Raw genomic sequence first — 144,179 nt, 5'->3', positions numbered from 1 at the left:
CTGTTTCAAATCTTTACGCTAAGCTAAGTTAAGCTAGGCTGCTAGTTCCAGCTTCAAGGTGAATAGACAGCTTTAAATGTAGTCTCGATCTTCTTATCACATTTTTAGCAAACCATACACATACTTACCAAATTGTTGAACTGTTCATTTAGGTTTTGACTATTTCTTAAACGTGAAACATTATTATTTCCCACCATAATACCAGGTGGGGTTTGTGAAGTTTTCATCAGTATCAGGAGATCTGTGTTACAGAAAAATGCTACAAACTCCAGCTCCACTGAGCAGCTCTGTTGGGCTGTAGTCTGCCGCAGTAGAAACCATGTGATTGAGCCACAAAGGTCATTTAAATGTTGGTTTTGCCTCCTCAGACCAAAGCAAAGTTTACCACTAAAAGATAATATTTTGTCAGTTCCACATGAGCCTTAAAGTGTTTGGTTTTGTTGGCTCACTTACATGTTCTACGTTTATGTATAGGGGGAGAAAAACCCACATTTGTTTGCCTTAAACTGATCTTTCCTGATTTAGCTCTCCAGAGAATTTATTCCCTTTTCTACCTCAGGGGCAGTTTTGTTATTTGACAGATATGAAGACATCACCTCTGATGTTTCCTGTCTGTTAGTTTCATGACTGACATCTCAAGATTCAGAACAAAGACAGTAACCTGCACTTTAAGCAGACAGGTAAACATGCTAAATCACAGGACGTTTCACAAGATGGCTGCCTCGCTAGGACAAAACAATGCCTGCTAAATTATCAGTGGAAAGTGGAGCCATCTTGACAATCATAATTAGACCACTTGGCATCACTCCTACCTTAGTTTCACCCAGCCTGAGGTCCGGACAAAACACTCATCTGCAGTCTGCCAGACGACACAAACTCTCTTTTAGCTGCCTAGCCTATCATTAGCGCTCTAAACAAGTACAAGATACCTAGCTCGCTGTCATTCTCTGCCCATTGTTGTATATTGTGGCGTAGACACGTAGCTATGAATAGGAGGAAAAGAGTATTTCAGGCAATTATAATCATCTGATCCAGCATAGTTAGAAGTCTGGGTGCCGGCTAAACCGCACAGGCTAAATCTTTGAAGTCACATTTAACTCTTTACCGACCTCACAAATATGAGGTTTTTAGCTAGCTTTACAGACAGGCTGTGTCTGTAATAGTTGGATACTTGTGTGATACTCACTACATGATAAGTTGTATATGTAGGAAACTATGCAGTGAGTCAAAATGGACATTTAAAAACCTACTAAGGCTATTTCATTTAGCAGTGTAGGTTTTTTCTGTCTTTGCAATTAGCTTTGTTAGCTCATGGTTAGTGGCAAGCAATTGTACACTTTTACACTGAACTATGAGATAATTGAGTTACCTATAGCCTGTAGGGTGTAATAATTCTTAATAGACGTTCATAAAACAAATATAGGGAGCATACTAAGGTGGACTATATAGCTAATATTTTAACGCAAATGAGGACCACAACAGAAATAAGACTTAGCCATAACTGACTGTTTTGTAGTTTTTAATTTAATAGTAACGAAATAATACATTTCTAAGGACACTTATATGGTGTTGTTAATAAGTATCAAAGTTGGTTTTCAAGCATGCAAGCATTTCTTTTCACAAAGTTAAAAAAGTGTCTTTCTACTTAAAGCAGGTTTAGCGCTGTAAGGGTTTCGTCAGTAGCCTATCAAGCTACATTTTGGTTGCAAACCTCTGTATTGACTGTGGACCAGGTCCAGTTTTCTGTGTAGCAAGTGTCTTGAACACATGACATCCTTTAGAATACCTGCTGATGCTCTAATGACCTTTGGCCTCACTAATCAATCAGAGAACAACACACTCTTATCATCACATAAATACCTCCAGAGTGTGACACTGGAGATAGCATATCGCTATGAAAGAGTCAACAGTAGAGAGAGCAGGTTAAATATTTCACATTTTATTGTGTTCCGCTCATACAGCTCAACAAATCAGACACCAACTGACACACTCATACTGTAAGTACCATTTAGAGTCGGACTGCACAGCCAATGACTGAGTCACTTATATATGTACACACAGATTTCTCCTGGTGACATTACAAACATCATAAATGATTACTATGTAACATACATAATGACATACATATTTCATACACCTGCTCTGTATTGCTGTCGATCAGTTATTGGCCCAGACGGAGCAGATAAACAGACAGAGCTGAACGACAGGCTTCTGAAAAATAAGAAGCAAACTTAGGATCAGTCTCTTTGGTGATTTCACCTCATTTACTGGATCATTTCAGAAGGAGGAGAGAGAGCTCCGACGTACTGACCGAAGAAGACGGATAATTATCTGTTTAAGGCCCTGACTGTGATGACAAAGAAAGACCCTGTGATCATTGAAACCAGCGGGTAGTGCACTGAGTGACTCTGAGTAAACCTACATCTCAAGCACTATGGATGCATTTACCTGCTCTGTGTCTAATTCACATCACTGGTCCAAAGGCCATTGCATGGCAAGACTTTAGTGATGTGTTTAGACTGTGCGTGTTAAGTGCAATGTACAGTGGCACCACCCAACTTATTGCTGCAACCATGTAACAGTTAAAACTGGCTGAACCCTTATTCAAAAGGGATCAACTGAAACTTCTGAATCTCCCATGTTTTGTTGCATTAATCTTGCAGTAGGCGTATATTGGCGAGGAGCTTACAGACCTCTGACTGTGTGGTCGACTAACAGAGTGACGGCTGAATCATCACATCAAAATGTGGCACAAACACAAGCTGGTGTAGAGAAATCCCTACAGGAGCTTACTGTTATACAGTCCTGATGGCTGGACAACAAACATATGCGACATGTTCAAACCACGGCTTAAAAAGAACTCAAGAATTTATACTCATTTACATTTGATTGTAATCCAAAAGAGAATGAGTGAAAATAATTTTGATCAGTTACAACCTGAAATGTAGATACTGTACTGTTTTATCTTTGATTTAAGCTGAGAAGTTTTTTATTAACTTCTTGTTCTGATTTAAGTGAAATGAAAATGATCTTTTAGAAGAGTTGGGGCTGAATTACAGTGTAAAACACATAAAATAATATCCTTTGTTAAACAACAGTATCAAATCAAACACACAGGAGGAGTACGCTTTTACTACACAACATCCCCTCCCCTCCGAGTCAGCTCACATTTCCTTTGGCCACGTCCAGTATTATTTGTAGTCCATGTGCCATAAAACTTTATTAGCTCCATTATTTTTGGTTGAATGCTGGTCACAGTCACGTTTAACAGTTCAGACTGTCTCTGAGGAGCAGACAGTGTTAGAGCCTTATGTTCTCTGTCCTTAGGCATAAACGAAAGGAACTTTTCTGGTCAGACTGAAAAGATCCCAACGAAGCTCTGCTGCTTTTTCGCCACTGAATTAAAGTCATTATGGCCGCCAGATCTGAAGTCATCCCCTAGAGTTCTTACATCCACCTCAGTCCCCACCAATAAGTCATAAGTTCCAGTTTTATCATCAGTCACAGGAAGTTGTCTCCTCTCTGTCTACTGGACGCACACGTACTTCTTCCACCAGGACTTGGAGAGCATCTTCATCTTATCGGCAGTGCTTCGCACTTTCCTCTCCCTCCTCGCTCTCCTGTCAGAGTGCCGCAGCCCCACAGCGATGGCGGCATCAAACACCTCTTTTAGATTCTTTTGAGTCAGCGCCGAGCACTCGACGTACGTCACTGCCCCGATTTTTTCCGACAGCGCCCTGGCGTCCTCCTCCAGCACGGGCGCCTCCCTCCGCCTCGCCAGCTCGATCAGCACTTTGACGTCCTGCCGCAGGTCGCACTGCGTGCCCACGAGGAGGATGGGCGTGAGGGGGCAGCGGCGGCGGATCTCGGGGACCCACTTCTCCCAGACGTTCTGGAAGGAGGCGGGGCTGACCACGCTGAAGCAGAGGAGCAGGGCGTCGGTGCGGCTGTAGCAGAAGTGGCGGAGTTTGTCGAACTCATCCTGATGGAGAAACAGAAAGATAGCAATTTAGTCATGTGAATAATGAGGCAAACATCCTCCATACACACACTAATGCACATTCAGCCAAGTGCTATAATATCAAAGGAAAGCAAATTATGCAACAATTAATTCAATTAAAAAACTGTCTAAATAGATTTTACAATGTGCTTATATAAAGTATACTTAAGCGTCGCCCATCATCTACAGTAATCCTTTAAATTAACACTTTGGAGCCACACAGCTTGACTAGCCAGGCCCACACACACACACACACCCTTGAGCACACAGATTAAGGTTTGCAGAAACCACACAAACCTCTCCTCCTTTCTCTTAACCCTTTCCTTTCCACCACACACCTTCTAATCCCCCCCCCTCTGCCAACACAACACTCCTCCTGATTTTAAAACAACTAAAGTTACACAAAACATATATTTGGCTTTAAGGCTCAACAAACGCAGTGGACACTTATCGACTTGTTTCCCACACAAGCTTTGGCTGTACTTTGCGATCTGATGACGTGAGTCCATCTGCAGATTATACACACATATCTCAGAGAAAGGAGCAACGTTGTTTATCAGTTTTGGCGGCAGCTGTTATCTTTTTCTCTGGAGCATTTCTCTCTTTCTCACTCACTTTCTACCCCTCTCTCTCTTTGGCGCACCCAGACCTGTTTCTGGCCCAAGCTCCCCTCTTATGAAATTGCTTAAGTACAGTAGGTGTTTGCCGACTTTTATCTGCCCGTGTTTGCCCAAGCTTGTCTGCGTGTGTGTGTGTGTGCCTTTGTGTGCCGAGCTTTGACACTGTGTGCAGCTTGCAACACGCTGTGAGGTTTTACATGTATTAGAGGCTTGTTTGAATGCCTCGTTCCACTTTACAGCCAAGTTGTGTTTGATTCTGTGTGGAACTGGCAGTGCCCTCGCAGTGTTTGTGAACGTCAAACATTCTGCTCCCTCCCAGGCGGGGTTCTGTCGAGCGGGATTATAAAAAAAACCACACATGCTCCAGGGGAAATAAAAACACTTTCACAACAAGTTCCTTCCAGTATTGCCCCACGGTACCAACATTATAATGAGTCAATAACTTTTGCCTGGCACACTCCCTTTACCACCAAGTCCTTCACCCACAGCAGAGACAAATGATTTTCAGGGTTTGTTTGCTGCATCAGCGTTTAACCTTTTCCAGCTCCCTACAAACCATATCACTGCCCCACCACAGGCGAGCCCGTACTTATACCAAGATTGACAGCAGAGCTGAGGAATTTTGTATTTCATACATAGACGAGCTACCTGAAGCAGCTGGCAACAGTACCATATTAAAAATTAATGATTTATTTAATCTATCTTATGTCAAAAAATAGAAAATTACCATCAAAAAGTCCTACTATTTGTGCTCAGATGGCCCAGTTTATTTAGAGCAACAGTCCCACATTTAAAGGTGTTTGACAGACAATGATATTAAAATAAGAGAAATATGATTTTAGCTGGAAGGTTTGCTTGTTTGGTATTTATGCTAAATTAGTTTAAAATTAGCTTAAAAGATTCTAACAGCTCTGTGAAGCTGGACTCAGGCACAGCAGCGCTTTGACCTAAATGCTAACAACAGCATGCTAACATGCTCAAAATGAAAACACTAACATAAGCTTGTATAATGTTTTCTATATTTAAAATCATATTTGAATGTTTAAGCAAGCTAACATTTGCCATTGGTCACTGAAAGCTAAGTGGTGAGACCAAAAGTCAGGAGTGCTTTGGCCTTAATGCTAACTTCAGTGTGCTAAAATGCTCACAACAACAATGCTAAAACGCAGATGTTAAGCTGGTAGAATGTTTTTTATATTAAAATCGGATTTTAATGTGTTAGCAGCCAATATTAGCACTTAAAACTAAGTGGAGAGACAGATAGGAAATTCAGGAGTGCTTTGGCCTTTATGCTAACTTCAGTGTGCTAACATGCTCACAACGCCAATGCTAAAATGTAGATGTAAAGCTGGTATAACGTTTTTTATATTCAAAACAGATTTGAATGAGTTAGCAAGCTAATATTTGCTAACTAGCACTGAGACTAAGTGCTAAGGCTACCACCAGCATGGCTATCAAGTCACATTTATTAGTAGCAAAATGAGTTGTGGAGGTGATACAGGGATGCAGTGTGTGTTTGTGTGTGAACAGAACTCACCTGTCCTGCAGTGTCACACAGCTGGAGTCTCACTGGGTTTCCATCCACCTGAACCACAGCTGTAGACAAAGAGACAGAGACAATAAGCCACAGCTGTTGTGATGACTTTCAGCCTGTGTGTGCCATAAAGCCCCACCTGACACTTCAGAAGCGAACACACATAATTATTCTCTGGAATAAACAAAAGTCTGCCAGTTGAAAACACAAAGACCCCCTGCTCCGCTCCTGCAGCCCACAGACGGCCTGCCCCGTCTCGCCCACCCACCCTGCCAGTCACTGCTGGGACCATAACACTTTACTGGGACCTCTCTGTGAGCTTTGTTCTCTCTGGTGTTTTGACAGAGGCCATTTAAAGGCTGTCGAATAGGGGGGGTAAAAAACAGAGCAGATTTTGTTTGTGCAGTGACTCTCTTCCAATAGGCCTCATTTCAGGATTGGAAAAGTGGATGAGTCATCTTACAGAGAGTTTCATTATGGGGCCATTTATTCTTTTCAGAAGAGCGAGCACAATGCAGAGCAGCAGGCACATGGAAACGTTTACAATACGCCTGGAGTGTGCGGTCGGTCATGCCACCTGATCAAAGAGTTTGCTGGAACTATTCAAGTAGTAAGACAGGCATCAACAAAAAGCAAGGAGAAAGAGCGGGAAGAAAGGAGACTGAAAGAGAGAGAGGGCTGCCATTGTGTAATCATTTCCTAATCCCTGACATATGATACTCCTTTGATTTTCCACACCAAAACTTGCTCTTATCGTCCCCTCTCCACCGCGTCTCTGCCACCACCTGTGGCGTTGCGTAACGGCCCAGAAGTCAGCTTTCAAGAGGACGCTCTGATTCCAGGCACCGAGAAATGACATCACCATTAAGGGCCCCCCAACTGCACAATCAGTCTCTGTCAGGCCCCGGCTGAAAGACAATCTCTGCCTCTGAGCCACTGCAACAGATGTGCCCATTCCAGTATAGAGGAGAGGGCTCCAAGGGTCAAGGCTGACAACAATAGGCAGAGTTGTGCAATCCAAAACCCCTGAACCAGAGACGCTGTGTGTTCTGTACGGGAGGGTTGAGCCAGGGCTCGTCTGAGGGCGGTGTGTATGTGTTCTCAGTGAGTGTTTTATTGGATTTCTTTGGGCCAAGTTGTTAGTTTTAGAGCTCATCAGTGTAATTATAGAAAATTGGTGAAATTAATGTTGACGATTAATGTGATGCTTAAATTTACATGTCAGTTTACAGGAAACAACGTCAAGTCAATCCTTGATGCTAAATAAGAATAATCAAACGTTAATGTGATTTTTGATATATCAGTACTGTCAGTTATAGTATTGCATCTAACAGAGGAGGGGTTTTAGCTATAGAAAAGCTAAGGACATGATAAAGTGAAAAAGATAAAGGTAATCAGCAGGTCACAGGTGTATTTTTTCATGCCAACACCGATCAGTTCAAACAAGTTTCCCCTTTGAAGGATTTTAATCTCTGCTCTTATCAAGACGTAAACAAAGCTTGATGGAACAAGTGAGACGCTTTGGAAAGTGGAACTGAGCCAAATGGAAACCTGCTGGCTACACCAGGGAGGAGACCTGATGTGCATTAACGCTAATGGGAGACAGAGAATAGGAAATGCAAACACTTTTATCGTAAGAATGGAATATATGGAGGATGACAGCTTTAAAATTGGAAGTTGAGGAAGAGGCCAGGGGTCAGAGGTCAGATGAGGCAGGTAGTGAGAAACTGGCTAACTTCTAAACAGGAACAATTATCTTTAAATTCACCAAGCTTTAACGTATTGGATTTCCAAGATCTGTACAATAAAACACTATATTTGCACAAGTAGAAAGGTCTGTGAAACCCCCTAAAGCACGAAAATGAGGGCTGACAATCCTTGACTATACTATTATTTCCCCCTTTTCCGCAATTAATAATAAACAATTAAATAAAAAGAATAAGACCTTTTTGGATTTGGCTTACCTGAAAAGTCATCAAAAGCAGTAGGGACATATTTGGTCGGGTATCCATTCGTCGTATAGCTGACCACCAGGCTGGTTTTTCCCACCGCTCCGTCGCCGAGCAGGATGCACTTCAGCAGCCGCTCCTGCGCCTGCCCTGGCCGGGTGGGTTTGGGGTTGTGCGGGGGCACCGGAGGGGCCATAGTCCGGCTGTAATCCATGTTGTCTGGAGGTGACATTCAATCGGTCAGCACTTCACCGAGCTCTCCTTTCCGTGCAGATGAAGGACCCACCATGAGAACAGGATTTCTTCTCTAAAATGAGCTTGCAAACTGTGTGTGATGGCGATTGGGACTCGTGCATAAAAGCTGTGCTCCTGTCCTGCGCGCTGCCAAATCCTCTATGGCAGATTATGATGCTACAGGCTGGGACTGTGCAGTTTACAATGTGAGGGCGGGTCTAAAGCGTTTTATCTTCAGATTGATTTGACTAACCCCGCCCACCTCACCTCCCTGCAGTGGAGGGCTGAACAGACTTTACCAGAAAGTACCAGAAAACATTTATTATTTTGAAGCAGCTGGAAGATAATTATGAAGCAGCTGGAAGATAACTCGTACTTCTCTTTAGTGAATCGGCATAGAAAGGAAAATACTTGTTTCATCTGTATTTTTCTTTATATTAATTCTTTATCTTGAATTTGTACATCTAAATCACACAGCATAACCAACTGTGTCATTTCCCAGGCCTCATTGAGTTGGACTGTGCAAGTCCAGACTTGTCCTCACCGGTAAGAAGTAGACAACCTTGATGTCCATTTTGAGCTGGACACATGTAATTTCAAACCTGTTCAGCTCAGACCCCCTGACCTACTTTGACTTGTAGCCAGCTGAGCCTGTAAGTAACAGCTGTAGACTGAAGTTACAGGAGAATAAAGCACAAGACAGGTGGTGGGTCTTACAATCTATATGTGCACAGAAATGGACAAAATAACTTTCCATCTCTGTGTAGTTTTCAAGCTGGTCTGTGACTGAGGTGATCTTGCCTCCTTGTCACAAACAGTCAGACACACTTGGAAACACATGATGGAAGTAATTACTGGGCTTTTGTCGCCTCCTTGTGGTTGGATGCAAGAAAAGCAGAGCTGCCTGAACACTCAAAGGTCAAGTGAGGGTCGACACAGTTTCACAAGTGTCACATGTAAATGCAAAATGCACAACCATAATTATAAATCAGGTGTGCAAATGCAGGAAAGATTAAAAATAAATGAGACACCAATTTCCAAAATCATCAAACCTGCAACACAACCCAGCTATAAGAATAATCAGAATCTTTGGTATAATATCCATCCATCCATTATCTATACCGCTTATCCTGTTCAGGGACACGGGCGGCTGTCATTGGGCGAGAGGCGGGGTACATCCTGGACTGATAGCTGTAAATCACAGGGTTGACACACAGAGACAGACAACCTTTCACGCTCACACTCACTGGCATAATATACTTACAGCTAAATTATAGTTTGTGGCTCAACTGCAATTATCTGAACCAAAGCGGACATCTCTGTGGCGTCCTAGCCATGATGGGGCCTGCACAAAGTACGATTTGAATTAAAGTATTCATGTTGCGCCCACTGCTTTTATTTGCATGATTTTGGTTCAGTCTCTTCTGTAGTTAAATATATAATGTAATAAATCTATTTTATATGTTGAATCGATCTTAGTATGTGGAAGAAAAGTTACCATTCATACGCCTCTTTTCATAGTGTTTATTTTCATGGTGTTGTTTCCAAAGAATAGAAAATAATCAGTGTAGTACAACTACAATGCACGTAATGCAGGGGTGTCAAAGATACGGCCCGCGGGCCAGATGCGGCCCGCCAGGAGGTCTCATCAGGCCCGAGAGACATTTTGGGGAAGGGGGAAAAAAAAAAAAAAAAAAATATATATATATATATATATATATATATATATATATGTATAAATATATATATAGGGAGAGATTTTTATAGATGTATATATAGAGAATTTGATGATCGTTTAATGACTCATTTTAGATGGACTTAAAATTACTTGTTTGGAATTAGTTTATTAATAAATGGCCCCATAATGAATTAATTTATCATCCAAGCAGCAAAAAAACTAAGCCTCTGGTAATGTGGACTTATTGAGACAAAACAGTGAGTTTGACTTGACTTACAGGAGTAAGTCAAAATACAATTTTGACAAGAGATTTTTAAGTGAGGGCTGCACGGTGGTGCAGTGGTTAGCACTGCCCCCCTTACTGCTAGAAGGTTTTTGTTCGAACCCTGGTTCAGACGAAGTGTGTGGAGTTTGCATTTCTCCCGGTGCATGCATGGCTTCCTCCCACAGTCCTAAGACATGCTTGTTAGGTTCATTGGTGACTCTAATCTGCCTCTAGGTGTGAGTGCGAGCGTGAAAGGATGTCTGTCTTTATGTATCAGCCCTGTGATTGACCAGGTGTAAGTTCAGGTATCCATACCCTGTATGGATAATGAGAGAGAAATCCACGGTAGAAAAAAATCATACAAATTTGCAGTTGCAGTTGTGTGTGTAGATCCAATACAAAGCAGCACATGAATGCCAATGGGCCATCATGTTTGGGTTTCACGGATCACGTCTGTTAACAAAACAGTGCTTTCTCTGCAGCACACACTTGAATTATGCAATTATAAAGCAAAGGAACAGACACATTTAGGTGAGAGCTTCACAAACAAGCACTGAAGGTAAATGTGGACGCGAGCTGCAGTGTATCCTGAATCATTTTATTATTCCTAAAATTGAACTACTTACAATTCTGTATAAGATACCTTGTCATGGCACACATATTCTATCACACAATCATCGTACACATACAAAACACCATTCTCAGGAAGGCAATGGGAGGACGAGTAAGCTGTTGTCAGCAGCCGTGAGTACTGTGAATCCGATCATGCACAATAACCTGCAGTTAGAAAGGCACCTGCTGTATTTCACTCCCACATTCCTTCACAAGGCTGGAAATGATCACATTATAGCTCAGAGCGGATCTGTGGGGAACTTCCTGTAAAGTGATTTCATTCCTTTTATGATACATCTTGATTATTGAGGCTGTAGCAGAGGGATATATCTGTATCTCTGAATATTATGTTTCAACTTCCCATTAACATCAATGAGTGAAGGAAAGCTGCCCCTAGTGGTGTAAGGGATGAAATAATATGAGAAAACATCACCAGCAGAACATTTAAAGAAATGTGAATGAACAGAAAATAAAGAACAAACGTGACTTTAATTTAACACACTCATACTTGCATACAAACTAACACACTAAACCGTCATGAGAATGAATATGCATTCAGATAAGAACATGTGCTGACACATGCATCCGTACTTGCTAGTTTTATGCTGCCATGAATAATGACGACCCCGGATTTTGTCCCCTTGTTTAAATCACCGTGACAACGACTTCCCTTATCTCGGGTGAACAGCTGTCAGCGTGGGAACTTTCCGCTCCTGGTCTTAGTACCTCATTTGGACTACAGCTTTCCATCATCTAAGACACTTCTTGAGTCATTTTTACATATTAAAAACAGTGAATACTTCCACGAATACGACACGCTGTGTCTGTGCATCTCTGACGCCAGCAGCGAGAGTCTCATCCAGGATTCATACACCTTGATTTCACCTTGATTATTATTAAACCCAAACCCCAACCTCGAACCCCATAACCTAGATACAGTTAGAGTATAAAGTACCATGCGTGATCTTCATCATTGTCCATTTAAGTCTCCTCCCTTCCCCTTCCCCAGTCTCTGGAGCTCCGTTCTGTGGAGCTCTGATCACAGACTGCTGGGTAAGACATCTGAGTGACAGCCTGTGACTCCGGGAGCTTTATTTAAGTTCCTGTCCACCAGTGTTTACTGGGATTTGGGTTTGGCGCCACCAGGAGTCGGATCAGGAGGAGGGCCACCGCCCTGGGCGAGTCTTTGAAAGCTGTGGAGGAGAAACAGTCGAGGAGTCAGTACAGAATGTCAAATTTCATCCCTAAACCGACAGTGTGGTTTGTAATTTTTATGTGCACATTAAGAACAGGTGTTTGGGGTAATTTTTAGTATAATAGTATATATTTAAAAATATGGCCATATAAGTTTTAGGGATAGCATCATAAAAACCTTAGTATTTAGATTATAACACATTCAGAAGCACTTTTAAGAAACTTTTATGGACTGATTATGAGCTGTTAAAGAAGCCTTATGACTTTTTTAAATACATGTATTAACATTACGAAACACCTTTATTGAGTCTTACTCACCTTTTCTGTCATTTTTCAACCTTAACTAAGCTTTTTGTTGCTTAATAAAGATAAATAAATACTTATGTATACTTAACAGTTTACTTTGCTTTTTGGAGGAACAGTATCTAAAGCTGGAATGATGCATTATTAAGATTCATAAATGCTTTATGACGCACTGACCAAGACTTCACAAAGCCTTTTGCAGTTATAGGATCAAAAGTAAGATCAGTGGTTGACTGCAGTGCTGCCGTGGACCTGCCTGACTCCAACTGCTACAACTATAAATATCAGTCTTACTTTTATTATCATTATTATAACTGTTAATGTGAATCTAAGAGCTGCTCGACTCCAACTACAACTCAGACTCCATTATGTAGTTAATGTTAATATTAGACCTATCAGTCTATTATCAGACTTTGCTGTTAGTGCTATTATTAAACATACTTTCACCATTATTACTGGTATTGTAGCAATACGTCTGTTTTCTCTGTTGTTGCTCTAATATAACATAGAGTACGGTCTAGACCTACTCTTTATGTAAAGTGTCTTGAGATAGCATTTGTTATGAATTAGCACTATACAAATAAAAATTGATTGATTGATTGATATGAAGGTTAATAAATTCTTTATAATGCACATATTAACAGTGTCTTTACTTACGAATATATAATAAGGTTATAAAGCAAATAAAAGCATAGTTAAAGTTTAAATATGACATGTAGGTTAAACACTATCATGTGTTTGTAATGCGACTATAAACAATTTTAATGAACCATGATCCATGCCTTCATCACATCCAGAATTGACTACTGCAACAGCCTCCTTTATGGTTCAATCTCCAAAGTCCTCAATAAACTCCAATACATTCAGAACTCTGCTGCACGCCTCCTCACCCACTCCTGCTCCCGTGAACACATCACCCCCGTCCTCCAGAAACTCCCCCAGCTCCGTGTTCCTCAACGCATCCAGTTCAAGGTCCTCCTTCTCACCCACAAAGCCATCCATAACCAGGCCCCTTCATATCTTACAGACCTGCTCCATCGCCACGCTCCCTCCCGCAGCCTCCGCTCCTCTGATGCGAACCTCCTCTCTCTGCCACACAGAACCAAGCACCGAACCTGGGGCGACGGAGCTTTCTCCACAGCTGCCCCCTCCCTCTGGAACTCTCTACCCCAACACATCCGAGACTGCACTGACCTGACTTCCTTCAAATCTCTGATCAAGATCCACCTTTTTAGAACTGCTTTTTTCTCATAGTTCCTCTTATTGTGTTTCTTTTGCTATTCTTATTTTGTTTCTTTAGTTGTTTTTAATGATGTAAAGTGACTTTGAGTACAAAGAAAAGCGCTATACAAATAAAATGTATTATTATTATTATTCATAAGGCTTTTATAAATGTTCTTAAGCAGTTAACTTGATGTAAACAAGTTGCTTAAAGCTTCTAAACTTATAATCTAACAATAAAAGTGTTGCTAATATTATCACCCTCAAGACAAGCTAGACAAAAGGTTAGCACTTAATGCAGTCGCTGCTTTTGTAAAGGAACTGGATCTTCTCCTTTATTAAGCGTGTCCCAGTGAGCTACATTCAGTGTAGCACAGCTAGACACTAAATTACTAACAAGGATTGTTAATGGGACAGACCCTTTAAATAAAGGGACCATTAGCTGCCTCAGCAGCAAAGTACCAATAGATTTGTGTTAATGGCCACATTGTGCCAGAAGATGGCGCCATACTCACGTGTCCTTGATGTTGTCAATGTTGGCCTGGATTTTTGCTATGTAGCTGTCCACCTGCTCCTGTTAAATAACAGAAATATAAATGTTTAGGGATTTTGAAAGGATTGGTATTAAGAAGTAATTAAGAGAGTTCTTACCTGGCGTTGTCTGTAGAAAAGTGGCAGAGAGAAGACAGCGATAACACCTGCAGAAGAAAGGAAAGTAGAGTTGTTGAAGCGTCCGTGTACAGTCTGTTAACACATTTTATATTACCAGTGGTGATATTGGTTTCTTACTGATGATGAGTAGAGTAAGGCCATTGCACAGGTCTCCCAGGAACGTCACAAGGTAAATCAGAAACAGCAACTAAGACCATGAGAGAGACAGCCAAGAGTTAGTTTAACTCCCATAAACCGACGACAGGAAACCCCCCCAACGCTGCTTTATGTGGTTTTATTTTCACTCTTTAAGAAAGCAGTAAATCATGAAGCAGCATTGCATAATTCCAACCCTGTGTTACATCATAGATATTCATCTCATATCCAATCTAATTTTCCCCTTGATGAGGAAAAAGGAGAGCTCCAAGTATGCGACTCCAAATATGGGATGCAGTGTTTCCCCTTATATCCCACAGTGTCAGAGCGCTGCGCCTGGGATCCAGTGTTGCCCTGATATGGGACACCCCTGTCTCAGATGGAAAGAGACTCCAGATGATCCCGGGCGTCTCCGCGTACCTCCTCCTGTGTGCCATGTCACATACCGGCCAGGTCAGGGTTGAGACCGGGAGGCGCTGGGATTTAGGGGCTCAGTCAGCTCCCACTGACTCACCATTTACTGTAAATGTGTTAAGTCTGTGTGCTCACTAACTGCTGCTGTTAATCACTGAAATGTCGTAATTACATTGAACTCAACTGATTTGTTTTTGTTCTGATTTTATGTTAAAAAAAATCTGTATGAACATTTCAGCTGACAATGATAGTAAGAATTAAACATAGTAAGATAGTTTCTAAACTGTTAGTGTGATGTTTGGCACAAAAGTGTCACTGAAGGAAATGAGTTCAAATGACATCACAAGAAAGTCATGTAAACTTTTATTTATACTTTTTTATTTATAAAGTTATATGAACTTTATCCAGTCAAGAACTGGCAAGTGATTTTCATATTTAAAATAGGCCTAAATCATATTGTTTAATTATATCTAATGTGATATGCCATCAAATGTACCCTACACTTAGTACATAATATTTATAAGGATTAGTGGGTGCTATGCTTTAATGTGATGACTGTTGTGTAATTACAGGTTTATGCACATATCTTCAATTACTATATATGCACTGTTACTACTGTGCATACACATAGTAGCATGGCTTTATCAATTCACTTAAAGCAAACACTCTTGTTGTGTACGAGACTTAAAACATTTGGCTTTTTGCCTTTAATATAAAGGACAGCGCAAGAGAGACAGGAACAGGAAATGTGCGGAGTAGAGAGTGGAGGATGACATGCACCAAATGGTCGTGCGTGTATCCTCTGTACATGGGGTGCCTGCTGTACCAACTGAGCTAAACCAGCGCCCCCTGGCCTGACCTTTTAATATGATTAGGGGTTGGAATCCCAGGGTAACTCACAATATGATTCGATACGCGATACGAGGCCCATGATAGCGATAATATCACGACACAGCGATTCTGCGATAATTGATTTATTGCAACACAATTATAGAATGATACATCTGATACATACTGATTAACTTCTTCGGCCAAACAATATCCATTCACGTAACCTTCATTCACGTCATAAGCGCCACCGCGAGGAGTCATGACGTTGTGATGCAGAGAGTCACAATCGCAGGGAAATCTGTTTAGAGTGCCATGAAAATATCGATATTTGGCGCCGGCCTATCAATTATTGTATAGCACGTCAGGAGGACGATATATTGAAGTATCGATATTTTGTCCCATCCCTAAATATGATGTCATCCTGCATCAATAAAAACAATATTAAAAATGTGTTTGTGTATTTCAGTTCTTCAGTGCACTACTATTTTTCTACTTTAACATGTAAAAATGAGAATCCAGATGAATTCATGTTTTCACAGGCTGTTTTAAAACTACAGCCCCTTACGAATTAGCTCCCAGAGAAACATAAAGCGAATAATGTTTATATATATATTTAAACTGTGCGTGACGATAACGGACGAATACGGACAGATATAATTAGGCTAGATAAATATTTACATAGAGCAACAGCGGCATACCCAGAGGCGGGATGAAGAGCCTTTTTTTAGTCTGTTAGTACCAATTCAAATATATCAGACAGGATTTCTCTTCCAACAAGACTGCTTTCCACATGATCAGAAAAATATCACTGTCACTGAGGCTGACAGTTGCCGTCAGTGATTTTGCCCTAATTTATGAGCAGTCGTCATATTTCAGCATAATGAGACAGACGGTTGGCATGACGATGTCATCTCCAGTCATGAGCGGAGGAAGAAGAAGGATAAAGGCGCAGAATGAAAGCATGTAGAGATGGACTGATGTCTGGGTTAATTGGGAGGAGAGGTTCTGGACAGGGTGAAGCAAATCTTTGAGAACAGGTCGTTAAGAGCGGCGAGGCGACAACAGACTTAACACACACACACACACACACACACACACACACACACACACACACACACAGAAGGACACATTTAATTATAGCTCACCTTGAGGGACTCAAACAGGTTTCCAACAAAAAACAGTCCCTTCAGAGAGTCTGCCGCAGACACAGCCATGACGACGGCTTTCTGCATGTAGCGGTCGGCCTCGTCTCCACTGAAACTGATGTCCAGGTCCAAGTACGACCTGAGAGGGAGAAAGACAACAAAGAGAGGAAATGGGGTGCATCCATCTTTTAGTTTCAACCACATAATGCTGTTTAAAGACACAGTGATTCAGGGTCATTGGCTGCAATCCTCCGAGCTCCGATATAAATCCCCTCCTGTCGCTCATGTCAGCATCTAAAGGTCAAAAGGCTCTCCAGTGGGCTTTTGTAATCAATGTAGTATATGGAGCTGTCATTCCTACATAAGAAGGGCATAACTTTAAACATTAAACACAACCACATTAATTATTTACAGTATACATTTATGCAGTGTTACAGTTTTAAGATCTCTCAGTTCTTTTTAAAAGGATGACAGACAAGGAAAAGAGGGGGAAACGAAACACTAAAAGCGTAGCCTCTTACTTGAAGGGGTGTTCTCCATCGCCCCAGCTAAGGATGTAGAGGACTTGGTAGTAGATTCTCACCGAGATGGTGAAGCACACGACAGCCAGGGAGACTGTGGAGACCACAGTGATGATGCTGAGCTGGAACAGCGACAGCAGGCCGACCACTATCCCCGTCAGCACCATGCCTGTCCGCTCCGTGTCCTTCCAGTAGATCAGGTCCATCACTGAAAGACATAGAGAGAGGAAGAGGAAGAGAAAAGAAAGGTTAGGACAGGAGATGGATATAGTGATGCAGGTAAAGCAGATGAAGAAATAAGGAGTAGGGAGGCTGTTGAGATGGTAGAGATGAATAACTAGACAATTGATTTTCCTACTGATGGAACTGTAACAATCTCATGTAAAATATTTCCTTCGGGCTGGTTTATATTTTTTTAAGCAGGTTTTCTTGCTGCACACAGCTGACATCATTGTGAATTACTGCATCCTTGCTGGTTTTCAAAGTGCGGCTGCAGCAACATCACTCAGCCTCCAGCCCCTCGGCCGACCAAAGGATCTTTCATTTTTTGGAAGGGGGGTTTCTCGGGGGAGACAGAGTGGCAGGAAGATACGGTAGTTCCTACACGGGGATGAAACGGGAAAGAGAGGCCAGAGGTGTGGAAGCGGGAGCCTTGAGGCAGTGAGGGATTTCCAGCCTCCAGCAGGAGAGGACACACAGCAGCAGCAGCAGCTAGGAGGACACGTCAGGCTCCGACTGGGGCTAAATTTAGCCCTCAGATGAAAGAGGGAAGGCAAGCGGTTGGGGAGAATTTAAATGCAGCATTTCACAGCACCTGCTGGTACACGTCAGTCCGTCAGCAGGCCCTTTTCCACACCCTGTCGGTGTCCCTTACTGTAACCCAGCAACAGCTGCTGTGGAGACCGAGGCGTCCAAAGATTCAGAAACATTCAAAATATGCAGCAGATTATCTCTGATCGATTGATTCCTTTAAGTAACTTTTTTAACACCACATTCTCCTCCCTCAAATAAAAATGCAAAGCCTTTATAAATTTACATATGATGCACGATTAAACAGCCATAAAACAAAAGCACACAGACCACAGTAAGAGCAGTGTTTCTGTGCTGTGTAATTACAGGGTATGTTTGTGGTACAGAACTGTCACACAGCGAACCTCTTTGTGTTCGTCATTCAGTGAAATGCTAAGCCTAAGCATAACAATACAGGGAAGCCTCTTTGAATAGAGTGCACTGACAGCAGGTGGATTATTTATAAGCATCACTGCACACAATTAATACCCATGATGCCTCTGGAACACACCTGTCCACAATGTGTGCTGCTGTCCTTCTGGGACAGAATTACTAACAATATACATATATGGAATACACCACTATATCTGTACTTTAATGTAAAACTACCCGCACCCTGCAACCCCGCAACTATGTCGTAGTGCTGCAGGAGGCATGTAAGAAGTTACACATCAAACACTTTGCAAAGTGGATGGTTAAGCCTTAGAGTTCTTATTTTAAATAAATATTTAATTATTTTTGGGTGTATGCGTATTTGCTAAACTCTCCAAGGTTTGATGGGCACTCTCTCATTTGTCAAGTAAATATACAGCTACCAAGAGCAGTTGTTAGCTTAGCTTAGCATTAAGACAGGAAATGGGAGAACAGCTAGCCTGGCTCTGTCAAAAGGTAACAAATTCTAGCTACTAGCACCTTTAAAGCGCTACATATATATCCTATTTGCATCTTATTCAACCTGTACAAAAACTAGCATAAAAATGGCGGTAAGTTATGTTTCTTGGCCATGTGACTTCCTCCAGTCCTACTTACAGTTTTTGCACAGATAAAAAAATTACCTGATAACATGTTAATTAGTGTGCTTTCTTTAAAGTGCTGGTGGGTTACTTTGGACAGAGCCAGGCTAGCTTTTAGCATGTTTCCAGTCTTTATGCTAAGCTAGGCTAACTGCGTGCATGCTCCAGTTTCATATTTAACCATCAAGAGAGGTGTCAATCTTCTCATCTCACTCTCAGCAAGAAGGCAATATACATCATGAACAGGTCTGTGGGGAAAAAAAGACACCTTTGTAGCGTTGGGTTTGATAAACGTTGTATCTTTCAGAAACACTTTAGGGGAACTTCAGACCCTTCAAATCTTGTATCTTTCTATTGCCATCTAATTTACTGTCGTGCTAACACTAAAATACTTCGAGTGTACTTCATGTGCAGCTGCATAATGCTATCTGCTGATACTGCAATAATACTACCTCTAATCCATTTGACTCAACAGCATCAACTACCCACCATGTTTTAACTGCTCAGATAAAACATTAGGACATTCTTTGTAAACCAGCACAACTGATCTATCTGAACTAATCTTTGCCTTAGTTACTCTTTATACAAATAAGCAGTGAGTGAGTGACTATAAGAAGCAATCAATTAACCAAAAAGAACATCACGTCTCATTCACATATAATTTCAACCACCCTGACATCCTCTCATTTTAGCATCAATATCTATTTTAATTGACCCAGCTTATTTCAGCTCTATCACATAACCAGGAAGTCTTGTAGCCTGTAACTTCTCTGCTCGTGCCAGCTCTACAGCCCCGAAGAGGAAACACTAAAATGTAAGAGAGCCCAGCCGGCAAAGTTATCACACGTTACAACAGCCATCTGCAATTAGCATACCACAACAGCACAGTTTATACTCATTTGATTGGCGGAGGCAAATTCACATCGAGGCTACTGATTCATGAGTTAAAGCCAGACACTCTCCAGAGACTCTACTTGTGAAATGATCAGAGAGAAGCGAGAAATCGGCTCAATTCCCACCTTCAGTCCCCTGATAGTCCGGCTTTCTCACCAGAACACCAAAGTCAGGCAGCTCAACAGTCCACTACTAGAGACTGTAAGTGGTCTCCAGCCCTTCACACTTGAATCAACAGCTCTTCTCACTGAACTCAAACACGGCTCTTTGCAGTAGCAGGCTGTCAGCTCACGACTGTAAGCGAATACCTAGACATCGTCTGCATAGGTGGACTCAAATTCGCTTTAAGTCAAAGTCTCACCTTTACTGGCCATTTTGGTTGCAGCTCCCAGTGTTTCCCTTTACACCCTCTGTCCCTCTTTCTGTCCCGCTGTGCTCCCCCTCGCCCCTCTGAGCTGTTTTTGGCCACCCCCTGCTCGCTCAGCAGTCCAAAGGCCTGACAGCCTAAAATAATCTTGTTCGCAGCTCCGCCCACGACCCTACTCTGAGACTGTGAGAGATTCACACATAGTCAAAAGATGACACAAGAGATGATGCACAATCCCCCCTAAAATCACTGAAATTCCTTATAATGGCAAAAGGTCGCCCTGAATAAGAGTGAATTAATTTCAGCGCAGAGTTATTTAGAGTTAGGTTCGTGTTCATGTGCTGTCTAACACCTGAAACAGGAGAAGCAGGGTTAACTTTCGGTTATGTCACCACGCAAGCCCAAACCTTTAACCCCGACTGACGATACAAAGATGGGTAACTGGATTTTCAGGGGGATGATTTAACTTTCTCAAATAAAAGCTGCCAAAATAAAGCTTATTTCATCTTAAAAACTGGGAATTAAGTATACTTGGCAATACTTGGTACGTTCCCTGTATACCTGTATATTTCACTGTATAAAACTGTATGCTAGTAGTGACGGGCATCGCAAATTATCCAAGGCTATAAATGCTGTAGTGAAAAAAAAATGCAGTGTGTGGCATCAGTTTACTTGCTTCATACCAGTCCCTATACAAATAAACATTAAATAAATAAACATGACTCAGAGGTATGGAGGAACCACGCTAACAAAATAATCCTACATTTAATTGTAGATTTGTACCGACCTTACCCCTTGTTTGTTTACCGAAACCTTTGGACAATAGCACAAAGCTAGTATTTAGAACGAAACACAAACCCCTTGCATTATCAACAAGTAGAGTTTGGTGTCATTTCAAGTGTTCTGCTATGAGTTCTACTATGATACATACCTTTTGGAAACCAAAGGCCAAACTTCACATCCTTAGTACCTACATGATGTTCTACAAAATGTGTTTTTCAAGAGCTTGACCCAAGATTCAGAGTCTGAGAGCACGTTTAATTCCAGCTTTTTGTCTACTTTTTCCTTTGTGCTAGAACCAATTAAAAACTGAGGGTTTAGTTTGCAGGCTCTAAAAGTTCGTAATAAAACCAGGAGAAATGCGACGCTCCAAAAGATGCATGTGTGCTATTTATTCAGGACACCCTAAACTCTGTCATCAGCCTGACCACACATTCATCAATGTGAGGTTTCACTGCCCCCCACATCCGCTAAAATAAGACTGAGCTCTACTCTGAGCTCTACTCTGAGCTCTACTCTGGCTCAAAGTCCACTTAAAATACCAGCAAGCTGGAAGACAGGATGTTATCTCACTGTCTATATTTCTCCTTTTTCTCCGTCTCTCAATCACTAAAGGGCCGAAGAACTCTGACAAACCTGCACACAGAGAAACTGCAGACACACGTCTCTTACTCTGTGTCATACAGTGATACACTCTGACATCAGCGGTGATGGCATGCAGTTCCTAAAAGTCAGCCAATGCCAGAAATGCTTTCCCCATAATTAACACAATCATGCCTGAAATCCCAATAGAGGCGGGCTACTATGGAGGCACAATCAACAGCCAGGCTTTTCCTGGGGGGGTCTATCTCTGTCCGCCTGCTCTTGAAGGTCCATGCAGCGAAATCTGATCTGTATTTAAAGCATCGATTAATGAGCCGAGTGCAATGACATCGCTTAGCAACAAGACAAAGATGGGGGGAGGTTATAGGACAGGGGTCAGAAAGAAGAGTGACAACATTTAAAGGTACAGCTGTGAGTCTTGTACCTGCGATGTGGGTGCATACTGTCGAGTCCTCTGATAGGTTCAGTGCTGAAAACCAGTGATCGCTGACCAGCTGTTCCTGAGAGTTTAGACCGATGGCATCTTGCGACGAGGACGCCGCTCCTCTGGGTCGCACAGATGTGAGCAGCTTGACTGAAATGGTTTCCCTGGAGATGGGAGACTCTGGCTCAGGGGTCGGAGAGGCTGCTGCTGCCGGGAAAAAAAAAAAAGATGATGTCATTATCATGATGACATCACCACTTCCTTCTGTCACATGCTCAGCATTAACTTAAATTACTTACAAAAGCTATTTAATTACATGTTTATAACCACATTGTGCCACAATATTTGAACCTTAACATTTTTCTGTGTCTGCTTTAGGATTACATATTTCTTACTTTTTTTATATTTAAAAATGTTCCTATAGTTACTCGTCTCAAGTTATTATTACCAATTCATAAGGTCTGTTGCAAGACTGCTTATTCAAGGCTGATCTTGTATTTTCAATCTATGTTTTCTTTTCATTTTAAGCCACTTTCACTGACTTTATAAAGCATATACAAAAAAAAAGACCATAAAATATTAGGAATCCGATAATGAGTATGAAAGTATTTGCTTTTGGGAGTTAAAGATATAATCTCAAAGCTTTTCATGTAAATAAATGTCTGTTATGTCACTGTATCGCCGAATGAGGTAACACAATGCTGACTGAGCATATGGCCTGTGGATGGAAGTCTTTGCATTTGCAGTATATAGTATTATTACAGACTGGGTGTCTGGTGCGACTTTCGCGGAAAAAGACACAAGCGGCGCCCAGTTAGTGACGCGTTCTCCATCACCCAGCAGTGGTTGGTCTGCCAGGGAGGGTAGGCGGAGCTAAGCGGCTGCTTTTCCTGTCTCTTCAAGCGTTGTGAGTAAACAGTAATCTACTATGGCTGAACATAGTAAGGTGCCCTTTCGTAAGTTAAGTTTCGTAAGTTATCACTTGGACAAAGCGCTTTTTCTGTTCAGGGGATCAGTATGTGGAATGCCTTACCTGCAGAGCTCAAACTGGACCGTGACTGGGAGCATTTTAAACTCAAACTGAAACAGTTTTTGAAGAGGACTCAGTCTTGTAATCATGTATGATTTTGTGCTCCCTGTTCTACATTAAGTTTTAATGTAGGAGTGTATTTTGTATCCTGTATTGTTATATCTGTCTTATTGCTGTTGAGTCTGTTTTGTACTGTCTCTTGTGTATTTGTTGTTGATTTCATGTATTTTAAAGGCCCATCCAGGGACGGGCATTGCAAATTAGCCAAGGCTTGCTGTAGTGTGTGGCATCGGTTTACTTGCTTCATACTTGTCCCTACACAAAAAAACATGAAATAAATAAATAAACAAAGAAAAGATCGATGACTACAGATACGACTTCAAAAATAAGTGAAAATCCAAAGAAAAAAAACAACCAAATTTGACGCTCAGATGAAGGCAAACAGTCTAAAAAGGAAAGCGAGGAAAATCAAGAGTTAAAACCGGAGCCAACCGTGGACGTCACACATGCGACACCGTCTGGATATCTGTGCTCCCGCAATTACCGTTTACCTCCATAAGTGCTACCAAAGAGAACCAAAGTTATCCAAATACATTATTTTGCTCTGAAATGGCTGATAATGGAACGACTGGACTCTTACTTTCATGATACGGCTAAAAAATACCCAATGAATAAGGACTGAAGGACAAGATGGGCTGCAAATACATCTAAAAATGATCCAGAATCACGAGTCAAATGTGTGATTTTTCATAGTTTAGTGTTCTATATTTCTAGATCTAACACAAGTGAGCTCAAGAAGAGGAAGATATGAACATTCGGATGATATGACACTTAAATGACTGCATAAAAAGACGATGAAATGCCTCAAGGGGCTTTTCCAAAAAAAAAGGCCCACTGACTTCCTGCCACCATCTACATTTAGTCATGTGGTGTCATAATGTCTGCCTCCATGCCAAATCACATCAAGTCCGCCTCAAGGTAAGAGAGTTAAGGTCATCTTAAATAAGAATATATAAGCAGCTTCTGACATGCTATGGTTTTACACTCACGCTAGCAGACAGGGAGGTAGAGTATGTAAGCACTCGGATCATTTGGAGACGCAAAAATCTAGATGTGGAAATCTTGTGCACTATATGTTAACATTTAAAATAAACCATCATCCTGCAAACAAATGGCCTATTTTATCTCAAATGTTACCAGGTTACAAGTTTGGAAGGTATAGGACAATAGCTCTGTTTTAGTATGTTAGCAGCCAGAGCTAAAGGCAGGCGTGTTCGAGGGACATTCATGCAGTTAATTAAAAGAAAGGTTCATGTTGATGTCAAAGCTAAATAGAGCAGTGTAAATAATCTACTGTACTTCACCGCCTACTTGAAATTAAGTGTCACTTGAGCAAATAGCCTGTTCAGTTATGTCTCTATGTAATAATACATGGAATAAAACAAGCCCCACTTCCTGTTTCTCACCCTGAAGTGTCTGTGAGGGATCCTGGGAAGACAGGGACAGAGTAGGAGGCTGAACAGTCTGACTGCTTGACGACTCCTCTCTTTGGATTCCTGCGTCTCTCTCCTGAGTATCTGGCTCCTGACTCTGGGGAGAGGGCTGGATCGTAATAGTCTCACTTTGTCTGTTCTGCTCCCTCCTCAACGCTGCCCTCTCTTGCTCTCTCCTCTCTTCTGCTTCCTCTTCTTCCTCCCTAGTGAGGAAGGCTTGAGGGTCCCAGTCCACGTCAGGGGAGTCCAACAGTGTCTCTAGGGTGTCCGTGCGAATCAGAGGAGTGCGACTCCCCCGAGAGCCAGCCCTGCGTCGGTCCCGGAGGTGCCGCGAGGCTCCGACCGCTTCGGCCTCGGCGATGGCGATGTAAGAGAAAGTCAGCTCGAGGGAGTGCTGTCGCGGCGTGCCCCAGATGGACGGGGATGAAGCCAGTCCTTCATCATCATCTGGGTCTCCGTCTCCTCCCAAATCATCGTCAGACCATTCCCTGGCTGTTTGCAGCTCGCACAGCTCGGACTCCTCGTTTCCACCTGAATGGAGACAAAACAAAGAAGCATTATCCCTAAACTCCCAATTATAGAGAGACTGCTGCTAACTGTGTGTGTACTAGTTCAGTGTCAGACAGCCAGAGCTTGTAATAAATAGATTTGTCAGATAAAAGCAGCCAGGTGTGTCTTGAAGTCTCAGAAAAAAAGGTGCACTTTAAAGTGCATGCAATCCTCTTTGAAAAGTGCATAAACATCTCCGTTCCCAAATGTAGCTCTTATACTCCTGTGTTTAAACGTTGATCCTTAGTGCTGGTGTTTTAAAGGTGAGAGAGATGCTCAGATGTTTTCTTCTAACGTTAGGTTCAAAGACAGACTTAAGGAGGCAGGAATCTCTTATTCAGACAAGTATAATAACAGACGCTCACAATTCAATAATCTCTAAAGGCAGAATCGGAAAAAGGGCTTCACCTTACTGAATAAAAACCCCACCAATTACATAAAGCTGAGGAAAAGAAGCTAACATAGAAATATCGGAGGCTTCAAATATGGGAAACCCAGTCCGCTTCCGCTTCTGCTGGAAGACCCCGATTCGTTTTCACCTCCAATCAGAAATCTAAATTCAGCGGTTCACAGCATTCCTGCTGGAGGGAGTGTGGAGCAGTTTCAGCAGATTATGTACATAGTTTTTGGTCTTGAAAAAGTGGGCCACTTAATGTCAGAGACCCTGGATGGGAAACTCGGTTTCTCTTTCGCCTTGTCGTACCTGAGGAAAAAATCCTCAGTAAAAGAGACACATGCATTTTGAAGATTCTAATTGCTGCATGCAAAAACCAATTACAAAATGCTGGCTGCAGAGGAATCCCCCCACCTTTAGTCCTTACGAACATTATAGGCTCTATCCGCTGCATGGAGCAAAAGACTTCTACCCTGAATATTGGGAAAGATGGGAAAGCTATAACCATAAAGACTGTTAAAATATCTCTTTTAAAATACTGTAATGTCCTAGTCCCCTCAATTGTTCTATGTTTCTACTAACAAAAAAATAAAACTCTAAAAAAAAAGTATACTTAACAGGAAGCGACAGTATTACTCAGAGGATGGACATGCATTTTTACCATCAGTGCACGGGGGCGTAGAGTCTGGAGTGGACGCCACAGAGCCATATTCCTCTGAAAGAAAACAACATTACATATTAATCTACAAGTAGAAGCAAACACATTGGTTGAAATATCAGTGCTGATGCTGTAAACCAATTATTTCCACTGTCTAATCTTCATCCCTCAAAATATTCGGCACATGTGCACTAACATGAAATGATTAGACAATCGCACTATCTTGTATGAGTCATTTTGAAAAGTTGTATCAGTGAACTGTGCGTCATGTTGAATTGTATATCCTCTATATAAGATAACACTACAATCTGCTATACATACTATACTATATATACTGTGCATATCTTAATTTAAGACCAACTAACATGATGATTTCAGTTGCATACAGGTCAGTGGCTACAGACTCATTTCCTTCAGAGCTGTGCGAGCAGCAGTAAAAGGCCTCCACTACATTGGATAGCCAGCATGACATGAGCTAATAAATCACTCCAGGCCGTGCAAATAGTGCTGCATATTCTCTATTCTACGCATGCAAATAATCTGATTAGATTTAAATGTAGAGAATATCTACATCTATATGAATTTGTGACAAAAACCTTTTAATAAAACAAATATAAAAGCACAACAGAAGCTTTTAGGGACAAAAAACTTGTTTCTAGAAGCAAGCCCTCTTGCACAAAGACACATTAATATCTGCAAAGAACAGAAGCAAAAACAAGAGGATACATCTCTTTTCTGCACTGCATCCATCCACTCAGCCATGTGTTTATTAAAGGTAGGAGCAGGAGAGAGGAATGGAGAGTAGGCAGGGAGAGGAGGGGGAGACTGAGCTAACAAATACGATGCTTACAGCAGTTAGCAAGCAAAGATGCTGAGCGAGAGCATGTGACGAAGGTACAGTGAAATAAACAAATGCAGACCTCCTTCACAGGTGCAAACAACAGAACAAAAGCAGACTCACGGCAGTGGGAGAATCCTAAAACCTGGCCCATGCTCCATCAAGGCATCGCTGGGCCCATCCAGTCTGGAAGCCCCCCAGTGCCTCCTCCTCCTCCTCTGCTGCCGGCTCTCACGTCCTGTGAATATGCTCTCTCTCTCTTCCTCCTCCTCCTCCTCCTTCTGCTTCTTGGTCCTCTGTTGAGCAGCTTCCTCTCACACTCCGCTGCCTCCCGCTCCGTCACTCAGCAGCCCCGCCCTGCCTGCCTCAATCCAGCATCCTTCCCTCCTCCCTTCATCTCCTCTGGCATCGTTATGACTGCAGCGGTTGTAACACAGCAAAAAGAGAGAAGCATGAGTGTGTCCCTGCGCCTGCCTGAGCCTGTTGTCGTCTCCCATTCACGTCTCTCTTCCTCCCTCGTCATGTGATTTCAGCTCAGGATCCTATAGGGGCAGGCTGGAGGAGAGGGAGTATGAAGTCATTAATAATGAATTACAAGAGCATATACAAAAGCTAAAGTGGGCAGGACAGGCTGAATCTCCAGTTAGGTCTAGTCCGTACCAGTATGTTAGGTTTGTCAGCTTTACCATGTTTTAATAATCTGTATAATATCCCAATTTCAAATATATGAAATGTTGGTGTTTCACAATTCATGACCCAAAAAAATACAAGAGAAACTGATCATGTAAGTCGTAGTATAAATAATATAAAGACTTAACTAAAAGCTTTTCTATAATGGAAAAAGAGGCCTGTGCTACAGTGAAAAGTAGGGGGCAGCAGTGTGTAGCTGTAACTGTTGAGGGATCATGATAAATGGAAAAGAGCAGAGAGAGTATGGAAAAAGTCCTCTTTGCTTACATTTACACTTCAAAATTAATTCTAAATAAAGAATTAAAGAACTAAATATACATAAAGATGAAATATACATAATTATACAACAGTTAGTTCCGACCAAGTAATCTGATTGGATAAGAGGCATTCCATGAGTGATGATATAGAGAACGACATCACTGGGACTTTTCACTCTGTGTATCCCTCTGCCTCAGCATGGTGCCCTGAATACTGTTAATCAACATTATAGCAGAGCGTGTATGTCTACATTAATCAAGCTGGTACCTCTGAATCACACAGCAGACACAACAGCACAAATTAGAACCTACAGATAAGTGATCGTGATGTTGTACTGAATATCAGCACGGCTGTCATTAGCACTCCCTCTCATATGATATTATATATGAAAGACCACCTAAAAAGTGATTTTTTTTTTACAAGTCATAAGTTGAATTAATAAGACCTACACTAAATACACTTTGTTTTTTTTATCTGTTTAATTGACAAAATAATGGAACATAGTTATGTAAGAGAGGTTGAGAGAGTTATAATAGTCACAGACAGTAAATTAGTGATGCATGGTGGTCCTGTGGATGGCAATGCATTGCCACTTTAGAGGAATGAATGACTGTATCTGATTTGTTGGAAAGCTGATGGATGTTTTATTTTTAATAACTCTTCAGTAACACACTCATTCAAAGTGTTTATAAAGGTTAAAGGTCAAGGTTAAAAGATTTATAATTTTAAAAAATCTGAAACTTACTGGGATCATGAAAAACATGGCCTAATTGTAAGAAACAACACATCTAATTTAACCATTGCATACTCGTGTTTAAAAGGTAACATTAAGTCCAAGTCCAAGAGCAACCCACTTCTGATGTTATCCTGTTTACTGTGTGTCCGTGCTTCGTATTTACCCGGATAAATAAAAGGTAAACAAACACACGCTTCACCTGAAACACTAACCGCAGAGACCAACTTCAGCTGATAAAAGCTTTAGACCTGCTTAGATGCCTACGTGTGAACCAGGTCAGGAACTCCAAAATACCCCACAGTTAATGAGATTAAGACGCACAGCTGTCGTGCTGGAACAACATGAAATCAGCAAGTCACATATAGAACAAGGTAGAGGTAGTCTGAGGAGGTGAGTGGACATATAACACAACTTAAGAAAGATTTCCCTCAAAGTTTGGATTCATATGAGTGTTCTTAATTCCGTCTTGTATCACATTCAATTTAAAAAAAATAATAATCTGGACAGATTGCAAAGGTGAATATATTCACATTATAATGAAGCGTTATTTGGCCCTAAACAGAAAGCACATGCAAACATTTAAAATAATGTGAATGTCAAATGGGGAAGGCTGACCATAACCCTTTTTACACTTCGGTTCCGCCACAGCACCTTAACAAAGCTCCATTGTCCTGCTGCCTTTGTCATTTTACATTGGACCAAGCAACGCCGGCGTAAAGCCGCCCCAGTGTGTGTTTTTACACAGCGTTCTGGCGTTGTGGAAGCAAAGCGTGCTCGAGGTGTAAGCAAACAGTACGTACTTCACATACACACATGGCTCTGAGCCACCCTGCTAGCTCCTCTGTTTACAATGACACTGAGGCGGACGACTTCGGCCCAACATTCAGTCTCTGTGAGTTTTACATAGAAGACAAAAGGCGTAATAATCTCAATTGGCAAATCGAAAGCTTCGCCTTCCGGGTCAGCTCCCTCATCACCATGACGGTTCGGTACAACGCCTGCATTACTGCTGGCACTGCACCAACCTGTCTGTCAATCTCACAATCCATTTTACCTTCACTCAGGAACAAGACCCAAAGATACCTAAACTCCATTGCTTGAGACAGTAACTCATTCCCCCCGGGTCAGTTCTTGTCCATGGAAATCACAAACAGAATCAGTGACAAGGGACAACCGTGGCTGAGGTCATCAACCACGGGATAAGTGTTTGACTTTGTTCTGAGGATACAGACACAGCTCTCACTTTGGTTAAAGAGGGACCAGATGGCTTGTATATTCCCGCAGTTACCCGCAGCAATTCTGCAAGGGCAAAGAGTTTGGCCACTGTTCCATAGCCAGGACAGAATCCACATTGTTCCCCCTGTATCTGAAGTTTTATGATAGGCCGAAGACTCCTTTCCAGCCCCGTGGAATAAACTTTCCCCTGGAGGCTGAGTAGTGTGATACCCCTATACCTGGAGCACACTCTTTGGTCTCCTTTTTTGAAAATGGGAACCATAACCCCAGTTTGCCATTCCACAGGCACTGTCCCAGACCTCCATGCAACATTGATGACAGCCTGACAATGTCCAGAGCCCTTAGCAACTTAGGGTGAATCTACACCTGGCGCCTAGCCACTAAGGAGCTTCTCTGTAACCTCTGCCAAGCATGTGGGTAAGGCTTCCCCTGGATCTCTGGACTCTGCCTCCTCATCAGAAGACGTGTTGATTGGGTTCAGGAGCTCCTCAGAGTGTTCTTTCCACTGCTCAACAATATCCCAAGTTCAGGCCGCTTCCCCTGCTGATGACAGCCTGATCTAAGCCATTTCATTCCCCTCCTGAGTCTAATGGTTTAGTTCTTTAAGGCCAAACAAAGTCCTTCTCCATAGCCTTACTGAACTTCTCCCTAGCCACCCAGCCAGAAAGCTCTCCTTCTTCAGCCTGGCAGCTTCCTTCACCGTTGGTGTCAGCCAACAAGTTCTTAGGTTGCCCTAACAACAGGCACAAATGTCCACATCGTCCGATCCAGCTCACTACCAGTTGGTAAACAGTTGACAGCTCTGATGCTCTCTTAACTTGAGTGTCCAAGACGTAAGACCACAGATCTTAATATACAATAACAATCAATCATTTATTTTTTTGGTTATGGTTCCAGGTACACTTAATATTCATCCTATGCTCAACATAGTGTTCGTTAAGCTATGCAGTCCCAGACGGAATCGTTTTCAGGACACTGCCTTGGGACTCCAATAAGGCCACACACTCTGAACTGCTACAGGGTTCATAAGCACAAACCACAGTCAGAGCCTTTCTCTTAGCAACTCGCAGTTGCACAAAGGCGACCCTCTTGTTTCCTGGGGAGAACTCTGACACAATGACTCTAAGCCAGGGGCTTGTGAGGACCCCCATGCCTGCCCAATGCCTTTCACCCTGGGCAATTTGTTAAAGAAGAGAGTCCAACTATTCTCCAGAAGTTTAGTCCCACAACCAGTCCTGTGCATGGTTGTAAGACCAACTATATCCAGCTGGTAATGCGCCACCCTATCCCTGGGGGTAGTAGGCCCGCTGGGAGGTGGCTCATGGCACCAGGCTGAGCCGGGCTGAAATTTTCTATGTTGGCTTGGAAGTTGACTTTCAACTATTCTTGACCTTGGGAACACCAGTCACAATGGGCACTGTAACCAGTGATATGATTGAAATCTCCAGAAAAGCAATTCAATGGACCCTGGGGCTGTATTGTTTTGTTAACTGCTGTTGCCAAAGTCAAAAGTTAGCTCAGATTTAACCACGATATATCCTTAAAAAAGTATTTTGCTCATTTTTGCATTCAGAATAGACCAAAGTTTCTTGTTTCAGACATAATCTCAGACATGTAACCCTGATTACAGCATCCCTTGCTTATAATCCATGCATGTGTGCAGACGCAGGTCATGTGGGCTGTCTTGTGGGTGATTATCCAGCAGCATTACACAGACAGAGGGAGGGAGGCAGAGCAGAGGGATAAATCAACAAAAATAGATAGGCCAATAGAATTGCAGGGCTGACACCGGACTGGTAAAGCTGAGAAGGAGGGAGACAGACACAGAAACGGACAGTGACAGGGAGGATGACACCCTATGGTCTTGGTGTCAAATAAAGAGGACAGAAGAAGGATTCTCAGACTCTGCCTGTAGGGTAAGGCATACAAAAATGGCCCTGATTACTTTTAACAGAAAACCTACTCAGTTTTGAATTTAAGAGGATAATCCTTATTTGAGGTTACTTTTTTGTTTATCTGCTTTGGGAGCCACAACTTAACTGTTGCGCTGGACCTGCTGCGGAAAACACAGGGCCGGAGGAGGGGCACCAGGAGGAGACGTGCTGCTGCCAGGCCAAAGAGGAAGCTCGAGAACAGGCTCCGCGGAGTGATGAGGACGGCCAGGCGGGCCAGCAACGTGGAGGTGCCCTCCTTCCTCCGCCAGCTGGTCAAAGAAACAGAGAAGGTGGTCACCTTCTTCTTCAAAGGGGGGCCTAGGGAAACAGAACATGGGGAGGAGGACGGTTTTGATGAGGACAACTCGATGCCAAGCCCGTACCTGGACCGCCCCATCCTGGAGAAGCATGTGTCGGAGGGGGGGTCTCAGTCAGGATTGAACTATGCTGTGGCGAGCATGCAGGGCTGGAGGGCTCAGATGGAGGATGCCCATGCCTGCATGCCCCAGCTGAGAGGAGAGCTGACAGAGTGGGGGTACTTTGCTGTTTTTGATGGACACGCAGGCACCACAGTGGCGCAGTACTGCTCCAGAAACCTGCTGGATCACATCCTGGCCACAGGTACGGAACTCATCAGGGACTATCAACTTGAATCTCATTAAGATAATCAAATCCCTTCCTCTGGCACTGAAAACCCTTTTAATTGTTTGTTAGGGCAGAATGGACTCCCAATTATTTAATGACGTCAAGCCCTTGTTTCACAGTGCCTTAAGTAGTTTTGCACAACAGGATTATTAAACTGTTATAAACGTTATATAACGGACTTTGATGACACGGTTTTAAGCATGGAAGAAGACTTGATTCAGGCTTGATACACCTTGAAAGTCCTTGAAAGTAGCTGCTTAATAGCAGATTTATAAGAACCAAAAGAATTCAGGTTTAAAGGTGGGATTACCTTGGATAACTAAGATACTGTACTACTAAAATATAACAAAAATGTATATCTAATCTGTGCCTCTTAAAAAAAAATCAGTGCCATTGTGTTGGCCATGTTGTAGTGGATATCTTGGTACTCTGACCTTCCAGTCTGCAGTTAAATGTTGACAGTTCACAAATCCAACACAAACAGACCCCAATTTTTATGGTACCATGGTCAATGTATGTGTGCCCCTATTTTAGTGCCAGAAAATATCCAGAATGGTGTAAAAACCAAATGTTGCCCCCTCATTATCCACAGGTGGGGTCAAAGCCAGCGCGGACCCTGAGCAGGTGAAGGAGGGGATCCGTGAAGCCTTCCTGGACATTGATAGCCACATGCACAAACTGGCTCGCCAGGACAACTGGGACCGCAGTGGCACCACCGCGGCAGCTGTCATGATTTCACCACGCCACATTTACTTTGTGAATTGTGGGGACTCACGCACCCTGCTCTGCAATAACGGCCAGGTGGTCTTCTACACGGAGGACCACAAGCCGTTCAACCCCAGAGAAAAGGAGCGCATCCAGAATGCTGGAGGCTCCGTGACCCTGCAGAGAGTCAACGGCTCGCTGGCCGTTTCCAGAGCGCTGGGGGACTTTGACTTCAAGGAGGTGGATTGGAGGCCGCAGACGGAGCAGCTGGTGTCGCCGGAGCCCGAGGTGTACGAGATGGAGAGGAGGTCCGATGATGAGTTCCTCATTCTGGCATGTGACGGCGTTTGGGACGCCATCGGAAATGAGGAACTGTGTGCCTTTGTGCGCAGCCGTCTGCAGGTGTGCGATGACCTGAGAGAGATCTGCACCCAGGTCATTGACCTCTGTCTCTATAAGGTGAGGAGTCCACGACAGAATACGAACAAGTTTCATGAAAAAATAAGAAAGTGAAAGCCTTTGATGAAAGATTAAGATACCGACTGATACATTGAAACACATGTGTGGTTCATGATTGAAAAAGAATCAGTAAGAAGTAATTTTCCAACATTGCACCAGGGAGAAGAATCACTGGGATGACAAACGGAGTGTAATGCCAATGCTTCTAATTTGATACCTGAGTTTCAAGGTCCATTTAACAGCTGAGTGAGCTTTCAATAGTAGAAATCAAACAACCAATACAACCAAAAGTCCCCAGGAAGCTACTGAACCGACCGTGTGGTGAGATTATTTCGTCATCAACTGGTCAACTTTTAATCGCCTATAATTTGTTAAACCAACATGAAAAAAGTATCTTTAGTAAAATTAAAACTTTTAGAATACCAAGACAACTCGGCATAATCAATCTGCAGAGGAAGATCTCGTGATACAATGAAAAGCTCCAGTACAAACACTAAATGACATCCACATGTCTTTCAGCAAAACCCCTTTTAAAAGTTATAGTAATAATTCTATTCTATCGCCAAATGAGGTAACACAATGTTGATTGAGCCTACGGCCCACTGATGAAAGCCTTTGCATTAAAAAATAAGTGAAAATCCAAAGAAAAAGAAACTAATTTGACGCTCAGATGAAGGCAAACAGTCTAAAAAGGAAAGCGACCGTCAGCGAGGAAAATCAAGAGTTACAACCGGAGCCAACCGTGGACGTCACACATGCAACACTGTTTGGATATCTGGGAAGTGTGCTCCCGCAATTACCGTTTATCGCCAGAGGTGCTGCTAAAGAGAAGGGAACTGAGATCTTCGAGATTACCGCTTTAATAAAAGAATCTAGAGTTCTCAAAATGTAATGCTGCCTGAACACAGGCCAGAATCTTAACCTAAATAAAATGATTTAAGTTGGTCAAAAAACATCCCAGAAAAAAATTCAAGGAGTAACACCAACATACTCAGTCTTGATACTTGACACTGGTGCCAACAGGCTGAATGAAGCTGCTCTGGGAACATCATAGTGCTAAAAAGGAGCTTCCTAAATAAACCACATAAAAGTACGTATGCTGAATATCTAAAAAGTGGGAAATGGCCTGTGGTTATTTTGTGAAAACATTTTGATAGATACACAAATCATTTCTCCACCAAGGGTCTTTTTTTTACCATTTGTACATGTTGTATTATCACCCCTAACAAGCCTCCGGGGTTATTCCAGGACACACAGTGTTACAGCAGGTGGATTTATGAATGGGAAGCCTTACGTTAAGTGAGTGTTGCTGGCAGGTGTAAACTGTGGGTAGGGTCTCTGTGAGGAGGAATTACAGTCACGTTATGTAAGTAGATTTCTCCTGCAGGTCGTCCTAATGCTCGTTAGTACTGCCTGTTTAAACAGTGACGAACTTGCCCTATAAATAGCTGCATTAAGGCATGCAGGGCTATGGGATCGGAGGGGAGAAATGCTACATATAGCTCGGATTAACACTGGATGTGAGTCTGTTGACGGCAGCCCAGTGTTACCACTCCATACATACCGGCTCAGAGGCTTTATCCTGGCCAAGACGTGCTGCTATTTATTTCACCTAAAAGGGCTTACTGTTGAAAGACTGCATGTTCCAGTACACGCTGAGCCTCACTGCTCGCTGTCATATCTGATGTCATAACCAACAGGCTGATGGTCTGAAAACTGCAGAGACTTTAGAATGTCGCCTGGCTGATACTGCGTTTTGAAGTGAATACTCATATTAAAATGAAGGATGAAAAAATAATAACAAAATACTACACAGCAGTATTTTTTTAAACATCAACAATTATTTTTCCACTGCACTATTACGTTACTTATCGGCACACCCATTGGTATAAATCTATGTACGTCGGCATGACCAATTCATTCATTCATCTATCTCTTTTCACTGGTTCTTTTTTTCAAGCCAGAGATGATTCTGAATGCGGAATATCATGTTTTTTCCGCAAAAAAACAGAGAAATAATATTAAGTAAATATCTTTTTCAAACCAATATATATACAATTATATTTGGCTCAGACCTCAGTCCACTGATATTTTCTATTTTCTTTACATATTTCACAGAATTTTAAGGGATGAAAGAAGTACTAGGATTCTTTACTGAAGTAAAAGTACAAGTACAGTATGAATATACTCCGTTGCAAGTACTGCACTTTAAATTCTCAAGAAGTGTTATCAGTAAAATATACTTTAAGCATCTGAAGCAAAAACGGTAGTTATGCAGGCAGGAGGTCCCCATGCTAGAGTTTATTTTGTTAGAATTGTTGCTTGTATGATGAATGAGCAATTCTAACCCAATAATATCATCTAATACTGGTATGTAATTTATCTATAGTGCAGGATTACTCTTCATAATCCGTAAAATTAGCTGGCAAACGAATGTGGTGAATTAAAAATTCTCTTCTGAAAGTATTTAAGTATATATTAGCATAAAACATAAATACTCAAATAAAGTGAAAGTACCTTAAAATATAAAGCACTAAACTACCTTCCACCATAGTGCTTCACTGATGATTATGCGCTCTGTCTCCACCTGCAGGGCAGCTTGGATAACATCAGCGTCATCATTGTCTGCTTCCCCGGCGCCCCCCAGGTGTCTCAGGAGGCACTGCAGCAGGAGGCAAAGATGGAGCAGCAGATTGATATGAAAGTGGAAGGTGATTGGCTGCTTAAGAGTCTCTTCAAAGCCCAACAATCTAGTCTTTAAACTACTCTTAGCGTACTGTTTTCTAACCTTAATGTTCTGACTTTCTCCCTTCACAGAGATCATCCAGATGATGCGGTCCAGAGATGAGGACCCTGACCTTTTGTACGTGATCAAATTCCTGGCTGCAGAAGAGATGCCAGGGCTGCCACCAGGAGGAGGCATCACCAGCAAGTGAGTCCGAGCAAATAACTCCACCGAAGAACAAGAGAATATTTAGGGAATGTAAACAGAAATCCTTTTGACACAAACACCACTGTTTCTGTCTTTGCAGGCGGGACTGTATCATCTCTGCTTATCAGAAACACGTCATGGCTCTCAGATCTCAGGAGCCCATGGTAAGACACACAAGTCACATGACACTACACTTGGATGTCATTAGATGAAGGCTGATTCAAAATATAACCATCTCAAAAATATATGCCTCATTCCCAGTTTTCCCAGGACTGCATTTAATGATTATTTAATTATTGATTATTCAGCTGATTAATGTTTCACATAAATCACAAATCATTTTGGTCTAATAAGCATCAAATACAGAGAAAAATCTACTTAACAATGTCTTATTTTGTTTAACTTACATTTAAAAACCCTTTAAAAAAAAACCCATACTAATCAATTAATTACAAAAAAATATCAACAGCATAGTTGATTATGAAAGTATCAATCTTTGTGGCCATGGGAATAATAGCAATTATTATATGCCTCATTTACATGAACATTTAAAGTAACAATCTCAAACTTTTTCATTTAAATAAATGTATTTTAAAGCTCCTGTGAGGAACTTTCAGTTTGTGTTGATTTTGGCACCCCCTGTGGACGAGGCCGCCCTGCTTATCTCTTTGCTGATTTTGTAGGTTTTAAACAAAAAATCTCATCCTGCTTTCTTTAAGTCATATGTGTCACTCATTTTAAATTTCTGCCCTGGAAAATGTAAACAAAGGCAGCGTACAGTTAATTGCTTCCTCTGACACCTACCCCCTGCCAGAAGTTTCAGGCATTAAAAGTAACTGTAGAAATAATCATAATCTTCTTCCTGATGGTCTGGTTTGCTTTGGTAGGTAAAGGGTCATCAGAATAAATTTCAGTCTGTTTCATAACCGTCAAAAAACAGTCACTATCTTTCGCTGAATGAGTTAACACAATGGTGATTAAGCCTATGGTCCACTGATGAAAGCCTTTGCATTTGCAGTATACATTTTTTTATGGACTGGCTGTGTGGCGACATTCACGGAAAAAATCACCATCACCCAGCAGTGGTTGGTCTGTCAGACAGTGTAGGCCGAGCTAAGTGGCTGCACTTCCTTTTTCTGGAAGCATTGCGAGTAAACAGTAATCTACTATGGCTGAACAAACAAAGAAAAGATGGATGACTACAGATACAACTACAAAATAAGTGAAAATCCAAAGAAAAAGAAACAAATTCGACACTCAGATTAAGTCAAACGAAAGCAAGGAATATCAAGAGCTAGAACCATGACAAAGGGAGCCAGCCGTAGACGCCTGGTTAAATTGGGACAGGTGCTCTCATATTGTCTATTGTCAGTGGGAGGTGCTCAAGAGCACAAACATTAAAATCTTTGAGATTGCTACTTTAAAGCAATAGAACTAATATAGCTATACAAACATTTCCCTGTATATTCAATGACGTAAAGTGCCTGTTGCTCTTACAATTAAGTTGATTCTATTATTAATTTAAAGGTTACAAATGTTGTTTTGTGGCATTTCAGGACATTGAAGGATCGGAGGAGGACTCAAACTAAAGCTATCAAATTGGAAACAGAATCATCAGCTTCCTCACCATCTCCATGGAGACCAGCTTCAACAAGAAACTTGAGCAATAAACTATCGACGAGTCTTTCTGTAACAGATTCTCTTTGAGCTTTTGCTTTCCGGTCGATTAAAGTTTAAATCAGACTGTGTTGTATTCTTGTAATATAAGCGCTGTATACAGTGCCTTGGGACTCTGTTTGATACATCATCTGCACATGCGAGATGCTTATATAAGGCAGCTCATTTTACATTAGTGTGTAGCTGACATTATAAGCAAACTGCACATACAGAAAACAAATGATCCGACACTCCTTATTCTAAAGCAATCGATCACACGCACACACAGAGACACACACACACACACACAATTTATGTTCTCCACACATGGGCTACAAGCATATCAGAGGCTCTGGTGAGGGAGCGCAGTATGTCGTATCCCTCGGTAAATAATTACTTTGCACAGCGCTGTCAGGTAGCAAAGGTGACACGGTTAGCAGTGACTCGTTATAGCAGGAACATAAACGTGTGCCATAAGAGAAGAAAGACAGAGGGAGAGACATGATAAAGGATAAAGAACACAGGAGAGAGGTGGAGAGGAGGGCCATACTCAGAAAAGAGGATGAGGTGTTCCTAAGAATTAGCACACATTCCTCATTAAACCTGAACCTTTATGGCTCTTTAGAGGGGATGTGTCAGGTGTGACGTCACAGTGTTATTTAAAAGTTGTTGTCTTTTTGGAAACAGATTAGCACAGCCTGATTTAGCTCACTGATAGTAAACTTTGTTCCATTATTATCGATCTAAAATTATACAGTAGCTATTTTAGATACGTTTGTGGCTTAAAATGTATTTGTTTATGTTGTGACCGGCTTTGTGACACATTATTTATTTTACAATATTATCAGTACACTTATTTTAAACATATTTTTTTGTATTTATAGAGGTTTGAAATTTTAAAAAGTTTGAGAAAGATTTTTATTTATTTATTTATTTTTTTTATAAATCTGTTGTTGTTGTCGATTAAAATCTTAGTTAATAGTTTGTATGGTGGCCCTGAGTGGCAAACCACATCATTTCACAAAAACAATAACAATTCACAAAACAAAACATTTAACATCAAATTTTTCAAAAAACTTTCTAAAAACATTTCACAAAAAACAGACATCCTAAAAACACAAATACATTTCACAAAACAAATCAACATGTCGTGTTTTGAAATCTCATTTTTGTTTTGTCATATTACGTTTTTGTTTCAGTGTCATTCTGTTTCATGAAATTTTTAATATTTTGTGAAATGCCATTTTGTTTTCTGAAATGTCATCGAGTTTTGACTTTCAGGGCCTCCGTAGTTTTTTGGCTTTAAAATGTCACAAATTAGGGGAAAAAAACCCACATAAACGGTTTCAACAATCCATTTTAAACCATGTCTAGTTATTAGACCATGTAATCCCCCTGCAAATGATCACTTTTATGGAAGGTGATATTTGGCATTTTTCGCATAAAAAAATACTTAAATGATAAACCAATTATCAAAATAGTTACTTTTTTTCCAGTTTCAATAAAGTTGATGTCTTTTTTTTTTCCCGACAAGACAAAGATTTACAATTAAGTGTTTGCCAAATATATAATTTTGCTTAAGACATTTTCTACCTTAAGCCTATCTACAGCGTCAATATTAACAAAAACGACAGCAGGGTAGGTCAAGTCTAAGTGCAGTGACTACAACGTGAGGGGCTTTAGGTGGCTCTCTTCAGCAGTCATGGGTTCTTCAGAATGTATTGCGAGGGTGTGGCGAGGCTCGGCACCTCTGTATTAATTGACTGAGCAGAGCTTGTATTGGACAAAGCGTCCTTCTCACCTCCTCACTCCTGACAAGTCAGAACCCTGAAATATTCAAGTCATTGCAGGACGGCAAAGCTCAGCTTGGACCAGTTGTGGACAAAGATCAAGAGGAACCAAGAGGTGAAAAAAGAAGAAAAAACAACCTGAGGGGAAAGGCAAGAAACATGTGAGTAAGGACTGCGTTTGAGTGGTATTTATTTAAGTTGGCGAGTGTTTCCTCCGGTCGCTCAGATTCCTCTCACAGTGCAAACAAGTACTGGTGAACTAAGCCGCTGTTTACAGTGTAATGGCCACCTGAGGGCCCCTAAAGCAGCAGCTGCTGTCCGGTAAAGCCTGTATCTGCAAAATGTCAACTTTTCAAAGGAACTTAAAGAAATACCAATGCATTCTTAGAAGGGGTGTGTAAACCTAATAGATATATATTTTATTTTGTAGCCTACAGTACAAGAAGGTTACAACCTCAGTGATTTATTATAAAATACAATAAATATGAAGAAAGAGAGGAGTCAAGGATCAACAAGTCAGATGTGATCAAAGGGAATATAAGTTAAATTTAAGCTCCATTTTTTTCCTTATTTTTTAAGTTAAATCAGGGGTTCATTTGTTGTCATTTATTTATAAAATGAATGCTCAGTCTGCCTTAGCAACTGTCCATGTGTATGCTTTTCCCTCTGATAGCCTTGCAAAATAACTAAAACAATCACAAATAAAATTAATTAAAATTAAAAAATAACATAAGAATGAGTAAACGTGTTGGTCTCTTCCAAAACCCATAGTGTTTTATTGAGAGACTGCTTATTGGGACAACAGATAAGGGCGTTTGATAAAGTGATGAGAGAGGGGGCAAAGGGATTGGCAATCAGATGCCAGTGAGGGCCTGTGTGCCACGTGACCAGAGGCTAATTAAGTAAGTGAAACACCTGTGTGAAACAGTTAGCATTGTAGCCAGGCAAAGTTGGGTGCTAGCCATGGCAGTGGGGCACGAGTGTCTGAGCACTTTGGTGTAGAAACGTTAAATTTCGTTTTTTCCTGTGTTAATATAGTTTATTTACTGTAGTCCTCCTTCGTTTCATATGGAACAAAAGTCTGCTGAGGAGACAGGTAACACGGTACGGAAACAGACTAAACAAACATGTCCAGCAGAAACAGTTGGCTAATTAATGAGAGCTACAGCGTCTGCATGCTAACCAAACTGTAACTAACTTCCCTTATACTAACTTGATGTCACCCACCTGTAGCCGGGCAGGATGCCGCTGAACGCAGGAGACACCGGGTACGGCAGCGTGCAAGGCCCCGGGCTGACGGGCAGTGTGGGCGCCTCGGAATCTGCTCCGCTTCTCATCCCGGAAGACGCACCGGAACCGTTCCAGCGGTGGCAGCCCATGTCTAAGGAGGAGCTGGAGGTGGCGGCGGGGGGTCCGGGCTGGAGGAAAGCGCGCTGTTACCTGGTGCTGCTGTTCTGGCTGACCTGGGTGGCCATGCTCGGCATCTCCATTGCCATTATAGTGATGAGTCCCCGGCCGGTGGCCACAGAGCTCAGGTGGTGGCAGAAGTCTCTGTTCTACCAGCTGCAGCCTGACCTGTTCATGGAGAAGCAGACCGACGGGTCAGAGGGCATCAATGGTGAGGAATTTTCTGTATCATAAAAAGATTTCACTAGGATTTCAACATGTTGCAGTGCATATACAATAGGTTCTGTAAAAAAAATTTTTTTAATTTATTTACCGAGTTAATAGAAAAAAAAACATCCAAGCTACTGGATACGACAGGCCTTCAGTATCAAGTGATAAAGTAAACCTTACTTTAAGGCTATAATCACCTTGAGAAGGACAGTTTCCAAACAAAACTTCAAGTAAATTAGCTCATAAAGGTCAACATACAGTGAGCTTTGAGCAGGTCCCTAAAGATCTGAGGGGGAATTAAGTTTTTTCTGTGAAAACCAGATGGCTGACGGTTATCAAAGTTATGTTGACACAGTATGAGAGCATTAAGTCTGACCACAACAGCTATCTTATCCTGAACAAAGTCGGACTCTCATCTTTGCATCAGTCTGCATACTGTGCACAGAATAGTTGAGACTCATGTCTCTTTCATCAGGCCAGATACTTTATCTCTTACTAAATTGACTGTGCAACACTGGATTAAAACATGTTGCAACCGACTAAAATAGGGCCTGAGAAAGCTCTGGTATTTTACCTTCTCTGGGATATTAGATAACAAACTTGTTTTTCACCCCAAGAAGGGAAATTGTGCAACTGAAAGAGGTTCATCAACAGTTTAGCTTTGAAACTTAAATACTATATTATGACCATCCATCACAATCAAAACAAAGTATAAAAAGTAATTATAATGGAATGCACTAAACACCTTAAACAGTAAAAATAGGCACAAATAAAGTTAGGAAATGAGCAATTTGAACATAATGACTGATGCTGATTGATGTCACCGACTTATTCTAATGCTTACCTTTCCTAAGCCTTGTGTGAGCAGATTCCCTACATCAAGTCCCTGGGTATAGGGGCTCTTATTCTGGAGGGACTGTTTGATAAGGAGGAACCTCCTTTAAACCTCACTGCAGCTGGTGCAAGCCTTGGGACTTTGCCTCAGATCCAGCATCTGATCGCAGAGAGCAACAAAGCAGGTAATAACTATAATATTATTCAGACAGTCTGCAGAGGTAGATGAATACTCAATAAGGTTTTTCCTTGGTCCTACAGGTCTGAAAGTGGTGTTAGACTTTTGTGAAGTGGATCCAACGGGACATCAGAATGTAGCAGAAAACACAAACAGACCGTCAAACATATCAGACACAGAACATGTAAGAACCTGCTCTCTACTCATGCCAGTAAATGTGTTATCAGTGCTGCTTGTTTTCCTAAAATGTGAGACTTTCCACAGAATGGACTGCGGTTCTGGTTGCAGCAGGGTGTGGCAGGCTTCGCAATCTGTGACACGGATGCAGCGTATTCAGAAAAGGTAAACTGATACTCAATATTTTTAAGTATTTTAACAAGCAGAGTTTTCACAATCTCATAAAATATTTACATTTCAGACGTTGCTGGAATGGAGAGGTGTCTTTAAAGAGTTCAACAGTCCAGAGGAGGAAAGGTATCTTTGTAGATGTAGATTGATGTCTTTTTTAATAATATAACGAGGCTTCAGTGTCAAAGTGTGCTCATCTGTCTCTTCAGGATTGTGGTGGTAAAACAGACAAGAGATGTTCTACCTCCTCTAAACAACTCTACACTAGTGGATGTGGTCCTGAGGTCAATTCTGCCTTCTTCAAATGACCTCCTGCCTTCAGAGGAAGTCGCTGAAGCTATAGAGAAGCACCTGCAATCAAGAGAAGAAGATATATGGCCCAGCTGGACAGTAAGGCACAAATGCAACAGTTAACATTTTTAAATTAACCATTGCTTTTCTATATTTTAGTGGCAAAGTGGTGATTTGTAACAATTGGTAAGCTTCAAGTCAGCTTCACATAAACATAAATATTACATTTTGTAAGGTATATATTTGAATGAACATGGATATTAAGTCTTTTTTCCAACTACATCCCTGTGACTTGTAAACATTTTTTCACCTATTTGCCTAAAAAATCTGGAGAAAAATGAGAAATGGTTTCAATATTTCAAAGGTCAAATGTGACTATTTAGATATCTCGTTTTCGCAGATAACCTTGCAAAGATCCGCAGACATTGACTAACATACACTATGACGAACCGAGTAAAAATTTCTCCATTCTGAGGTCATAACAAACTTTCACAAGAATGAAGTTGGTTTTTGGCTTGAGGTTAACAAATACACAAAATATTCAACCGCTCATTTTAACTAATTCTTTCAGCTGTAATTAAAAAGCATAAGACATTTGGTAAATATGTGTTTTATAGCCCTTTAGTTTTTGTGAGGGTGTTAATGAAGTACTGTATTGTTTTTCCGCAGGTTGGAGGTAAAGCGTCTCCTGACTTGAAGAAATTACTCCTGGTGCTGATGATGACACTGCCCGGATCGCCTGCAGTCCAGTATGATGAAGAGCTCGACCAAAGAAAGGTGAATTCTTGCTTCAGTGTTGGAGTCCATTAGTTATCGGTTTTAAAAGTTGACATTGCCAAAAAAATGTTTTCTTCCTTACAGAATGTGTCTCTGAGAGTCAGCACGTCACCTGGCGAGGCGAACACACCATCAGACAGTCCTACAGTAAGAATCCGAGCCAGCTGTCCCTCTAGATATGAGTCCCATCTTTTGAAATCATGTTGTTTAACTGTCCTGCACTTGTTTCTACCCTCCTTTCCTCAGGACAAGGAGAAGAAGAAGCGTTTAGCCGTAGCTCTCTTCACCTCCCTCAGTCGCTCCAGAGCCAGAGAAGAAGCTCTTCTCTTCGGCAGCTTCACTTTCCTCCCCTTCAACTCCTCCGCCAACGCATCCTCCTCCTCCACCCCTGACTCTCCTCCTTCTCCCCCGATCCTGGCCTTCTTGCGCTCCTGGGGTTGCGTCCACTTCCTCGTCCTGCTCAACGTCGGGCCTGAGCCTCACGCCCTGGATCCCGCCTGGGCCCCGAGTCTGCCCAAAGCCGGAGTGTTTGTGACCAGCACAGGAATGGACCGTTTGGGGACGACGGCTCTGGACACACTGGAAATGCAGCCTCGTGAAGCCATCGTCATTAAACTGTTTGAGGCAGGAAGCTACTCCTAGTTTGTCCTCACAGAAAGAAATGTCTGGCACAGCTGTTTTTATAGGTCTGAAGGCATGTGCTCAGAGGTCACTGAAAATAAAATAGTTGTTCTGTGTCACATCATTTGCTGTCAGTATATTGTGCATATTCATAGGTGAGTACACCAGGCATGTCTTCTTATAGTTAACCTTTTGTATAAATCATGTCGGGACAATCTGATAAAACCCATTTTGAAAGGAGTTTCAGCCATTGTTCTGTATACAAGTCATTTTTCTTTGGTTTGGTTTCCTGGCAAAATGAGTCAGTTTTAGAGCAAAAAAAAAAACCAATGCTGTGAATGTTTTTTTCTCAGACAAATAGTTTTGAAATTTTATGGTTAATTTCTGACGTAATTCTTCTGAACATGTGTTAGCTCAGCTGCAGTTGTGTTGCCATTAATCATTCGTCTGATCTGCTGAAACAAACCACAATGTGAGCCGCGGTACACACCTACATGTGAATTCTGATTCATTGAGCCCTGAGGGACATTTTTTGAGCAACTTGTGCATGGGAAGCAGATGAAGCTTTGCTTGTATTGATACTCTGCATATTATCTATATCCTTTGTATCACTGTTCTGTCACTGAACAGCGGTTGCTTGAGGGTAAACTGACTTTAAAATGCACATCCAGATGTAGAGTGCACATATTTACCACATAGGGGTGCTGCACGACCAGCCAACACACTGAGTCTAACTTTGGTCAATATTGACCTAAATCAGGATGACAAACTGATGTTAGAACATATGAAAATTAGAGTTTTCAGTAAGCTCATCAGCTCTTGATTTCAGTTTTGTTTATGTTGCAAGTCCAATTCCCACATAAGCTAGCACTTTCAAATGTAAATATTTAGCACTGCAGCTCTCTGTTACTGTGAATCATACATCTGTCACCATTTAGAGACTCACATTCTGTAAATTCTATTTTTATGGAACCTCTGACAACATTTTGTGGTTTTGTGCAGTCAAATGAAATTAAAATTCAAAGCGAACGGTCAAAGGTACAATTATTCATGAACAAAAACAATTGGTCCGGAAAAACAAGATCTTTCTATTTCTTGCTAAATATCATCCTTATGGCTAATACAAAAGTAAGCACACACAATCTACAACCCCTGGCAAAAATTACGGAATCACCAGTCTCGGAGGATGTTCATTCAGTTGTTTAATTTTGTAGAAAAAAAAGCAGATCACAGACATGACACAAAACTAAAGTCATTTCAAATGGCAACTCTCTGGCTTTAAGAAACACTAAAAGAAATCAAGAAAAAAAAATGCGGTAGTCAGTAACAGTTACTTCTTTAGACCAAGCAGAGGGAAAAAATTATGGAATCACTCAATTCTGAGGAAAAAATTATGGAATCATGAAAAAAAAACAACAAAAGAACACTTCAACACACCACTAGTACTTTGTTGCACCACCTCTGGCTTTTATAACAGCTCGCAGTCTCAGAGGCATTGACTTAATGAGTGACAAACAGTTCTCTTCATCAATCTGGCTCCAACTTTCTCTGATTGCTTTTGCCAGATCAGCTTTGCAGGTTGGTGCCTTGTCATGGACCATTTTCTTCAACTTCCACCACAGATTTTCAATTGGATTGAGATCCGGACTATTTGCAGGCCATGACATTGACCTTATGTGTCTTTCTTCAATGAATGTTTTCACAGTTTTTGCTCTATGGCAAGATGCATTATCATCCTGAAAAATGATTTCATCATCCCCAAACGCCCTTTCAATTGATGGGATAAGAAAAGTGTCCAAAATGTCAACGTAAACTTGTGCATTTATTGAAGATGTAATGACAGCCATCTCCCCAGTGCCTTTACCTGACATGCAGCCCCATATCATCAATGACTGTGGAAATTTGCATGTTTTCTTCAGGCAGTCGTCTTCATAAATCTCATTGGAACGGCACCAGACAAAAGTTCCAGCATCATCACCTTGCCCAATGCAGATTCGCGATTCATCACTGAATATGACTTTCATCCAGTCATCCACAGTCCACAATTGCCTTTCCTTAGCCCATTGTAACCTTGTTTTTTCCTGTTTAGGTGTTAATGATGGCTTTCGTTTAGCTTTCCTGTATGTAAATCCCATTTCCTTTAGGCGGTTTCTTACAGTTCGGTCACAGACGTTGACTCCAGTTTCCTCCCATTTGTTCCTCATTTGTTTTTCTGTGCATTTTCTGTTTTCAAGACATATTGCTTTAAGTTTTCTGTCTTGATGCTTTGATGTCTTCCTTGGTCTACCAGTATGCTTGCCTTTAACAACCTTCCCATGTTGTTTGTACTTGGTCCAGATTTTAGACACAGCTGACTGTGAACAACCAACATCTTTTGCAACATTGCGTGATGATTTACCTTCTTTAAGAAGTTTGATAATCCTCTCCTTTGTTTCAATTGACATCTCTTGTGTTGGAGCCATGATTCATGTCAGTCCACTTGGTGCAACAGCTCTCCAAGGTGTGATCACTCCTGTTTAACTGCAGACTAATGAGCAGATCTAATCTGATGCAGGTGTTAGTTTTGGGAATGGAAATTTACAGGGTGATTCCATAATTTTTTCCTCAGAATTGAGTGATTCCATAATTTTTTCCCTCTGCTTGGTCTAAAGAAGTAACTGTTACTGACTACCGCATTTTTTTTTCTTGATTTCTTTTAGTGTTTCTTAAAGCCAGAGAGTTGCCATTTGAAATGACTTTAGTTTTGTGTCATGTCTGTGATCTGCTTTTTTTCTACAAAATTAAACAACTGAATGAACATCCTCCGAGACTGGTGATTCCATAATTTTTGCCAGGGGTTGTAGTACAGGGGTGCCCAATCCTGCTCCTGGGGTCCGTTTCACAAAGCAGGTTCAACAAACTCTGAGTCTAACCCTGAACTCTGAGTCGATCTACTCTGAGATAGGAAACTCTGAGTTTTCGGTTCCAGAACAGCTGATCAGAGTTAGTTCAATCAACTCTGAGTAGGTTCACCCGGAGTTAAGTGCGTGCACACTGACTGCAAAAAGTCAGCATTAATGGAGCCCCGACACCACGATTCACCATGGCAACGGTACACAAAAAGAGGTCCTCCTACGTCACACCAGTGGAGCTCGAAATCCTCATGCGGACGTTCAGCGAATACGAGCATGTTTTTAGAAAAATAAAGTAACACGGCTGCAGCTGCAAAAGAGAGAGAAGCGGCGTGGGAACAAACTGCTGCTCGAGTAAATGCGCAAGTTTAAACTGGTCTATTTATTTAATACTTAATCACGACCGGAAGCTAAAATTTATATTAATTTAGGAGCAATGCAGCGGGAGAAAAAAACATACATGGAAGCACTTCAATCATATTTTAAATATTAAACTAATGAAATATCATTCAGTGGCTGTTTTAATGTGCATTAGCTTTATCCCTAACATGATGCTGACTTCACATGCATTATAATTTATGTTGATTAAACTGAATGTGTTTGTTTAAATAAATAAAAGCAAATCCAATAACTTACGGCGTCTTATTTGAGTGCTCTCGGCAGTGGTGGTGGAAAATCTAAAAATGATGACTTTGACACAGATTTGTCTTTTGATTTTTTGTATCATAATTATAAAAGACTTTTGCAATGCGGTCAGAGCAGCACAGAGACGCAACGTTTCTTCTTTTAATTCGGTAAGCGCTCAAACACACGCGTGAGACGGGCTGAGTGAATGAGGAAGTCGAATTGATAGAATATAAGAGACTAGAGGGAGGAGACAGAGCGAAACTCTGAGTTTCCTGAAGAAAACCTGCTCGCGACCAGGTTAGGTTCATAGAGTCTGTTACTACGGTAACTGACCGAGAGCTTAAGTTACCTCCCTTTGTGAAACGGAAAACTCAGAGTTTCCCTCATTTCAGGGTTAACAGACTCAGAGTTTTCAATAAACCTGCTTTGTGAAACGGACCCCTGGAGAGCTACCTTCCTGCATGTTTTAGGTTTCTCCGTGCTCCACACCTGATTCGAATGTTTTGCTCATTATCAATCCCCTGAGAAGCTTCAGTTGATAACGAGCAGATCATTCAAATCAGCTGTGTTCAAGTACAGAAAAACCTAAAACATGCAGGAACGTAGCTCTCCCTGATCTAGTAGTATCAAGAATCCCAAATCTCTCTAAAACAAGTATCACAATCTAGAGTAGCATAGTAGTCTACAGTAGTAGTAATCCAAAGTAGCTCAATAACCAAACACATGAATTACTGTTTATTTTGACTACTTTCAATTTAATCCAAAACATCAAATACTGGATCATATTTAGATTGTCACAATGACACTTCTTTCCTTATCCACTCATGAATATAGCTTTTGACTTCTCCTAATGGCTACATTAACATGTATAGAGAGTCCACGGTTGTTAAGGCCTATGTTAGGGCTGTTACAAGACATAAACAACAGACTATCTGAACTTAAACACAATCATCTTCTGTTTAACTTGTCTTTATAGAATTCATGTACTGTAAACACACGTGCTCAGGTCTTCTGACAGCCGAGAACATCACAGAGAGCGCTATGTTTTTTATAGGCAGGACTGTTCAACGTCAAAATATCTCCATGAATTATTCCAGATCTCTGTTTGTCTTCGGGAACATACATAAAGATAAGCTGGGAGACATTTTTCCTTATATTAATACTTTATTTCACATGAACAAAATGTGTACCATATGTTGAATACATTACTTTTCTAACAATGTATTCTCGCATTCATTTTACTGGATGTACAGCTCTAACACTCATACCCTCAAAGACCATATGTGCGAGTGGTAACGTGTCTGACTCTCCTCAGGTCATGCATGACTGAGACTCTTAAAGACTGTAAAGCGAAAGGTGAACACAGTGGGAAAAAATGTACGCGAATCACCACATCTGTAATGTCTGCATAAACCAAACCAACAACTGTTACAACAATCCAACATTAAAGCACAGTGTAAAGGCATAAATACACCACATTTAAATGCAGCAACAACAAAAGACAAATTCTCACAGTGCATTTTGCAGCGTTTGAAAACACAACAGGCTCTTTACAGAACATTCACAGGTAATCATCAGGTAGCTTAGAAATCAGAATAAGAAGGAGGGGTGGAATCAGAAGTTTCATGCAATACATTTACATTATGGTGGACAGGAAGTCTTTTCTTTTAGACTGTGCAAAATAACTAATACAAATAGGATACGTATCTATTATAAATGACATGTTCATAGTTATGTTACATATCACTAGCCGTCTGCTGCAGGTGGAACAGTGCTATCTGTAAGGGCAAAAACTGGAATATTTCTTGTTTTGCAATAAAGGCAAATAGGTAGTATGAGTCACATGTTATTTCAACATTTTCTCAGGTCACAATGAAACACATCTGGACCCCAGACTTTGAGTAGGAACTAATCTAAATTCAAGATCTGTGCCGCCTTTTCAGCGCCAAGGTTCTGCTTAAGAGAGGTTCATGTCAAACTGATGGATGGCTGTGAAATGTGGAACAGACACTCATCTCTTCGAAGATGATGGAGCCTGCTGACTCATGGTAAAGCCAGAACAACATCATAATATTTTACCTGGTTGAAATTGCTTGGGAGTTAAATGGCTGGACAACAAGGACAATATATAAGAAGTGGACATAATAGGGACTTTAAGCAGCAACTGTTGAAGGGACGGCTACAGCATGTGGGAAAAAAAATCCACTTTGCGATTTATGTTGTTTATATTCGATTCTACCTTTAGTACTTGTATGGATTATTAGTATATTTGTCAAAGATACCCGCTAAGTTGACTGTTTTTCCTGTTTGTTATAGACATGTCATCCGTTGCCAGCAGCAGTCAGGAACAAATCGTTGCTTAGTGACATTAGATTTCTACCAATAGGGCAACCGGCTGGACTGTTTCAGGGGCACTGTAGACGTCCCTCAGCCGTCGCTGCTTAAAGTCCCTAATGTTTCGTGGACTCTTTAAAGCCCTGAGTTTGGCGCATTTCACCTCGCTATCTTGATTTATTTTAGATAAAATTGTTGCCAATAACAGGGTAGCTACACCATATAGCATTTCCTGCTTTATCATCTATTTTACTCTGAATAGAATATGATTTATACAAATAACATCTTGCAGTATGATGGACTTGAAACTTGTGATTGAGACAAAGTCATGAGGAAAATGTCAATTTTTCGCTATCATAAGGTCCCATTCTGAATTTGTCCCAAAAAATAAATGCGTTTAGTGCTAATTGTAACAGAAAATGTTAGCGAGGAAACAAACTCAAGTACGATGCTGCCCATGGTAAACATTACGCCTGTTTCACACCTGCACATTAGCATTCTCTTTGATTACGTTCATGAGTTGACATTAGCATTTAGCTCAAAGCACTACAGTGTCAGAGTAAAGCCTAAAGGAGCTAGCCTGCAGATTTTCAGTCTTATAAAGCTCTGATTAACTGTTCTCGATTATGACCTGCTAAGGTCAGCCCTACACACGGGTCTGTATGTGACGGACTGACCGAGAAACTGACTGACTGACTGAGTGAGTGACGGTACTTTCACAGCCGTAGAGAGAGAGAGAGAGTTGCGACATCGCAATGGCGGATCATGGAGCATATTGGACCTCCACTGACGCGACTCTCTGTCTATATGGCTCTGCATACTTTGTTCGGGAAGTAGGCAGGGCTGCTTGTCCGCCGTCCTCACCTACGTCCGCAGCGCGCACCCGCTTTCAAACACGTTGTCATCGACCTCATAAGGACAGTCCTTGTAACACATTGCCCACAAAAGCGCACATTGACCTGATGCGGTCAGCCACATACTAGGTTTTGACCGAGTCTTGTTACTGATAAACTGCATCTTGTCTTTGAAACACGCAGTATTCTAACTTTACTCGACTTCTTTTTACTCAAATAAAATATGTATCTCTTTTACATTACACTCACCTGTTACAGATACATGATACATTCAACATCTGGTCTAGGATAAATGGATTAACATGTCATCGACCCCAGTGATGACGTGTTAATCCAAATGGACAAGCTTGGTCATCTCCATGGTTCTTTTTTATGCATACTGCAGAAAGAAGACAGAATACATTCATGCATATTGTTAACCAATGCATCTATACCCGAGTGCATATATTCTGAGTTACTGTATATTATTCATAGGCATGATATGGTTTGATGTGTTCCTTAGTGCTGAGTTACAGTGCTCTTTGTTTTATGGCATTACTTTGAAACAGTGTCCATCAACCAATGGAAGCGTAACACCTAGTGCAATCATTTTTTCCAAAGTCAGTTCATAGTGAAACTGTAACCGCCATGTGAAGAAGGTTTCCACTGTTCTCTGTCAAAGTCTTTGTGCCTTAAAAAGTTCAATGGAGGAATCATCTGACATATTTGTTCCAATGTTCTATCAGTAATGAAGCCTCCAGACTCTCCGAGTGTTTCCGTGGTGTCACAGGGGTAAACTGGGGTACTTGTTGGCCTGCGGAAGTGTCACGTCCGGGGGGTTACGCTGTATGTGACTGTTGAGGGGTAAAGACAGAGCGCATTGTGCCGTCGTCTTCACCGCTGTTTTGCCGAAGCGGCAGCTGAGCAGAGAAGAAAGGTGTCGAAACACAGACTTGCGGCAGATGATGAAGACCCAGGGGTCCACGATGGGGTTGAGGGCGTAGAAGCGGAAGGCAGTCAGGTTCTCCGTGTCGCTGCAGAACGGCTGAATGGCGTTGATGAAGCCTGCAATCTAAAGAAAGAGACGGCAGAGGTTAGACAGAGTGTACTACTTAAAGTTTACAGCAGTGAGAAGCAAGAAAGTTATGCCTTCTACACACAGGACTGTCAGTGATGTTACAGCTAGATTCTGGTGCTGTTGGGTTTAACCTTTACTTATCAAGAGCAGGTTTGGTTAAGCTACTTTACACAAAGCCTGGAAGCTTCTCAGCATGTTGTTTTGTCTGTAACTATTCAGTAGCTTTGTCTCAACATCCTCACACCCTCAGGTTTTAACAACTCATCTACACATCCACCTGCTCTCTTAAATCCAGGCTTTTCTGCCACATTGTATGGCTGTTATAAAATCCCCTTGTGTTCTTTTGTTAGCATAGATTTTGCTGGAGTAAATCATCACTTTTGGCACTTGTGCTATCTTATTTGAATGATATCTTTAGAAAGCTTTCGTGAGATGTGCTTGGTGTAATGGTAGATTAATTTTAGACACACAATAGCTTGCAAAGACAACCATTCTGCTGAGGTGTTGTCACTTTTAAAGCAGGTTTGGGTGTGTTTGCTCTGTGCTGCACGATTACCAGTAAATCAGGACTAGCTGACAAAAGTTTTGCAGACTTACAAGACCTGCAAACTAATTACTTTACAGAGAAAAAATGAGGTCATAGTTTTTAATCATAAATGTAGGATCATGTCAAACATCTGTTAAATAATCTGACTATTGTTTGGACAGAAAAAGCAAACTGAAGACCCTGCATTGTGCTATAGAAAATGAGGAGCTAGCTTGTGTACTGAAAAGTGTTTTGGGAACGAATCCTTCCACAAGATTAAACACTTCGCCTGCTGGATGCTGGAGCCATATTGAACCTGATTCATGCCTCATAAGACCAGAACATGCTGGACTGGTCGATCCTTTGATGTTGACACCAAATGAGACACGTGAATGTGTGTTTAGTAGCAGTGTCACTTCTGTCTCACCAAATGTCATCAGTACTCAATTTAAAAAAACAGGCTCTGTGTGAGCACGCCTTTAATTTTCAGAAGTGCAACGTGTTCTGAATACAGAAGCAGACAACACCGCACTACAGAACCACAACTTTTTCTTGTGTTGACCTTTAAAGTACAACAGGCTGCCGGCCCAGACAGTTAGCTGCTTATTCATCACAGCCAGAGAGAGAGAAGCATCAGCTGGCCTTGAGAGAGTCCTGTCACCTCTATCAACAATTTGCCATTTCCTCCATTAAAACATCCAACTAAGCGAGGCTTAATCAATGGCTTCTGCTGATTGACTACTTTTGTGCATCGGTGTAAATGTTTTCCTGTTGCTAAGGCCTGAACTCAAAACTAATAAGCCAGAGGAAGAATGAGAAGCCGAGCCAAACAAGGCTCACACGGATGTGGTCGCTCACATAGGCTAATGGTCTACAGATACACCCACTGGCGAACAAGGGGGAGAGGAAGAGGCTGAGTGTACGCAAACCAAAAACAACGATCTTCTCATTCTTCTCAAACTGTGTTAAGCTCAGTGACATAAAAACTTAAAAACCCTGGAACAGCGTCGTCATGGTGCATGTGTCAGTTGCTGTGGTTACAGTCCAGAGCGGAACAAAACAACGCCCAGACGTTCGTGACTTTTAAAGAAGTAATCGCTTATTTGAGGTGTGAAATTTCTTAGATTGCGCAACCGTTGGGTGCTACCGTTGGGTTCAAACTGATTCACAGGCTTAAAGTTAACACATGAAAATTTCTCACAGAGATTAACAAATAGTCAGAATTGACATTTACATACATCGAGACGGTGTGGCCACAGTTTCCTTTTCTAAACTGCTGATTGTGACACCATCACGAGACAAGGAAGTGGAATCAGGTCAAATTGTGAAATGTTTGTTTGTTTCTGTCAAACAGACACATCAGTTACTTTATTAATCAGCAAAATTATTGTCATTTAACTGTCTAATAAAATGTCTAATAATCAAGACATGTAATAAATAGCTCCAGGATTGGGTTGTACCATCTATTCCTAACTAAAGTTATTTAGCTATTATTTATTGTTTTGGAACTGAAATGTCTTAGCTCTTAAGATTTTAGTGATGTGTAAATTAGTTTGTAGGAAACATCTGTGGCACCATCAAATACATTTATCTACTACTATTTAAAAAAATGTATTAAAAAATGAAAGTTAGTAGTATTCATATGGTTCAGAATGAGTAAGTAAATACTGTGTTAAGCTAACCCGTAATTTAAAAGCAAGTCACTTTAGCAATACATGTATCTACTTATCTTTCATATATATATAAATAAATCACATTAATAACACTTTTTGTAGTAGGCTATTTATGAAGATTAGCATTAGTAAGAAATATTGTTAAACTAAAAAGTGTTATGCTAACTTTAGCTAGCCAAAGTTTTTGCCCTAATGTTTTGTAATTTAAACAGTTATTTTCTTACCAATATAAATCATCATGAAATATTATGTCATTTACCTCTGTTACTTCTTTCTTTGACTGAGGGATTGCACTATAGGCAGGCTAATGTTAGCTTGTTCAGTTAGCCACGTAACACCTGGCATTTAGTGGTTTTGAATATCTAGAGACTTTAATCTTTACATTAGAATTTGTTTTACTTAAATTACAACTAGGCTATATTTCAACTTATAGAGCTGGTGCAGCTAGCTTAAGTATAAGCTAGCTAGCTTCTTTTACATGATGCATGACAAATACATGAGCCAGTACGTCATATGTTAAAAGCTAAGAAACATTTTTGAACCTTCACCTCTTTTACCACAACACTCACTAAACCATTAGGCCTACCTGTATTTGTTTATGACTGAGAAAAAGGCTGTCTGCTGGCAACAATTTGTTATTTGAAATACTACTCTAGGTAAAAATGACTCTCAGGCTTACTGGCATAAAACACACTAACAAACACAAAGACAAATGTCCCTTGCGCTCAACACACACTTTATTCATCATGCAGCGATGCCAGAAACATTTCAAACAGACGTGAATCATACGCTCTGCCACCATCCTCTCCTCCACATTACCACCCTCAACCCTGCGTCGGTTCCTGCATGCCACCCTGCCTCTTATGGTGCTCTCAGCAGACCTCAAGCCCTGCAGAGAAGGACGCAAATCACACGCTGTCTTCTCCTAACTCTGCAGGCTGCGGGGGCCAAAACTGATGACGTGTCAGACTCTCCTTGAACAGGAGTGTATTGTTGTAATAGTCTAGCCTAGAAATGAAATACAGCTGCTGAGGATTTTTAGGCGTTTTAGACTTAAAGGAATAAGGGATTGTCAAAATACGCATATCATTTTATCAACGAATGGCTTAATAAACGAGTTACTTCAGGTTTAAATCCCTTTATTAGGATGACTAAGACCCTTCATGCACCTGGACCCAGCTGTCGTAAATGGGCACATCCTGGCAGAGACGCATAGGATGCTATTTATGGCTGATGACTGATGCGTCTTTCAAGAAACAACCCCCGTAATGGATGTCTACACTCAGCGGCACATTATTTTCCATCGTACTGGTCCTGGAGGACTCTTCCCAACTCTTTGTTCCTGATCCTGTTTCACTATAGGATCATTACACAGGGATGAGAGGAGGCAGAGTGGAGCTTACAGGCCTTTCAGAGTGGACTGTTTATGTGCCGCAGTCAACAAGCAGGGAGAGAGAGAGGGAAATGTTGCTGCGCTGCCACAAATCATTAAAGGAGTAGTTCAACATTTACAGAGCCAGGATTAACTGCTGTTCTTCATATGAGAGAGATAAATATTTTGCTCTTGACCGGCTAAATATTACATCATTTTAAGCTCGTGGCTAACTTTGTCTGTGTCTGGTGCTGGTGAGTGGTGTTCAATGGCTTCATCAGAACCTCTATATTGAAGACAGCTGAGAAAAACAAAGCAATGAGCTTGAGGAGAGAGGACATACAAGGTCAGGTGAGTGGGTTAGCTATCACGCATACTTATTTTTTTGTTAATATATATATATATATATATATATTGCAGATAGCAGCTGGAGTTGAGTCGAGGGAGGTATTTACCCGTGCTTAGAATACATTTAAACAAGGTTAGGCCTAGGGGGGGTTAGGGTTAGGGGGGTTAGGGTTAGAGAGGTTAGGGTTAAGGGAGTGTGTCCTTGACGAGCAACATTCTGCATCCATCACATCTTTAGACAGGTTAAAAGAAGTGGAGGTAGCCACTGTGACATCATCAATTAGAGTCTGAATCCTCATTTTCAAGCCTTACATTTTGCACTTTGCTGTCGCAATCTTGGTTTTTTCGATCCATATTAGGACGACATGGTGGATACCTTTATTATACGTTATTTTCTTGTCAGTCCTACTCTAAATGGGACCATGATTTTCTAGTATTAAAGATGAGGATTTTCTAGTATTAAAGAAGATTTGAAACTATTGACTGACAACATTAACTCACTAGGAAAATGTTTACTGAGAAGTAAGACCAGTAGTTGTCCCCTGCTGGCCATTAGAAAGAATGCAGGTTTAAGGCCCCTCTGCATTGGCCTCACTTCTGAAAGCAGAGGGTATGTCCACTTCTTTAACACAGCCAATAGATAATGTTGCTGGCTGTAGTTTGGGTTGCCAGATACTCTTGGTGAGAACAAGTGTTTGGTCTCCTTGTGTAGGCACAATGGTATCAAACCTGGCCACTTTGATACGAGGCAAGGGGATCGCTTTTCAGTTGTTTTTGACACCGTATGTTTTTATTGTCTCAAGCTCACACCCTAAAAACGCATGTAGACTTGTTGTTGAAAAATAATACTGTTATTTGCATCTTTTCTTGCCCTGTGTTCAAGACATCATACTGGCAAGCTGTTTTTCCTTTTTAGCTGGTAGTTGTTGGATCTGATCGCTCCTTCTAAGGACATCAGCAGACCATAAGGGGGCTGAAAATTTGTTCAGTCCAGTATTACAAATCACAAAAATTTGCCTCAAGGGCAAGGAAACAAGAATGGGATTTTACTCTTAGGAGACCTAAGCACCTCATGAAACTTCACAGCTAAGTTACAGGCTTACTCAGTCTTTCCAGAGTACCGCCGCCTTATCTTTCACATCTAAGATACTTTCCGTCCATTTCTTGTAACTCAGCTTCGAAAAACAGGTCAGAAGTTCGACACAATTCAACTTACTTTTGTCCAGCATTTATGTTCCTGCTTGACACTATGACAAAAGGCTGCCCGAGAAAGCGCATTGATCCTGAACCCACCACTTTTTCACCAAAGCCTATTCAATATTTGATGATTTTTACGTCAAACCTTTTGCCCTCTGAGCTCCTGCAATGCAGCATGAGGCTCCAAACGTGAGAATCAAACATACATGTTTGTCCCAAAGCTGCCTTGCCAAGCCGACCTTTGATCCACACTGAGTTCTTTGACTCATACAGTGCAGAGATTAATGTAAAGGTCAGGAGTGTTTCTGCATTGGAGGGGAATTTCACTGCTCCACAGACGGCAGGTTAGGATGTTAGTGAGGATGTGGTTTGTGTGGTCTGAAGAAGATACAGAGAGGAAGAATAAGATAATAATAATAATAATAATAAGCAAGAAAACATCAAACATTAATAAGAGGCAGCAAAGTGAGGCAATAATGTCAGAGTGTGTTTTTCTTCAGATAAGCTTCGTCAGGGGAATTCTGCTATCTGACAGTCCATTAGTGAGTTTCCTCTTTTAGAAGCGCCCAAAGCAGCATTGAGTTACCTGGAGCCATTAGACCTTTTAACAGCATTGTGTAAAATATTGATTTTTGTGAAAAACAATTCCAGAGAACAGACACCCAAATAACTATGTGGTGAAAAAGCAACGACATCGCCAGGAGAGCGCACGTTTGTATTACGCTGCACCCTCGTCTTCGATTTGTGCAGAACACTACAACATACCGCCTTCATGTGTACATATTCTATAAATATCCTTATTTTTCTCATGAGTGATGTGTACTGAAACATTTAGGGCTCAATGATGAGCAAACTGTCACACGTGACAGGTGAGAAGCTCTAGGAGTCTCTGTTTGCTTCACAACTGGAAACAGAAACTGCTGACAAAAACCAAAAAGCATCGCCGAAGTGGAACCGTGGAAGGTTAAAGGCCAGCTTACACAAAGTGGAATATAAAGTGGGCTGTTGAATATGTTGGCCGTAACCATGTTGCAAAACATTGTTGCGGCAAACAGAGACTCAACAGGCGTTCACTGCAGTTCCTTTACAACAGAGATTAGGCAGGAAGAGGCCAGTGCCTATACTTTGTTTGACACTACTGATGTGAGGTGGCGACTGTTGTTGTAGCCTTTATGTGCTTTGAGATCAGGGGCAGATTATCTTTAAAAGATGTGACGCACGCAAAGACTGGCACGTTATACTGTATGTTATTGCGTTCTGAAAAAAAAAAGTAGGTCATGAATTGAATTTGAGCAGCTATTGTTGAGCTATTCTTGTGTTAACTTCCCATTTTGGAGACAATTCAGATCATTTTGGGTCATTGTAAGCTGGTTGGGAAACACATCCTGTCGCAGAAAGCCACCTGGTCGGCTGCAATGCCCCATTTTTGTAATTTCTGGGTTGCCGTGTGTGCATTCATCATCTCATTTGTCAACAGTTGAGCACAACTGACCACTTTAGGCTTCTTACTGGTGGTAACAGTTGACATCACATCACCTCAATGCTGGCTTCCCTACAGTGGCTTCCTGTTACTTTTAAGTGGTTGGTTTTAAGATTTTACTGATCACTGTAGGGGTGTGGCTGCTAGCTACGCTGCAGAATTGTTGACACCTTATGAGAAAGCCCGCAGCCTTAGATCTTCAGGTTGGCCCTTCTGGTCGTTCAAAGGTCGAGACTTAAATCGAAAACTTAAAAAAAAGTACTTCTTTACGCCCTGTGCACTGCCCGTTGGCACCTGTGTTCGATCGCACTTGAAGCTGTTTGTTGGCACTTCCTGACTTCGTTCCCTCCTGACTTGATCGCTGCTCGTGTTGTATTAACTCTCAGATGTACGTCGCTTTGTAATATAAGGCTTTCTGAATCAGTGACATCTTTTAAATCACTACTTAAAACTCACTTTTATAGTCCTGCTTTTCTGTTTTTTTTCTTTCTTCCTATTGCATTTATTTTCATGTATTGATTTTAACTCCTTTTACCTTTTGTCCTACTGTTTTAACTTCATGTTGACTTTATTGTCTGGCAGTGTCCGCCATGTTGTTGGGGTTCTTTTGTTACCTGTTGTGTTCATGATTGCTTGTTTGTCAAAGCGCTTTGCACTTTTCGCAGGTACATACCAGAGCATTCAACTCCAGAAAATGGGTTTGCATGGCTTAACTTAAAACATAGTAATGATGGCACATTCTTTGTAAAATATTCAGTGTTTTGGATTACAATATGTTGCTCCCCCAGGTGGTGGAACAAGCTACCAAACTCCATTCGGTCCGCAGAGTCCCTTTCACCTTTAAGAAGAAGCTAAAGACACAGCTCTTTCATGAACAACTCCAAACTTATTGATGCTATTGATGATGATGACATTGAGGATGTTGTTAATGTTGATTAGGATATTCATAATGATGATGACTATATTGAACTTGTTGATGCTGCTGCTAATTATTATTAAAAACGCCATGTAGCACCTGTGTCCGGTCGCACTTCCTGACTTTGTTCCCTCCCGTCCTGCTCGTTGCTTGTGTTGTATAAACTCCCAGATGTACGTCACTTTGGACAAAAGCGTCTGCTAAATTAAATGTTTGTAATTGTAACATTGTCTCTCGTCATCCCGTGATAGAAAACTGCTAAACTTAAGCCCGACACTTGTTCTATTTGTTGTTCTACTTGTTTTATTTGCTGTGTATTAGCTGCCGTGCAGCTCTGGTTCTGCCTGGCTGCTTTTACAACAACACAAATAAAGTGTATTTGAATAACGTCTGTTGCCTTTAAATAGATAGGTGCTAATTAAGAAGCTAGGTCTGTGTGTACATATCTGAATACATACTGTATAAACATAATAGAAGAGCTGTAGGTACAGAATGAATAACAAGCTTTGACACGCAGAGCCGGCCTGCGCTTTTATCACTCCTCTAAAATAACTCATAACAAATGAATCCGTCATTTCAGAGTGTGTGTTTGTTTTAAGTCTTAAAAAACAAACATGACATGATACGCTTTATTAAACTGAAATTAATAAGGTTTAACTTAAAACAATGCTGGGATTGTTTTTGGTCTAACACAGGACGGTTACAGCCGACGACCACAGAGTCCTTACATCATGAGAAGTGGTTCGGAGGATGCTGAAAATAAGCTTACATGCAGCTGTGCTTTTCTTACTATCATCCTGGGAACATTTTCTGGTTACTTTTTTTTTCAAAGTGATCTCTGTCAGGAGAGTTGGTATCCAACATTCCTCACTGTCAGCATGAAGCTGTGAGTTTTTCCCTCCGGGCTGCCGGGAACAGGCCTAATGATGTGAGCGCCGGGCTGTGTGCTGGGTGGGCGTCAGCTGGAGATCAGCATTAAAGAGGCATCTGAGGTAAACTCACAAACAGAACATTTAACAAGTGTGGACACCTGGATTATTGCACTCATTAGTATACGGACCTCCTTCACTGATTCATTTACACCTTAAATAGATCGTAGAGCCATCTGAGGCACATATAACTCTGTGCTTTATAACGCTATACTTTTAGTTCTTTTTAATCATTGTTAAATCCATTTCCTGCCAAACACACAAATTAAAACATCTGCTGGTAACATACAAAAAAAAGATTTAAAAAACAGAATTGTAACAGTATTTATATCGATGTCATCGATCAACACCGCTATCATGTCTTTAAGGTAGCTGATTAGCATAGCTTAGCACTTAGAATGTTAAACAGCAGGAAACAACGAGCATGGCTTCATCTAAAAACTCTAAAACTCAAACCCCTTACAGGGGAGAACATTTTCCAAGGACCCCCTCATAATCGTAACACCGATCAAGCATATGCTTACTACCATCTGCATTGGAACTATTTGTATTGTAAAACTTCAGACATGTTTCATAGTGATAAACGTCATGTTAACACCACTTATATACTTTAAAACAGAGGCTAATTTTGGTCAAATCACTTGTGGACTCAACTTGACAGCATCTATACTTTTCAAGTTATTGATCTACAAAGCTTTAAGAAAATTAACAGCAGCAAGACAGCCGCAGGAACGGTTCGTTTGCGTTGTTGCATTACAATCATCCAACGGTCCAAAGCTAACGTCGGAGTAATGGACACGATCTGCTTGTTTCATTGGCGCAAGTGGTCGTCATCTGTTGACATGCAGTTTTTAATGATACAGCACAATTTTATAATTTGATATAAATTTGTTATAATTATTTTGCGGACCCCCAGGCTATGGTTGGTGGACCCCCAGGGGGGCCTAGGACCCCATTTTGAGAACCACTGAAGGACTCACCAGTTGTAAGGCAACATGTTCATTAGTGAGCTTAATAAGAGACGGGGGTGGATTTGTTTATCTTTTGACAGAGCAAGGAGCCGTTTCTGGACTAGTAGTAAAAACAAATGTTTTTTCAAGGAGCACACTCAGCTAATCAGAGCTTTTATCTTCCTACACAAAAGGAGTTCCTAGTTTTAAAAAAAGGAAATGAGAAAAGCAACACTTGCTTTCAGAAGTGCATACACTTTTTTCTCAAGAGGAAAGAAATAGTCATGTTTTGGAGAATCTCAAGAACAACCATCCACAACAATTAGTCACCGCTAACAGTGTGCTAGCTTTAGTGTCATATTAGGCAGACAGACAGAAGCACAATAGGCTATCTATCTCTCTGCAGAGTCTTAGTCTTTTAGCGATGCTAACAGTATGCTAGCCCAGTATGCTAGCCATAGCTTTGTATCTAGCTGACAGACATAAGCATGATATGTATCATCTCTTCCAACTCTCTGCAACAAAGTGAAAAAGCAAAATGTTTTAATATTTCTTTAAATGCCTTTTATCTGAGTAGCCAACTCGGCCACTTTCAATTTTCATTTTGCTCCATGAAAAGAAGTTTTCAGTTAAAAAAAAAAAAGGAAAAGGAAAGGAAGGAGAAAAAAAATCTGTAGACAAACAGTTTGTTTTACAGCGCTAAAATATTTTAAGTATCATTACAGAATGTCTGAACAAGCCAGGAAGAATTAATTACTCTTTTTGCTAATCTAACAGCTGACAGACATTAGCGCGATATCTATGTTCTCATCCATCCATCCATTCCCAAACAGAGCCGCACGTCAAACCATAACATCACTGATATTGCTAGCATCATTATTCAAAGCAAATAATCAAGCTGTTGTTCTGTGAAACTGAATGTATTTTTAGGGCTGTGAGCGGCTCTCTGGGAGCAGAGGAGGGGGGGGGGGGGGCTTCTTCCCATCACATATTCACATATTTCAGGTTCTGTGCACTTGTAAACATCAGCTAGAGTTCACTTTGCTCTAAAAACCCCCAAACCAAAGAATCTGCACTGATCTGGTTACAATTATCTTGTTTAGTCCCAGCTGACTGCACACTCAGGCTCAGACGCTCTCTGAAGGCGCAGCTTCTTTCTTTCTTTTGCATCAGAAAAGTTTTTGGAAACACCACACAGAAAATCTAATGACGCCTGTTCCCAAGATGTGAACGAAAAACCTGTAAATTTGGAAGTTGAACCGGAAAAAACTGGAGCGGAACGAGTTGTTTTAACACGCAGGAATGATTAAGAGTTGAAAAAGAAAGCTGGGTGATTCACTCTGCGCTGTCACACACTCTCGGAAGGATCTGCTCTTGGAGTATTTATGAGCTGTGATAGACAAGTGAAGATCCAGCCAGGCCACAAAACAACACGGCTGATCATGTCATGTGTTTTTCGGGGCAAATTTCATGAATCATAACAAAATTCATGGAAGAGGAGAGGGAATATTTATGAATGAACTCGATTAAATCTCACTCTGACGCAGTGATTCCGGTTTAATTATCCAGATGACAACTTAAAATTTACTCTTTTTCTTCTCATCTTTGACGCAGTGTTTAATTTCATCACACTTTTATTGACCTATATGTCAGCCGTTTCCCCTTTTCACACGTTCCTCGGCAGGACAGATGATCACGGCGTTCTGCTCCACTTACGCTTTGTTTGAGTTTTATTAGGTCATATATCACCCGAGAATGCAAGCGAGGTGGGGTTATGAAACAAGAATCTCATTGTTTTCTCTGATCGGTTATATTTCCCCAAGGATTTAATTGTTAGGTTAACACCAAGGATGGGTTTAGATAGTGATTACATTTTGGATCCTGTTCCTGGTTGGCAAAATAATTAGATTTGTTAAGCTCAAGATCAATTTCTGAAATGTTTAACGTCTGATGTTGTCACGCCAACTTTTAGCATGGCACGCTTTCATTGTATGTTTTCCAATAACTGTTTTTTAATCGTTTTCTACCATGAAATGTCTAATGAATGTACCTGTAACAAATAAATGTCAATATATCCATCGCTGCATAATCTGCATAAAGTGACCCCATGAGGGTTGAGAAACTCTACACTGTGGTGTGAACAAGAGTGCTGAATAAGGTGTGATCTAAAAAACGTGTTGTGCAGAGGGTAAAATGGCTGATTCAGTGAGATTTGCTGATATTTTGGCAACAACAACAACTGTATGAATATTATAACCACCAACACTGATCACACACTCACAAGCTTATACTGACTTTGCAGATCATAGACTGTATAAAAAAGATGGTTGACATGACAGCTCCCTAATAGTGAAGCCAAAACATGTCAAGCGCCCCCTGCTGACGTGCTGCAGAATAGGTCATAAAGCCCGCCTCCTCCATGTTAACAGATGGGACATGAGTCAAACTATAAAAACAAAATACGTGCCAAATACATTTTCTGTCATCATAGCTAGTTCTTATCATGCTGATTTACATCCAGGTGTTCATTTTTCTGATAAGTTTATTTTTAATTAGTTATTTGATGCTGTAAAAAGGATGATTGACAGCTCTGTTGACAAAGGCGGCTCCTGCAGCCGATCAGTTCCAGAGTAGAGGACGAACAGCGAGAGGAAACGTAACTAAAACAATCGCTACAGTCATTGAAGTTTCCATACCTGTGAACGTTAACCTCAGACCAACACAGAGAAGCTGTTCTGCTGTTAAACACACCGGCGTGCGGGATCTTAGCAGTTTCTTTGGTAAGTTAAGTGTGTGTTTTGGTCAGCGGCAGTGGCTGCGGAGGCGCCACTGGACGATCTCTACTGCGCAGACTCTGGCGTCACCGTCGCAAGATGGCAGCGCCTATCACGGGGGCTATTTTGGCATCAATTCAGTACAATGAGAGCAGATGGAGACGCGTCATCTATCTATATATACAGTCATTGGTGCAGACCTATGCTTTAAAGGGAAATTTTGTCTGTCGCTGTCTCGATCTTTAAAGACAAACAGCATTGAGAAAAATGCTGAGGCATGCCTCGTATCTAAAGATTTAAACCAATATTGGATCTTCTTTCAGTGCAAATAAGCAGGAATACACATGTCTAGCGCAGTGGTCTTCCTCATGAGAGGAAGGGATAAAGATCCAAAAGCCAAAAGAAATAAGACTTACATTTCCTACTTTTCTGTCACTTTCAGCAACAATTATCATCAACAGCTCCTCATCCTCAACCTCAGTGATCAGGTCAGGAAGTTAAAAATCAGATACGAGATATTCAGAGTGATAGTATGTGTCATACCAGACTGAGACTTCCTGAGCTGTACACACTGTACTGTTCATCCGCTCGGTCAGATTGCGACGCATCACGCCTGCAGTTTGATAAAAAAGTTGAGATGTAACATAAAGTATGCCAGAAATATGGTACAGAAGAGACAGAGAAGGGGCTCGGCCAAACAATGTATGAAAAAAATCTGTTTAAAATAGCTGCATTTTAAGGATGTTTCTCCGCTGTTCAGTTACAGTGACGAACAAATGAGCCTGAGGCAGCCATCGATTGCAGATGACAGATTTATTACTGCCCGACGTCTCCTCTTCTCCTAAAGACGTAAGCCAGGCCCACAACTAATTTAAACATTTACCCAGATCAATAAGCTTTATTATTTAGTCAATGTAATAAACTGTTTGATGTGGGCCCTGAAACTACTGGAGGAGTCAGTCTAACAGCACGTTCTCATCACCAAGTCATCAAATACTGTTGATTTGTCGCCGCCCTGTGCGCCTCATACAGACACACAAGGTGTGTTTTATAACACCTTACACGAATGTCTCAAATTTACCTCATAAATTAATCACAAATTTATGACTTGTTGTCTTAATTGTTTAGTCAATAAAACTGTCACACAATGAGAACTCTCTTTAGTGTTTGTAGACATCTTCCACAGACGCCATGAAAATATGCACGATATGTCTCTCATGGGCATTCTGTAAAATCAGCCAGCTTCATAAATAACTTCTAAAATATTTCTAGTGAACCTTTCAGTTCAGCAGTATGGGGGAACAACAGCACTGGATGCTGTTTTCTCCCTTCCACCCCCTCCTATTTACCGCCAAAGTCATGTTTTCAATATGCGTCTTCAGAGGAAAAATGTGGTTAGCAGTGTGGACGCAAACAGAGATCATTTAAGGGATTTCCAATAAAGATTTCTCCACAGGGTGAAACAAACAACTTCAATGTTTCTGCTTCTACAGAAAAATGTTGTTATTTAAGTTTCAAGAAAATGAGAGACGATGGAGGGGACAAAACGCAGGATTACATAAAAGAGCTGATAATAAAAATGTATCACGACAGTAACAGTGAAGTATCTGGGATGTTTTTCAGCACCTAGGCTCCAAACATTACTATATTTCACTTTCAGTGCGACAAGACAGTTTAGAGTCTAACGGTGCTTTCACACCTAAAGTCAGTTTGTTTGATCCGAACCAATAGACCAAATTGTTACAATGTTGCATTTTGCCTCGAGTTTGGTTTGTGTTCACACGGCAGCTTTTACCAGCAGTTTTGATGTGCGAGGAAACTGCTCTCTGATTGGTCAGAATTTCCTTGTCGGAATACTCCCTGAAGCAAACAAAGAGAGAGCGCACTTTTAACTGACATTGTTCCAAAGCTCGATTGTCCTTTTGTTTTTCACTGAACTCCTTGAATACCTCCGTGTTCTTGTGCGTTTCTACAAGCATTCGTGAAATTGTTTGGTCAGCCATTATTTCTATTTCCTTGTCACTCCCCCACATCTGTCCTCTACTCACACAACTACTCACAATGCACGTTTTTTTGCTTTGCTTCCTACATGAGGTCCTACTTTAACTCTTGTTTATGTTTTCACCTGAATCGAACCGGACTGCGGTTCATTTGGAAACAGGGTTTTGGTCCGCACCAGAGTTCGAATGCGTGTTCTCACCTGTCAAAACGAACCAGACTTTCCTTTTAAGGAGTTGGTGGAGACCAAACACAGAGCTAAAAGAGGGTGATACTGCAACAATCGCTAGGTCGCCAAAAAAATACGACTTAAAAAGACTGTTAATGTTTCTCTCTGTCTGCTGGATGTGTAAACAGGAAAGGGTCTGCTAACAAGTTTGCAACATAATGTGTTTAATTACAGCTTATTTTTACGCCCCGAGTGGCCAAAAAAAGCTTTTAAGTTAAATCTACGGAGGCCCAGTTCAGCACAAAACCCTCGTAAATAGTTTTTCATTTAGTAAAACTAATGACACATCTGAGAACAATAACCTCTGCTGATCTGTTTTCTATCTGCTCTCCACATCTGTTTTTACCCTTGTTTCATCATTCTCTACCTCAACCATTACAACACCCTGCAGCACCTGCTCACCTCTGCTTACTGTCCTGACTGAAGCCTGAGGCCACGATCTTCTACACTGCTCAACACATTAAAGGGGGTTCAATATCTGCTCCTCATTAAGTCGAGGATCTTTATTGCTTTAATTTGTTGTCCACAAGCTCAAACTGAATAAAACCTGAAGACATACAAGAAGAAAAACAGGATTAAACTGGAAATAAAAGCAGAGATAGGGAACCTGCAGCCCTGTGTGCACTGTAATCTGAGTTAAGCGTGTGCAGTATATATGTTAAATAAAGGACTAAGCGTCCATCCAGCAAGAATGGAGTCCTCATTGTTCACTACACAAAGCCAGTGACTGATTGCAGAGCATCACCTTTCCTGATGGAAACCTGCTGACATGTATCTTCCATCAACACCTGCAGCACCTCAAACAGGATAACAGTTTGGGAGACAAAGCTCGCTCTTATCTTGACTGCGTCTTTACATGCGGGACTGAACCACTCCCATGCTGTGTGGACTCAACTGTCACTTCCAACACACGCAAAAGGTCATTGTTCGCTACGATGCCGTCACAGAGACTCTCGCCGTTGTTTCCACATTTTAAATTTTTTTGCGGGAGCAGACTCATCCGATACCACTTCTGGAAGGTATTACAGGGATTTCAGCTTTGAGTCATCTTGGATACGTCTGGATTCGGGGGACTTTCCCTGTTCTTACACACTGATTGCACCAGATCTGGATGCAGTTGGATGTGGGGAGTGTCTGAGCATAGCTATAATGCTGTCATTCTGCATATTTCCAATGGCATTCGAGTCACGGCTTGTTGATGGACTTAAGAGCTCCAGGCTGTTCTGTAACTATTGTAACGTTGATTTAGTTGTATGCTTAAGGTTAAAGTATTTCGAGGGAATAAACGGTCACTATTGCCTCAATGTTTTACACTTCTAAGAACCAAATCTTTTCCTTCATACTGTTTCACACAGTTTTAAAACTTCCCTCCACGTGCAGATGGTTTCCCTCTGCACAGTCTGTCAAGTACACAGCCACAGATTTATGAGGTGCTGCACTTCTCCTTGTGAAACACAGGCTTTTTTTTTAATCAGCATTTCAGTTTTTATTAGGAAGCCGCAATGACAAGGAAGCGGGTGTGGAAGCAAGAGGAAAGATATGCTTTGTTGGTGGCGCTTTGGAGCGATGTTTTTAAGAGTGGACTTGGTTTTTATTTTATCACTATCTTGTGCAAGAGTGCAAGGCTGTCATCATGATAAGCATCACATAGGACAACAAAGGTGTATTGTGTGGCAGCTTTTAGGACGCTCATTTAGATCCATCATTATGCAGCGGCCTCTAGTGGCCGTGGTGGTTATAGCAGGAGAAAATTTGGAATCAAGTGATGTAAGTGCAAGAAAAGGGGTGTGGTCGGGGGCGATGTACGGGTCAAACAAACACATTACTTTGATCCGGGAGACTTAAAGTAAGCGTAGCTTCCTAGGTTACGTGAGTAACATCAATTAGGCATGTAATTTAACGTAGGTAGTGTAACTCATGTATCTCATAAACTAGTTTATTTACTTAACCCAAAACATTTGTAATGTCCCGGAGTACTTCCAATATTTTCCCAGCATGCACTGGGGCGGATTCCAAATGTTATTGTTGGTATTGTTAAGGAATTGAGCTAATACGCCTTACTTAAGTGTTACAGTGTGTTTGTTGAAGTCCTTCTGTTTAGACATCATTCATTTCACGTTCATGTTTTTCGAATTTTAGTGCCTACCATAAGTGAGGGTTCCCTCTCCAGTCTTGATGCCCCTCCCTTTGACGGTGTGATCCAGAGAGTGTCTCCCATTGCCGCTGCTGATAAAGTTGTCTGTTCTAAAGAAAGCAAAACATCTGCTTCATTCATGCAAAACGTTCAGCTTTCCACACATTGATCTTTCTCCAGAACCTAACCATGTTGTTTTGGTACTCAAACCAAAGTGCAACCATTTCTCATCCTCAACCACACGCGCCACAAAGTCCGTCTGGTATGGATGTGTGTATCTTAACATGCAGAGCAAGATCAAGCTGGTAAGCGAACACAGATGTAAACAATGTGGGTGTCAAATGACCCCAAAAATTTGCTTCTCAAATGTTTTACGAGGAAGTGAATACACTGTGGTCTTGTTTTCAAGGAAAGACACAATGTGTGTTTTGGTGAGACACACTGAATGTAAACAAACTTTGTTTATAAAAAAAAACTCCACAGGGTGTCTTTAATTCTTCATTTCCTTTCTAGGATACAAAACGTTCCTCTACTGTTTTAGTGATCACAGGATGTAGCATTTTCTGAACACGTAGTATAAATCATCTGATTGCAGCTGCTACTTATAAGACTCTCAACAACAGTGTGGTGTATAATTTATTTAATGGCTCCTTGTTGCTCTCTGTCATCAAACCTCACACATAAGTCAATAGTAATGTGCTGACTAAGACTCAGAAACGTTAGCTACGCCTTTATCAGTGATTCAAATCGGTCACACGGAGCTGCTCCTGATTACTACAGTCGGCAAAAAAACCTGCCCCAAGGTTAAGAGCTTCTTATAACACCTTTTCAAACTATCATTACATTAGGACATTAGGAGCTTCAACCTCTTCCAATCTTGACAATAGCTTGTGATATGAGTGCAGGACTTTATTGATCCAGGTATCGACAAGCAACATGTGAGCCCTGAGCAGCTTCTGTGGTTCCCATGGGAACAGCACGGAGGGGGGTATTGGTCACTTTCAAAATAGGCTATCAGGCTGTTCCTGTCCCCCCTGCAGGAGACAGCTTTGATCATTTATAAAGTGAACAGGACAAAGAGGAGCACAGAAAGGCCTAATGGAGTGATTTTCTTTTCAGAGGGAAAACTGTCAAGACACATGAAATACTGACTAGAATTAGATTAAGCCTCACATTAAGGGACAGGACGGTATTTGCACATAAGGCTGCAACTAATGTCAACAGCTTTAACCAATTATTGCTGCTTTAGTTTGTAAAATGTCAGTAAATGGTGTAAGAGCATCTTCAAAGGACTTTAAGAATCGGTCGAGCAGATGGCCTCCGCTGTAGCCGCGATATACCCAGGTTTAAAAATACCAAACTTCTCCTTTAAGCTTTCAGAGAAAGTGGGAAAATCTTCAAATTTCATGTTTTTAAAAAGCAAAAGTTCTCATATGCAAGAATCTGAAACGAGCAAAAGTAACTGGTGTCAAGTTTGCCGAAATGACAACATCAAGATGCAGATTTGTTAAAAGGTTTTGTCACGTCGGTACTCGAGAGGAGAAGAAAACTACTTTAAAATGCTTCTTTCTTGAAGGGAGAACGGATCGGCTGAATGGATGCATTCAAGGAACTCAGGGAAATCTAAGCGCTGCTCGGCTTTCGTGACACAGTGTGGAGTGAATGTGTCGCTCAAGTTGAAATTCTTGATCTAGAGCAGATTGTTAGCTGAACTTGCATGCAGATATTTTATAGAGATTACTGAAAAGCTAAACTGTCTTCAGATGACCTCCGATGGGAGCCCGAAAGGCCTTTTGGTGGAATGCCATAGATTCTACATTTATGTTATATTTATATATATATATATAATGCATTTTTTGGAGCTATCTGGCACTGTAATTTCCTTCGTGATTAATAAAGTTTTATCTTATCTTATATGAAGAACCTGTAAATAGAGATTACCGTTTCAGCACAACTGTTTCTTACTCTTTATGTAATGTATGTCGTTCTTTTTGTACATTCATTGGTGCAACCTTACATAATCAGTGTTTGGTAACAGTGGGAGAGGAGGTTTCAAATCCCGTCTCACAGCTGGAGATGGATTTCTGCAGCTGTATTTCAAAAAGTTTTACAAGCAGTAACCATATATTCCATATGCCTCTAACTTCCTAACAAAGTCAACAGACCAAGCCAGAACAAACACAGAAGGGCCGCATGTTTCACGCCACTTCAAACAAATCGTTTCTCACAGAGTTGCAGCGGCGATAACATTCATCACACCAAGTTTAATTGGTCAATGACACCTCATCTCTGCCAGCTGTCAACTGTTCTCGCACAATACTGTAGGTTTAAATCAGAGGGAGGTGCTAGATAACAGCCAAGGCCTCGGCTGTAGAGCGACAAGCCTGGGAAGCTGGTGAGATGCAGGTAACAGACAATGGATTATACTCCTGAAATCAGGTCAAACCACCACACACAACCTCCGAAAAGACATATGCATTTCTGAGAAACTCCCACACATCTGATCAACTTCTTATTGTCTTTCATCACTTCCCTGATGCCACCACCACAACATGTGGAGTTTTTCCTACAGAAAAAAGAATGATCTGGTTTACCAAAGAAAAAAAAGCCACTTCACAAAGACTACATTTTGCAACCTAATCTGTACAGATCTGCAGAACTTGTTCTTGCCTGACACGATAATGAAAATAACGAGTGCTTCCTGATTCTACAACTTTTCATCTCATATGCCAAACCTCATCTGAAAAAGGAGGCATATATTTTCCAGCACCTGCTTTCCATGTTTGCTGATGAAGAAAACCTGCAGACAGAGCCAATTCTTCATAGTTTAAATTCTCAAAGGCTTATCACGCTGCATAAATTGCAAGCAAATTAAGAGTAAGCGGAAACACATGCCGGAGCTGGAACACATGCTTTGTCTTTGCTTGAATGATGACTAAACCCAACTGGTTTACTCTTGAATGCAAAAGGTGACAGTCCTGATTGCAGTTCTCAAATCTGCCAAATGCAATATTTTCACTGCACAAAAAAACCCTTTTTTTTCCTTCGACATCTGTTGTGCTCCAGGCGAACAACCCGCTGTTAATCATGCAGCCAAATCTGTCTGGAAGGGTGTGAAGTCTGCTGCGTCATCATCGTCGTCTCACTTCTTTTGGTCGCAACCACAGAGATGTACATGCACATGCACAAACAAGCTCACATGAACACACACGCCATGCCTGGTGGGATGACACACAAATCACTAATTACTTAATAACAGGGTCTTGAATTATTCAGAGTGATATACTGCTCATCAGGTCACTGTAGACAGCTCAGTAGAGATGATTAACTTACGGATATTGATAAGAATGTCTAAATTTAGGCTTGTTAAATTATTAAATCTTATTTGGAAGGAGGAAAGAGGAAGTTGCAAAATGAAAATGGCCATTTCATGTGTAATAAGCCACTTATTTTACCATTTAGATATCTTAGACTCACGTTGAAACTGCAAGCTTTGTATTTTGACAGTGACATATAAACGCCTCACACGAATAAGTTTTGCATGTCTTGAAGTTGAGGTTTCAGTTTCCGGAAGTCTTAGTCATGCACTATTGAAAACTGTATACCCTCATAACTCTTCATTCCCCAGGGCACTCTCAGCCACAACCTCTGCGTGCGCCGTAGCTTAGTCAAACCTGGAGGCAGAGTTTTACCACAAAGCATCCAGATGCAGACAATGAGTAGATGGTGAAGAGTGAGAGCATGAACAAACACTTTTTACTGCTTCCTGTAAACCACTTCATCATCTGACCACTGTTGTTAAAAAGCCTAGCATAAATAAATGAAAGCAGGGATGCCTTTATAACATAACTCACATTAATCACATCCTCCAGCTGCTGGCTCATGGTTAGAGGACACAGACAGGAGGACGGTTAACCTCAGTCTCCTGCCAGAGGAGCTTTGCCCTCTGGGAAAGGCAGGGCCGGACCAGTCCTCCAGGTTTGGCACACTCCTCTCAACAGGGACAATAATGGAGCCAAGTAGACAAATGCTCAATACAAACACATACAGAGTGACAGCATGCCTTGTGTGGTGAAGGCCGCACTCTCAGTCACACCTTTTATTGCTGGAGCCAGTAAAGCTAGGGACAACCTTCAAGGAGACACCAACCGGGCGCACAAACACATACCACAGCAAAAACATCAACCGTCACTATGCGCGCTGAGCTTTCTATGGACATAATGATTACAGAATGAGGGAAGGAATTATGTTTACAAGTGTAAGAGGTTGGGAAACTTTTATCAGAGTCTATCTACTGTAGTATCAGAAACGTCTCAGATACTGCCTAAGCCAGCCTTCACAGCAAGCTGCTCTGTACTGCCACCATGGAGGTGTTATGACTGCCTGCGATAACTAGTGTTTTAAACCAGCAAAGAAGAATGGATTTTGACAGACATGGGACGTTAGCCTCCAAGCTTCAGCTAATGTTAGCTTAGCCTGTTTGTGGGTGCTTTGCTTGTTTTTAGGTCAGATGTGTCAAACAAATCTTCTCAGTACAGAACAGTTATTTATTCCCAGATTTATAAATTCATGTTCTTTCTCAGTTTTGACTGACTGTCAAACCCCCAAATACCCGCAAGCACTGCGGCATGGACGATATTTCACCTTCACAGCTTTGCTAGCTTTGCCAGACCCGCCGGAACAGCTTTTCTTTTTGTCAGGTGCCATTCCAATTTACCAGTTAGCTTGCTAAACAGGTGTACGTTAGCTGGCTAAACGCGGCAAACAGCTAGTTACCGAGCTAAACAAGCGCTATGTAGGGAACCTTGGTAGCGACACCTTTAGCAGGGAGCTAGCTCTCCTCCAGGCAGGCAGTTTAATTGCTATCAAAGGCTCTACGGGAATCAGGTTTTGCAACGTGAAGTGACAAAAGACTTTCTGTTGTCCCAGAGGAAGGTGGGACTTCCCTATCCCCACAGTCTCATTGACCTTTACAGGCTTTTTTTCAGGTTGGGTGCAATCCCCATACTCGTGATGTACCGAGTGTATCAACGAAAGGGGAATACTCTTTACTGTCAGCATGCAGACATATACACAGGCTGAGACTTATTTATAGCAAAACTAGACCACATAAAAATCCCGTTTTCAGTTCCCCTTTCTGTACAAACTTTTTCCCCTGCTTTTTCTGTGGAGGTTTGGTTCGTGTTTCGTTTCAGTTGACTAAATGACACATCAGGGTGTCAACTCTCATATCATGATTCAAAGATCAAACCTGAAGAAATGCTGAGCACAGAACACAAAATGTGACACAGAGGGAGTGGAAAATTTCAAAAAGGGAAATCACACAAACTGAGGGAAGGTCAAATGTGAACTCACAGTGAGCGGCAGGGAGCAGACCACAAAGATGACGGTGATGAGCGCCAGCAGCACCAGGTGGTCCATTTCCTCTTCCCCCTGTCCGAACCAGGCCAGGCTCAGCCTCCTCCTTCTCACATTTGACCCCACCGAGCTGCGCCGCATCATCTGGTTCCGGTGCATGTGACACAGGCTGACAATCACTGAGCCGTTGCACACAAACACAGCCAGGATCAGCAGAGCCATGAGGGAGGAGTAGGATACAGAGAAGGCCCGCACCAGGTTGGCCCGCTCATCCCCTGTTGCATCCATGTCAATGAAGCACCACGTCCCGGGGCAGTACTGTTTGAATTTGCCGTAGCCGGTGTACGGCAGGAGGCAGAAGGCAAAAGAAAAGAGATAAATAAAGAAAAGGGTGAATTTGGCAAAGCTGCGCCGGATGTGTACAGAGTAAAAGTAAGGGTGGCTGATGGCCAGGCAGCGCTCCACAGCCATGGTGCACAGGATGAGCGTGGGAGCAAGGCCGAAGAAACTCATGGCAAAGCCGAAGAGGTTGCACAAGCTTTCACCACCCAGACCTATCAGGGACAGGTTGCGAGCGTAGCAGATGAACACAGATGGGCTGAGGACGCAGGTGCCCAGCAAGTCGGTGAGGGCCAGGCCGGTCACTAGGATGCAGAAGACGGAGGACCTGGAGCGATGTTCCTTCTGGTGCACGCCGAGGATGAAGAGAGCCAGGAGGTTTCCAACCACGCCGGCCAGGCACATGATGATGCTTGTTGCTGGTTTGCCATCCCCGTCAACTGTGAGAGCGTCATTGCAGGTAGTGGTGTTGTTTTCGCATGGAAGCATGCTTTTGTTCATGTTTAACTCACTGATATGAAGTGTGCCTGCTCAGTGTGGGATAAATACGGAGTTCCAAGACAACAAAAGGACAGCATGACCTCTTGTTAGCATCATTTGGCAACAGAGAGGGCAGGAATGTTTGGTGAGAGTCATAATGCTGCGTTGACTCAAAACATGATTCTCTGTCTGGTTTTCTTTCATGCAGACGATTTTGAAGACTTTCTGTGGAGTATAAACACATGAAAAACGCTGCTTAGTGCTTAGAAATAATAATTTAAAAAAACAAATCCTACACCACCGTTAAGTTTTGTTTCTTTGTATATTCCTCCGCTTTTCTAATAAAAGTAAAACTATTAAAAATGAGCAACAATGTAAAACACATGACAAAAAGTGACTAATAATCACTCACCTTTTATTCGCAGTCGGAAAGAGGCGACACTTGACTAATTCTTCCTCTTCTTCTTCTTCTTCTCCTTCTTCTCCTCCTCTTTCTTTCTCAGCCTATTCAGACTCCTACTTTGTGAAATATTAATCGCTGTCTGAGCCGATATTCAGATACAGGGTTTAAAAGTACCGCTGCCCGTAACGTGTCGCTGATACACGGACAGAGAAAGACAGACTGCATGCGCTCTCGTCTCCTCCGCTCACTTTCTCTCTCTGTCACTCTCTGCACCTCCCAGTCTCTTTCAGATCGGTGTTAAGACCCGCCCACTTTGCTTACCAAAGGTTGCTCACAGACGACATTCAAAGCAAGATATAAGGTGAAATATCTTCAAGAACGTTACTTGTTTCGACTGGCTATCGATATCGATCTATTTGTGCCGTAATTTGTGGAAATTATTGCATGATATTTTGTGTCCAGAAGCAGGAAAAGGTGCAACACAATTACTGAATACTTTATCCCAGTATCCTTATTTCTTTCTGTAATTAAGACGAAAACCTTTACCTCTACACTGACATTTAATAGATTTTCATTGCATATAGACTAAATAAATAAAACCACAGAAGTCATGAGTTTCAGGACCCACTTTGTACTAAGTAGAGAGTTTTGCCATGACTGGCTCCTTCCATGAGCTCACAGGAAATGTAGTCCATTTAGTCTTTTGTGTAATGATTTGTTTTGATTTTAAAAAGGTGTTTTCAATAGAATTAATCTAGATATTTAGCTTTTCATGCAGTCTTTGGTACAACAGGCTTTGAATGAACATTAATGGCAGTAAAAAAAATGTCCTGCTTGTTTTGGCCTCTAATGAACTTGTGTTTTTTTTACTTTTTGTCATTTCTGGACTGTTTACTTCCTGTTGTGTTTGTTCAGCCATCAGTAAAATACCTGAGTGCGGAGAAAGGTAAATCCCCCAACAATGTGTGCGCTCTGGAGGAGACTGCATGCTTTCATTTATCCCCGGGGGAAGAGTATTGTCAAATGTTTACTTGACACTTGAGGAGAGTCCAGTACAACCAGAGTAAAGGTCTTCAGAAAAACAACATATTAGTAATATGACATACGAGTGCAACAACACCGGCACACTTGGGAAGAACATATTGTGATACTAAAATTAAGACCATGATAAAAAACAATTCAAAAGTAACGCTCTACAATTAAAAGTAATATAAAAGTAGAAGAAGCCTACAATACAATCAACAAAATGTACTTTGTACTACATTAATAAACTTTATTTATTGTACATAAACTCATATTTTATGTGTCTGATGCTGCCTAAACTAGCCTACACTGCAAACTGCGCTGTACTGCCACCATGGCGGTATTATGGCTGCCACTGGTAGCTTCTGTTTTAGAGCAGCAAAGAAGAACTCATTTCCAGTCATTCATTACATTACAATATGAAACCACAATATGCAGCACTAGCAGAGAATGTAAAATAAATAAAGCAGAGATACATTAAAAAGTTGTGTTTCTCCACAGCTTCAGTGGGCACAGCACGTTAGCATCGCTGCAGCAGCTAACGTTAGCTTGTTTGTGGGTCCTCTGCTTGTTTTTACGGCAGTCAAACCCCACAATAAAAGAGTTTTCTGTGATGTATTCTCTGAGCAAGGCGTTACAAAACGATAACAATATCACATCCATACAGAGCAAGAAGTATTCAGCTGTTATTTTTTAAGGCTAACATTGGTATCAGTTCTCCACAGCTTCAGCAGACAGCACATTAGCGTCAATCCTGCAGCTAACGTTAGCTTAGCTTGTTTGTGGGTTATCTGCTTGTTTTTAGGTTAGCGTTTCAGGGAGATTACCCAATTGTTTGAGGACGAGGTGCTTTATATATTTTTGGAAATCTAACCTAATCATGGATCACATTCATCACCATAGATCATCACATAGTTTAGAAAAAATGAATTGAAGTGTTTTCCTCTGAAATGTAACGCAGTAAAAGTATAAAGCAGCATTTGGTGGACATCATGAAGTAGTTATAATTGCAAGAGCAGGAAGGCTCATGTTTTTCTGTTGCGTAATTTTCTAATTAAATTTTTGGTCCCACAGGAGAGTGACCTCATTCATTACTCCTCCCATGTGTGACCTGTGATGACCAAACACCACAGATCACGTCTCTAAAGCTTGTTGATCTGATTGATAGAGGATGAATGCAGCGGTTTCAGTCCAGGTTTGTTTAAGGTGATGAAACTGATGAAATGGATTTATTCTTGTTAGAAAATGCTCCCAAAACTTCTTCAGTATGGCCAGATGATAATGTTGGTTAATGAATATTGAATGAAACAAACTCACACTATGAACACATAACCATTTCCGCAGTAACAGGATGCAATAATGAAGTTCCTGAGGAGCCGTTGCTGTCCTCCTTAATGGTTTTATATTCATGACATCTAAAATACGACATGCCACAAACAGAATTCTCACAGCCAAGAAAATAACCATGAACACAAACTGCTGCATAGTAATTACATTTCATTGCTCAATTTCCACTCTCAGTGATTACACATGCTCGCTTCCTGTTCTGTAATTGACAGAACATAATGATTTTGGATGGAGTAATGGAGATTAGGTTTCTCCTTGTTTTACACTAAATGAAAGTGTTGACGCACTCGGACACAGCTGGTAGTTTTCTGGCACTAGCTACTGTTATTTTGTTACACAAAGACATGCATGTTTTTATCCCATTCTCAGTTTTACTTTCTCTCTTCGGCCATTACTAAAAACAAAGATCTATTTAACTCTGCACAATCACAAGGATCTTTAGACATGGATGGCACTCAGGCTGTTTAGACACGCATCGCTTATAAAACAAACCAGGCTGACACCTTTAAATAAACAGCAGACAGAGACACAGATATATTTGTATACTTTCCACAGTGTGTGAACATACCAACTGACACGCAGAGATCATAACACATGCTCTTAATAATACATAAGCAACAAGTACAGCAAAGCATCAGCTTACAGTAGAAGCTGCTGGTGTTTTGGTTGTATGTTGCTAATTAAACAGCAGAGAGGTGTAGTGACTCAGGTTTCACGGAAACCAAACATGGGATGGATGGATGGATGGATGAACATATAAATAGACAGATGGTGTATCAATGAATGATGGATGGATGATAGGCAGACATACGAGGAATGAAAAACTGGACAGATGGATGGACTGATGCAAATTGATGGAATAATGCATTACTGGAAAGATAATGAATCAGTGAATGGTGGTGTATATGGGAGGATGGATGCATAATAGATAAGATGAATGGAAGAATGGAAAGATGGATACAAAGCAGGATGGATGGCCTAAAGGATGGAGGGAGGGATTAATGAATGGGTGGATGGAAGGATGGATAAACAAACTGATAGAAGGATGAAAACATTAATGGACAGATGATGGATCAATGATGTATCGATGGGAACATGGATGGACGATAGACAGACATAAGATGAATGGAAGAATGATGAGGTGGATGAATGGATAGATTGAAGAAATGAATTAATAAATGGATGGATAAGTTTGATAAATTGATAGAAGGATGAACACATAACTGACAGATGATGGATCAATGAATTATAGTGTTTAGATGGGAGGATGATGGACAGACTTATAGATGGATGGACAGATGGATGGCCAGCAGGATGGATGGATGGACAAAGCAATAGATAGATGGATGGATGTTGAGAGAATTGGCTGATGAAGCAGGTGATGGATAGAGAGATAGATGGATAATAATTGGAAGAGATGTGGATGGATGGATGGATGGATGGACAGAAGTGGATTGGTTGACAGAAAGATGGATGGATGATAAATTGAAATTAGTGGATGGATAAATGAATGGATGGCTTGCTGGATGGATGGTGTTGGGTGTATGGGTGAAAACATGAACAAAGCAATAGATGGATGGATATATGATTAGTGTATGCCTGATGGAGAAAGGAATGGATAGAGGAAAGAACGACTAGAGTTTCTTCTTTGTTCAAATAATACGGAGCTCTTTACCAAGTTGAGAAATAATCAGAAAAGATGCAAAAACAAGTGACTTCACAACAATTAAATGCTTTTATCATTAGCCACCCACTTGTGTTGACATGGCGTGCTTTATTGTAGCAAAACAAGAAAACATATTTCAGAATATTGAAAACACTTTCATCTGCCTTAGTTCATCTGCACACTGTCCTGGAAGACGATTAGAGAACCCAAACTCCAAATGAAAGCTGCTTTTATTTATGTGTGTGTGTGTGTGTGTTCTGTAGGGACTTGTCTGGTAAGGATCATTTCCTCCTTCAATTGAATCCCGGAGAGAACAGGGCTTCTATCCACGCACTATGAACCCATGAGGTGTCTCAGGTCAATCATTACTTTTTTTTTTCGTCAGCAAAAGCATCAGCGTTTGCGTACATGTGTGAACGCGACTGTTTAAAGTCACTTGAGATACACAGCTTTCAGGAAGACAAGCATTTTTCATAACTCACATTTTACTGGAAGATGATAGGGATTGTCACATTAGAGGGTCCTAACCAGTATCATGACACACATGGAGCCCAGGGAGATTTGGTTTTGGCTGCTTTTGACATTTCATCATAATTCAAAACAGATTGTTGCTAGAGACAGTGATGCAATGAAGAAGAAACTCTCATGTGTAGAGATTTGAAAAACTCCCACAGCGTTAACTCTGAATTGATGAATAAGGTTGCATTTGATCTGTTGTTGGAACAAACATGTATCGTGTTCATAGTGTAAGAGATCCAACTGCACGAAGAACTGGAGGGAAGGATTACAGCAAAGAGAGAGAGAGAAAGCAAGATGAAAACAAAAGAAAGGCCTCCACGTCTTTGCATATTTTTATGCGGTCTGATTGCCAGATTTGTCAAGCGCTTCCTCTGTAATTATTACAGTGTGCTATCACTGATTGATAAGTATCAAGCCTGAAAGTCATGGAAATGGAAATCACCAGATCATTGAATTAGCCAGCACATGTTTGTTCATCACGATGTCTGAGTTTTAGCCCTAGAGGTCGTCCAATTCCTTCTTTTTGTTTTGTTGCTACAACCAGCAACACGAGCTCTTTCAGGCTCTCATGTGAACAGTGAGCACACATACCAGTACTCACACACCCAAAGAAGACACATACTAATTAAAGTACATTGGGTGTATTTGAGCTTCCATAACACAATTAAATAAGTCCCATTAGAATGATGACATCATTGCATGTTTACCTGAAGATATTGAGGACTCCACTTCGCTATCAGTCAACACATTCCTCGCCAGGTAGTTTTTTGGTGGTACATTTTTCACACTTTTTTTTTTTTTTTTTCTTCTTTGCATGACTGGGTTATATTGCGGCCTGCTGGTGTGGCATTCTTTTGACAGCGCTTCTGTTTTTGTGTTTCCGTTTGGATGGGGATTTTTTTATAACCGTGCTTGTGCTTTTTTTTTTTTACCCCTGTACATGTCGACATGGCCTTCGTCACAGTCTGTACAGAAGTCTGGAACTTATTTTCAATGCTCACTTAATCTTTCCATAAACAGCGTGACCTTCAAATGTCCTGCAGCTTGATATCTGATGAGGCCCCAACTGGTTGACCTCTTCAGCACACCTGCTTTCAATAAAGCTCTAATTAAGACTTCTAACAGAATTTGAGAACCGGATGTGTTCAAGACTCAGAGGTTTGTCTTGTGCAGCAGGACAGGGAACATCAAAGGCTCGCTGACCTGTCCGACTTCCATGAAACATTTTAAACTTATATATATATATAAATATATATTTTTAGAAAGGTCAGGTTGAAAAAAGGTAAGTACAGAGGGGGGAAAGGCATAAATCATTGTGTAGCAGTGGTGCAAATTTAGGTTTGTAACAGTAAATGTGTACTGCAGTTCATTCAATTTATACAGCAAAATAAGTTAAAACCACAAATTCAACTGTTTAAGCACTTTAAATATTCTTATAAATACTTTCTCAAATGCTGCTATTATTATCATTTTATTTTTTCTCACTTTATTAAAGCGTTTAGTTCTGTAAACTGAATTATGTGGTTTAATGGAAACTGAAATTAAAATAATTTCAGAATAAAATAGATGAATTTTCTCGGTTCAACTGTGAATATCTTTTATGAATTCAACACTTTATAAATGATCTGCTCAAGACTGAACCATATAACCAACAATAGTGTAATGTGGAGTGCAGAAAAACATCTCCAAGACACATCACATCACACCCGCAGACACAGTTATGGTACAGTGGAAACAGACACAGGCAGGGCTCTCCCAGTCGGGTCGACAATACACAGGCACCTATAATGCAGAAATAATGGACCAGGCCTGCATTAGATTACCTTGTTTGATGTAATTCAAACCATAATGGAATCTGAAGATGTTTCTCTGCTAACAGAGGCTGTTTGTTCACGAGCTTGTTTCGCTGAAGTCTCTGTCTAAACAGGTCTCGGCTGGCGTGGCGACATCTCAGGCTGCTTCCTGCATACAGAGTTACAAGTATGAAGCTGAATTCCAGCACCATCAGACTCAGGGATGTACTTTTGAAACAAACATTGCTGGTTGAGGTTAACCTTTCCTCGCATTCATTCAACACAACTTTGTGTGGGTAATACAAACGCTACATCATGAATGCTTTGGAAGAGAGACTGTCAGATTTGATGTTTGTCAGATTCATAACACGACAACTACAAAGACACACAAAAGACTCAAAATTCGTGGGAAGAGATAATGGAGGCGGGGGGATGTTGATGTGCTCATAAAACATTCGGTGAGAGACATAAAATGAAACATGCAGATTACTTCTGCTGAACTCCTGAGCAGACGCACATTATAGGCCACAAAGTGAAAAAGGAAAACATCACGAAGCGAAGTGAAATATCACTTCAACCCTGCCTTGCTTTTTAAGACAGGAAGAAAACGTTGCGTAAAGCGTAATTCCCCTTTCCACAAGTGTTTAAAAGTTTTCACTTCCTTTTTTTTGCTTAGTCTCACCAGTAATAAGACAGTTACTGAAGTTCAGGAAGTGAGCAGGCCGCACTCGTTCACTATTCCCTTCATTGTGGAGCTTTTGACCTCTTTGTCTTAATCAGCAGAATGAGCTCCTATAAAATTATTCAGTTCAAACTTTATTTTAAGATGAGAACTTTTAGTAGATCTTGTCCTGTATTGGTTTGATGGCTTTGTCCTTTAAACTACATCTGCTGGCAAACACTGTGCAAGGGTCAAAGGTTCCAGAACAAGCACATTAAGTGGCCCTTGAGTCAGGTGTAATATATGTACCTTCTGTGTGCATTCAGATTTTGTATTTATGAATTATTTTAGTGCGACACAAAAAAGAAAAAACGAATATTAAAAATGGACGTTTTCAGTGTCTGTTCTTGGTATATTTTTACAGCGTTGTTGATCTGGTTTGGGAGAAAAATAAAAGCCATTGTGGATTCATATCTCTGATATAAAATAGGTCCTGAGGGAATTCCCTATTTAAAACTCACTTTACTTATGCTTTGATACAATAATCAAGTTCTGAGAACCATCCTAGAAACGCCAAGGGAGGACTTTCTCAGAACAAATGTTGTCATTTCTTTGAACATCCCACATCAATGAATGATGATGATTCAGACTCATAGTTTCCAAGAGTGACTCCTCCTTAATCTAACCTTTACAACCATCAGTTTTAATAACACTGTATTTTGAAAATAGATAGAATATTGTCTTATCAGATACATTTTTATTAACATGTCCCTAGCAGGCCTGTTCTCCATCCCTAACTCTCGCCTCCGAACTGTTGTGGACCGAGCCTTCAGTGTTGCGGCCCCCCACCCTCTGGAACTCTGCCTGCAGAGATCCTCAACGCTGCCTCTCTGGACTTCTTCAAAAACACCCTCAAATCTGTTCAGCACGGCCTTTGGACTATAATCCACCACCTTCCCCTGTTTCAGGCCTTAATAGCACACAGCTGAAATGTAACGCAAGAGACGGTCATTATGTAAGAATGTAAGTGTGCAATATCATGAGATGTAATACCTAATGCTGACATATTTCACTTCGACTCAGTCGAGTTGGTACTTGAACACGATGATTACTCTTCTGAAAAATGTGATTAACATGCAATTAAGTGAAGAAAAACATATCAGGTATCAGGAGAGGTACAGTTTGTTGGAGATAAAATATGCAAAGTAAAGTTCAAGTTTAACCGCTTTTAGTTTTTGAACATACTATACAGAGACAATTAAAGTAAATGGCAATATGTATATACATACTTAGTTGAAACTTTGTCTCTGATAAAACATGAACATCTGTTTCTAGTGCAGTGGTTAATACCGTAAATGGATGAACATTTCCAGAGAAACATCCTGGTGGGAGCATGCCACATAACCACAGCAAGTCCTTCCCCTCTCTCTCCCCCGTCCTTTAAAGATAACAAAAGGACCCCACCCCCCATAAAACCTAAAGACTTTGAAAAAATTGAAGAGAAGATTTCCTCATTTTTGCATCTTAAGGCCTCTCGAGTATTTGGACAAAAGTTCAGAATTATCTGATCTGATGGGAACCACTGTTTGTGATGACATCCTACTAGGGAACAGCTCAGTTACATTAAAGGTGGATATATGACATGCAGGGCAGAGGTGTAAGAGGGGTCAAAAATACAAGAATACAGTGTCTAAAAACCAGCACTGGATCTGTGAAACCAGGCTCCACTGTGTGCATGTCTGTTTGTGTAGAACTGTACTTGAACACAGCTGATTTGAATGATCTGCTCGTTATCAATTGAAGCTTCTCAGGGGATTGATAATGAGCAAAACATTCGAATCAGGTGTGGAGCACGGAGAAACCTAAAACATGCAGGAAGGTAGCTCTCCAGGAGCAGGATTGGGCACCCCTGGTGCTGGTGACTGATTCGCCATAGTAACAAGGTTAATGAGCAGACAATGTGCATCTTTAGATGTCACTTTACTTCTCTGTGGCTGTCCGAACAAACAGGTGCACATTCAAAAAGCTCTTTGCAAATGTCTTTTCCTGTTTTTGCATTCTGCTCAGTCACTGAAAGCACATGGAGAGCAATGATGACGAAGGAAAGAGACGAAGGAAGAGTGTGCAGAGGAAAGTCAATGTCGGTTTGGTCGCATGCAAAGTGAGAACGGCTTGCAGGATTAAGCGTATAGATTAAACGCACAGTAAAAAGCTGCTGTTCCAAAAATAGTCTGCATTGTTCAGTTCAGTTTACATAATACTCCATAACCGCCGCCCCAAGCATAATGAGAATGAAAAGGAATACTCCCTGTTTGTAAAGGGGTTATTAGGTTACACTGCAACGTGGACACAATTATGGGCAGTAGGTGTGGTGCGCCCAAGCAAACATACTAATAACTTACCATACACACCCACACCCTAACACCCATCTAATTTCTGACTGTCAAAACACAATACATTTAATCACCTTTCATTAAAAACTTCCACGCTTTAAAATCATTTGTTCGGCGTGCTGGTTTAGCTCAGTTGGTAGAGCATGCGCACTGATCGCAGGATCGACCCTCGGTCTGCCGGTCATTTGGTGCATGTCATCCCCCACTCTCTATTTCCTGTCTCTCTTCAGCTGTCACATCAAATAAAGCCAAAAAAAATCCTATTAAAAATAAAAATAATTTGTTCATCCAGCTGATCTAGTTCGTCTCATCCCCTTCCTGTCTCGTCCACACTTTACGTGCTGCACCTGTCCTACATGAGACTCTGCTGGTTGGGTTAGAAGATGTTGAAACATCGCCACCTAGTGTTGGAGTCAGATCTATTACTATAAAACATTTGTGGTGTCTTGAAGTTGACTGAACTCTTAGTGTAATATTTCAAAGCTACTATTAGAGATGTAAGTGTGGTACAAACAAATATTCTGTGGCCAATGATGGTTTGAAAGAACATTAAATAAAGTACACTACTGAGGTACTTGAACTCAACTTAAGTGTTTTAATTTGATGCTGCTACTTTTACTTGACTATATTTCAGACAGAAATACTGTTTTTTAAGTCAATTTCTGCCACCTATCGTTACAAAATGTGATTTTACACATAGAACATTTGCACAAATAAAAAAGTGTTTGTTTTAAGCCACACAATGGCAGGTGAAATTAGAACAATTTAAACAGTGAAATCCTGCTAATAGGACACATGACTACATTTGTAATAGGAACAATAATAATAATAAAATAAACCATGCTTCATTAAATTTAAAGAAGCAATGCCACACTGCAGGTAATTCAATTGCCACTGTAAATTCTGCATTCATAACTTTTCAAAGTAAAAGCACAGAAGTATTTGCAACTAAATGGACCAAAGTAAAAGCCCTTCTTATGCAGAATGCTATTCTTGTTATTGTTGTTGTTATTCTTAAATTACTTTGATCATTATTGATGCATTAACATTTAAGCAGTGCATTATTTGAATGAGTTGGTCACAATTTTATTGGCTTTAAATACTCTTGGGTATATTAATCTGTATATACTTAAATTCTTGCTATATACTGTTATATGTTCATATACTAGACTGTACTTACCTCCATATTATACTGCACTATATTATATTATCATTATTACTAGTTACTGTTATATAGTATTTTATATAGTATTATATTATCTTATTCTATACGTATGTGTTCATATACTGTACTGTACTACACTTTATTACACTGTTATACATTATTATTGATACCACATACTGTATATTATATTATACTATTATACTATATTATTGCAATTTTACCTTTATATTAAGTATACTTTTGACTTAATATCCCTTGTCATACTACATTATATACACACTGTATTTATTTGACACTTTATATACTGCACCTTATTCACAGTGTACTATTTCATACTGCTAAATGTAGCTGCTATTACCCATACATGTCACTTTAGTATACCAGTTGTATATACCCGTTATTTTATTTTAGTCTTATTTCTATTTGTATTTACCTTCTGCTACTTCGCCTTTGTGCTGTTGCAACAACCACATTTCCCCTCTGGAGATTAATAAAGAATGATCTTATTCTATCTTAAATCATATTTTATTCACATATTTTTGACATTAAATTCTGAAGAGATCTATTGCAGCAAAATAAACTTCGTAGTTAAAAATACTCAAACTTTGAATTATAAAAGTAGCACAGAATAAATCTATAATCCTCATCTCTCCCTGTGAGAATTATTGCACAACACAGTGGGAGCTGCACCAGTGAACTTCTCCAGCCTTCGGTTACACAACCAGAGAGATAATCACACCTCCCCGTGCCTGTGAAGCTACAGTTCCTATCGTCCTGCTGAGTGTGCTGCTTCCATTTCCTGTTTATTAACCTCATCTACCTAACCACACGATTCGCATGTCACTTGTCCAATCACATTCAAATCCGCCTGCCCCAGATACCCCGCCCCACTGGCTCTTGAACTTGCCAGTTAGTTAGCATTTAGAGCGTGGGGGTGAGAGGTCACGACCCTTGCTGACCCGGATTATCACAGGCTTCTGAAGCGATCTCATGAGGCACTAAATATAGCCTGTGCCTGGGATGGTTTCTCTCGTGAAGGGCTAGGGTGACCTGCTCCGACCCAATCTGAGACTGTCTGGGATTAGAGCTACTTTCTGGCATGGGGGCGGGGAAGGGACACGGTGCAATATTGAAAGTGGCATCTGTAAATGTCGTTGGATTGAAACCCGATAGAAAGAGGAGGATGTGTGCTCGAGAGTTCTGTTAGATTAAACATGACAATGAAGTTCAGGTGAAATAAAGCTCAGTCAATTTATTGATTTATGGAAAATATATCACATCTTTACATTTTTGAGACACCTTCAGAAGTTAACAGTCCATTTACCATTTACTTCCCTTCATCTGAATCAAAGGTTACCAATTAAAGCGCCTCAAACAGACCAGTAAGTTTCATGCTGTGAGGAAATCATGTGATACCTCAGCTAACCTGCGTCTTAAATTCAGGTTTAAAAAAACCTCACACCGACACCAACCTCGCAACTAGAGCTGAATCCTTTGCTACACCCCCGTTTAACCCCTATCTGAAAGTCCCGTTCTAATAGCCCAAATGAAACACATCACCTCCACTACAAGTATATGTGTGTGTGAATATACAGTATATTTATCTGATCAGTAAAACAGCAAGCAGGTTTAAGTTTGAATCACCGGACTACAAATCGAAAGAGAAGACACCAACAAGGACGACACATGAGTGGAACAGATGAGTTGTCATAGCAGCAGCGACAGTGACGTTTGGTTTCTTTTTCTGCTTTTTAGAACAAAACCTTTTTTTTAAATATCCACGTGGTTTATACCAAAGTGCAAATATGTTCAACTGCATGTACTTTTATATGTTATTATATTAAGTAGAGTTATAATATTCTAAGGAACTACGAGTCTTGCAAGAAGGTTGAGGCGTTTAAGAGTATTATGGCACATTTCAAAACCGAAGAGAAAACATGTCACAGGTCATTTACTACAACAATAGGCAATGCAAACTTTACGACACTCTAATATATATATATATATATTTAGATATATTTTGTGACCAAAGTTTGTCATCAATACATTAATATTTGAGAACACGTTTATAAAGCATTACATCAATATTGTATCATCAGGATATCTGTTTGAAGAACAAAAAGGTATCGACTGCAGTCCTTAAGTGTGTTTTCACAACCATCATCCCGAAGCAATGCAACATACTGCCGTCTCCAATCAGTGCTGCGGGCAACGTAACGCCCGCCACTCAAAACAAGACGATACAACACCCCCGAGAGGGAAGAAACCATCGGCAATTTTCAGTCTCTCGTTCTCGTCTGAGCTCTTTAAGGTATAAGAATGCTCGTCTCCAACAGAGCACCAATGAACACCCTACATGGCAACTATTTGCTCTTGCGATAATCAATAGTGACACAAATTTTACAGATATATAGCTATATAGTAATGTATATACCTCCAGTGTGTACACGATCTGACCACTACCTCTGACGGGATCAGAGCCTCCTTGTTGTGACAAGAGAGCGCCACAGAAAGGGTGCATGCAAGAGGAGTACTCAGTATTTAAAGAATCACCACTGGTGCAAGTGAGTCAGTTTGCTTTGTTTGATATTGGAAAGAGTTAAATAGCCAACTTCTGTGTAAGAACGGTGGCATGGGTTCCTATCCCACTGCAATTTCAGTGTTGCTCTTTCCTCTAAATTAATCAGGAGCTGGATGACTCAGCAGAATCTTGGTCTGAAGTACGGGGCTTCGGCCCTCTAAAAGCTTGGTCCATTAACTTCCCTCGGGATTATTCTGTCGGTGTTTGCTAAACAGATACCTCAGAAGTAGTCGGCTGTACTGAAGCACTAATTGGAAAATTCTACAGAGAAGTTTTTTTAGGGGAGATTTTGGTTTTTCATCTGATATTTGTTCCTTTTTTTTGGTTCTTAAAGACAGTGATCTTAGGAGGACAAGCAACGCTGAGAGAAACGTCAGTGTTCTCTTCACTTGGCGGTCATCATCTGGACGAACTCTGTGAAAAGAACAGAAAACAGAGCTTAACCCTCCACCAGTGCCTACATTTGTATTCTGACTTAATGTGATGTCATTTCTTGGAGTATTTTCAATCAGTAATATAAAATAAAAATACAACACAAGTCAATAAACAATAACAACATTGTGGAATCGATAGTCCCGTCTGCAATATACATACAGTGCCTAAATGCTTCTTCTTCCATCTCCAAAATCAGCTTAAACCAAAGGTTATGCAAGTTATACTCCAGCTGTTACGGTAAATGTCAGATCAATTTCAAAAGAACTACGCACACAATGATTTCCAGCCGCCTACATCTTGTCACCACGGTACGTGATGACTTCATCAGCGAACACACAAAGTGATGAAATCAAAGATGGAAGCCTTTTATGGTTTTTATTTTAGACTCATTTTAACTGGATTATGCAAACGACGATCTCCCACGGCCGCCTGCGGGAGGTCCTTTTTTTAATTGGGTTACATGACGGGTGCAGATGCTTAAGTTTTGGCAGCAAGAAACTGCTCAATCATGTGAAAGCCTTTTATTAAAGGTTACGTTGCTATTGAAAAGTTTCCTGGTTTCTGTCTATGAAATGTAACAAGGAATGTTACTTATTATTTTATTGCATCACTGTTCATTTTATCATCTGTAAACTAAATAAAACACAGCTAAAAGGAGTTAAACAAAAAGAACATCTCACCCTCATAGTTGACTTGGCCGTCGCCATCGATGTCAGCCTCGCGGATCATTTCATCCACCTCCTCATCGGTGAGCTTCTCGCCTAAGTTGGTCATGACGTGCCGTAGCTCTGCCGCACTGATGTAGCCGTTACCGTCCTGCAGGTGGCAACAGAAGAGCTATTGTAAATGAAGCTACAGCTGAACACAAAACTGAAACCTAGGAAAGCTACAACTGTTATTGCTGGTAATCTTTGCCCTTAGTCAGTGCCAATAATAAAGAGTTTACTGTTCTCTTCACCTGTGTGCATTCAGTTACATATATTTAAAAGAAATGTACTTCTTTAGCGTTACCTGTACTTGCAGCTAAATGCTAAACATATGCACGTTAGCATGCTAGAAATGATATCGCTAGCGAAGCGACAACAACAAAAAGCCTTTTAATTGTCAGTCAAAGTAAAATATAATGGTGATCTTGTGTGACAGCTAAATATTATGCTCCAAACAAACAGGCAATAACATAATGAAATTTTACATTATAGTATTAGAAAAGCATAGAAAAGAATAGGAGAGAAAAACAATATCAAAGTTTGCTGTGAATATCCTGAAACGTATATTATTTCCTGCATTTTCAGCCCACTCAGTCCTGACGCACCTTGTCAAACACTCTGAAGGCTTCTCTGATCTCCTCCTCGCTGTCTGTATCTTTCATCTTCCTGGCCATCATGGTCAGAAACTCGGGAAAGTCAATCGTACCATTACCTGCACATTCAAACAAACAAAGAGGGGTTAGAATAATTGTAACTTTTGTTGCCTCGTAATTTCACACACACAAAGAACATTTTGAAAATCAATCCATGGAGGACTTAAAGCGCCTCTCTAGTGCTTTTTGTCATTTCCCTGACTATGTGGATTTTCCTCGCCGCTTGCCCAGTTTCCTCCAAGCTTGTGCCAGAGCATTGTCATTACCCGACGTCCATAAAGGGCCTGGTTAAAGTTTAGAAGAAAATTTCTGGGCTTGTTATGGTGAAACTGGATCCTATTTTATGGATGAAACGCGTGAGTAAAGACCTCACATTTATATTAATTACAAAACTCATGTCTGACATGAAGAGCACCCTAAAAAATTGTCTACAAGTAAAGTTCCATCCTCACCATCAGCATCCACCTCATTGATCATATCCTGCAGCTCCGCCTCAGTGGGGTTCTGTCCCAGCAACTATTTGCTCTTGCAATAATCAATAGTGACACAAATTTTACAGATATATAGCTATATAGTAATGTATATACCTCCAGTGTGTACACGATCTGACCACTACCTCTGACGGGATCAGAGCCTCCTTGTTGTGACAAGAGAGCGCCACAGAAAGGGTGCATGCAAGAGGAGTACTCAGTATTTAAAGAATCACCACTGGTGCAAGTGAGTCAGTTTGCTTTGTTTGATATTGGAAAGAGTTAAATAGCCAACTTCTGTGTAAGAACGGTGGCATGGGTTCCTATCCCACTGCAATTTCAGTGTTGCTCTTTCCTCTAAATTAATCAGGAGCTGGATGACTCAGCAGAATCTTGGTCTGAAGTACGGGGCTTCGGCCCTCTAAAAGCTTGGTCCATTAACTTCCCTCGGGATTATTCTGTCGGTGTTTGCTAAACAGATACCTCAGAAGTAGTCGGCTGTACTGAAGCACTAATTGGAAAATTCGACAGAGAAGTTTTTTTAGGGGAGATTTTGCACATTTTTCACATTCAAACAAACAAAGAGGGGTTAGAATAATTGTAACTTTTGTTGCCTCGTAATTTCACACACACAAAGAACATTTTGAAAATCAATCCATGGAGGACTTAAAGCGCCTCTCTAGTGCTTTTTGTCATTTCCCTGACTATGTGGATTTTCCTCGCCGCTTGCCCAGTTTCCTCCAAGCTTGTGCCAGAGCATTGTCATTACCCGACGTCCATAAAGGGCCTGGTTAAAGTTTAGAAGAAAATTTCTGGGCTTGTTATGGTGAAACTGGATCCTATTTTATGGATGAAACGCGTGAGTAAAGACCTCACATTTATATTAATTACAAAACTCATGTCTGACATGAAGAGCACCCTAAAAAATTGTCTACAAGTAAAGTTCCATCCTCACCATCAGCATCCACCTCATTGATCATATCCTGCAGCTCCGCCTCAGTGGGGTTCTGTCCCAGCAACTATTTGCTCTTGCAATAATCAATAGTGACACAAATTTTACAGATATATAGCTATATAGTAATGTATATACCTCCAGTGTGTACACGATCTGACCACTACCTCTGACGGGATCAGAGCCTCCTTGTTGTGACAAGAGAGCGCCACAGAAAGGGTGCATGCAAGAGGAGTACTCAGTATTTAAAGAATCACCACTGGTGCAAGTGAGTCAGTTTGCTTTGTTTGATATTGGAAAGAGTTAAATAGCCAACTTCTGTGTAAGAACGGTGGCATGGGTTCCTATCCCACTGCAATTTCAGTGTTGCTCTTTCCTCTAAATTAATCAGGAGCTGGATGACTCAGCAGAATCTTGGTCTGAAGTACGGGGCTTCGGCCCTCTAAAAGCTTGGTCCATTAACTTCCCTCGGGATTATTCTGTCGGTGTTTGCTAAACAGATACCTCAGAAGTAGTCGGCTGTACTGAAGCACTAATTGGAAAATTCTACAGAGAAGTTTTTTTAGGGGAGATTTTGCACATTTTTCACATTCAAACAAACAAAGAGGGGTTAGAATAATTGTAACTTTTGTTGCCTCGTAATTTCACACACACAAAGAACATTTTGAAAATCAATCCATGGAGGACTTAAAGCGCCTCTCTAGTGCTTTTTGTCATTTCCCTGACTATGTGGATTTTCCTCGCCGCTTGCCCAGTTTCCTCCAAGCTTGTGCCAGAGCATTGTCATTACCCGACATCCATAAAGGGCCTGGTTAAAGTTTAGAAGAAAATTTCTGGGCTTGTTATGGTGAAACTGGATCCTATTTTATGGATGAAACGCGTGAGTAAAGACCTCACATTTATATTAATTACAAAACTCATGTCTGACATGAAGAGCACCCTAAAAAATTGTCTACAAGTAAAGTTCCATCCTCACCATCAGCATCCACCTCATTGATCATATCCTGCAGCTCCGCCTCAGTGGGGTTCTGTCCCAGAGAGCGCATCACCGTCCCGAGCTCCTTGGTAGTGATCGTACCATCACCGTCCTTGTCAAACAGCGAGAACGCCTCCTTGAACTCTGCACATTTACAAATAACACTGTAAGCATGGCAGTTTTTGATAAAGAGATCTGCCTTTAACTATTTGAAGTATTAAAAAAAAGAAGAAAGAAACAACAGTGTCTGTGCATGACTAATTTAATGCTACTAATGAGACAACCATTTGGGACTGTGGACTGATGATCTTTACAGCAGCTTAACCTGATCGAGACACAAAATGACATGTGTATATTTGAGCTTTTCTTGTGAGGTTTTATTCTGGGACTGTTGGTTTTCATTTTAGTTGCATCATAATCATCTCTATGCATGTAATGTAATTAACTAGTAAGTAGGATAAGACCATGATCAGTAGCAGGAACAGGACCAGACTGAATTAGCATCTCATAGCAACCAGTGGGTCCTCTGCTTACACACCTTAGTGTCTTTGGTTTGGTGGTGACAAATCAACAAGGTTGCACTCACCAGCAATCTGCTCCTCAGTCAGCTGATCAGCCTGTTAAAAGAATAAGACAATTATGAAACACTGAAAGTCCATCATAGAAATATTGTTTTTGGCATTTCAGCCAATGATATTTATTGGATCACAGAATATATTTAGTTCTGTGTACAATGCCAGTTTAATTAACATGATGATGATGGGCAGTCTCAAAGTTATACACATCTACTGATGCTTAAGAAGCACATTCAGACCTTTTTTCATTGAGGTTGTTGATGAAAATAAATAGAGTGAAGTCCATGAGGGAAGGGAACATTATACAGGGAAAAAATATATCAATAAATATCACTCTCTTATCAATAAAAGCACACCAAAGTGTAATGAAATACAATTACGTTTGTGCTCGTGTGTAAAGGAGCAGCAACTCTTTTTTTCAGTACAGGCTACATAAACCTTTTAGACCAGTATCTAAGTGTCTGTGTTACCTTGTCCAACCTGTCCTTGTTTTTAAGTTTAGTATGTGTGTCTGTACATTGAGAGCACAGAAAAACCCAGAGTTAAATTCCTTGTATGTGCCAACATACTTGGTCAATAAAGCTGATTCTGATGTGATGTGGATGTAGGCATTTCTGCATGCATGTATGCATATAAAAAAATATGTGTGCATACATGTGTGTATGTATGGATGAATTTATTTTTTTAAATAGTTGAACAGACTTTTGATTATCAAGTAAGTGTTTTTTTAATTATTTTATTTAACATGTGCATCTAATCTTGACAATCTCTCTCTGTGCAGACAAAGCCTCATGCACCCCCAACGATCTTTGGCGCCTCCCCGAGGGGGGCACGGACCCCAGGTTTGGAGCCACTATTTTAGACCATTGCCCTCAAAAGTACACCAACCGTAAAAATATCTCTATATCTTAAAATAAAAAGTGTAAAAACACATTTTGATTCTTTCATTGATAGCGTCTGTGACTGCTGCTGCTGAAACAAAAGACAACCGTGACCGACTGACCTTTTTATTAGTTACCAACAATGACTTCACATTACCAAACTTTAACTGACAATTGTCAGCACAGTTACCTTAAATAAAATACTCCTTTTAAAAACCATAAAGCCCTGAAACAAGAGGTGACACGAGTGTGTTTAAGGCCTGGGTTTCACAATAACCTTGATACTAGTGGTAGAGGTAGTGTTCGTCTCTTCATACTTCTGTTTTCAGTGGCCTGTTGTGTCATGATTAGAAGTTTAATCCCACATAAATAGCTTCACTTAATGGATAAAGCTACAGCACTAATTTTCTCCCTTAATGTTGCAATCAAACATCATCATGACAAAACTAATGTTGCTCACAGATGCTGTTCTATGTGAGGAGGGACACACACTTTCAACAGTCACCTTTCGTTGCCTAAAGAAGCAGAGTGTTTTCAAGCAAAGCTTTTTTTTTTTTTGACGCATGTGACTTTAAAATCTTCAGCACATTTCAGGTGATGAAAGCTGAGGGTAGGCTTAATGAGGAGCACCTGTAGCAGACTCCACCTTGTAAAACAAACCTGCACAGATCAGTGCCAATGCAAATGCACTCTAAGCAAACTGATTCAAAACAGGCTGGGACTTTATCAGACATCTCCTAGTAAAGCTGATAAACATGTTGCTTCTTTTATTCTATTTAATTTTAAATGTAAGACTTGTTGCGATGCAAGTAAATTTAAATTCAGACATAAATTCCTTTCAAACTTCAGTCGAGACGTAATTCTGCCAACCTCATGAGGTCTCACCGGGCCTGTCTAAGTCAGTCAACATGCCCACTTCAGGCTCAGAAAGTGTGATGAGGGACGGGTATAAATACTCCACAGCCCGAAATACACATGCCTGCTATAATTAGTGAGACACGAACAGGGTCGCCAATGTAGCACACCGAGTATCACCGCAGCTAACCACCTCTTTGTGTCTTTTTTCATGAGCAGATGTGACACTGCTTATTATCCTGGACTTACCCCTGTGACAACTGTTGATTGCTGCTTAAAGTCCGTGTACAGTCTCTCATAATGTCTGTAAGTGATTTTAAGATGACTCTAACACAACTGGCATTCAGATATAACAAGAACTGGCATAAAATAAAACTTACAATATAACAGATGGCAGCTAAGGGATGATGACACAGAGAGTACTTTGGATAGTAATAAAATTAAGTAAAAGCTGCAATAAAGCATTTAAACTCACATAGCTGGGGAGCAAACAATAAAGAATAATGACGTTCCTTGTATGCTCACACCACAGATAAACAATAAATGTTCAAACAGCCTCTTCCCTTTGCAAAACCGGAGAGAATAAAGCTAACATTTCTGTAGCTCGAGGTGGTGGTAATGCCATGTGTTCTTCGAGTCAATTTCAATGAGTCACCATGTTGGTTTGGGGGGGGGGGGCGGGGGGGTGTAAAAAAAGAAGAGAGTAAGACAGACTGCGGAGTATCCATTCTGTCCACTGCCACAACCACTTCATTGGTGCTGAAGCAAGCAGTGTGTGGATCAGAGCACAGCACAGATGAGTGTTAAAGGATTTGTAAGGCTGCTGTGAAAAGCACTCAGGAAAACAGCACTAATGCCTTTCAAATTCATCAAGAGATGATACCAAATGTTCTGATATTGAGTACACAAACTACAGGGGCTGCTGGGTTTTGATAATACAGCCAGAATACAGATTTCTGTTTGGCTAGCATGTGACAGAAAATGATACTGTAGCATGCAGGATCCAAGCGTCTTTACTTGCAAAATAATGTATTTATCACAGACCATGTGTCTGTTCTTTGACGATACGATGAGCTGCAGTAGTAAAAGATAAAGGATAAGACATGAACACTAATGCCACAATGGGGGCTATAAAAAAAAAATACTTAGCTCCCATTTTGGAGGGTGCATTGCACCAAGCATGGTTTGGTTCAATGCGGTGCAACGTTGCGGTGCAACGTTATGGCGCAATACGTAACGGAATAGATGCTGTCATTGTAGTATTGCGAGAACACGTAGTACAAAACGTTGCAACAATCTCCATACAAACGACGAACAATTGTTGCTAATGGTGAGCCCTGTTCTTATGTAATCGCAGTGTGATTATTCGCTTGTTGCGCATGTCACACTGTACTGTAATCAAAACACCGAGCTGGGTTGCCTGCATGAGGTAGTGCCCATGTTGCAGCAACTTGTTGGTAGGATGTCAAAATGTTTCACATGACCGTTGGCTCGAGTTTTGATATCAATCTCGCAAGATTAACGAGATGGGTTTCAAGATCTGGGAGGTCTATTTTTACAGCAGCCCCTTCACCACCACGCCCACTCTCGACTAAAAGAAACGATAAAACGCTGCTGAGTGCAAACCTTAGTAAGAGCATTATAACCCCATCATTTACAAACACTAGAGCTAATCACCCAATATAACATGACAGCAGAGACGGCCTGTTTCCGCTCATATGACGACGTGTATGCTGCGCAGTTGCATGATAATAGATAAATTGGTCTTCTCTGATTTGTATGGGAACTCATTGACCAAGATTGTGATTGATGCCGGATAAACCTCAGAGATTTAGAAACCATTACATGCCAGTAAACCACAGTATTTTCTAGTTTTGAAGCCAGTAAAACATAAGAATGCTATCCCTAGCTCATATGGAGGTTAAAGTTGGGAAATTAACGTTAGATATCAGGGAATTATATGCTTTGATGCAACAATGATTACTAAAGGCTCTTATTTCAAACCATTGCAAAACATTGCTATCGATGGTAACGATGTAACACTAGCTAGGATTGCTAACGGTAGTCACGTTAACGTTAGCAAGCCTGAACTCACCATCCCGTAGACTTTTCAAGCTCCGCGAAGATTATAAAACGTCCAATGTGAGGTTTTCTCTTCACTTTCCCTGGGAGAGATTTACTCTACTGAAACACTGAAATTAATATCAAACTCTATTCAAATATAATTCGGAAAATCTATTGAGACCGTATTCTGACTAGATACCCGGCTTTGACGTGCTATGCATAGACTACTCTGTATCCCTCCGCTGGTGCAGCGTAGTCTTCTTCTTCGTCTTCTTCTTCTTTTTTCCTTCTGCTTCTTCTTCTTCTTCTTCTTCTTTTGGTTTAATGGCGGGTTGCAACCATTACTTCTTAGGTGCATACCGCCATCTACTGTACCGGAGTATGTACCATGGAATTTGTTTGATGATTACTTTACATCAGATAAATTAATTAATTAATAATAATAAGATTTATTATAATTATAATTAAATAAAACCCTTTCTGTGCGTCCTCTCCTGATGTTCCCAGAATATCCCTAAGGTCCCATTCCCTTCCTGTCTTGCTTATCTTTAAAGCTAACCTTCTTTTTTCTTACTTCTTCTTCTTGTTTCAGTTCTGTCTTTAAGTATGGTATAAAACTGTCAGAATGTCTTGCTTTGGTTTGTCTTTTTATTAATCTCTATAAAGAGATATCTTCATGCAAGTGTAGTCTGTAACACATTCTTAGATGTCTTATCTCAACTCCAACTCCATTCTTGCTCCTTAAGTTACTAGTTGAAGTGTTTACAATGCAGCACACTGAAAAGAAAGTCTCGGATGGAAGTCCTTTATTTTTAAACCAAGCGGAGAGGCTATGTAGGCCTAGCTGTCAGAAGATCAGAGCATAGTCATTGGTTCAGAGATTGACATTTGCTCAACCCTACCTTGGCAAGGAGCATCATAAGGAGAAATTCTCCTTCAAGTGAGTCTGTTCTGGATTTCAAAACATTAACAGTAGAGAAAACAGTGACAGGGTTTTTCACAGGTAACTCCATGTTTAACCCAGGCATAGCTGCAGAGGTCCTCCTTTAAAACCAGAGCCAATAACAAGCTAGCTAGCTAGATAGCATAGTTCTCATTAAGCGAAATGCTAATTTAAATTCCCTAATGAAGTAAACATTAAAAGGCCTAAATAAGACCTAACTTCAACTCTGCAAAACAATTTCCTTTAATGAGCTAAATATTATAATAAATTAGAAAAATATTCCAAGAACTTTTGTTTCCCTCCAAAATACCTCAGTTACCACTAGTTTATTTCATCTACTCTCTGTCGTCTTTTACGAAAAAAAAAAAAAAGTTTGCAAATGCATTTGAATGCACCATATGGTCACTAGAGGACAAGGAGAGGACTCTTTTTTTAATTAAATACATTGTATTAGTTAATCTGAATGCGGTACTGGGATATTGCGGAGAAGCCAAATGAGGTCTGTCACAGATGCTATAGGGAAGGATCATGTGGTCTTAAAATGAACAGGGTTCAGATAACCAAAAACAATATCAATTCAATGCTGTCATTTCAGCATTGAAAAGGCAAAGACTTGTCAACATTGATTCAATGCTTTTTACCTTGAATATTGAACCTAAACAAGCTGATGGCTCTGATGGAGTTTCAACCATCGGTTTCAACATTGAATTGATGTCACCTTTAGCATTTCATCTTCAACCTCAACAAAAATGATGGTCTGGATGGAATGTCAATATTGAATCAAGCATGTCACCTTTTTATGTGGGATGCTGTCTTATTAGGGAAAGTTCTGGATTAACTCTTCTTTTCTTCTTGGTAACAGATATAATAGATCCCCAAATTTAGGGACACCTAATTGTTGGGTAATTTATTATGACCTCAGGAGTCAAGGAAAGCGAAGTTGCAATAAACTTCAATCTCTTTCTGTCTGTATATTTATTAGTTTCAATAAACTCTTACAGTTTCAATCTTGTTGGAATATGAACCCCATGCAAGAAGTATTATTTTGTGTCCTCCTTGACATTTATAAATATATTCCAATTACAAATCGTCATTTCACCAATGTTGAAAAGTAAACCTTGGCCCTTGTTATAAAAAAAAGTAGTTATGTGTATCTATAGGTTAATCAAAATTTTAGCTTCTCTAACTTAACTCCAAATATTTTTTTTTTTTGCACCTTTCAACTCTCTGGATACAATTTCAGTATACTGACCAGTTTTTTCATGTAGGTCACAGAACACTAGAGGGAGGCATTACTGTAGTATGAACTACCCTCAGTGTTGCATCATACATGATAATTCCTTTTAAGGGGGGTGGATGGAAGAATGCACTCATCTTTTCCGAGGGTAAACCGCAGTTGCACTGACACAGGATATTGCACAACAGAGGCTTTCATCATCAGTAGCAGCAAAGCATAGAATGTGTAAGAAAGGGAAATAAGATGAAGCAAACGGGACTTCACATACAGACATTTGTAATAAAGGTTCTTTAAGTAAGACTGAACTGATTCTTAACTTACTTCCACTGGAGTTTGATCGCTGTCCCTCAGGGCGCTAAACAACAGACACAGCAGAGGCTAAAACTGCATTTCTACATGTTTTTATCGCCTGCCTCAGGAGATTGACTTGCAGTTGAAGCTGTCATTGTTGTCATCATTATAAATTTCTACTTTGCACCCAAATTTCTTGAAATTAAATAAATTCTTTTAATTTTAATCTGAACCTAGTCGTTTGAAGAACACAGAGTAAGGCATATCACATCTTTAAACTCAGTCATCAGAAATAGACTAGATTAACATTTTCAGGAATATTTTACCTCTGCCAAGAAGCCATTGGCCTACCATAGATTTGATTCTTTTCATATCAACAAGTATCCTGTTCTTGTTTTACAGAGGTTCCTCTTTCTATGTTTCTGTTGCACACTGTTTCCACTTGAGCTTCATCGCAAAGGCATTTACCAATAGAATTAGGAACACAGGAGCGCCACAGCATGCTGTCGCCTGAGCTGGACACTGCTTGCACCTGCTGTCTATGCTGGGTATCATTTTCACAGTAACATATAGGGGCATCAGAGTCAGAGAAACAGAGTCTGAAAAGTGGTCTGAGTTGCAGTCTATAAGGGCGAATACCACTATACATCCAGGCCAGTGTCCTTAGTATCCAGTTCAACCCCTGCTTGATGATCACAGAGATGGCGTTAAAGAGGGAGTAAGTGCAGCACACTCCCAAGAGCATCAGCAGACAGTTTGCAACCTGGTACACCCGGGAGTCCTCATGGTACTCTCTCTGGCCACTGACGAAGTCACCAAAACCCACTGTGCTGAATGCAACAAAGCAGAAGTAGAGCGACTCCAAGTATGTCCAGCCCTCCATGGCTGCGTAAAGGGAGGCCGCTCCACATGCAACCAGCAGCACAGCAACGAACAGGATGAGTGTGACTTGGTACACGGATGGTTTCCATTCTTCATTTCTGTTAGCCTCTCTGGCTCTGCCGTCCAGTCCGTCACCGCCAGTTCTCCTTCTGTGGCACCAGCATACCAGGAAGCTCAGCAACGCTACGACTCTCTCCAAAAAGAGATTGAAAAAGAGTATGGTGGCAGAGCAGCCCAGCAACCCGTAGAAAACAAGCAGGACCTTCCCGGTCACAGTGGATGGGGCCGTCACTCCAAAACCTGTGAGAAACATTTGAGGTTAAAGGTCACGTCTGTGATTACAATCAAAGACTAAAGACTCTTCCACTGTATGGCACAGCTTGACTCCACTCAACTCACCTAACTAGGATCTAGAGGTCTTTACTGGTCTACTATGACTGTCGCCACTAAGAGTCACCTAGGACGCCATATTGGTTCAGGTCCACATTTTATTGTGGTCAATCAGAGCTGGGTCTGGTCCCATCTGAATACGCATTTCATGGGTCTTCATGGGTCAGAGGTGGAAGTGACGAATTACAAGTACTCACATTACTGTAATTAAGTAGCTTTTTCGTGTACTTTTTGGAGTATTTTTCAAAGTCAGTTATTTGACTTTGGCATCACATCAAAACCAGGCCAATCATATCAAAATGAAGGAGATCAAAAGGAGAGCTGCAACTACCTGGGCCCGGCGCATATGGTGAGTGAATCATGAAAGGGAAGGACGTTTTTTTGTTTCACCAGAAACAGCCGTTTCTGTTCGCTCTCTTCAAAGCCACCAGACTCCATTAAACAAAACAGTATTTTTACCTCCCAGAAAACGGAACTGACTGGTCTACCGCTGCCTCGTTACACGTCTTAACACACATTAGCTCAGAACCGAACTAACCAAAAACATGACACCACAACACAAACAAACTAACCGATCGAGCCGGCTGTAGACCATCAGCAATTCCCGTGTTCTGCGAGTTAACCATGGCAAAATGTGTTCATTATCAGCGGGCATTAGTCTAATGTGTGTGTGAATGGGTAAATGTGACATGTAGTGTAAAAGCAGCTTTGAGTGGTCGCAAAGACTAGAAATGTGCTATATTAGTGCTGTCCATTTACACCTCTGCCGAATGGATCCAAGCAGACCTTTGATCTGCACGTATAACTCAAGAAATGCATAGGAGTTGTAAGTCATACTACTGTAAACTCCAGGTTTACAAATCATGTCAATGTAGGAAATCAAACAGATTGTTCTCATTTCACCGCTTCTCCATTGACCAGCAACAGAAAAGACAAGTTCTTAAATCTGGAGGTTTTGGGAGTTAAGTTTTAACAGCATGTTGATAACCTAATAGGTACAGTGAGACAAGAGGGAATGTTAGCATTCAGGCTAGCTCTGGCTAACATTACTGTAAACAAACATTACTGTCAGCGTTAAATTTATGCCTTTCTTATTTTTTCATATAACCCTGACAAACACCAAAGTAAGCATTCAACCACAACCTAGATAACATGATTGTTGGATGTGAAAAGTGTGATCAGTAAGGCACAAAGGGAAATTTGTTGTTTAAACTTGTAATATGGTGCAATGATTTGTCAGACTTCCATGTTTACATGCCTTAAAACGTGAACCACAGCAGTACGACATTAGAGAAGCACTTCAGCTTCCCACCCTAAGCATGGCCTTTGAGAAAAACGTCATCCCATGGTGTGCATGAAGCACAGGATGTGCTGTAGCCACAGGCTGTCCACCAGTAGGGGCTGCTGTCAGCATCACCCAAATTCCTATGGAGATCTGTTCAGGCCGAGACTATAATCATGCATGTGAAATTTGAAGCTGATATAACATTGTATGTGAGAGGTAGTACTGGCTCTTACCAGTAGGTGGCGCTATGAGTATGAGCGAAAAAAAATTCATATGCAGACCTGTGCAGGCCGAGACTGTTATCATGCATGTGAAATAAGGAGCTGATCAGACAATCTATGTCAGAGTTAGTACTGGCTCTTACCAGTAGGTGGCGCTATGACTATGAGCGAAAAATGATTATGTAGAACTGTTCAGTCCGACACTGTAATCATACATGGGAAATTTCAAGCTGATTGAACATTGTATATGAGAGTTACTACTGGCTCTTACCAGTAGGTGGCGCTGTGACTATGAGCGAAAAATGAATATGCAGAGGTGTTCAGGGCAGTACCCTCATGAAACCTGTGAAATTTGGAGCAAATCAGACAATGTATATGAGAGTTGATACAGGCTCTGCCCAGTAGGTGGCGCCATCAGTATGAGTGAAAAATGTCTATGTAGATGTGTTCAGGGCAGTACCCTCATCAAACCTGTGAAATTTGGAGCAAATCAGACAATGTATATGAGAGTTGATACAGGCTCTGCCCAGTAGGTGGCGCTATCAGTATGAGTGAAAAATGTATATGTAGATGTGTTCAGGGCGGTACCCTCATCAAACTGTTGGTGGAGATTGGACAATGTATATGAGAGTTGATACAGGCTGTCACCAGTGGGTGGCGCTATAGGATTGGTAAGGAAAGGAGCGTGTAGATCTGTTCAGGGCGGGACTCTGATCAAGCATGTGAAATTTGGTGCAGACAGGATGAAGTACAGGCGAGTTATCGCAGCCTAAATGTCATGGCGAGGCATCAGGGCGAAGGTTATATTCGCCGCGCCGCCAGGGTCACGCCCTCTGTTGTAACCTGACCAAGTTTTGTCACAGACCTTAATCAAGGTCTTAAGAGTTTCCTGACATGAATTTGAGGTTAACATGTTTTACCACCTTGGAGGAGGGGCTTGTAGAGTAAAATATGTCACTTCCTGTTTCCAGTAGCGGGCGCTAGGCCTGATGGGAAATATTTTCATGTAATTGTGTTCAGGCTGGGACTCTTGTCATACACGTGAAATATGAAAAAGGCAGAAGACTATATATGAAAGTTACAGTGATTTTACATTTTTGGCATTTTGCCAAACAAACATCAGACTTTGACCCCCCGCCAAGGCCACGCCCATTCTCAAAAACTCAAGCTTTTGATAACTTTTAATCTCCAATGTCTTGTCAATACACTGACCGACTTTGAAAAGTCTGGGAGGAAGTCCCTAGGAGGAGTTCGTTAAAGTATTACCACTGGAAATCGACAAAAACACGCTTTATTTTGAAATTCAAAGCAAAATGGCTGACTTCCTGTTGGGTTATGGGCATATGTATATGAGACTTTTTTGTAGGTATGGACATGATACATATGCCTACCGAATTTCAGGCCCGTAGGTGAAACCTCCTTTAGGGGCTGAATTTTGGTAAAATTCTAGGGGGCGCTATAGAGCATTCCAAGAGGTCCTCGCCACTGCGTGCAGTGCTCGGGCCCTAATAAACAATGACTGTTAAAGTAAGCAAGTTAAAGGGTCAGCTTAGTCAGCAGGCGCCGCTTCCCTTGGTATGTGTTTGACAAGCACAGGGTGGATCGGGAGGATCCTGGATACATAACTCTTATAATCCATGTGACTCATGACTTCCATCCATTTCAGCAGATGCGCCAACCACGCAATAATAAAAAAAGTTGGCTGATTGAGTAATTCATTGCTGTAGATTTCTGGATGTCACTGGCTGTGTTGCCATACAGTGCTCTTTGTTATGTCATAATCCACTTCATCTTTTCCTTTCCTGTGTCACACATACAGACACCTATACTCCTTAATGATCCTGTGGGTTCACCCACTCTATCCTCTCTCAGGGGATGTAGATTAAAATAGAACTCTCCGGATGGGACAAACTCATACAACATTGTTGTGAAGTTCAGTTCTGTGTCATGCTGGTGGTCCACTTTGATTTCTGTAACGGTTCCCAGGAGAATTTATGTACGGCCACAAAGGCCATAAACGATGGTAGAAATAGACTAGGCCTACATTTTAAAAGGATATGAGGTATGAAGTTTACCAGCATGCTGAAAGGAAGGAATGGAGGGCAGCACATTAACGTGGGAATAAACATGTTGGCGCAATCAGGAAGAATATGAAAAGACGAATGATTGTTCTAAGGAAACAATACAGTCAGTAGGAAGTGTTCTTTCAGGGTCACAAAGCTCAGAGGTATAGTTACACCATGAAATGATGGCAGTCGGTAGGGTAAATACGGAAGTTGTTTTAAAAAGGAAATTGATCCAGGCGCAGTGCCGTCTGTCCTTCAGTTTCCACAGTGACAGAAAGGTCCTAAAGATAGTGGATGCAGTTGTTGGGCTGTAAATTGATTTCGTGAGATGAAGGTTTTTATCTCTGCGACACAGTCCTCTATAGGGTCAGGCAAAATATTGATTTAGATGGACTGTAGAGTTTGGCTTCACATGTCCTGTGTAATAAATTTCATCATGATGATCGATCCTCACACTGGGTAAAGGCGTGTTATTGTACATAAAAAAGGTTTCTCATCACATGTAACTGTAAATGTATGATAATGAAGTAATACTAGTTGTAAGTTTACAAGCTCATCATTTAAAAATAGAGCAACATACTGTATGTAATGTGAAGAAAATAACCCCCCAAAATACCCATAATGCCATGCAAAATCATGGATAGAAAGTGTATTTGGTTAAACAAATGATAGTATGGACTCACCAATGGTGGAGACTACAGTTCCCACGAAATAGAAAGCTCCAGGAATGTCCCATAGGGCTCTGCCCCGTTCTGCCCGGATCCCCGCAGTCCTCGCCTCCTCGTAGTGGCCTAACAGACACCTCAGGTCTTCACCACTAATGTTGTGGTCCTGACTGAAGTCCTTTAGCCTCCTTTCCCAGAGCTGGTGGGCCTGGAGCTCCGCTTGTCGCTCCAAAGAAGAAAAAACGGCAGCACCAGCCAGCATGTAAAGAGCGATGAGCACGAAGAGCAGGTAGAAACGAGCGGTTTCCCTGCTGGGGATCAGGGATGGGCAGCAGCAGGAGAAACCTGTCTTCATTCTCACTTGTATAAGCTGCAGGCTGATTTTCCGCTCTGTGTGTGCTGTAAAACAATTCAATATGCTAAGCAGCTGCAAAACCATTCATAATATTTACACAGATGTCTGACACCTTCAGTCTACAGGAGCTACAGTAGCGACGGATGTTAGTCCAGCTTGCTTTTCTCTCGCCCTGTCTTTATCTTGTTCTTCAATGTATTTCTCTTTCAGTGCAAGTCTTGAATTAGCTGAACTTGAAATAACAGATTCCCCATCCAAAACGGTGTTGATAACTGTTGCCTCTGAGTCTGCAGCTGGCTTAAGAGAGGCTTCAATAATTTGTGTATGGCTGCTGCTTATCACCGACTCAATAAACCATCTCTACTCTACTTTTTATGAGCCACAAACACACAGTATGGACTCTTCTCTCCCTCACCCTTTTATGTGTCTTTTACAAGAGGGCCTTTCGGAGATATTGATCCTTACTATTACTGTGTCGAGTTATTTATCATATTGCTTACCTGACATAAGAAATTAAGATATTTTTTAAGCATCCTGTTTCTGTGTTTGGGCATAAAAACCTCAAACCTGGTTACAAAAAAACTGAGCCAGTCACTGGAACAGAGACGTCTATGGTCATATTTTGAGCAAGTTTATTACTAACACATTTTAAAACATTCCATCCATACACAAGTCAGGGTATTTGTTTGCCAACAACTACAACATATACAGGTCCACTTGTTGACTGTTATGACTACTTATTATTGGCCGTCTCCATTAGGGCATGTCTGGTATTTTGTTAATTCCCTCAAATCAAATATGTTGTTAAGCATGTCCGGTATTTAGTCTTTTACAAGAAGAGCCCTTTTAATGACCTATACTTTCCAGTCTGCAGCATGGAAATGCGTCCAATTTGGTATGTTTGCCAGGCTTGATTGAAACAGAGGAACACGCAAGTGTCTCCTTCCTTTCCCCGGACAGTCTGAGTTACAGAAAGTCATTTATTACTCCCACACAGTTCCCTACTTGAATGTTAACATCTGTTAAAAACAGAGAGGAATGTAGATGCAGACTTAGAGACGTACTAGATGATCTGGATTTGCTTACTAAAGTTTACTTAATGAGAGATATAAAGCAGCAATAAGTGGGAATCTATCTACCATTTATGGTGAATACAGTTGAATTCTGTTAATAATGCCGCCTTTAACAGCATATACTATACATAATACTAATAGCAAGATACTAAATTCTCTGTAATCAGTTATTCTAGTTTAGTTATGGTTTTGATTTGTGTTTTGGGGTTCAGATATTATTTCCTGTTTTACTTGGTTACCTTGTCTCTTGTTGTCGTGTATTCTTATTGTTTAGTTTTGTGTTTATTGTGTATTCCATGTTCTGGTCACAATTGAGTCTCATTTAGTGAAGTATTTCATTTGTGTCTCTTTGGTTAGATCATTTCCTGTTTTACTTTGTCACCTTATCTCTCGTGTTGGTCCACTTCCTGCCTTTGTGTTTCCCGCTTGTTTGATTATGTGCCCTGACTTGATTGTCTCACCTGTGACTGATTAGCCTCACCTCCTAAATTTATTTAGGCCCAGTCCCAATCTCCACACTCGTTCCCGGTAAGTGCGTGAGTGCTTAGGGCTGTCCCACTGTCAGATCACAGAGCGTGTGAGGGCTCTGGTGCGGACTTCACAACGCCAAATTACGGACTTTCCGTGAGTCCGCATATCTGCAGACTTTCCTGAGGGACTTACCCAGGGTTCATAGCGAACTTGGTGACGTCTACAAACGTGATTGTCCAGCCCCCCACTAAATGTAAATAAATGTTCGTACATTGAAGTAGGATTCAGTAAAGTTTGACCAAATAATAATAAGAAATGTAAACAATGCGAACATGGACGGTGTTACGTATATCTGTAAGTGACAACAATTAAATATTCGCAAATGATTAACATTAATGCCTTTCTGACTTTTGATAGTTTGTTAAATAAAGCTTATCTTATCTTAAAATATGTAAACACTGTAAGAAAGACACATACATGCTGCAGGTCGGCTTTTTTACGTATTAGATTTAATGGCCCATCTGGTTTCCAGGCAACGTGCGATGCCATGATAGTGCGTCCCATTCCTCATGTTTATGCAGTTCTCAAACCCTCACGGACTCACGCACTGCACGCCTAACGCCATTAAAGTCCTGGGATTGGGCCTTAGTCTCTGTGCTGGTTCATTGTCTTTGTCTTCTGAAACCAATGTTCGTCTACCCTTGTATTACCTGCTCCTAGTTTCCTCGTGGCTCCTCGTGTTACTGTTGTTTCTTCCCTTGGATTATGAAGTAAGTCTTTGCTCTGCCTTTTGGTTTTCCCTTTTTTTTTGTCTTTTGTTGGATTTTAGATTTTGTTTTTGCATTTTTACTCAATTAAACTCTTTACCATTGTCTGCACCTGGGTCCTTTACCTTTTTATTTTACCGAAACCGTGACAGAATAAACCAGTCAAGCATGGACCCAGCAGACCCTTTATTTTTTGTGGAACTGCGTGAGGTTACACATAACCTAATGTGCATCAAGAATGACTTTAAATATGTCTGTAGTAGAGAGGACAGGGAGGAAACCCTCTCTAAGCGAATTCTAAGCCTTGGCTAAAGACATTTTTACCTGAGTGGGTAAATGACTTGATATTGTTGAATGAATAGGAGAAGTTGCGCAATTATAGTGTTCTGTTTCATACGTTCTTTGGACAGGCCGTCTTTAGAATGGGATGGCTTATAAAATTTGATTATTGAATCTTTATCAATAGTTGATTTCAAAACAAATTATAGAGACTGACAGGATGAAGTTACCTTATAAGCTTAAAAGATTGTTTGCTCATAATATTACTTTTTAAAATGATAACATTTGCTTGACAACATATAATCTGCTTGGTGTGATATTAGACAAAGATAGGTTTTTACTTTTTTAAGGTTTAAGCATTTTGTGCTGGCAATATTATTCGGTTTGTTATAAAATGTTTTTTTATAAGTTTGCATTTGTTATAATCAACATATTGTTATGATTTGTTAAAAAGCCTCTTTAACTGCTGTAAGAAAGTGTGTGTGTGTGTGTGTGGGTGTGGGTGTGGGTGTGGGTGTGTGTGTGTGTGGGTGTGGGTGTGGGTGTGGGTGTGGGTGTGTGGGTGGGGGAGGCAACTGTAGCTGCACAGGAACTCACACAGAAACATGTCAGTTGTGACTCAGACATGGAATGTGTTATGGAATGTGTTAAACAATCTGTTACCATGGCGGATGTTTTATCTTTGAGCGAGCGGGTGTAATCTCCTGTTCGACCCAGGGACCTTCCAGCTAGAGTGCAGGTGCACGGTCCTGACACATTCTTGATACGCATGAACGGACTGTTCAACAGTTTTACATGGAGAAAGTGGTCCGTTCACGTGCATGTTGTACGAGGATGGAATGGTTAGGAACTTTCCCTTGCAGTATAAAAGCAGCCATTTTGTGCTGCTTGCAGTTTTTTCTCACAAGACTCAAACCTTCAGTTTAGAGCCCCCTGTTAATCTCTTTTATTTGATTTTTTTTCTTTTGAGACTAAATTGGTGTTGACAAGTCTGACTTCATAAAGACCCTTTAAAACTTTTAAGGGAGATTCTGGTTGTCTGTGTGAGTTGATCACACAAGGACACACATAAGAGTTTTCTTCAAAGATCCTTGTGAAGCCCCCGAGAGTGTAAGCTCAAACGCATCCACACTACGGCTACACCACTGACGACCTTAGGGCAGATATACAAACACACACACATCAGGCAGAGAATCAGTCAGGGCCCCTCCCTGGGCTGGGGCCTGGTTAAAAGCTTATAACTGTTAGGCTTTATGAGGATAGGGACCCTTACAGGTTCTTTAGACGGAGAGAAGAGATAACTGTAGGTTTCGAAGTTCCCCTTGGTGACCCTGGAGAGGTACAAAGAGAGACTCCTACAGGGGCTAAGTACTAGACAACAAAACTAAGTGAGTTGCAAAAAGTTTGTCAGGGAGTCGGGAGACCTACGGAAGCCAGTGGAAGTGAATCACATAGGGAAGCCTTACTCCGCCTTCCCCCCTTCCTGTGTCGGCACGCCGGACACAGGACCGGACAAGAGGATAGAGAAACTAACCGAGATTGATGTTAACATTAATATCTTAATAATATAAGTAATACGTTGTTATTGATTATCTGATAGAGGTAAAGTTAAAATTAGTCTAGAGAGTCTTAGAGATTAAAATTCAGATTCAAAGTAAAAATCTTATGAATTTTTTGATTGCCATAGATTAAAATTTAATTTAGAAAAAAATCTGTATTGATGTTTTTCAATATTTATCATTAATTAAAAATGGGATCTTAAGGCAATCATTCCTCGAGGGCTAAGGGCCCTCTAGCACAGTCCCGTTGATCCGTGAGTGCCACAGGCGGAAGATTAATGAACTTTCCGTCGCTAGCAGGAAAGTCTCGGGATTGACACCCCGAGGGAAGCCTGTTTAATCTCTTCGTATTGTAAGAGTGGCAGCACTCTCATCAATATACTCTAAAAGCCTCCAGCCTTCAAGCCCACCACTTGCTTGTCCAGAGCCCGCTCCTCCATTACCTGCCTGTTCTCCTGAAATATGTGAGCTTTCTGTGGACAGCATGGTTTGCCAAACTGACCCGCAGTCTCCGTGGACTGGGATTCACCTCGCCGTTTTTACTGGCTTACGAGGGCGCACCAGAAAGAGACACGGCCGTCATGGTTGGCGTCCTCCTCACCCATCTCCCCACCCAGAGCCCTGGAACCTCCACTACCGAGCTCCCCTCCTGCTCCCCCGCTGATCCAGCAGGAGGATTCCCCTCCTAGTTTTCTATCACCGTCCCGACCGACATCTCCCTTGGCCCAGCCAGAGGATTCCCCTCCTGGTTCTCCTTTGGCGTCCCAGTCTACACCACCTCTGGCCCAGCCAGAGGATGGCCCCCCTGGCTCTGCATCAGCATCCTGGCCAACACCAGCTCTGTCCCATCCGGAGGATGCCCCTCCTGGTTCTCCGTCAGCAGTCCGGCCGACACCTGCTTCTGGTTCTTCGTCAGTGCTCTGGCCGACACCTGCACCTGGTTCTCGTTCCCTGTCGGTGGTCCGACTGACACCTGCTCCTGGTTCCCTGTCGGCTGTCTGGCCAATACCTGTCTGCCCTCCCGAGAGGCTCCGCTCGGCTGGTCAGCCCCCTGGCCACCCTCCTGAGAGGCTTTGTTTGCCTGTCTGCTAACTAAGTTAACAGTAAGGTGTCAATTAATGATTTTCTTTTTAGCCATGGGATTGCATCCCAGGGGATCCAATTAAAAAGTTACTTTAGTTAGCCAACGTTATCTGATGTCTGATTTGATCGTAAAATGGGTATAGGGGACTCTGTGAAAGGGGCTTTTTTTTGCCAGTTGTTTGGTTTTTTTTAAATTTCAAGCACCTGTTTGTCAGAATTATGAGAATAATTATAACAACAAAATTAATTATATCATTCTGGGTGAGTCAAGTTAATTTGTGATTGTGTACTTTTTATACTGTAACTTCTCAAATCTTTTGATTTCTGCTTTACTTTTGTTGTGGAGTGCTTACAATTATTATTACGATGAACATGATCACATTATGCACAGCCTTGGATTAAGAGTGTTTATAAAGCTGGAGCTATAAAATCCATGTTTTTGGAATAACATTAAAAGTTATGGAGAACAGCTTTTACATTTTGCATATTTTGTTATTAAAGCTTCTGTGAGGAGTTTTTCCCTGGTAATGAAACAGACTGAAATTAATACCGATGCCTATATCTGAGCTAGAAAAGCAAACCAGACCATCAGCGACAAGATTGATTATTTTTATATTATTTTAATGCCTGAGGCTCGATTAACCTCACGCTTTAACTTCTTCTTTCTATATGTTCCACGGCAAAGATTCACAGCTGGTGATGCGTTTAAATGTTAAAAGAAAGCAGGATGAGGTTTCTGTTTAAAAAAACTTCTTTGACACGAACAGGACAAGATCAGCAATGAGATAAGAGGTACCACTTTGTCCACAGGGGGCGCCAATATCAACACAAAGGGAAAGTACCTCATAGGAGCTTTAACAATAAAGGATTGCATATGAGAAGTTGGTTTTACTTGTCAATATACAGTATATAAGCACAGTATGGTAAGCTATTAAACATCCACAAATGACTAATTAACTCTGTCTTTGTTTTTATCCACCTTTATTATGGAAAAGTATGCATACATGATTCCGGCCGTGGTCGAGGCCAGCCGGTTTTGAGCACTGACAATCTTCCAGGAAGCTGTAAATACAGAGTAGCTACAGGGTATGTAGGCATTACAAAGTCATTATAAAGTAAGCATGGGTATAAAGTAAACCAGACCATTGTCATTCACAGGTATTTTGTAAGTAAAACCCAGGAGCAACAAAAAGGAGTAATTGCAGATACAGCCCCTCTCCCAGTCATGACCCTTCACGTCTTTCCCTGGAACAGCGATTCCTAATGTGTGTGTGTGCGGACCGCTGGTGGGCCTTAAAGGTACTTCAGGTGGGCCAAGAAGGGTCATTTACAGTAAATACATGTTCATATTTCACTTTTTAATTACATTTTGATGCTTGCTAGGTGTATGTGATGGATAAGGCTCTCCTTTTTTTCACTGCATTGCATTAGGCCCATTTTCACACAGAACCTCTGATAATGACGTAAAAAAAAATATGTTGGCAAATGCTTGATTTTAGTCGCGAGTGTTGATCAGAGGTTTATGATTCACAGTTTGGTTATGCCCTGAAATATTGTCAGATTTAAAACTGGGCAGCAAAGTGCATACATTCAACATTTAGATCTTCCCCAGGTTGGGTTTTGTCAATCTTTCAGCTCGATTTAGAGGCAGACCATTTCAAAATGTTGGTCTCTGGAAAATAAACTACATACACATGTTAGAAGAATAAGTGAATGAATATAACCATTGTTGATTATGTTGCTCAATACAATGTGGGTAACATACATATTACACTGCATTACTATCAAAATCACTGAATCTTGTAATATATAAAAAGTACACATGCAAAAAGTCAATAACTTTTAAATATGCAATATCAAGGCATTTTATGCTAAATTGATAATGTGTTCGTTAGCTTAAATTCCTCTCACATACACAGTAAGCATACAGTTTACAGAAGAGTGTACAGTACTAACAGACGCCATGTCCAATGCAGTGTATCACACTATGCAAAACACATTCACATGAAAAGCCTTATCTAGAAGTCATGTAGAAATATAAAGTCAAAGCACAGTACAACCTTTGGGTTATTGGGCTCTGGATTTTTGGGTCCATATATTAAATCTATTTAAAGACAAGCTTATCAATGTCTAGCTTTATAAATCTTAACACCATAAATCATGTTTGTACGATTGTAAGACGTGCAAACATCTGTAGTGCAGTTTAATTACAGCTTAATTGAATGAATTCCTCAACATTGAACACATTAGCTGTCCAGCTTATGTAAAATATAATATTCTTTCATGGAAACAGCCACGGTGAAAGAAAATACGTTAGCATTACATTTAGTCTCAGGTATTCTGCTGGGAGGAGTAAACCTTGCAGGATACTTCAACGCACTCATTATATGTCCATGGACCTTGTCGGACACTTTCAAAAGTGGTTACTTCCTACTTCATAACAAGACTGTCATTAAAATATTGCAGACAATAATTCCAGTGATGCTGCTCTATTTCAACGTTCAGGAAAGTTTGCTTACCTGGCTGTTTGAATACTTTTTTGCTTATTTTTTGCCTCTGTGTCCTCAGACATTAAGTGTATATATTTATATCTAAAGTCCTGTGCAAAGTAGTTTTCGTGTTTGTGTTACCTTTGTCAAACTTTGTCCTTGTTTTACAGGAGCAGTTTGCCCCTGATAGGCCACTGTCAGTCAAAGCTGGTGTTCTATATAATGGATAGAAGCAATAATATTTGACATTGGCGCCATAGCTGTGGAGAAAGTTGTACAAACAGCTTGTGGTTTCGCCCATTCTACATTCCTACAACCCCCAGCATGCATTTTACCCCTCCCTCTGAAAGGAACGGACCAGCGAGAGACGCTGGAGTGAAATACTACCGTTTTCGCTGCAGGCAGTCGTCTAAATCAGTGCTGTACCTTCATCCTTCACAATAACATAATAAGCTTTAATAACTATATGCAGTAAAGGCTGACCATAGCTTTGGAGTTGTCATTAACTATAAGTGCTCCTGAAGAGTTATAAGTAAAGAGGTATAAGTACTGTTGCATTGAGTAATCAGTCACTGATATGGTTCCAGCAAACCGCCTAACACTGACATGCCAGAGGTATCCTAAGGACGATTACACTTGGAAATGACAAAATGGAGAGACTTAGGAAAAGAGTCATGGTTGAAATCAGTGAAGACACTGATGTTATTGAAGAAGTAGGCTTTCCCAGCAATCAGTTGTGGGAAGTTGTAGCGATAAGTCATTCTCAGGATGTGAGTCGAGGGTAGGTGTTGCACACGGCCATGTTTTCCATAGATTTTCACCACGCTGCTGAACACGATGCTGTGCAGAGACACACTTTCCACAGTCCCAATGTGCACTAAACAGGGCAATAAAAAACCCACATTATATTTACAAATGCACATGTATTCAACAACATTTGTTTCCAAGTTTACAAGAAACTGATTTCTTACTTTCATCACAAAGATCGTTTTCATTCAGGTTAATCAACGATTCCAGTCTGGATTCTGAAAAGTAACGTTTTTCACACAGGTTTAATTTTAGATACAGGAAGTGGCATAAACATCATGTCAAAATGTTAAAGATTAAGACTGTGAGGCAGGAAGTCCAAGTGAGGTCCAAGAATACCACGACTGACCTTTAATCAGCCCGCTCGAATTCTGTCCTGGTTTGTGGACTGGGCTCAGCTTCCCTGCACAACACGACCACAGAGACGTGTTGTAATAGTGACGACCGCAGCATTCGAAGCCGGTCTTTGGGGAGTACAACACCTGCTTGTCTTCACTTATGCAGCAAACATCCTGGATATGAAGTAGAATGGTCACATTAATTATCATTAATAGGTTAGAGTTTTAACTATCTTTCCCAGAGTTTTATGAGACGTGTGACAGCGTCATAGATCTCAGCAAGGTTGTGAGGCGAGGTGCTGCAACTTTAAACGTATAACTCCTCTTAAATTCACATTTACAGTTTAAAATGGCCGTTTACACTCCCTCCAGGATTTTCTGTGACTGCTGCGGCCTAAAATGCCTGATTTCGCAGCAGATTTTTTAAAAAGTTGCAATGCAAGTTGCTATCTTTTGATGCTTTTTTGCGTGTAACAGGTTTCACATCCGCTGTGAGAGATCCAATAAAGCCTGAGCAAGCTGTTTGTGTTCTGACATCACCTCGGGTCAATTTTCTTTGTAAGTCAAGATGCCAAAACAGATGTGTAAAAATGGAATGAAACTAAAGGAAATTGCCATGGAAGAGTAATTTCCATTTCAATGCCGCTCTACTTGTCATTCCGGGTGCGATGTTTGTATAAAACCACTGATAAGAGACGGCGATGACTATCTCACTGTACACTCTTTAAGACAGCGGTTCTCAACTGGTCTCGCCTTGGGACCCACCACCACCTGTAGGGCTCATCAAGTTTCAAGAATGTAACCTTAGCTTGAATTACCCAATCAGTGGATACATAGAGTGTGACTAAACAACGCTACTACTGCAAGCACGTCATAACCAATGTTCTTCAAAATAAAAGTGGAGCATCGACTTTTTGCCACAACTTTGTTTTTCCGAGCACACATCCGCGACCCACTGAAAACAGCTCTGCGACCCACTTTTGAGTCCCGACCCACCAGTTGAGTTGACCCACACTGACTCACATTTGTAACAGAGCCTCTTGTTGGTGTAAAGTTAAATGCACAGGGAAGTGGCTAACAGTTTTCAACATGGATAAATGATCACAAGAAGACATTGAGTGTTGGATTTGTTATTATGGATTCACTGTAAAGAGTCTCATTAATAAATACCAGAGTCTGTGCAGGACTTCCTCTATCTTTGCCATTAGCTACAAGAGCCCATTTTGTGCTGCCAGTTCACGGCAAGATTATTACGCCTCAATGTTACGCTCCATCTACTATGTAAAACACAGGGGGGCGGAATGGTGGGGCGAAGTCATTCCACCTCTGAGCCGGCATCGGAGGTAGTAACAGAGGCGAAAGGCGAAGGCGGAGCTTCGTTAAGGTGCTGAGGTGGAACCGCAGTTTAAAAAGGGATAGTGGGATCACTGAAAGACTAAGAGGCGAGTGCTTGCTCTGTTGTGCAGAAAAATAGGGAAGAAAACCCTAAATAAGCTGACACATGGTGATACTGTGCAAGCAGGCTGCTTTCTAATATCCGAACAAAAGTCTGGATGCATTAAATATTTAAAACAAGCCAAACTTTGACGTTTTTGGAGGAATTGTCTTGCCTCTCAGACTGTGCTAAATTGAAGTGTAGGTGGACCGTGAACACTTTTTTTTATGACTTATATATATTTTTTGGGTCATGGATATATTCAGAAATACACAAAAGTTGAAGACATAACAATTATTAACATTATTACAAATCCTACCAATGGCTTTTGCAAAATGGATCCACAACATCGAGCTTTCTGGGCAGACTCATCAGAGGTCAGGTTGTACAGAGTCCCAGCGCAGCACTTCATCCGTCTGTTCCTGATGTTGTATGCTTGAACCCCGCAGCAGTGCAAGTTTTCCACTCTGTGATGTCTGGGTGGAGACATGGATGTTGTAGTTAATATGACACCAAGGGGGGGGTACACTACGAAGCAGGATTTGCGGTTATCGAGGTAACTTCAGGGTTAGCTCCGAGTTTTCAGTACTATGAAGGTGGTTCACCATGGTGCAGCTCATGTCCGAGATCAACCTGAACTAAACACCACTTACAGACCAATCAGGTCTTTTGATTCAGGCGCTCTGTGTGTGAGCAGATCGTGAAAGGGAGGAGGGAGAGCAAGAGGAAACACTTCCGCTTGACCGTCTGATTTTTTGAAATATGTTCACTAAAGATATTCATCGTGCTTAAATATATAATGATAAAAACAATGAACCCTGGAGTTCTTTTGTACTTATAAGATATTAAAGAAAGCATTGTACTGCTTTAAATTGTGCTTTTATATTTAATTTTATTTGCTCCATAGAATGATACGGGTGAGAGAATAAGTCTAAATCTGTCCTTTTTTTCTCCAATTTTCCTTCCTGCAGTCGGCCGCTGCAGCTGAGTGGATTTCAGTCTGGATTATGTGTAATTTCTTCATATCTTTCTAAAATCATAGTGAGTTTGTAAAATATGCCGATCAGCTGACGGCAGACTTGCCCGTTTTTAGATTGGTCATTTGCTCCAAACAACACCCCTTTAATGTGAACGCGCTCACAGGAAACCTGCGTGGATTTATCGAGTTGATAACCAGCGTCGCGTGACCGCTTAGCGCGATTGCCTTTGTCAGGTTAAGTGGAACCAGATCAGGAAAAGATACCCTGGGTATGTTAAACTCGCTTAGTAGTACAGGCCCCAGGTGTGTGAGTACGATAAAGAAGTTGCTGTTTATGTTTAAGACAGATAAGTCATAGAGGGTGAAAAAGAATTTGTTTCCTGCGGGCATTAAGTAGGCTGCATGTCAGATTGGGAGATCATTTCTTAAGCACATTGTCTAACACAGGATGTGTTCATGCACAGCACTGTAGCGTACAGAAGTGGTTCATTTATCATAAGAAAACAAACGGATAACGCACACACAGACACGAATGTAGACCATGACTTAAAACGCAGCTGAAAACCCTCCAGTGTAGCCATTCTCGGCCACTAGGGGGCAGCAGAAATCTAAAACAAGCCGACACAGAGCCGCCCTGATATATGAACATGTTATCAGGTTGATCATATCAGCAGACACTTTAACAAGCAGAGACAAAACAAATGCTTGTACGCGCCTTGCCTCCTGTCTGGTCACCACCAGAGTCTCAGGGCCATATATCAGAGTTTGACACCGGATGTTTAATTTTCTCTCCCAGCCTTCTTATAATTTTCTGCTGTTTGATGCCGAACAAGTCGAGCACCTTTACCCACCTTTAAAACACAGAGCTGTCACCCAAGCAGAGCGACTGTGTTAAGTGATAACCTCATTCATTTAATTGTTAAAAATATGTATCTTTATCTAAAACTCCAGATTAAAACTTGCTGTCAGTCATAAATATCAGAGCCTTATTTGACATTTGGTGAACCCTTGGATGAAGAGAAGGCATTATAAGCACGTGACAAAAACGCAGACGAGTCTGGACAACAGACGTGCCGCACAGAAATTCCTTGGCCCAGTAGCCCTGTTTAGGCTGGAAATAAAAGAGTCAGGGCTGCTGCTGGAATTCCAGCCTGTATCAAAGTATTTAAGGTCATTTTCCCAAGCCACTCCTTGTCTGAGATTGTCTATTCCCTCATGCACTCTCAGGCACAAGAATACTTCTGCACTGACTCTTTTTCGTCGCAGTTGGAAGCAAAAACAAAACCAGCTCAAAGCTGATACCAGACGCTTCAAAATACCAAGCTGATTCACGAAAAAGGGGGAGAAGAGGGGTTTACTATTTCTCTGAATTTCATCAGCGTGAGCAACAATGCAATCATAAATCACCTGTGTCCGTTGCAGCAGATCTCAGAATGAGGCCGGTAGATTTCTGTCCCGCAGCAGTGCTGTCCCGGTGTGGCATGAAACTTAGAACAACACATTGTCCCTTCAGCCGGGTTATCCCCGCAGCACTGGAGAAGGGAGAGAAAGAGATTAAAGCAAAGCAGACAGAAGCAGGAGCAATCACTCAAATGCATATATTGGGAAAATTGGGAAAATTCATACAGGCACAATTCATACATATACATATAGGCATGGATTCTAAAAGAAATAGTAGGAAAAAACAACAAGAAGCTAATGCAGAGTTTCATATCTACACATTAAGTTTGTACAAATTGTTAAGTCTTACCAGGGCATTTTCTATCATCCGTTTCCATAAGCAGTTAACGATTAGACGCTAACGTTAGCAGGGCTCTTCTACATTAGAAACAAAGCATCCTCGCTAGTTGTCTAATAAAGGCTGGGTGGAGCTCCGAGCTCTTTTTCAACTGAGCTCTACTGAAGCAGCAGAGTTTTTTTTTTAAATAGTGACAACCTGGATGCAAAGCTGCCATTTGTCAAACCTAGACATTTCTTATCATTGTTGCATGTTTTGAGAAAGAAGATTCTTTTTTTTTTTTTTTAAGGAAAAGAAAGTGATTTTTAAGTGAAGCCATTATTTTGAAGCCTGTGGACTTCACTGCGAAGGGTGTTTTTCCCACAGTAAAGACAGCCGAGTCTCCACCCAGCTCAGCAGATCAGAGAGAGAGAAAAAAAAGTCAGGAGTACTTTACTTGATTTAGCGGAGAAATGCAGCCATCGCAGCAGACGTGTGTAGGTGGGTTATTCACGGTGGAGTTAAAATTGTGATGACCTAAACAGAAGGGTGATGATAGAAGAAGGATCAGATAAGCAAATCAAAGACACAACAGGTGTCGAGGATGCGGGTATGACATGATGATGCAGGAAGGAGGTGATTCAGAAGGGCTGGGAGAGACTGGAGAAATGTATTTATACAGATGAATTGGCACACACTTCACATTACTGACAGTACTGCAATTTAACCCTATCTTTCTGAAGATAATAGCCTCTTTGATACACGCGAGAGTCCTCTCACTCCCAGAGTGCAAAGGGTGGGAAAGCATGTTTGTTTTTTTCCATCCAGATTTAAACAAGAGACAGTCCTTAGAAAAGGCACCTGGAGAGGCACTGAGCCAATCTAAAGGGAGGAGAGGGGCCTCAGTTGGCAGTTTGTCTTTTATATACTACACTGCTACGTGCTGGGGAGCTGCCTGCTGCCTGTGTCTGTGATCAAGATTAAACAGTTCCCACGCAATTACCCCAGGCTTGTGTCCAACTACATCACAGCTCACCCTGCCTTCTTTCCTGGCGTCAGCTGCTTTTCCACCCTAGGATCTGGCAATTACAACATAAGACAATATTTGTTAATGGCTTGACTAATGTCTGGAAAATTGATGTCAGAAGACAGCTGCTGTAACAAGTAAATGTACCCTTTCGGGCACCGATAAAGCTTACCTCATCTTATCTTATCAAAAGGATGTCTGAACTGCTCATGTTTTCACTTTAAGGGATCTCGGCTATTCATTTTTCATTGTGTAAGTCAGCAGCCGTTCCCTCTCACGTGTCTGGGAGCGCAACTGTCACCTTCTTCAACAAGAAGAACAATCACTCCCAAGGGTTATATTGTAGACGTGGATGAGACAATGTTCAACTGCATCAAAGTACGAAATACAAAGGCGGATTACGGGAGGAAGGAAATAAGTTCAAGTGGTATGTTAAAATAGATTATCATCATTGGTTTCTTTTGCCCAATCCTTGACCCCAAACCTCCCCTCACTAAACACTGACTAGCTATTGTGCATAAATCTAACCAAGTGTTAGTAGCAGATGCGCAGGCATATGAATCACTTAAGGATCAGTGAATAATACTACTTCAAATAATAATACTTTTTTTTAGCAAGGGCGGCAGATCAGAAAACACTTCATCTGTCATCACTCAACAACACTATAATTAAACACCGTCTTTAATTATGTCTGGATTTATGCCAAAGAGGACTGACGCTGATCTGCTTAGTCACGGTTATAGTAGCATATTCCCTGAAGAGTATACACACCCAAAAACCTTCCACAGGTGCTGGATCACGTAACTAAGTCTGAGAGAAGATCCACACAGTGCACTGATAGCTCCAAGCAAATTTCAAGAAGGAGAAGGAGATGACGACATCAAAGCTAAGTAAATGAATCCATAAAAATATAAGAAAGCTATTAATTAAAGTAAATGAGTGCCTTTAGCCGGGCCTGGCTCTGAATGACCTCTCACCCCTCCTCCCATACTTCTTTCAACAAGGGCAGACTCCAAGTAGGTGATCACAAACCTTATCTTCATCGTCACATATTAACAGATTCTATAAATATCTTCATATATTTTGGGGCGTTTGAAGTGTTCGGGTTTACTGCTTGTAGTTGAGTAGTATTGTTCACTCCATCTTTGGTTGTTCAAATGAGAACAGTCCGTGTGGAGAGCTTAAGAGGCGGAGGCCGCTGCAAAACAATCCTGGCACCCATCAGCTATCGTCCAGTGATGACTTGGCTTTAATTACTCTCTATTAACAAATATATCTGCAGCTAACAATCCGTCTTATCAAGCTGCCAACAAGTCTTGCTCAATGTAATTTATCACTAACTTCTGGCTCCGCTTGAAGCCCTGTAAAATTGGCCATCCCTCCAAAAGGCTTTAATGTTACGACAACAATAGGCAACCAGTTTTCTTCAGTCCCTCAAGTTTTAAGAAAATTCATGTAATCTGATGGAATTTCATTGAACCGCCTGCAGAGTGGTCAAATACGACCTTTATCTTCAGTAAAGGGGGGGTTTGGCAAATACAACATAAGACAATATCAGTTAATGGCTTGACTAATGTCTGGGAAAATGTTCTGATGTCAGAAGACAGGAAATGCGTCTACCAGTGTGATCCTCTGATCATTGTTCACAAAGAAAAGCTTGGAAAAAGTTCACACACACAATTAGATTCCTGTTTGCTTTTGCAGAGTCCATAAATTCCTTAAATGGACAAATGGAAATGATTTCGCCCCCTTATACCCAGGTCACTAACTAAAGAAAAAAATACGACCTTTATCTTCAGTAAAAGTCTGACGGTTTGACTGATAAATCCTTACTATTCCATAGGGTTGCAAAGAACGGTCAGATAGCTAACGATACTAGCTGGTGTACAGCTGATGTTTAAAAACAGGACTAGCTTGATAATCGGCCATGATATTGTCCCTGAAAATGAACATCAAGACTTTAAAGTTATAATCTCGAAGATCTCAGTTTCCTTCTCTCTAGCAGCACCTTATGGTGATGAACGGTAACTGCGGCGGTACACTTCCCTCATATCCAGACTCATATCCAGACGTTCCTTTTTAGACTGTTTGTCTTCATCTGAGCATCCAATTTGTTTCTTTTTCTTTGGATTTTCACTTATTTCTGAAGTTGTATCTGTCGTCATCGATCTTTTCTTTGTTTGTTCAGCCGTAGTAGTTTACTCGCAACACTTGCAGAGACCGGAAAAGCAGCCGCTTAGCCCCGCCACAGTCGCCACAGATTTATTTAAACGAAAATCTTGGAGATTATATCTTTATGGAACAAATGATCCGCCATGTTTACTGTTGACTGCGACCTTATTAGGTAGCGAGCTGAAAAGCGAATGGGATGTGAGTTGATTTCTTACGTGATCCAAAGTTTCGCTAAGTTCAAAAGGTCATTTACTACTTGCAGCTTGTGTGTTAGGGTCTCCATCCTGAAGTGTTCAGAGGCACTAGAGGACTTAGTCACCCACTTCTTAGTTTGTCATAGCCAAAAGTTGTCATGTTCTCTAATTAAATGTTAGCTTGTTAACAAGTTGCAATAATTGTAATAGTCTGGATAGAGGCATTCATTTGAAATGAGTATAATTACTAGGAAATAAATTAAATAGCCATTACTCTTGTGTTTGGGCCAATTTGGATAAACTGCTCATTCTCTGTGATAAATGATTAAGATTTTGCACTGTAGGCGTCCCTCACACAAACATTTGTGCCTCAAAGTTAATACTGTACCGTTCAATTTGACCACTCCCTAAGCAGGATGTCTTGTTTCTTGTCACTCAGCATCTAAACACTGGCATGCTTATTCCTCAGTCTATCTCTTCTTCCAGGTGTAGCTGCATGCAGCTGCAATAAGCTAATGTCTGCATCCTGACATTCCGCACGTTCACATCGACTCCAGACAAGCTTATTCAGCTGCAACCGAAGGTATACTGTTTAGTTATTTCATTGGACTGAAAAAAGTGCATAGTCTGCAGACACGACCTCTATGTACCATCAGATAACAACTATCAGAAGCAGAATTCACTCACTCAAAACTATCCACTGTCATATCAGGGCTGCAGGACAAAGGTGACTGTCTGGTTTCTGTCACAGGAAAGGAATTTAATTGGGCTCATCTATTTTCACCAATCTGTTCATATAATAGTTCAAACTGATGATTTTCTTTTTCCATGGCACATTGCACTGAGCAGATGAGCTTCAGAAAGTTAAATAAAAATCATGTCAAAGTTAAACAGCAATCAAAGATTTGCATGTAACTGTGTTAGACAGTCAATGATGAGTATTTATAGACAGAAAGTCTGATGCAACCAAGATTGAATTTGTTTTCACTGATCAAAGCAGATTAAAGAGTAAGGCTCAGATGCACCTGAATCCTCCACACTGCAGTTGGAGCAAAGGGGTTTTTTCTTAAAAGCACCATCCACCCAGCAGCAGCGCTGAGTCTCAGTGTCGTACTGGCCATGTCCACAGCACTGGTGGCGGCTGGAATGTCGCGTCAGGATCGTCTTGTTATTGTCAGGGCCACAACATAACTGCGAATCTTCCTTAAACGCCCCTGTGGAGAAATCAGGGTCATTATGCATCACTTTTATCTCTGCCAAAACCCTGATGATCTGATTCAGTCTTTTTGCACCTCTACTCACCTTTACCACAGCATGTGGCCTCTGGTGTGGGTTTGGTGACTACAGTTGATTGACAGCATAGTTCGTTGTGCGTGTTGTAGGCCTTCTGTCCACAGAGAGCTGCTAATCACATTTCAAAGATTTCCATGAAATGATGTAGAGTACACTGGCCCACGCTAGACCTAACACACCCTTAGATGTACAGTATGCATCCAAATACCACATTTCCATGTATAAGTTAACATGTGACACATAAAAAGTTTGAAACAACAGCATCAGCTGAAATAAAAGGCTTGTTTTCTGCAGGTTTTTCTAAGCCAGTTGAAATGAATCTTCTTGCATGTTTTTCACTTTGCACATCAAAGTGTTCAATCTGACACTCCTCTATATTTGTGTCTTACTGTCTGACGCAGATTGCAACCAATGACTGTATCTAAAGATGGATGACACATCTCCACCTGCTCTCATTGTACAAAAGTGAAGCCAAAATACCCCCAGAAGCAGGCGCAGCAATCTTGCTCATTTGGAGCCAGAGACTGAGCAGCAGAGATCATCTGGTGGAGCCGCTATATTGACCAAAAGTCACATACAGCTTACCAGAAAAATGGTAAAGACCTGTCATGTCAGCGCATTTAACAGCAGGACAGCTTCTTGTGTTGGTCTGAAGCAGATATTCATGGTTATGGAAAGTTCAATAAGTGAAGTGATTGTTTAAAGATATCATCTCAAAGATTTTCATTTAAATAAATGTCTGCTAAGTCACTATCTATCGCCGAATGAGGTAACACAATGGGGATTCAGCCTATGGCCCACTGACAAAAGCCTTTGCATTTGCAGTATATAGTATTATTACAGACTGGGTGTCTGCGGCGACTTTAGCAGAAAAAATCACAAGCGGCGCCCAGTTAGTGACGCGTTGTCCATCAGCCAGCAGTAATTGGTCTGCCAGAGAGGGTAGGCAGAGCTAAGCGGCTGCTTTTCCAGTTTCTGCAAGTGTTGCGAGTAAACTGTAATCTACTATGGCTGAACAAACAAAGAAAAGATGGATGACTACAGATACAACTTAAGAAAAAAGTGTAAATCCAAAGAAAAAGTAACAAATTTGACGCTCAGATAAAGACAAACAGTCTAAAAAAGAAAGCGACCATCAGCGAGGAAAAACAAGAGTTACAACCATAACAAAGGGAGCCAACTGTGGACATCTGGTTAAATTGGGAAGTGTCTACATGTAATAAGAATTGTCATTGGGTGGCACCCAAGAGAACGTTGCAGGAATCTTGCAGATTGTCAGTTTTAGTTACATTTCCTCTCACCGTACCTCCTCTACGCTGCTCATTCAGGAGATCAGCTGCAGGAGCAACAGAGCTGTCAATCATCCTTTTTACAGCATCAAATAACTAATTAAAAATAAACTTGTCAGAAAAATGAACACTTGGACGTAAATCAGCATGATAAGAACTAACTATAATGACAGAAACCATGTTTGAGAAAAATGTATTTGACGTGTATTTTGATTTTAGAGTTTGACTCATGTCCCATCTGTTAACATGGAGGAGGCGGGCTTTATGACCTATACTGCAGCCAGTCAGCAGGGGGCGACAGAAGTTTTGTCGTCACTTTTAGGGAGCCTGTCATGTCGACCATCTTTTTTTACACGGTCTATGTATGAAGATCTTTCATCTTTTTGAGTAAAATCTTAAACAGATTTCAAAGATTTGAATGAAACTGTGATCAGACAGGTACGACAACATTCAGACGCACCTGAATCCTCCACACTGCAGTTGGAGCAAAGGGTTTTTTTCTTAAAAGCACCATCCACCCAGCAGCAGCGCTGAGTCTCAGTGTCGTACTGGCCATGTCCACAGCACTGGTGGCGGCTGGAATGTCGCGTCAGGATCGTCTTGTTATTGTCAGGGCCACAACATAACTGCGAATCTTCCTTAAACGCCCCTGTGGAGAAATCAGGGTCATTATGCATCACTTTTATCTCTGCCAAAACCCTGATGATCTGATTCAGTCTTTTTGCACCTCTACTCACCTTTACCACAGCATGTGGCCTCTGGTGTGGGTTTGGTGACTACAGTTGATTGACAGCATAGTTCGTTGAGCGTGTTGTAGGCCTTCTGTCCACAGAGAGCTGCTAATCACATTTCAAAGATTTCCATGAAATGATGTAGAGTACACTGGCCCACGCTAGACCTAACACACCCTTAGATGTACAGTATGCATCCAAATACCACATTTCCATGTATAAGTTAACATGTGACACATAAAAAGTTTGAAACAACAGCATCAGCTGAAATAAAAGGCTTGTTTTCTGCAGGTTTTTCTAAGCCAGTTGAAATGAATCTTCTTGCATGTTTTTCACTTTGTACATCAAAGTGTTCAATCTGACACTCCTCTATATTTGTGTCTTACTGTCTGACGCAGATTGCAACCAATGACTGTATCTAAAGATGGATGACACATCTCCACCTGCTCTCATTGTACAAAAGTGAAACCAAAATACCCCCAGAAGCAGGCGCAGCAATCTTGCTCATTTGGAGCCAGAGACTGAGCAGCAGAGATCATCTGGTGGAGCCGCTATATTGACCAAAAGTCACATACAGCTTACCAGAAAAATGGTAAAGACCCGTCATGTCAGCGCATTTAACAGCAGGACAGCTTCTTGTGTTGGTCTGAAGCAGATATTCATGGTTATGGAAAGTTCAATAAGTGAAGTGATTGTTTAAAGATACAACCATAACAAAGGGAGCCAACTGTGGACGTCTGGTTAAATTGGGAAGTGTCTAAATGTAATAAGAATTGTCATTGGATGGCACCCAAGAGAATGAAACAGGAATCTTGCAAATTGTCAGTTTTAGTTACATTTCCTCTCACCGTACCTCCTCTACGCTGCTCATTCAGGAGATCAGCTGCAGGAGCAACAGAGCTGTCAATCATCCTTTTTACAGCATCAAATAACTAATTAAAAATAAACTTGTCAGAAAAATGAACACTTGGACGTAAATCAGCATGATAAGAACTAACTATAATGACAGAAACCATGTTTGAGAAAAATGTATTTGACGTGTATTTTGATTTTAGAGTTTGACTCATGTCCCATCTCATCAACATGGAGGAGGCGGGCTTTATGACCTATACTGCAGCCAGTCAGCAGGGGGCGACAGAAGTTTTGTCGTCACTTTTAGGGAGCCTGTCATGTCGACCATCTTTTTTTACACAGTCTATATATGAAGATCTTTCATCTTTTTGAGTAAAATCTTAAACAGATTTCAAAGATTTGAATGAAACTGTGATCAGACAGGTACGACAACATTCAGACGCACCTGATTCCGCCACATTGCAGTTGAAGCCTAAGGGCTTAATCTCAGCTTCATCCACCCAGCAGCAGCGCTGAGTCTCAGTGTCGTACTGGCCATGTCCACAGCACTGGTGGTGGCTGGAATTTCTGTCCAGGATCCTCCTGTCATTGATGGGGCCACAACATAACTGCTCATCCTCCTTAAAAGCATCTGTAGAGGACAATCCGGATTATTCTTTGAGCTGTATCGCTTTATCGCTTTGGAACGGTCATTGAATTACAAAGAACAAAACATAAAAGAGATTCTGTAATTGTACTTGTTTATTTATTTGTCTACTCACCTTTACCACAACAGCCAGCATATGTTGCAGGCTTGGCTATAACGGTTGACCCGCAGCATATTTCATTCAGTGGGTCATACGCCTTCAGTCCACAGCACAAGGAAACACTTTGGCTCAGACCCTGGGTAACATTAGCTGCAGAAACAGAGATGACATCAAGAGAAAGGACAAAAAAGTATTACATAGTCACACCCACAGTATACAAGCTTGTTGGACATCATATTCAAAAGCTAATTCCATGTATGGTCATTACAGCTGCCACTGTCCTGGGAAGAATTACCACGAGATTGTGGGATTTATGCACATTCAGCCCAAAGAGCACATGTGATGTACGCACGACATTTGACTGAACTACCTGGCTCCAGTTCTTATATCTCAGCAGTGGGAAGGGATCTGTGCTTCATCAGCAAAGTGAATTTCTCAACCTTTTCCCTAGTTTTAGACCACCCAAACGTGACTAACGGAAAGTGACTGATGCAACAGCTAGTCAACACTTGAGTCGGTGCATCCATTTCAAAATAAGAGCCTTTAAAGTTGACTGGGGTTTCATTTAGAAGGGCAGAACATTTTAAACTGTACATCCTAAAGCAGAACTATGTTTAGAGTCACTGAGGTCTTTACGGCCTTATCTTATTTCTCAGTGTGTCTGTTGGTATTGTGCTGAATTTAATGCACATGATAGCAATGGTAACAAAGCGCATATCCATCTGCCCATCCCCAACAGTCCGCAACCTGGGTGTCATTCTGGACTCCACCCTCTCCTACAAATCCCACATCAAATCTGTCACAAAATCCGCCTTCTTCCACCTCAAAAATATATCCCGCCTCCGTTCATCACTCTCCGACTCCACAGCTGAGACCCTTATTCACTCCTTCATGACCTCACATCTGGACTACTGTAATGGAGTCCTGTCCGGGGTTGCCAACAATACCCTGGCCAGGCTCCAGTATGTACTTAACTCAGCTGCCAGGGTTTGGTTACCAACTCCAATTACTCCTGTTTCCTCCAGCTGTCGCTGCTCAGGCACGCCAGGTTAATTTGTGACACTAAAATTGCCTGTAGGTGTGAATTTGAGCGTGAAAGACGGTCTGTCTCTATGTGTCAGCACTGTGATTGATTGCTGTTTTACATTTACAGTTGCTGTGGTTGTTATGATGCTTCCTGCTGTTTCTCTGTGTCTAACAACCAGCATTCCCATCCGGACCTGGTCAAGGACCTGGAATTACCTTCTTCTCCGTGTTCGTCTTTACAACAAGTTGCTTCTTCTGCTTTGAAGGACACTTTTCCACAGCATGACAGACCGGACCCAGGATGGAGGCGATTCTCACAGCACACAGCCTGATGGGTGTCGTACTCTTTCCCCGCACAGTTTTTACTTCAAGACATGGAAACAATAAAGCAGGATATTTTCATATACAGTCTGAAGACACCACGATAATTATGTCGAAAATACACATAAACTTATAGTTTCCTCATGCCAATCCACATTCTCATCTTATCCTTTGCAATACTGCCCTCTGATGGACTGTCATAGTTGCACAGGTGTACATCACAGACCAAACTGGCCATTACATTTATCTTATCTAAGATGATACTGAGCAGCAGAGAAAAGCTCAGGCAGGGGCTGGAAAGATTTTGGATACAACTTTGGATCCAAAATGTATTGTAATAACATTTAAACTTTTGAGGAAGCAATTGGACAGACTTTGAAATACTGGGGGACAAGGTCAAGGGTCACCAAAAGCGTTTGGAATAATCCTCCGGGGACAATTTAGCGTCAAACTTCCAAACAGCTCACCAGCTGCTCCTTATAGTTTCCCTGCCTCTCTCCTCCTGTCCCGACACACGCACTTGTTTGTTCTTCTCCTAAGCCTTGGAAAAATGCTTCTCACACACCCACATGGAAAAGAATGGGAACACCCACCTGTGACAGCCGTTTTTGGATCTCATGATGGACCCTGTCAAACAAACATAATTAATGTTGTGAGTCATTAGGCTATTAGCAAAATAGTTAATCAATAATGAAAACTCTTTTTATAATTATTAGTATTGTTGAAATGCAAGGACAACCAGACTAACTTTATAAGGACATTAAAGTGGCAATGGCAGAGATAACGTAAAAAAAACATCTTCGGTTGACGTCGTGATTTTGTTATCATTAAAGTTTTAACATCCATATAGCCTAATCACTCGGGTTTTATACCCCTGCCTTAATTAGCCTTCTATAAAACATCAAAGACTGCAGGAAAGGCAATTTTCTCCAGCTCTCTGATTCTCTCTCTCTCTCTCTCAAACTAGTTTGACTACCATCCTAGCAAGGACAAGTACAAACAAAAACAAAAAAAGGTATATTAAAAATGTCTTCTGTGACGCACCACACATTAATAAAGAGACCCTGCCCCACGAGCCCTAATCAGGAGAATCAATCAGCTTCCCTTACCGCACTCAATGGAGAAGCCCAAGCAGGTCAGCCACACTGTAATGTACCCAAAAGAAGAAGCATGAAGGACCATATCGGTTACAAAACTGTCTGTGTCAGACATGACAATAAACATGAGCATATACATGCGTCTTCATCCTACCCAAACTGAGCTTGATTGAAAGCGAGATCATCTCAGAGCCGATTGGGTCCTGCTTGGGTCATCTACTCCAGTGGAGAATGAGAAAAAGAGGCGCAGATTAATACTCTAACGTACAATTAGGCCACTCCTCCAACGTGATATCACCTAAAATATGTTGATAAAAAAACCTGTGATGTCAAGGTCGCGTGATACTGGAACGGGATGAGTTTGATCAACTTTATGGAGATATAATGATGTGTAAGGCAGGTGAGGCGTGCCTCTTGGCATTAAGGTGGTGCTTTGAAATGTTTTCCTCCATACAAAATGCATGTCAGCATGATTTAAGAGTTAACCTTTTTATAACAACCAGAAGTGTGAAAGAAAAGAAGGGTAGATGATTCAGCGAAAAATAACCCAACCAGTTATTCAGGCGGCTCGTTGCATTTTTTCAGAGAGTGTCACAGCTCAGTGGTTCAAATGTGCTCTGCGAAGGTGAATGTCGACAGATAATAATCTGTTATGTAAAAGGCCCGCTCACTCAGGAAAATTTAGGCCATTTACCTGTATGTTGGATTGTTGTTAATCAGCCTTTTCTTTCCCACAAAATGAGCTCGCTTTGATGGAGATTCTAATGTACGGAAATAACCGCAGAGCATCGTCCCATGTTCAGTATAGGTGGATGCTCCTCTGCCACTGCGTTAAGGCCATACCGCGCAGAAAACGCAGAAAAAAAAGTCTTACAATTTGAAGGAAAAAGAACTTGTAATATAAGCCTTCGATTTTAAGTCGTATGTTATAGAGAATAAAGTCGTTTTTATTTAAAAAGAAAATAATAGGAAACTGTTGGAATATGAAGCAAAGCATTCAGAGACAAAAGTCCAAATTTAACAAGAAAAAGTGGAGATTTTAAAACTCCCTAGTAGATGAGAGGAGTCTCTTTTATATTTCGGACGACTTATGTCAATTAAGATTAAATACTCACCAACCACCTTATAAAAAAACCCCGTTAGTCCCGCGTGATGCTCAATAGTTAGGTGTGGAGGCGCAGCAGTCCCACCGTCAACCCACCCTTTTAGCACGTCAACGTCTGTTCCATAGCTGATCATTCTTCGAGTCCCTCCTCTTAGAAAATTAAACTGTTTGGAGACACAAGCATTGTCTACACAGATGTAAACGTCACCTTCCCACAGGGACACATTCATTTGCGCATTATACAACCTGTATGATTGACTATACATTAAATATAAATTATAATCTTAGATCTCTATTTAGATAATTACAATTAAAATGGTGAAGTTTAAAAGCCTCAAAAGAATAAAACGTGATAAATACGTAATGAAAGTATTTACGTTTGATTTAAATGTAGCTCTTTTCTCTCAGAGAGCTTCTTACCTTCCCTATAAAATCAGTTTTATTTTACTATTTACTACTTTTACTACTACAAGTATTTGCTGTTGAAAATGTTTCATTCATAGTTGAGCAATAAGTTGTAAATGAAAGCTATACTCCTTTTCTTTTTTTACTATTTTTACACTGTTCTTTTCTTTGCATACTTTTAGCAGTGGAATATCTAAACTATTTGTCACATGACCACAGTTATTTAATTCCTACTTTTGCTTTTATTTGTGCAGTTGTTATTATTATAACATGATAACACACGCTAACTCCATCACCTGTGTCTTGTTAGCTCTCATACCCCCTCTCTCCTATATCAACACAGGAACCAGGGGGTACTGAGTCAGAAAGCGCATCGAAATGTGTCATCCCCTAGGTTGCTGACAGTTGCAGCTAATACGACCCTTTTCTACCTCCTTTCATCCCACACTACTTAAACCCCCTCTCATCTTTCCTCCCCCCGACCCCCTCTCATCGCAACCAACCTCGACCCCCCTCTCATCCCACCTTACCTCGACCTAGAGGTCTTCAGAACGAACTGACCAAAGATGGACCCAGTGGACTTGGACATTTTTTATTTCTTTTCAAATATTGAATATTTTCAGAACATTTTTAAAGAGGTGAGAGGAGATTTTGATCTTAAGCAGTCTCCCTGGAGTGGGACTCGCTTGGCCATTTTCCCTGGCTCCCGTGGAGGCACCAGGAAAAGACGTGGCCATCGTGGCCATCGTGGCTCTCATCTTCCTCATCCTCACCCCAGCCCAGAGCCCCAGAGCCTCCACTGCCTAGCTCCCTGGTGACTCCTGCCCCTGTGTTCCGGTCAGAGGTCCGGCCGACTCCTGCCCCTGCTCCCCGGGTCCAGACGGCTCCCCGGCCGACTTCTGCTCCCCGGGTCCAGACGGCTCCCCGGTCGACTCCTGCCCCCTGTGTCCAGACGGCTCCCCGGCCGACTCCTGCCCCCCGGGTCCAGACGGCTCCCCGGTCGACTCCTGCCCCCTGTGTCCAGACGGCTCCCCGGCCGACTCCTGCCCCCCGGGTCCAGACGGCTCCCCGGTCGACTCCTGCCCCCCGGGTCCAGACGGCTCCCCGGTCGACTCCTGCCCCCCGTGTCCAGACGGCTCCCCCTCTCATCGCAACCAACCTCGACCCCCTATCCTCCCACCTTACCTCGACCCCCTCTCATCCCACCTTACCTCGACCTCCCCTTATCCCTCCTTACCTCGACCTCCCCTCATCCCACATGATTTCTTGGTGCTGATATTGCAGACTTACAATTTAGACAAAGGCATGAATCACAGAATTTACAAGAAGACATTAATGTTTTCCAGGAATCCCTCCACTTTTCCATTTGTCTGGCATTCTTCGGCAACTTCGGTGCAGTTCTTCAAAAGAAGAGCAGCTGTAAGAGTGGACGTTTATTCGTGTAGGATCATTTCAGGAGGAGCACAATATTTTTAAAGAAGTAGGTTTTTTAGGAAGTTTTGACTTCATGCATGCGGAATACCAGGGCCCTTAACTGGTACTGTACAAAAATACTGTTTGATTTCCCTTAAGCTTATTCTTTCATTTACAATATGGATAATGAAAGGAGAACTGCACTTTGTGTATCCCTTGTTTATCTGAGTCTGAAAGAATAAACAACAAACACAAAAGCACATGTGGTCATAAAGTTTGGGGTGCAGACCAGCATGTGGTGAAATTTCCAGACGACACTGTTATACTTAGTCTGCTAAAAACCAATACCAACTTTAACAGCCACAGATCTGGGGCCTCATGTACAAAGACTTGCGTGGATTTCCTACTGAAACATGGCGTACGCTCAAATCCAGAAAACGTCGTAAGCACAAAAATATCCAGATGTATATATCTGTGCGCACGCATGAATCCAAGCACATTTCCTTTGTACATCCCAATCAACGTGGAATTGAGCGCACATGTTGGAGTACCCGACCCCTCCCTTTCCACGCCCCCATTTAAATACGCAAATCATATTTAAATGAGCCCTGCACCTGAGATTCCCCTCTCTGCACGAATCAGAAAATTGAAAAAGAATGAGTAAGACGGGGAAAAAAAAGAATTTCACAGAAAGCGAATTGGAGGCACTACTCGCTGAAGTAGAGGTGCGCAAAAATGTTCTCTTTGGCACGCTGTCCTCCGGCATGAGCAGCAAACGCAAGAGGAGTGAGTGGGAGAGTGTGTGTGAGGCTGTCAAAGCTGTGGGGTCAGAGAAGCGCACACAAGCAGAGTTGAAGAAAAAGTTGTCTGACATCAAGGTGGATGTGAGGCGGAGGATGGCTGCCCACAGCCAAAGTGTGGCCAAAACAGGCGGGGGGACAGGAGAAGAGGGGCCCACTCTGTTTGAACAGAGAGTCGCCGCAATTGTGGGTGACACTGCTCTCTCATGGGTGGTGGGAGCACATGTGGGTGACTCTGATTACCCCCAAGGTAAATACCTATGTATTTGTGTAACTCACAACAAATGTGTTCATACAGTAGCCCGCTCACAGCCCTATAAGATAGAGGTTCATGCGTAAAATGCGTAAAAGGTGAGGCTGATTAAGACATTGCACACTTTACGCACAGGGTTATTAAGTACTTTGCACACAGAGACAATCAGGGGCTTGTTAGAAAGATCTTAAGCTGTAGTCACTAACTTTAACCACTGACTAGAAATGATGCTGTGAAGACGGGATAGAATTTAGGGGCACATGCTCAATGCGCATCACGGGGATTAATATTAGGACAATTACACGAATAAATGTATTCACCAAGAAGCCACCCATCGCGCACAGTGCCAGCTTGTAGTCTTTTCCCAACCATGCTGTTACTCAGAATGTATGAATCGTGCGTTGAACCAGGCCACCTCGCCACAATGTTGCTTAATTGCATTTGCACATCAAATATGATCTTTACATTGATCAGATTAAAATGTTTCCTGTTAACATATAAAAATTCATCATGTGATGGCGCTTTTATAGCAATGTGTGTGCAGTCGATAGCTCCCATTACATTAGGAAAATTGGCTCTCGCTGCAAATTGCGCTTTAATGTTGACCTGTTCAGCTGCATTGTATGGGAATTTGATACACCTGGCTGACATGCGGATAAATCCGTCCCACACGGCTGGCATGGCTCGGCTCAGGGTCGACTGGCACAGTCCCGATCGCTCGGCCAGCTCCCTCTGGAATGTCCCGGTTGCTAGGAACCCCAGTGTGGTCAGCACCTGTATGGGCACAGGCAGCGCATGGCTCACCGCTGTGTTGCGCTCCAAGGCCGGCCGCAGCTCTGCGCACAGTTCCAGGAGGATTGCCCCTCGGGAACCTAAAGCAGCTGATGAGCCAGTTGTCATCATGTGCCAGTAAATCCTCTCTGTCTCTGAACACACTCTCTCTTAGTATTGCACCATTTACAATGTCTTCTAATACTGCTAAAGCAGCCATTGTTTTTAACGGTAATTTTTGCGCATGCTTTTATATCCACTCATGTAATTGCAGACACGTGGGTGTGGTAATTGTTTATCAGTGTTAATTGTTCATGTGTCTCTGAAGTGCACATCACTCTGAGGACTACTTGTTTTCACATTTCCCAGCATCACCTCTAAGTGTCGCCAAAGGATCAACAGCTGTAGAAACATGCATACGCCAGCCATGAAGTTGGGGTGAGGCACCGCATATTTCCACGATCATTTCACTCTTGATACATCTGAACTTTGCCATGAAAAAGAGCGTGCGCCACCTTTTTGTGCGTACGCACCCTTTGTACATGAGGCCCCTGGAGTGGACAGGTTCGTGAGCTGGTGTGACGCTCACCAACTCCAGATTAATACAGGTAAAACAGTGGAGATGCTGATGGATCCAAGGTCAGTTGGGGATCACAGCTCCGTGGCAATACACAGACGTAACATTGAGCAGGTTAACTCTTATAAATATCTGGGGGTCCATATTGATAGCGACTTAAGCTGGCACACGCAAGTGGCAAGTGTCTGTGCCCGAATCCACCAGCGCCTGCATTTTCTACGTCGGCTCAGAGTGTTTGGTGTCTGTAGGAACATTATGTTGATTTTCTATAGAGCAACCATTGAATCTGTGTTACGGTATGGCATTATCAGCTGGTTCAGCAACCTAACTGTTAAATCAAAGTCTTTTTCAAATATTAAAGGGAAACTGTCGCCAAAATGCAACCTCTTTTTGTGAATGTATCCAAGTCAAACTTTCGTTTAAAAGCATAATTACGACAGAAACGCCCCTTTTAAGATAGAGCGTATTTTCGTTTCAAATTGCCGTTTGAATGGTGTGCTGCGGGCACTATGATTGCATCGCTGCGCTGCGATGTAGTACCCTATCACTCCAATGGAAAAAAATTGTAGCGAATGGAAAAGAATTACATAAATTTGATTCATTTTGATTGGATTTGGTTTATTACATAAGCTAATTAACATGTAATTCAAACAAATATATACTATTCATCTTGAATAGATAACTTGATTATTATGCAATTCAAACAAGTATATTTTATATATTTTAAATAAATAATCTGATTATTATTCATTTAGAGTAATTATACTTTATTAATACTGAATACATGAACCTGGTGATTATGCATTTCAAATAAATAGGCTTTATTACACTAATGAATATGCATTATGTAAGGTTTATTAGGTAGGTTTGTGTTAAAATTATCTAAAAAAATGAATGGAATTTTGTCATGTAATAAAATTACATAAATCTTAAAAGTTAGGGTTAAATATTTCTGTATATGTAAGCACATATATGTAAGCACAACAGATATAAGCATTCGTTCATCCCACTCTCAGTCAAGCTCATTAATGGGCAGATTGCTCAGGATGGATGGAAATGATCAGGGGCCATGTGACGCTGAATTTGCACAGAGATGAATTGCACTATTTATGTGACTCTGTTGAGTATTTCATTTATTATCTATTGCTCATTTGTGTAGTGGAATGTCGTTGTGGGTGGAATGTCCTGTCCGCAGCAGACCCCTTTGTCCGAAACAAATTTCTCCCACGGGAGACGAATAAAGATAACTTGACCTTGACCTTGAAGTGTAACAAGTCTGGTGTTTGCTGCAATAATCTACTCTAGGATGTGTCTCAGCGCTTAGATTCTAGCAGGATAATCTATGGAGACTGACTTGATATCATAATATAAAGTTTATAAAGTTATAAAGTTTTCTGTCCGCTAGTTGACAGGTAGCTTATGTGTGGTCGCAAGGAGTGCAAGAGATATGGACACATCTTCACGTCTGTCCTCGAGCAGGCGATGTTGAAATGCTTGAAGACATGTCAGACCTGCGAATGGACTCATTCATATAAGACGATATCACTGTTAACAGAGACTCCATCAATCAATCAATCAAATTTTATTTGTATAGCGCCAAATCGTAACCAGTTATCTCAAGACACTTTACAAAGTCACTTCACTTCACTTCTTACTGAGGGAAATGGTGCAGCTCATGTCCGAGATAAGAGATCAACCTGAACTAAACACCACCTACTGACCAATCAGGTCTCTTGATTCAGGAGCTCAGTAAGCAGATCGTGAAAGGGAGGAGGGAGAGGGAGACGAAACACAGATATGAAAGTAAACATTTGTACTGCTTTTTTATTTTCTCCATGGGTCCGTTTGGTAAGACTGAGAGAATAAGTCTAAATCTGTCTGTTTGTCCTTCCTGCATTCGGCCGCTGCAGCTGAGTGGATTTCAGTCTGGATTATGTGTAATTTCTTCATATTTTTCTAAAATCATAGTTTGCTCTGAGTTTGTAAAATATGCTGATCAGCTGACGGCAGACTTGCCCGTGTTTAGATTGGTCATTTGCTCCCTTTTACGTGAACACGCTCATGGAGACACTGGGTGGACTTATCGAGTTGATAACCAGTCTTGTGTGACTGTTTAGCGCGATTGCCTTTGTCAGGTTAAGTGGAGCCACATCAGGAAAAGATGTGCTGGGTATGTTGAACTCGCTTCATAGTATAGGCCCCAGGGGTCCGTTTCAGAAAGCGGGTTTAGTGAAAACCCCAAGTTTGTTAACCCTGAAATGAGGGAAACCTAGGGTTTGCCTCATTTCAGGGTTAACAAGGGTTTTCAGAAAGAGAGATAACTTTAACTCTGAGTTGGTTACTATGGTAACTGAGTCTGTGAACCTAACCTGGTCACGAGCAGGTTTTCTTCAGAAAACTCAGAGTTTCGCTCTGTCTCCTCCCTCTAGAACAGGGGTGTCATAGATACGGCCCGCGGGCCAGCCAGGAGGTCTCATCAGGCCCGCGAGACATTTTGGGGAAGGGGAAGAATATATATATATATATATATATATATATATATAGGCCTATTTATATTTTTAAAGAGAGATTTTTATAGATGTATATATAGAGAATTTGATGATCGTTTATCTGATCACGATATTAGGCATGAGCTGCCCTCACACTGAGGTCCACTGGTTGAGCCGAGGAGCGGTGCTCAGACGCTTCTTTCAATTACGCACAGAGATCGCTCAATTCATGGCACAGAGAGGAAAGCAATTGGCAGAGTAAGATAAGCCAGACAGGGCTACAGGTCTTGCTTTTTCAGTGGACATTACAGAACATTTGAATGTGATGAATGTTAACATGCAGGGCCGCAACAAACTCGTCACAGAGTACTCCGACAGCGCTCGTGCTTTCCAAATGATATGTGCTCTGTGAAGGGCGCAGCTGTCCCAGCACAACCCAGCCCACTTCTCCTGTCTAAAATCTGTACCTGTGGATTACGAAAGTATCGACACGTACAGGAACACACTGTTGGTGCTAATAGCCGAGTTTAAAAGTCGATTAACTGTCTTCACTCAGCTGGAGAGGGATTACGCACGTGAGAGAGGAACTCCGAATGGAGCTGATCAAACTGCAGTGTAGCGCACCGTTAAAGTACGAATCTACATCTGATCGTTTGACATTACTTTATAAAAGACAGCATTTGCATCAAAGGCAGTCTGTATGTTTGGGAATATATGTATGCGAGCAGGTATTAACGTGAGGGATGAAGTCCAAACTGCGCAGTCGGCTGACGCACGGTCATCTGAGGGACATAATGAAAATCGCCACCGCTCAGAAACTAGTTCCTGATGTCGACAGGCTGGTGGAAGTGAAAAAGTGTCAGGTGTCGACCAGCAAGTGAAAATGTGAGTGTTCCTTTTCCTCAGTTTCAGTTTCACATATACTGCCGGCCACAAACTTGACTGGCAAAATCTCTCCCTCTCTCTTTCTCTCTCGTCACTACACACTGGATTCCACATGCCCTGATCCCAGGGCAGCTGGTTTAACCCCGATATCAGGTCGGACTTTCTGGACAACAGGTGGCTGTTTTATAGCCTTAACCAGCAATATTTGAAATTAATAATTAATGAATCACAATGAGATTTAAACACTAAATGTATTGTTGTTTAGAGTAGTGTAAATAGGAAAAAGTTTACTATGCCACTTGTTGTTACACTTCCCGGTTGTACAGTATTATTATGTGCTATTATTGTTAACCTATTCTTTCAAATGTGTCATTGGTGAATGACAAAGACGTTCACATTTGAAATTAATCTTTGTTAATATGTTGCAAGGATCGAATGTTGCTTTATTAAATTTTTTGTTGTTTATGCAACAACATGAAATGCTCACTGATTGTTAAAAGTATCTGGTGGCTCGTATTGAATGATTTCAAATAATAAAACTGTAGTAGCCGATATATCTATGTGTTAAGACATCTTGATGTTGGCTAAAAATAGTCCGGCCACTTTGAGGTCTCATCGGAACAAATCCGGCCCACTACCTAATATGAGTTTGACACCCCTGCTCTAGAATGTAAAACCCTCATTCGACTTCCTCATTCATTCAGCCCGTCTCACGCGTGTGTTTGAGCGCTTACCGAATTTAAAGAAGAAACGTTGCGTCTCTGCTCTGACCGCTTTGCAAAAGTCTTTTATAATTATGATACAAAAAATCAAAAGACAAATCTGTGTCAAAGTCATCATTTTTAGATTTTCCACCAACACTGCCGAGAGCACTCAAATAAGACTGTAAGTTATTGGATTTTGAACACAATTCAGTTGAATCAACATGAATTATAATGTATGTGAAGTCAGCATCATGTTAGGGATAAAGCTAATGCACATTAAAACAGCCACTGAATGATATTTCATTAGTTTAATATTTAAAATATGATTGAAGTGCTTCCATGTACGTTTTTTTCTCCCGCTGGATTGCTCCTAAATTAATATAAATTTTAGCTTCCGGTCGTGATTAAGTATTAAATAAATAGTTCAAACTTGCAGATTTACTTGAGCAGCAGTTTCTTCCCACGCCGCTTCTCTCTCTTTTGCAGCTGCAGCCGTGTTACTTTATTTTTCTCAAAACATGCTCGTATTCGCTGAACGTCCGCATGAGGGTTTCGAGCTCCACTGGTGTGACGTAGGAGGACCTTTTTTTGTGTACCGTTGCCATGGTGAATCGTGGTATCGGGGCTCCATTAATGCTGGCTTTTTATAGTCAGCGTGCACGCACTTAACTCTGGCTGTACCTACTCAGAGTTGATTGAACTAACTCTGATCAGCTGTTCTGGAACCGAAAACTCAGAGTTTCCTATCTCAGAGTAGATTGACTCAGAGTTCAGGGTTAGACTCAGAGTTTGTTGAACCTGCTTTGTGAAACGGACCCCAGGTCTAGACTGTACAGCATGAATCACCATGAGTAGCACTTAGCAACATTCGGCACATTGGAACCCTTAATCAGAACCAGACTCATGTTGAATGTCTACCCCGACAGGAGGGGCCGAAAAGTGGGATAGAAGGTCACATCAAATATCCTCAATTTCGACATTTTTCAACAAAAATCAAGTGGAAGGTGATTGTGATACTTTTAGCATTTGTAAAGGGCCTGTGGCGAGTTTGTGCCCAGGGCCCGTGGTCATGATAATCTGGCCATGTCAACAACAACAGGTAATACATACTTATGGTTATGATGCCAATAATAGTGGTACACAAGTGGAAAGATTAGCAAGAACAGCATAGTAATGATAAAGGCGGATATACCTGAGTCATAAATGTCTCACCAGGTGTTTCTCTCTCTTTCTCTCTCTCTCTCAATCATTCGTGCCTGAAGTGTGTGGATGAGTGGAAATGTTTGATGCACATGATGGATGCAGCAAACCAAACAAAGGAAAAAGGTTGAGGAGGATGCAGCTGGCCCGGCTGAGTGAGAGAGAGAGCTTCTAAGAAAAGCTCCAGTGGTACATGCGTTAAAATATAATTTAACTGCTTTTTCTGCAAGTCCTGACATCTTTGGTTACACCTGTGCAATAATCATGCCGTCTAATCAGCATCTTGATATGCCACACCTGTGAGGTGGATGGATTATCTCGGCAAAGGAGAAGTGCTCACACTGAGAAAAATGATTCATGGGGTTAGTTTGTAAAGCTTGAAATCAAGAGCCTTTTCTACATAAAAAAGGTAAGTTTGTTACATATACATGTTTTAATCAGTTAATAACTTATTTTAAGAAGTTTGTCAAACTGAGAATATAGAAATCTGTCTTAACTCAGTAATATATTCATTTCGAATGGACATTTCTGTGTCCACTCAGCAAGAGACAATATTTAGTTAGTGCAACTTGTAAATCTATTAAGCATCCTTTAAAAGCTGAGTAAGACTGGATTTGCCCGCACTTGTTTTGCCCAAAGGCCACGCCTGCCGCAAGAAAGTGGAGGGAGAGAAACGGAGGTTGCATCATTTCAATCTAATTTAACGTTACTGGATGAGTACTTTTTGCTTTGTTTAATTTGCAACACTTAATGACTGACTGTTTAAACACACAGTGCAAGGAATCGTTTTTTACACAATACTAAAAGCAGGTTTTCAGTTAACTGTTCATTAAGCTATTGTGATGTGGTAGACTTTAAGCTAACATTTGTTCGTGCTAGCTAGCTGAGTCTTTCTGTTTTGTTTTGTTTTGTTTTGTTTTGGAGAATGATGTTAATTGGCAATTAACGTACATTAAATTAATTATTATTCATTAGAAGCAGAGCACAAATTAATTGTGAAATTATTTTTCTTTTGTTGTTTCATGATTGCAATCTTTAAAATCTAACATATACAGTTGAGATCGGTAATTGGTATAGGTCAGGCATTGGAAACATCATCCTTCACTCTCTTTCCTAGTGATGTTATTATAAAAAGCTCATCTTCATTGAGGTTCAATTGAACATTTTTTATTTTTCTTATTCACAGGATGATTCTGTGGAAAGAAGGAGAGAGGTGGCTATCTGTGTCACAGTCTGCTCCACTCTGCCAGTCTGCCACACCTCCTCATCAGACCAACTCCCTACACCTGTCTCTGCTCCACTCTACCTGTCAGCCACGCCTCCTCATCAGGCCAACTCTCCACACCTGTGATAGCCCTGGCTGCATTTAAGCCTGCTCCTGTCTCTGCTTCAGTGCCAGATTGTTCTTGTACTATGCCTGACTTTCCAGCGTTTTTCCCCGGACTGATCACCTGTTGCCGACCTCGTCTGTCCCCGACCTGCCTGCCTCGTCTCTGCCCTGGATATTACCTCAGCCTTCTGTCTTCGACCACGAGTTTCGCCTATTCCCTCCTGGTTACACACCTGCTCGGCTCTGTGGCTACACAGCTCACCACTGGACCTGTCTGCCAGCTAGGTAATCCACCTGTTGTTGGCTTTGCCTTCAGTCAGCGACACCAGGCTCACTCCTTCTCAGATCTCGCAGAAGATCACTGTGAGCCAAGACTTTTCACCCTGCCACTGTATAAACTGTTAAAGACTGCAGTGATAAATAAAGGTCATTACCGACTGATATCCCGTCTGCCTGTGCTGCTTTTGGGTCCTCACCATACCCGTTACAATCTGAGGCTTAGTGGTGTATCTCAGAGAAAAGGAGGAAGATCTCTTTAAAGATCAGTTGGTAGGTAAATTGAAAACTTAATTTCATAGTATAGTCTCTGTTTTACTGCCATTTTTAAATATTATGACCTATAAATACTAACATTTTCTCTGACCTACTTACGCCAGGATGGTGGAGGAGATAATACCGATGAAGTGATGAAGATTGTCATTAACAGAGGTGCCACAACATCTGATCCAGCCAGTGCAAAGATTGTGCTTGAGGGAACAGCAGCCATATGTGTAACTTCACAAGTTTTTGGAGCTTGTGTACACGATTTTGGTTAACACTCATTCGGGTGTGGTTAATTTTTTTTTGTCTAATTATTATTGGAAGTGGGCATGTGTTTTTGTTCAAAATGATGAAAATCATTTACTGTTTAAGTTTTCTAATAAACGGTTTGCTCATAAAACAGGAATTTCTATGTGTAATTTATTTTAACTTAGGTAAATTAAGTTACTAGTACACAAAAAAAGGGCAAACAAATGGACTTTTATGAGCAGAATAAAGGCAAAATAAATGAGTAGGAATAACTTAAATTGAATCATTTGACTACTTAAAAACATCAAAACGTTTTAATTAGAATTCAGTTGGTTCAACTTATTTTAACTTGTTGAGGACAAGAAATGTCATGTTGGTTGTACTAGACTAACTCTCGTGGGATTTACTCAATAATGGCTTAGTTGAAAGTACTTAAAAAGATCCATGCAAATTGTTAACTTAATTTTTTTAAGTTGAGCCAGTGTATTATTTTTTAGAGTGCACTAACACAGATTAGAATAACTTGTGAACAATATTTGAGAGAAATAGGCCTTTTGTGTACATAGAAAAAGTCTTAGATCTTTGAGTTCAGCTCATGAAAAATGGGAGCAAAAACAAAAGTGTTGCGTTTATATTTTTAACAAACATAACAAAACAATCACATTTTAACTCATTTGTTGTATTCTCACTGTTGAACACTTCCATTTAGATCTTACATATAAGACATGAAATTGATGAAAACCACATACTAAGAATTAATCATGAATAAATAAAGGGTCCCCTGTCCCTACACTGTGCTTACCCTGTAAGTACTCAGTAAGATGAGGGTTGCGTGCTGAATTATGAAGTTTCCACTGTTCCCCTGTTCCTACACTGTAAGATCTAGTCTTGAAGATTTCCGATTCTCACTCTTTGGCAGCACAGGCGGTTACAGGAGCACACTTTCTAATTTAACCAGACGTCCACGGCTGGCTCCCTTTGCTACGACTGTAACTCTTGATTTTCCTCGCTTGTCGCTTTCCTTTTGAGACGGTTTGCCTTCATCTGAGCGTCCAATTTGTTTCTTTTTCTTTGGATTCTCTTTTTTCTCCTCTTTTGCTTTTCAGCAACTGTTTCCTGTTTTTTAGAGCTGAGATTTCTGCATGGAAGCTGCAATGCTGACCATACCGGATGTTGGAGCATTTTTTCCTTTCTCATTCAGTTCAGTTTCAATTTCAGGAGTGAGTCAGAATGAGTCAGTATCCGGAGCTCCCCGACAATAAACAGTGTCTATATTTCTGTTTGAAAGTCCCTGAGACGTCAAAAGACTCCGGAAACTGTGGATTCTTGGCGAGACAAGTGTAGGATTTGCATGTGCGTCAGGATGCCGTGAGTAACACGCACGCAATGTTTTGCTCAAAGGGTCTTAAACAAATGACGACTTCACTGGAACTGAACTAGTAAATTGAGGAAAAAAGAATAATGGTTAATCCTCCAGTTGATGCTGCTATGGCAGAGGACAGATTTAAATCACTAAGTGCATCCCGCAGAGGGAGACTCGGGGCATGCACGCGCAAAATGTATGAAATCAAGACCTTACTGGAGCAAGGTGGAGATGTTGAAAAGGTGAATGAAGGTTCTGCAACATTCCAAACTTTACTCAATGAATTTAATGAGATTAATGGATCGATTCAAATGCTCTTGTCTGAGGAATTAAAGGAAAATAATAAATGTCCACATTCAGGAATTTCTTAAAGGATGCCCGACTTAAAGTTACCACAGAGAGAGCTGCTCTGCTTGCCCGTGCAGCAGGTGTAAAAGCAAATCATGCACTGGAAATGGAGAAGGCTCAATTACAAACTTGACTTGCCTTCTAACTTACGGCTAATTGTGTCAAAGCTACCTCATAAACTGAGGGAGAGGTGGAGAACAGAGGAGTCAGAGGAG

General features: G+C 41.2%; 8 protein-coding genes across 9 annotated transcripts; 2 read left to right on the top strand and 6 right to left on the bottom strand.

The window, feature by feature from the left end:
* Positions 1-1,923: 1,923 nt before the first annotated feature.
* Positions 1,924-8,489, bottom strand: rhoub (ras homolog family member Ub). Its single transcript, XM_069668369.1, has 3 exons — positions 8,119-8,489; positions 6,158-6,216; positions 1,924-3,982 (listed from the first exon to the last, which is right to left on the bottom strand). Exons 1-3 carry the CDS (start codon positions 8,333-8,335, stop codon positions 3,527-3,529), a joined length of 732 nt encoding a protein of 243 aa, XP_069524470.1. The 5' UTR covers positions 8,336-8,489; the 3' UTR covers positions 1,924-3,526.
* Positions 8,490-10,873: 2,384 nt separating this feature from the next.
* On the bottom strand, positions 10,874-27,643 carry rtn2a (reticulon 2a). Of its 2 annotated transcripts, XM_069668580.1 has the most exons (10): positions 27,284-27,643; positions 26,326-26,379; positions 24,695-25,252; positions 22,199-22,405; positions 17,329-17,536; positions 16,808-16,946; positions 14,400-14,469; positions 14,262-14,308; positions 14,126-14,184; positions 10,874-12,085 (listed from the first exon to the last, which is right to left on the bottom strand). In XM_069668580.1, the coding sequence occupies exons 1-10, from the start codon at positions 27,312-27,314 to the stop codon at positions 12,010-12,012; spliced, it is 1,449 nt and encodes a 482-aa protein (XP_069524681.1). In that variant the 5' UTR covers positions 27,315-27,643; the 3' UTR covers positions 10,874-12,009. The 2 variants fall into 2 exon arrangements, with proteins under 2 accessions (XP_069524681.1, XP_069524682.1); XM_069668581.1 differs by lacking the exons at positions 22,199-22,405; positions 24,695-25,252; positions 26,326-26,379; positions 27,284-27,643 and adding an exon at positions 20,386-20,471.
* A 4,332-nt stretch (positions 27,644-31,975) lies between these two features.
* Positions 31,976-38,421, top strand: ppm1na (protein phosphatase, Mg2+/Mn2+ dependent, 1Na (putative)). The gene is made up of 7 exons (XM_069668644.1): positions 31,976-31,996; positions 32,152-32,635; positions 33,252-33,823; positions 36,417-36,534; positions 36,641-36,755; positions 36,856-36,919; positions 38,312-38,421. Exons 2-7 carry the CDS (start codon positions 32,230-32,232, stop codon positions 38,342-38,344), a joined length of 1,308 nt encoding a protein of 435 aa, XP_069524745.1. The 5' UTR covers positions 31,976-31,996; positions 32,152-32,229; the 3' UTR covers positions 38,345-38,421.
* A 2,743-nt stretch (positions 38,422-41,164) lies between these two features.
* Positions 41,165-44,888, top strand: LOC138597426 (amino acid transporter heavy chain SLC3A2). Its single transcript, XM_069669024.1, has 10 exons — positions 41,165-41,170; positions 41,435-41,819; positions 42,673-42,837; positions 42,914-43,014; positions 43,095-43,172; positions 43,249-43,304; positions 43,388-43,568; positions 44,139-44,246; positions 44,331-44,393; positions 44,493-44,888. The coding sequence occupies exons 1-10, from the start codon at positions 41,165-41,167 to the stop codon at positions 44,886-44,888; spliced, it is 1,539 nt and encodes a 512-aa protein (XP_069525125.1).
* Positions 44,889-49,541: 4,653 nt separating this feature from the next.
* Positions 49,542-75,976, bottom strand: ptgir (prostaglandin I2 receptor). Its single transcript, XM_069667967.1, has 3 exons — positions 75,746-75,976; positions 74,512-75,558; positions 49,542-52,624 (listed from the first exon to the last, which is right to left on the bottom strand). The coding sequence occupies exons 2-3, from the start codon at positions 75,352-75,354 to the stop codon at positions 52,337-52,339; spliced, it is 1,131 nt and encodes a 376-aa protein (XP_069524068.1). The 5' UTR covers positions 75,355-75,558; positions 75,746-75,976; the 3' UTR covers positions 49,542-52,336.
* An 11,564-nt stretch (positions 75,977-87,540) lies between these two features.
* Positions 87,541-97,777, bottom strand: calm3a (calmodulin 3a (phosphorylase kinase, delta)). The gene is made up of 6 exons (XM_069667995.1): positions 97,484-97,777; positions 93,664-93,694; positions 93,078-93,221; positions 90,632-90,738; positions 90,000-90,135; positions 87,541-89,298 (listed from the first exon to the last, which is right to left on the bottom strand). The coding sequence occupies exons 1-6, from the start codon at positions 97,484-97,486 to the stop codon at positions 89,270-89,272; spliced, it is 450 nt and encodes a 149-aa protein (XP_069524096.1). The 5' UTR covers positions 97,487-97,777; the 3' UTR covers positions 87,541-89,269.
* Positions 97,778-100,462: 2,685 nt separating this feature from the next.
* LOC138597425 (potassium channel subfamily K member 13) lies at positions 100,463-105,787 on the bottom strand. The gene is made up of 3 exons (XM_069669023.1): positions 105,451-105,787; positions 100,563-101,105; positions 100,463-100,467 (listed from the first exon to the last, which is right to left on the bottom strand). The coding sequence occupies exons 1-3, from the start codon at positions 105,785-105,787 to the stop codon at positions 100,463-100,465; spliced, it is 885 nt and encodes a 294-aa protein (XP_069525124.1).
* A 6,211-nt stretch (positions 105,788-111,998) lies between these two features.
* On the bottom strand, positions 111,999-118,987 carry LOC138597128 (uncharacterized). Its single transcript, XM_069668677.1, has 6 exons — positions 118,818-118,987; positions 118,475-118,599; positions 116,408-116,564; positions 114,665-114,827; positions 114,480-114,533; positions 111,999-114,385 (listed from the first exon to the last, which is right to left on the bottom strand). The coding sequence occupies exons 1-6, from the start codon at positions 118,833-118,835 to the stop codon at positions 114,129-114,131; spliced, it is 774 nt and encodes a 257-aa protein (XP_069524778.1). The 5' UTR covers positions 118,836-118,987; the 3' UTR covers positions 111,999-114,128.
* Positions 118,988-144,179: the final 25,192 nt, after the last annotated feature.

The sequence above is a fragment of the Semicossyphus pulcher genome, unplaced genomic scaffold (assembly GCF_022749685.1).
Source record: "Semicossyphus pulcher isolate SPU_LCO1_2020_fin unplaced genomic scaffold, fSemPul1.0.p SCAF_19, whole genome shotgun sequence".
In the NCBI taxonomy this organism is placed as follows: domain Eukaryota; kingdom Metazoa; phylum Chordata; class Actinopteri; order Labriformes; family Labridae; genus Semicossyphus; species Semicossyphus pulcher.
Note: the sequence above shows the minus strand (reverse complement) of the source record. Positions and strands in the feature narration are given on the sequence as shown.

Excerpts from the sequence above, each read along its gene's own strand:
- ptgir (XM_069667967.1), bottom strand. The coding sequence starts at position 75,354 with ATGAACAAAAGCATGCTTCCATGCGAAAACAACACCACTACCTGCAAT. Across the intron at positions 52,625-74,511 it reads TCTGCTCCCTGCCGCTCACT|ATTGCAGGCTTCATCAACGC; the intron begins GTGAGTTCACAT and ends CTCTTTCTTTAG.
- rtn2a (XM_069668580.1), bottom strand. The coding sequence starts at position 27,314 with ATGGGCCAGGTTTTAGGATTCTCCCACTGCC. Across the intron at positions 16,947-17,328 it reads GATGGAGAACACCCCTTCAA|GTCGTACTTGGACCTGGACA; the intron begins GTAAGAGGCTAC and ends TCTCCCTCTCAG. Across the intron at positions 14,185-14,261 it reads TTTTCTACAGACAACGCCAG|GAGCAGGTGGACAGCTACAT; the intron begins GTAAGAACTCTC and ends GTTATTTAACAG.
- calm3a (XM_069667995.1), bottom strand. Across the intron at positions 90,739-93,077 it reads CAATGAGGTGGATGCTGATG|GTAATGGTACGATTGACTTT; the intron begins GTGAGGATGGAA and ends TTGAATGTGCAG. Across the intron at positions 90,136-90,631 it reads CCTTCAGAGTGTTTGACAAG|GACGGTAACGGCTACATCAG; the intron begins GTGCGTCAGGAC and ends TGCCACCTGCAG.
- LOC138597425 (XM_069669023.1), bottom strand. The coding sequence starts at position 105,787 with ATGAAGACAGGTTTCTCCTGCTGCTGCCCATCCCTGATCCCCAGCAGG. Across the intron at positions 101,106-105,450 it reads AACTGTAGTCTCCACCATTG|GTTTTGGAGTGACGGCCCCA; the intron begins GTGAGTCCATAC and ends TGTTTCTCACAG.
- ppm1na (XM_069668644.1), top strand. The coding sequence starts at position 32,230 with ATGAGGACGGCCAGGCGGGCCAGCAACGTGGAGGTGCCCTCCTTCCTC. Across the intron at positions 36,535-36,640 it reads GATTGATATGAAAGTGGAAG|AGATCATCCAGATGATGCGG; the intron begins GTGATTGGCTGC and ends CTCCCTTCACAG. Across the intron at positions 36,920-38,311 it reads TCAGATCTCAGGAGCCCATG|GACATTGAAGGATCGGAGGA; the intron begins GTAAGACACACA and ends GTGGCATTTCAG.
- rhoub (XM_069668369.1), bottom strand. The coding sequence starts at position 8,335 with ATGTCACCTCCAGACAACATGGATTACAGCCGGACTATGGCCCCTCCG. Across the intron at positions 6,217-8,118 it reads TGCTTTTGATGACTTTTCAG|CTGTGGTTCAGGTGGATGGA; the intron begins GTAAGCCAAATC and ends CTTTGTCTACAG. Across the intron at positions 3,983-6,157 it reads TGTGTGACACTGCAGGACAG|GATGAGTTCGACAAACTCCG; the intron begins GTGAGTTCTGTT and ends TTTCTCCATCAG.
- LOC138597128 (XM_069668677.1), bottom strand. Across the intron at positions 114,828-116,407 it reads CCATTTTGCAAAAGCCATTG|GATGTTTGCTGCATAAGTGA; the intron begins GTAGGATTTGTA and ends CTTCATATCCAG. Across the intron at positions 114,386-114,479 it reads AAACGATCTTTGTGATGAAA|TGCACATTGGGACTGTGGAA; the intron begins GTAAGAAATCAG and ends TGCCCTGTTTAG.
- LOC138597426 (XM_069669024.1), top strand. Across the intron at positions 42,838-42,913 it reads CGCAGAGAGCAACAAAGCAG|GTCTGAAAGTGGTGTTAGAC; the intron begins GTAATAACTATA and ends TTGGTCCTACAG. Across the intron at positions 43,173-43,248 it reads ATGCAGCGTATTCAGAAAAG|ACGTTGCTGGAATGGAGAGG; the intron begins GTAAACTGATAC and ends TTTACATTTCAG.